This window comes from Vigna unguiculata, chromosome 6, assembly GCF_004118075.2.
Source record: "Vigna unguiculata cultivar IT97K-499-35 chromosome 6, ASM411807v1, whole genome shotgun sequence".
Classification (NCBI taxonomy): domain Eukaryota; kingdom Viridiplantae; phylum Streptophyta; class Magnoliopsida; order Fabales; family Fabaceae; genus Vigna; species Vigna unguiculata.
In genome coordinates, this window is record NC_040284.1 from 6,975,134 (window position 1) to 7,102,839 (window position 127,706).

Genomic DNA, 127,706 nt, shown 5'->3' on the forward strand with positions numbered 1-127,706 from the left:
TATCTTTTTAAAAAGGGAACATTGCAAAACTGTATATCTAGAAATATAATATATTTATAATTATTAATAATATATATATATATATATATATATAATATAATCCTGAAATATAATTATATTACGCACGTCTACAATGTGTAGAAAATATTGAAGAAATGGTGGAACGATGATACACATGTCACCAATTTTATAAAACTGATTCAAATTTTCGTTGAATCTTAAAATTACACTATTTAAAATTTTAATAATTTAATTTAAAAAAATTTCGTCATCTCACTTATTCTTTATAATCTTAATAATTTAATATTTTATTTTATTTACAAAAATTTCATCATCTCACTTATTCTGAGATGGATTATAATTACAACGTCATAGATCAATTTATAGATAAGTTGTTTTATAAAGGGCAAAACAAATTTTATTATATAAAAGCTAATTTTAGTTTATAAAAAAAATATTTATTTATTTACTTTGTTTTATTATTCTAAGCATATTCCGGAAGAAATTTATTCAAATAGTATAACTTTGGCCAAATATATATATTTTTTCTTATTTATTTTGTACTTAATATTTATTCAATAAATTGACGGCAGGCTTTATTAATTATTTTGTACTAAGAAAATCAAATTGAAATTCAGTCCTTTCTGTTGAAGAATTGGTGATTGAAGGAGTAGGACAAGGCAAAAGTCAGAATTGGTCGGTCATACATAATTTGAGACGAAGAGGATTGGAGAATAGCATGGCGTTGCAAGCAGGCGTGAACACCTCCAAGGTTCTCATTCTGGTCGGAGCCGGTAAGTAAGCGAACGATTGGGTTTATTATTACCAACTCCTTTATCGATTAACTTGTTTTGCTTTTGCTTCTTCGTTAGGTTTGAGTGGTTCTGTTTTGCTGAGGAGTGGCCAGTTATCTGGTCTCATCGCACAGCTTCAGGAGTTACTCAAGGGCGTCGACGATGCTGAGATTTCACCCGGCAGATACGACGCTGCGCTTATTGCTGCACAGGTGCGTATTTATCATGTCATCATGATACGCGCAATTCTTTTCTGTTTCTTTGCCACACACCGTATTGAATTGTTTATTTAACCGTGTATTTTAAGCTCAGATTCGAGAGCTAGCACATGAGATTAGGGAGTTGACGTTGTCTCGCCCTGTGACTATCTTCAATGCGAATTCTTCTTCATCTGGTACTTACGCTGAATTCTGTTGCAATTTTGGGTATTTTTGTTTCTTCAGTTGTGGAATTAAACATCAGAGGATAAACTAATTTACTTTTTAGACCTCGATTAATCTATGATAGAATGCTACTGAGTAATGTTATATGTGAACATGTTTCCTGATTATGATGCTAAGTTGACCAACCAATGCTCATTTTCTTTGTAGGCTTGCTTCTCACATTACATTGTATAGGAATTATTAATGATAATTGTCTTATGCTTAATGAAGTTACTAGTATACATAGGCCTTAATTGGATACAAGTCAAGTGTTTAGTAGAAAATGAAAATAAGATTGTAAACTGAATTCATCTTCTCCTATAAGTAAATAATAGTGTATGCTTAAGGTAAATAAGCTTTTGGACTTTAAATTAGCTTTTAAACTTATGGGAGAAGCTTAATTTTTTTTCCTTCTTATTTTTACAAGTGCTTATTGAAGAGTTTATCTACCTTAACCTTTTAAAATCTATTTCTTTTAACCATGCGTCAAGGAAACTCTAACTTTAAGTTATAAACTGTATGCTTTTGGGGTTCTCCAAGATGGCTTCAGTCAACCAAATTCAAATTTACCAGTTAAGTGTGTCTACTTATTTCTTAAAGAATTCTTAATCATCCCTTATGCAATCCTTATTAATTCAAATTTCCTTGTTTGATAATAGTTGATGTTAACATCTTTACACCATATTTATCATTCCTTGATAGTGGCACATGGTGGCTGACCGAAATAATGCTACAACAGTATAACACTTAGTGAGATGACTTCTATTTGTTTTTTTTCATACTATATACATATAAACACTCAACAAAAATGCTAAAAGATCTTTACATGTTCCTAATTATGAATAAAATGTTATACAAGTAAATAGTAACTTATTGAGAAGGATACCATGACTAACCATAGAGATAGAGAGAAATGGAGTGAATGAGTTTGGGTCTTTGGCGAGATAGATAACCAAAGAAGGACCTCAGTGACTTGGACATGAGATAGATATTCATTTCATTTGTTACATATTGATGTGGTTTTGGACATTCTCAATCTTCTGGCCTTGTGCAGGCAATTTGTGTAATCATGGAAAATTTGTTTCTGGTGTAAAGATATTTTATTATCAAGTGTAATATTTTTCTTTTTTCCTTTCTTTATAAATACAAGTTCTTCTTCACTATATATGTCGTTGTTAATGTTTGAACATAGGGGGTATTGGCTCTTACATACTACCTGCTGCTGCAATAGGAGCTATGGGATATTGTTATATGTGGTGGAGGGTAAGCAATAATCCAATCACATTACCATAACAGGTACATTTATTTAGGAATCAACATATAATGTGATGAGGTTGACTAAACCCATATATTTCTTGCCACTTGTAGGGATGGTCATTTTCTGATGTAATGTTTGTGACAAAGAGGAATATGGTTAATGCTGTAGCAATTGTGTCAAAGCAATTAGAAAATGTACACGAAACATTGGCAGTAAGTAATTTATGTTAGCATTCCTATTTTCCTAAATGAACATTTTTCATCTTTGGGTGTTGCTGATGAATTTTGGTTTTAATTTGTGCAGTCAACAAAAAGGCATCTAACAAAGAGGTTGGAAGGTCTTGACTTGAAGTTGGAAGAGCATAATGAGTTGGGTCAACTTATATCAAATGATGTAAGGGAAATGGATTTTCCTTTTTTCTAGATAATTAAAGGTGTTAAGGTAATTCATTAAAGCAATGTTTAATCAAAAGAAATTCCTAGCTCAATAAAATATGATCAAAAGACCACTCTTGATTTGTGATCTTGGGTGCATCAATCATTAAGATTGCTTCAGTTAAAGAAAATCATGAATAGTTATGACTGATTCAATATGTTTGTTTAGTGCACAATTTTGTTTTGATCAGCAATAAAAATATATAAAATAGAGAAGCACTTGGGATGCATATCAAAAAGCAAAGGTCAAAACCGCGGGAAACTAAAAGAGAATGCAACATCTCTAACCTACCATGAAGAGGATATAACAATTTATCATAACTGTTCTACGAGCAAATCAAATCAGATTTTTGATGACAATAGAGACATGTATGTTGAGGATACCATAAGCTCAAGGAAAACATAGGCCATACAACTTACATCTAAAGTCAAATTGTCCATCTTGATATGCTATTATGGGAGGTAACATTTTTAGTGAAGGTGAAGATAATGTCATGAGATTTAGTTAATTGAATGACAAACAAACATAAAGAACAAAGTCAATGGTTAGAGATGGAAGAGGTCCAACTCCATTGTTTTGGTGAAAGAGAAAGGTGAGAGTTGGCATTTTTTGTGTAGATTATAAAACCTTAAACAAGATAATAGTACCTAATAAGTTTACTATTCCGGTTATAGATGGGCTGCTTGATAAGGTGCAGAGATGTGTTGAGATATTTTCCAAATTATATTTAAAATTGGGTTACTACTAGATCAAAATGCAGGTGAGAAGACATTCAGAATACGACATTTAGGACTGATGAGTGGATTAACAAATGCCCCCCTTGACCTTACAGGCACTTGTGAACGAAGTTCTCAAACCATTTCTGTAGAAGTTCGTGATGGCTTTCTTCAATGATAAACTAATCTTCAATATTGACATTCACTCACATATGCAGTACTTAGAACATGTTTTGGAGGTGGTGGATCAAAATCAGTTGAAGTTAAACAAGAAGAAATGTATGTTTGGTCCACACGTTCTAGAATATCAGAAGAAGGGTTCACAAATGATCTTAAGAAGGTAGACACAATGTCTTCATGGTTAGCACCAAGGGATGTTAAGAGTTCATGTGGTTTCCTTGGACTAAAGGGTTATTGCCGCAAATTTGTAAAGCATATGGCAAGATTGCTAAGCTAGTGACTTAGCTATGAAACAAAGATGACATTATTTGGTCAAGGTTACCTATATTTGCCATATCAAAATTTTCCAAACCATTTATGATAGAGATGAATGCATCTAGCTGTTATGCATAAGAAAGGAAGACCTTTAACATTTTGGAGTCAAGGGTTGTTAGAAAGAGCTTGAATGGCGATTGATGCATAAATTCACCACTACCTGTTAGGGTGATACCTTGTGATACTCACAAATAAAAAAGCTTCAAGTTACCAAAGTCGTAAGGGAAGCATACTATTTTGGTTATTGTGGACAAATAGAAAATTTTGCTCATTTCATTGAATTAAGACATTCATTTACAACAAGTGATGTGGCCGTTGTGTTCCATATGGGCATGGTTTTCCTTCATCAATTGTGAATGACGAGACTTTAGTTTTTTGAGCAAGTTTGGGATAGAGTTGATGACTAAAGTGGGTACCAAATTAAAATTTAGTACACCATACCATCGACAAACAAAGGTCATTAATTATTGTTTAGAAACTTGTTTGCATTGTCTTATAGGAACTTAGCTGAGTACGTGGTCTTATTTTCTAAGCTGTGCTAAATTTTGGTTCAATAAGAACTATAGTGCTGCTTCTAAAATGACCCGTTTTAAAGCACTGTATGGCAGGGACCCTACATTATTGTTCAAAGGAACCACAATTCCTTCTATAGTGGAAAAGATTAATCGACTTACTCAACAATGAGATAAGTTGTTAGCAAATTCAAAAGCTAATTTACTGACGTCTCAAGATTATATGAGAATGCAGGTCAATAACACAAACAAGATCTAGAATTTCAAGTAGGTGATTGAGTTTTGTCAAAATCTAACCTTATAAATTGAAGACTGTGGTCAAAGTTGAATGAGAAATTGAGTCCATGTATATATAGGCCAAATTGGGTGTTACATTGATTGGATTAGTGGCACATAAATTGAACTTACTTAGAAATAGTAAGGTTCATCCAATATTCCACATATCATTGCTTAGGAGGGTGAGAACAACAAAATAGTGTAATGTGGTCTTAAGTTTAATAGAAATAGTTTCTTATTATATCTCTTTATATACATACATTTGTTGGATATTTTCGGAAATAAGAATAACCTATTCTAGTAAACAAATCTCTGAGATTGCAGGATTGTTATGCTAGTAATAAAAACAAGATACAACAAATATACAAAATTAAAATACAGTAGGAATAATATCTAAATCTTCCTCAAATATATTTTGACACCCCCTTATGCTGGTGAATAAGTCTTCTCCATTCCTAGCTTGGATATAATTCTTTCAAAGTTATTGCGGTTCAGTCCCTTGGTGAGTATGTTTGTAAGTTGATCTTGAGTGGACACATGGAGTTCAAGTCATGTCACTATCAAGTTTTTCTTTGATAAATGTCTGTCCACTTCCAATATGTTTAGTTCTATCATGCTGTATTGGGTTGTGAACTATACTAATTGCAAATTTATTGTCATAATATAACCTCATAGCATGGTAGTAAGTATCGTACGATACACGATTCGTATCACCTGGTATGATACGATTCACAACCCCCACGATACGAATAGTAGGAAAACTCATTTATGTTCTCTAATTGTAGTTGTATTATTTGGATTGTTCATATTGCAGTTGTATTGTTCATATTGCACTCCGAATCGTGATTCAAACTAGAAACACACTCATGATGTCCCTAACTCTATCTCAAACGTGAACAATCCCAATTTCTCTATCTTCATGCTCATTGGGACCAACTTACTAGGTTTCCACCAAAGAAGGTGCAATGTCTAGTAGTTCACGACTATTATCACTTCGCAAAATTTTAATAGGAACACCAAATTGAGTTTGAATTTCATTAAAAAAAGATTGAAAGATATGAAATAATTCAGAACAACTCTTCATTAAAAGTAACCAAGTACACCGTGAATAATCATCAATAAAAGTAACAAAGTATTGAAAACCTAGACTAGATGCAACACGACTAAGTCCCCAAATATCAGAGTGAACTAAGGCAAAAGGGAATGAAACGCTGTGTGCGACACAACGAGGAAAAGAACTACGACTATGCTTGCCTAACTAATACAACTCACACACCAACTTGGACAACTTGGAGAAGCCAGGAACAAGCTGCTACAACTTGGCAAGACTATGATGGCCTAATTGAGCATGAAGAAGAAGAGGTGGAGACTCCATAACTGCACCAACATGAGAAGAAGGGCGGAGATGATAAAGACCATGACACTCACATCCGGTGCCAATCACCTGTCTCGAATTCCGGTCCTGTAAACAAACAAAAGATTAGGTAAAGGAAATAACACAATCAAGAGATCGAGTTAGACGACTAATAGATAATAAGTTAAAAGGAGACCCAGGGACATAAAGAACATTATCAATGGATAAAAAAGGAAAAAGATCGATAGTCCCAACACCATAAGCTAAAACACGAGACCCATTAGCCATTGTAACAGAGGGTAAATTATCCAGAGAGGACAAAGAAGAAAACAAAGATTTGTTACCAGTAATGTGAGGTGACACCTGAGTCGAACATCCAAGGACCAACAGATGAAGATTGAGTCAGACTAACAAAAGATGTACCTGTGTGGGCAACATAAGCCGTGGAACTAGAAAGCTTACGATCCTCACTCCATTTGAGAAATTCATTGAAGAAAGCAAATTTGTCGGTGGCAGAAACAAATGAATGAGGATCCGCAGGAGATGGTTGTGACGGTGGATCAGTGTGAAGAACAACAGCAGATCGAGGAGGACGACCATGTAAGGCATAATAGCGATCAATTTTTGGCCGAACTTGCCAAATGATCACACTTGTGACGCCCTTTTTCCGGCTTGTGTGAGCGGTGTCGATCATCACGTTGAGATACCAAAGTAGAGGAATCATTGGCATGGACAGGTGGATCAATGGAAGGTTGACAAGGCATATGCAAAATGGTGAAACAAGTAGAGGTAAAACTGGGTATAATAGTATAACCCAAAATCTGATCACGAACATGAGAATATTTTTTAGCAAGTCCGTAACATCACAACCATGAAGAACCCTGATTGTTGCTTGATTTCTTTCGTTGGAGTAGAGGCAGGAGGTAATACTTCATTAAATTCATGAAAAAGATCTGTCACCTTAACACATAATCTGCTAGGATCCTGAGTACGAGAAGCAACAACATTAAGCAGGTCATGACAGACACCATATAGACGTTGAGTGTCATTGGTGTACAGTAATTTGGTTTGTTCCTAGACTTCACAAAATGTGCCGTAGGCACAAAACAGAGGTTTCAAAGAAGCGTGAATCATATTCTTGAGAACCGTGCATAAGTGAGCATCAATTCTCTTCCAACGAGGAAGCTCAATGGGATCAACATCAGTCACATTGAGGGTAAGATGATCAAGATAGCCCTGACTCTCAAGCCAAAGTTTAACTTCGGACGCCCATGCCGAATAATTCTTGCCATCTAACTTATCAATGGGCAACTGCACATTGACATTTGGATGAAAAACAGACGAATCAGACATGGAGGCAACAAAAGTGGATGAAGTAGCAACGGAAGACGCCATGGAGGAGAGAGAGAAATCCTAAAAATTGAAAGTGCGCCAATAGAAACACAAAGCCCATATCTGGAAAGTTGAGGACGAGGCGAGTGCAGCGGTGGTGATCGGCGTCGGAAACGACAGTGCACCCACCGCCACTCATGGCGGAAGCAGACGACAACTGAGATGGTTAGACGGTGCGTGGGACCTCCGATGACCACGAAACCAACAACGTTGGGGTCGCTTGGCCGAGACGAGCAAAACCGTGTGGTCGTCGGTTGAAACTAGATCTCCGACAACGGTGACGGCAGCGGACGGCGGCAAAAGGAGGCGAAAGGCAGCGGTGGCAGTGGATTAGTGACAAAGGCAAAAAAGAATTCCTTAAGCTCTAGATACCATATTAAATATAGTGAAGCTAGGTTTGAGATTAATCTCCCTGGTGTAGAAAATACACACAGGGGCTATATTTATAATAAAGAAAATATGGGTTAAGCCAAAAATACATATGTAAAATAATAACAATAGAAACAGAAAATAAGATATTAATGATATCTTAACAACTATTAATAAAAGCAAGATACAAAAATATACAGAATTAAAATATATTAGGAATAATATCTAAGTTCATAAAATATATTCCGACATGTGGAGAGTCCGGTTCTGTCAAAGTAACCAGTGGATGAGTACTATTTTCATTCTAATAAAGTCTATTCTTTCCTCTTGGCCTTTCCTCTCTGGTACCACTGTAACAGCGACACGCTGCAAGCATGTTTATGCCATAAAAGTTTACCCTAACAGTAAAGTTGATTGTCTTAAAGCTAGGCTAGTGGAAAAATGATACACCCATTATATAGCCTTGATTATAGTTATAGTTTTTTCTCTTGTTGCCAAAATTACTTTTTGCCTCTTTCTTACCATGGCTGTTATTCACTATTGGCCTTTCTTCAAAGTTAATCGGATGAGATTTATAGGTTTGTATTTTTAATAAGGAGTTACCTTAATGAAAAGAAAGATTTATTTGGTCCTTCAAATGTTGTATTTGCTGTTAGTTTTGCAGTTGGTTAAGCTCCTTTGGTAAAATTCTTTTTAATGTGTTAAGAAGTATTCCATTTTTATTTTTTATTTTTTTGGCACGCAGGTGAATGAAGTGAAGTCAAACCTTTCTCAGATTGGATTTGATATTGAAGTTATACACAACATGATTTCTGGGCTGGTAAATCGGACTCTCTTTTCTCCTTTTTTTAAGCATCCAATCGACTGAAATTGTGCTCTTGTTGATGTTCTAACTTGACTTAATCAATCAACTTGATAGGAAGGGAAACTCGAGCTTGTTGAAGGCAAGCAGGTTATAAATTTATTATTGCAGGCATAGGTTACGTTCTAGCAAGTTTTCTTATAAATATTTATATATTTCCCTTGTTATCGTGCAGGAAATGACCAATTCAGGTCTCTGGTATTTATGCCAATTTGCTGATGGATTTAGCGACAGACCAAATGGTTACAAGGTTATATTTTTTCATCTTCATTTGTATTTTATCCCATTTATTGCCTTATCCAGTGTATAAAATTGTGTGGAAAGCAGAAAGGTTTTTATGATATAAGACTTCTAGTTTCTGATTAAAACACAATTCTTCTGTCAGTGATTAAGATTTCTGTATGAAGGAATTTTTTTGTGGTTTCTTGTGCAAATTCTTCTGTCAGTGACTAAAACACAATTCTTCTGTCAGTGATTAAGATTTTTGTGGTTTCTGATTAAAACACAATTCTTCTGTCAGTGATTAAGATATCTGATCCTTGATTTGTGACTGATTTTATAGGATATTGCAGAACCGACAACTAGTACAGTGACGACACTTGAGAAAAAATCACTCCAGGTTAATCAGCTATGGCATTTTTAGGATCAAGTTTTTCAAGTTCTAGTCAAACATGCTTACTTATTTTTAGTATATGTTTCAGGGTTTACAATTCATTGCTACAACTAGTGACACAGCTGAGAATTCGTCCATAATAACAAAGAAAGTTGGTCTCATTTCTTCAAATGACAAGGAACCTGCTTCGAAACAAAGAATACACAGGTCTTTTCCTTTGGGCATTGCTGTGAGCAAGGGCCTTACTGGGTTGGCGAGCGATTAGTATTTATTCTGATGAACCTGCTCGATCCCAATAGATTCAGTACTTCTCACATGGAGAGCAGATGGTGATTGCAATATATCTTAAAATGTATGAAACATTAAAGGAAGAAAAGAAAGGAGAATTTCATTGATATATTATGATAAGGAAAAAAAATCTGAATACAATGACTAGATCATTCTTTATTTAAACAAAAGAAGGGTATAAAAAATAAAAAACCATATTCTAGGTGACGCTCCTGTGTCTTCTTTGCAGTCCATTGCCTGCTGTGGTTGTTAGGTCAAGGTGGCGCAGCGGAAAAGATTGTGCAGGGATGATATAATTGTTTTGCACTTGCTGAGTTGGCATATTTAGTGCTTCACGGGAAGACCCAATATCACCTTTGTGAAATGTACTTGTTGTTTCATTGATTTGATAATTTGACATTCCCCACAAACTGGAGCATGGGAAATATCAATCATGCCCAGCTTGGAAATGAATGGTGTGAAGATTGTAAGAGGTAATGCTTTTGTAAAGAAAATCAGCTAGTTGTTCTTTGGATAAAATTGATAGTAAACGCAAGACTCCTCTTCAAGTTTTGTTCAAACAAAGTGACAATCAATCTTCAATTTTCAAGTGCTTTGTTCTCTCATAAAAAATAGGGTTGACAACTGTGTAGGGCACTTTGATTATCACAATAGAGGATATGGATGCTCTAGAAAAAGTGATTTGTAGGTCATGTAAAAGAAATAGCAACCATTGTAACTCACAAGCAACAACAAAGAGTGTCCTATAGTATGCTTCAGAGGAACATCTTGACACAGTTTTTGCTTCTCTGCTTTCCAAGAAATTAATGATGAACCCAAAAAGAAGCAATATCCTGAAATGAGCTTTTTAGAATCAGGACAACCAGCCCTGTCTCCATCAGAGAATCTTAACAGTTAAATTTCAGATTTTCTTGTAAAGAATAATCCTCTACCTAGACTGATTTTAAGATATCTGACTATTCTGCAAACAGCTCTATAGTGTGTCAGTGTTGGGCTTATTTAGAAATTGGCTAAGTTACTGAGTGGCTAACGTGATGTTTGGTCTAGTGGTGTATAAGTAAAGTAGCTTTTCAATTAATCTTTTGTATGCTGTTACATCTTGAATGTTACATCTTCAAATGGCTTTCCTGCATCTTAATAACTTAATTGAATGATCAAAAAGAGTTTTGGCAGGCTTTGATCCAAGTAGACCAGATTCACATAGAAGATCCAAACAATATATCCTTTGACAAATTGATGTTTCCAATTTGGAATGTGCCACCTCTAATCCAAAGAAGTATTTCAATGGGCCAAAGTCCTTGATTTGAAGTTAGAGTCAATAATAGCCTTTATTTTGGTGAATTCATCAAGATAATTTCTTGCAAGATTCTTTATAACAAAAGAATGGTATACAAAACAAAAAACCCTATTCTAGGTGATGCTCCTCTGTCTTCTCTGCATCCCATAGCCTATTGTGGTTGTTCGATCAAGGTGGTGCAGCGGAAAAATTCTGCAAGATGATATAATTGTTTTACACTTGCTGAGTTGGCATATTTAGTGCTTCATGTGAAAAACTAATATTACCCTTGTAAAATGTATTTGCTGTTTCATTATTTTGATAATTTAGCAATGTATTTTTTACGTCGGTCAAAGTTTGCCTGGCACACCCCGTCTCAAGTGTCTTAAAAATGGTTCTGCAATATTCCTTCAGATATTTATTAAAATGGGTTATGCTAATGATGCCTGGTTAATGTCATGCTAATGCCAAAATTAATTCTGTTGAGACAGGAATAAATATCACATATTTAATGTAGATTGATTTGAAATGTTTGAATATCAAAGTTACAGAAATTAAATATTCTCTAATTGTAATTAATACAATATTTCGGTGTAAACCAGTAGTTGCACGTTGTCACTTAGGCATAATGTTTGGGCATCATTCGTCTCCATCTTTCCCTTTCAACAATTTCATTTATCGAGTCATATTTTGAAACATGTTTTGCTACCAAATGACAAGATATGGAAGAGTGGATTGACTATATTTTTAAAATAGTCTGGAATTTATTTTTCGCAAAATCTTGTAACATTTTGTTTGATAATTTTGTATAAGAATGTGATATGATTCTATCTAGAAAATAGTATGATTGTTTCTGAATTTGAATCCTCAAGAGGCACGACACGAATAAATTAGAGAAAAACGCAGAATAAGACAAAGATGGAGGACGGCACAATCTAGCAGATTGATAAGTCAAGTGAAGATTCGTCACAAAGATGTTAATATTTGATAAGAATCAGAGGCCTAAGCCAAGAACAAAAAGAACCCTTTCTTTAATGAAATCAAATTCAATATATGACTAAAAGTGTCTACATCAATTTTTAGTACCTTTATTTATAGGCACATAAGTTTAAGCAAACCTGCAAACCTTACAAGAAGGTCCAAGCCCAAAACATAAAAGCATAAACTAATTATAAAAGAAAGATCAAACCCCAAAAACATAAAACATAACTAATTTCTAAAAGAAAATCCAAAAGTTCATTTTCAAGTTCTTCTTGTGTGGAGACAATCCTTTATCATTCCCTCCTTCTTGAAGAGAATTTGTTCTCAAATTCGTACCGCTTGAAGTTTAGGAAATAGACTTCTATCGTATCCTCCTTCTTAAAGACAATTTGTCCTTAAATTTGTCTCACTTGAAGATTCTTTATCATTCTCCCCTGTTTGGAGAGAATTTGACCCGAATTCTGAAAGGTCCTCCCGGGTCAAATACGCACCTTATAATGATATATTTGATGGCCCTGTAGGTATTGCACATTGACCCCAGTCTATCTTTCATAGGTACCAGAATGACTAGAATAGCACAGGGACTCAAACTTTCCTGAACCGATCCTTTGTCCATAAGTTGCGCCACATGCTTCTGTATCTCTTTAGTTTCTTCTGTGTTACTCCTATAGGTTAACCTATTAGGAAGGGATGCACCCTGAATGAGATCTATATTATACTCAGTACCCCTTTTAGGAGGTAAACCATGAGGGATGTCTTTAGGAAAGACATCATCATACTTTTTGAGATGTTGCTCCATACCTAAAGACAAATAAGCTTGCATAGAAGAGAGACAAATATTGTTAGGCATAAGCAAATATAAGGGTTGTTTCTTAATCAACACTCTGTGTATTTCTTTTTCTCTCAATAAAAGGCTTTTATCACTCCTTATTTTTTACCTTCCTTTTTCTTGCCTTTTTCTGTAATTTTCTTTCTTCCTTCTTTTCTCTCTTGCTCTCTTCTCACTCTCATCTTAATTTGATCCTCACAAACTTCTCTAGGAGATAAAGGTGTTAGGGACACCTTTTGCCCCTTAAACAGGAAAGAATACTTATTTGTTAGACCATCATGGGTTACTTTTCTATCATATTGCCAAGGCCTCCCCAACAACAAGTGACTCGCCTCCATAGGTATCATATCACATACTACCTCATCGACATATTTACCGATAGAGAAAGCAATGTTCACTTGCTTATCTACCACCAATTCTCCATCCTCACTCAAGCATTGCAAAATATAAGGACTAGGGTGCATAGATGTCACCAAACCAAGCTTTTCTACTAGCCGTTTACTAGCTACATTTGTACAAATTCCTCCATCAATGATGAGTGAACACACCTTTCCTCTAACCATACATCTAGAATGGAAAATATTTCTTCTTTGGGTCTCATATTCCTCCTTATTCATACTACCCAACAACCGTCTAACCATCAAGAGGTCTCCCTCCACAGGGGGGACTTCACACTCCTTTTCCTCCTCATCACTACTAGATGATTCAGATGATTCACCCACATAATGCTCACTAATGTACTCACCATTCGCCAACAACATCATAGTTCTTCTATTGGGACATTCAGCTGCGTATGTCTTCTACCCAAACATTTAAAACATTTTATTGCACTAGAACGTGAAGAATCATCATTACTAGCTTGAGAAGTTACTTTACTATTTGAGGACTCCTTCTCCTTAGATTTAGGAATGGTAGAAGTAGCTTCCTCCTTCTTATATTTCTCCGTATCTCTCCATGAGGTGGATGACTTCCTATAGGCGCTTCTTCTCTTGAGTTGTTGTTCCACTCTGGTGGCTTGATGAATAAGATCCTCCAAGGTCTCATAATGGTGCGTTTCCACCACATCTTGAATCTCCCTATTTAATCCATTCAAGAATCTAACCATTGTAGCCATATGTGTTTCTTCCACTTCAACTTTCATCAAGGTGACCTCCATCTCTTGAACATACTCTTCAACACTTTATTTTCCTGTGTAAGTCTTTGTAATTTGTTGAAGATCTCTTTTTTATAATAAAGAGGCACAAATCTTTCCTTCATAGCTACCTTTAATTGCTCCCATGTAGAAATTGGCAACCGCCTTCTTCTAGCTATGTCCACGTGATTTGATTCCACCAATTCATAGCATAGCCTTCAAACTCCAAGAAAGCTATAAGCACCTTATCATCATCCTCATAATCGTAAGAGTTGAAGATTTGGTCAAGCTTCATTTCCCATGCCAGGTAAGCTTCCGGGTCATTAGCTCCATTAAATTTAGGAATTATAATCTTCTTCCACATTTTATCTCTTCGAGGTGCGTGGTTCCCGAAATCCTCTTGTCTCTGGCCTTGTCTAGGCCTAAAATCATGCTCCTCCTCATCATTATCCCTCCTAAGCATGTATTTCCCAAATGCCTCACGTCTTTGGCCTCGCCGTGGCCTAAAAACATGTGCTGCTTCATCATTATGAGAAGAATGGTCTGAATCATCATGTCTCCTTCTTCTTCTCTCACTCCCTCTAATCTCACGCTCACATCTTCATTAAACTTTTGGAGCCTTTCGAACTGTTGTTGATTGTGTTGTTGCATTTGATTCATTTGTAATGTGAGCTTATCAAGAACAACCATAAGTGTCGCAGTCTTAGGTGATAGAGGCTCACTATTTTGGGAAGAAGTCATGCCCTACAAGCAAATGTTAGCAATAATATATATATATATATATATATATATATATATATATATATATATTATTTTTTTTTGGACCTCACCACTCTGCTAAGTGTTTTACTCAATTTTTCACTTGTGTATCACACTTATAGGCTTTTCTGGAATGTACTCTCTTGCCTTTTACCACTCAAATTCCCTTTAGGGCTTGACAAAGAACACTAGTAACTTAAGCAAAGAGTGAACAAACAATGTGAAAAATGTTACAAGATATAAATCTTAACTTGAGAGGACAAAGAAAATTTAAAACTCTAGACAAAACTTCAAGGAATTTTAAAGACACAAAACAAGAAAATTAAAATTAGAAAATAATAGGACTACCAAAGAGATTCAAATGAGACAACACAGAGACTCTAAGAGAAAGACCAAAACAAGAAAATTAAAATTAGAAAATTAGAAAATAATAGGACTACCAAAGAGATTTAAATAAGACAACACGAAGACTCTAAGAGAAAGATTGATTACAAGTAGATATCAATAAATCACTAATAAATTGCAATAAAAGTTATGTTGAACTCCCCCTTTTTTTTTTTGGATCCTTCTTTTTCTACTTTTTTTTTCAATATATATTTGTTTCCTTTGGACTTGATCCACAATATTTTTGTTTTTTTGTTTCTTTTTTTGCAGTTCAACAAATAAAAACAAACTTAAACAATTGATCCTTTAAATCCTCATACTCATGTAAATCAAAAGTAAGTGTACTTGCAAATTCCAAATACAAAAACAAATAATTTCCACGAAATCAAATGTAGAAATATACAATTTAAATAAAGAACAGAAAAGAAAAAAAAACGCCAAATAAAAAAAAAATTCAACCAAATTGGAAACAACCTTAGGGGTTTTACTCCTTACAAACGAAACAAAGAAAATTTAAAACAAAAAAACATAGAACAAGCAGACATTGAAAAATTGTACTTTTTTTTTTATATGATAGAAAAATAACATAGAAGAGGAAATTCAAACCAGAACCTTGCTCTAGATACCAGATGATACGATCTTATCCAGGAAAGAGTATGATGGTTTCTGAATTTGAATCCTCAAGAGGCACGACACGAATAAATAAGAGAAGAACGCAGAATAAGACAGAGATGGAGGACGCCACAATCTATAGATTGATAAGTCAAGTGAAGATTCGCCACAAAGATGTTAATCTTTGATAAGACCCAGAGGCCTAAGCCAAGAACAAAGAGAACCATCTCTTTAATGAAATCAAATTTAATATATGACTAAAAGTGTCTACATCAGTTTTTAGTACCTTTATTTATAGGCACATAAGTTTAAGCAAACTTGCAAACCCTACAAGAAGGCCCAAGCCCAAAACATAAAAACATAAACTAATTATAAAAGAAAGCTCAAAACCCAAAAACATAAAACATAACTAATTTCTAAAAGAAAACCCAAAAGTTCATTTTCAAGTTCTTCTTGTATGAAATCTTGGGATAGTCCTTTATCATTCTCTCCTTCTTGAAGAGAATTTGTGCTAAAGTTCGTACCACTTGAAGTTTAGGAAATAGACTTCTATCATACCCTCCATCTTAAAGAGAATTTGTCCTCAAATTCGTCTCACTTGAAGATTCTTTATCATAATGTTACCAGTGTAAACTTAAATGTTACCTGTATGCACAATGATAACAGACAAAAGTCAAAACATTAAAAGAAAAAATGTATAAAGTCGAGTTGAGAGACAGAAAATCAGATATTATCCTAATTTGCTGACGACCATTGTATTTTATTTTCAACTCTTTTGCTAAATTTATCGAAATTCTTCACTAGTTTATTTAGAAACCCTTACAAAATCGGAACAAGTGAACAAGTGAATATTAGAGACTCAAAGACCTTTACAAAAGAAATTGCTTTTGACATCTCAATTTTAAGTGAAATTTCATTTAGTATCCTCAGAATCTTTTCTTTTACCTTTATAAGCGTGGAAAAGTTCAAATTGTCTATGTATAAAAAATATTCCAGATTACATAATCTACAAGTTTATTTTGAATTATGCATTGTAATATTGAAAAATGTATTTTGGATTGTATAATCCAAGAATGTATTATAGATTGTACAGTTTTGTTCGACATGTATTTCTAAATTATATATGTGGATACTTATTTCATTTTGGATTGTGCAATCCTAAATATTTTACAATTTATATAATATGAAAATGCGCTATAGATTAGCATGGATAAGTGCACCCTAGGAGCACTTGTTTTCTGTAATTGGTTTTTCTGGTAGTCTTTAGTCCTTCACTTGTAGTGCCTCTCAAAACAGTTTCTTACCTTGAACATAAAACTACATGTACAACCTATCAAAGTTCCAGGTAATGTCTTCCAAAGTAACCAACCACTTAATTCCTAACACCACATCACAATATCTAAAGGGTATACGAAGTATATTTGATGTAAATTCAGTGTTGTAGTGTTATGAAGCATCCAAGGAAATTGCTTAGCAGTTGAAGTAATAACTACCGGAGTGCTATCAGCTCATCCTCATATAGAAAATTACAGGTACTTCCTCTGTCAATAAGTATATGCAAGGGTTTTTGGTTATAGTAGCCTGCCACTCTCATGGTTTTGAAGCTAGCTATACCCATCAGGGCATTAACTGATATTCAGGGTCCAAGGAATTACTACCCTCTTCTTGAGTGTCCTCAAATTGATCCACCATTTTTACCTTTGTATCATTCATGTCTACCACATGAATCTCAGGTTTCTTCTATGTCAATGCATGTGTAGGGCTATATGTGAATTGGGAGGCTTGTCTATTAGGGTTATGTGCAAAAAAAATGGCTTTGTACTAGTTTGTGGTTTCTGGAATGTAGGAAAGGTTTTGGTAGTGATGTTTGAACCGTAGGCTGATTCATACAATTTAGCCAACTGAAATGCCTTTCTTATATCATAAGGTTTGAAACCTTCTAACAGTCATTTGAATGTCGTTTTTCAATCCTCCTAAAAATCAGCTTAACAAGTGAGCATCATTAGGATTAATCTAAAGGTTATTATTGCATAGAAGTTTTCATGGTACTCTATCAATGCCTTAATTGCATAAGCTCGAACATGGGATTATCACATATTTCACCAAAACGGTCTATTATTAGTATTTTTCTAAGTTCAAGCCAATTAGTTCAAAAATGAGGTATGCCATTATAGTGCCTTCAAAGTGGATTACAACCAATGTTACATGAAAATCCTCACGTTTCACAATGATAGATCCATTATTAAATTGCATCATGTTATGAATAGTCAAAGTGTGAGTCAAAGTCCCACATTGGATAGAAAAGACAAAGTTAAATACTATATAAAAACAAAACCCATGACAATATTGCCTTAAGGTTTTAGGGTTAACGTAGTGTCTAAAGTCTTATATGTGTAAGACTAATGTCATATAACCATATATGCCGACTACAATTTCTCAATGACCATGACTATGACAATATGACCATGACCGTAACCCATATATATCCATATATATGAAAAAATATATAACCTATCACATCACCACTTAAGTGTAAAATATCAATTTGTGCCAACCACATTCCACAAGAATAATTGGAACTCGAAGGAAGATCTCCTTTTTGTAATGTCTCTAATATTCACCGATCAACTGAAGAATGAATTGCATGTTGAACTGGAGGTGTAATTTCCATTAGGCATGCTTCAATTTTAGACTTCATTCTATTCTCCAAACGTTCCTTTTGTTCACGTATGGCTACTTGACTACGAGTTGCTTCTGCCATAACTGTGGATGGAAGGTTAGTATTTCTGGATCCAGTTAGTATAGTAACTTCCAGAATGACTGTTCCGATTAAATTCAAAGCAAATTAGATCTATCAATCCAGAATATGTCATCAAATTAGTTATTCTGAGAAGAATATAATAATTTTTGTTAATTATTTTAAAAACAAAATATTGAAGGATAAAATGGTACATTATGTAAAATTGAGGGGGCAGGAAGAAGAATATGGGATGCAAGTGAAGATGGTACAAATACCCGAATATATAGTCAATGAATACTTTAAACATATACTTAAAAGCGAAAAAAATTATTTAATACCCTTAAAGTAAGTTCATTACACAAATAATTGTGACAATAATGCAAAGTCTTAAACCCAGACATCTTACCAACTGATACCTGAATTTTGACTATTAGTAAAGTAAATATATCACATTTTAATGATGAATTCTTATATTTAAGAGTACAAACCTCAAACTGATTCAATATATCAAAGTTGTGGTAATGCCAAATTATGTTGTCTAGATTACATAATGAAATCAATCTTCAAACATCCAGAATTGCTATCAGTTAATCTCATTGATGCTTAACGCCAAAACAAAACCATCCCAAAGACATGGATCGGTATACCATAAGATTCACCGGTTCAAGCTTTCACATTTAAGGATCGTTCAATTTCTTCTAAAGAACGACCCTTAGTTTCTACTATGAAGTAATAGGCAAATGTTGCAGCTGATAGGGAAACTGCTCCAAAGCTGGCATATATAGGTGCCACTCCAAATTTCTCCACCAACTCAAGGAAAAATAATCCCACAATAAAATTGCACACCTAGATATAAAGGACAAATTAAAATAAGCCCAAAAAATTCCATCACATTTAGCAACTAAATTGACATGAAAAAGCTTTCAATAGAGGAAAGGTTTCAATACACACCCAATGGGTAGAAAAACTTAATCCCATTATCTTCCCTCGTGTCCTCGTACTGCTAAGTTCTGATATAATGATGCCAGTTACGGGTCCAGCTCCAATTGCAAAAGAGAATATATACCTGTGGAATAATATAAAGGAAAAGTGGGCCTTCCTAGTGTGAATCTTGTAGAGAATATAAAATACGAGGAAAATCTTCAAGTTATCATCTATGTTCACGTTAATAAATAATAAAGGAATTATGCTAATAGTGGCAATTGCTTAATGTTGCAATGCTATAATAATGTGTTGCATGAATATTGTATATATAGCAGTTGAAAAACTGACTCCTTGGTTATTAGTTTTGTTACTATTACATATCTTAAATCGATTAAGAATAACGTAAAATTATAATTTATAAGTAAAGTGCAATCCTCACCTTACAAGTCAATTTTGAGAGGTTTTATTAAGCATAAACCCACTTATTAAGATGGCAACAAAACTATTCAGAGCCTATCTATAATCAAGTTTTTTGGGGCTATTATGCTACCCTTATCGAACTCTTGTTAGACGACATGTAAATATATCATCCTATGCTCAAGATCGACTAGGAATAAGGCCAGATTATAGTATATATAAGTGAGGTGCAAAGTTTATTTTACAATATGATTTTGAGAGGTTATGTTAGGCACAAACCTACATATTAAGATCTCAAATTTAAAAAAAAAAATGTTTTTTCAATATTTCAATAATGAGGCCATTAGACCTATAAATACACGAGCTTAATTTAGAAAATATACAGAGCTAGTTTTAAGGAAACAAATCCCTGTAATTGTGAGATTGTCTTTTAATACATAATCCTAGTTTTAATAGTAAGTCTTTGATACATTTCTTCGTGCACTACAATTTCATCCTTTGCAGTTCCTAACTTTATGTTTAGATCAATTGGAGTACTAGTTAGTCTGCAGGTTGTCTTCCTCGTTTTAATAACATACTTTTGTTGAGATGTGGAGATTCCTTTTTTGGAATGAGCCACTTCAATTTCCAAATAATACTTAAATCTTCCTAATGTCTTTATCTCAAATTCCATTTCAAGCATTGACTTAACATTTGCTGTTCCCTTTTGTCATCCACAGTTACTATAATATCATCATCATACACCAACAATATTGTTACCTCCCCTAAACTTGCAATGCACTTTCTCTCTCCTAAGCAAACTACCCTACATCCCACTACCTGCCTATGATGAGTTCTTGGTTTCCATCAATACCACCCACTTTAATATCAACCTTGTCCTCAAGGAAGAGGAAATAAACTTTCCCTTGATAGAAGTCGTTGTCTCCCCCATCCAGCCTTTTCAACAAGCTAAGATACTTGAGAATAAATTTATGAGAAGAGGTACTTCAGAGATCTCTCATGAATCTCGGTTGATTAATATATATCGTTGAGTAACAAGGAGATTTATTAATTAACCTGTCAATTGAGATATTGTAGGAACATGAATAGCAGTTATTAGGTTTGGTTTCTTAATTTTGATCAGCCACAAGAATATTGGGTGCCAAGGAACCTTAGTGCTATAGAAACTAGTGTAGGTGTGCCTATTTCTAAGGATTGAAATTTTGTGAAAATGAGCAAATGAAGTTGTATTATGATAATCATGCAGCTCTTAATACTGTCTCGAGAGAACTAAACATATGAAGATTGATTGTCATTTTCTTAGAGAGAAGTTGCTGTCCCAGATCTTATTACAGGGTTTGTCAATGCTAATGAACAACTCAGACATTCTAACTACATCTCCAAGAGGACTAAAGATCCAATGTATATGTTCCAAGCTGAACAAGCTTCCAGCTTGAGAGGGAGTGTTGAAATATAATGTTCTTTAATAAATATTTCCTTTGTGGGTACCCAGCTTTAGGATTAGGGTTTTAGTTAAATGCGTAGGCTTTTTTTGTATCCTATATATATATATATATATATATATATATATATCAATAAAAAGCACAAAAGTGTAGGTTGAATACACTGTTTTCTATCCATCTTATTTGCTCAAGGAAAACCAAATCAACAAACAGGAAATGGATCAACGAAATGGAATAAAATTAATTCATATCTCCTCTGTTTATTGTAATGATTTGTTTTCTAAGTGGAGATAAAGCAACTGTGCTGTCTCAATCACACGATAGTTTAACATACCTATCTAGAGCCTCATTGTAACTCTATTAATCAATGAATATGAAAAATAAGTATTTCAAGATAGAAAAATAGAGAAAGAAGCAAATAAATTTGAATAGCATCTAGTAATTGTTGCCTAACTTTTATTGTGGATAGAAAAGCTAGGTTTATTTTGCAAAGACAAATGACAGTAGACTATTAGCAATGCCAAGTAAATGCTTACATAATAGTTCCTAGTATTGATAAGTTGTTGCTGAGTTGCTCGTCCAATGGACAGAAGACAGCAGAGGACACAAGAAACATTGAAATTGCCTACAAAGATGCACAGGTGAAAGTCAACTGCAATAGTCTTGGGCGAAAAGATAGACTCTTTAGAGATATATATGAAAGAGTTCAGTGTGTGCCTGTGATAGAAACTTATAACCATAACCCCGTTTTAATGATAATGTTCATCTTTTCATCTCCTACTGATGAGAAGGAGAGATCAGAATGTGAATAACAGAAACAAAAGTAGCAGCTGTCTCCTTTCCCCCATCACATTTTATGTTAGGAATATCATAACCAATAATGACATCAATAACAATATAACAACTCACTCAAACCTTTCATAACTCTGGTGTCTCACAACACCATTCACAAAGCCTATTGTATTAAACAACAATTTAAACATATCATCATAGGTTCAAAACATGTCATCACAACAATTAATACAATCACCACTTGAGCAACCACCCTTCCTGCTTCTCAAGCCTTACAGATAGGTTTCACTTGCCATCACTCTCCTTGAGAGCTTTCCCGACGAAGTATACAAGTGTCACTTTCCCTCACTCTCCTCGAGAGTTTCCTTGACGAAGTACATAGGTGCCACTTCCCATCAGTCTCCTTGAGAGCTTCCCCAACAAAATACATATGTGCCACTTCCCATCACTCTTCTCGAAAGCCCCCGGCAAAGCTCATCTCCGGTATAGTTACACAGAATTACCTTTTGCTCTACTCTCCCAGACACTTAGGGGTGGAGTCAACAGTCAAGGTCACACTCAAGCTCATCAGTAGAGACTGAGAGAGTGCCCACCTTTCGCTAAGTCACCACCACACAAGCATACATTTACATATCATTACAATCATACTAAATAACATCAACTCCACAATTTCTACTCATAAAATAATACATCACATAAAACATTGTTCACGTAACCCTTTACCCTCTCCACTTTCTTCCTCTCAATGTTCCTCCTTTCAATGATTATCATTACCTTAAAAATATACACTAATCGTCCCAAATTCCCAATATCGTAAGATTAAACTCTGAATTTATTCCATTCAATTCACATCAACTCACCAATTTTCTCAATTGATTCAACTTTTCTTAACATAAGCTTAACTCATTTTCCTTCATCTAACCTCAAAGAACCATTTCACTACATCAAAGAAAAACAAATCCATCACCCTTCAAACTTAATCACACTTTCAATACAATTACTGAGTCATTCTAATCCTACACCAATTATCATGATTTCATATATCACCATATATTCATACCACATAATATTAATTAGATCTTACTCAAAATAATGATCACATTTATGAAACAATATCTATCCATAAACCGAATAAAATAACTTAGCTTAATCATGTCATCTCTTACTATGAGAACTCAACAATCCATCATCAAAATAGTTAAATAACATTCAGAATATCCTCATGTTAAAGTGGAAATCCGTTCAATTTATTTACACACTAATCTCACTCAAAAACCATAAGTTTATACCTCATACATACTTTGACTCAAATCTTAAATTTTCCATCACAAAAATCTCTTAAAATCCTTGTAACTCTTAAACTCAATTTCCACCAATCACAACCCATTTGAATAACAACAATCACAAATTACCAATAAACACTTTTATTCCAAAGTCAAACCAAAAGCACAAATAAGTGCCTCACAACTAGCCAATAACTCAAATTAATAATGCTCTTCAAATTTAAAGAACCAAAAAAGAAAAACTTGTCAGAATATGTGAAAAATATTATATATTTATTGTACAATAAATATAGTATTATTTGAAATCCCTAAAATTAAGTGATTGGGATTAGGAGTAATTTGGCATATTTGCTCCTGATGTAGGATCTTTGTTTCAGGTAATATTTCTTTTATGAGTGCCTCATATAGTGGGAACTCTTGGATTGTGGATTCAGGAGCTACGGATCTTATGATGCATTTGTCTCAATTTTTTCATTCTTATATGCCATCTTCAAGCGATAGGAAAATTATTGTTGCTGTCAAGGAGCAAGCTGTTACAATAGCCAACATTAATTGTAGATTTTTTATTTATTGTGTCTTAATTAGTTGAGATTTTATTTTAATGTTAGGAAGATTGTAATAAGAATAAAATCCCGTAGTTATAGGGATTTATTCTTTCTAAGAATATGGTCCGTTACATATGTATATGTTTAAATAGGTCAGTTGACCTAATAATCATCAATAAGGAATAAACAGTTATTCCCTTCTGTTTACAAGATGGTATCAGAGCTCCTGATCCTAGGAGTCTCTGACCGTAGCCCAAAACACTAAATCGCAGTTGCCACTACTACGCAGCCTTTACCCATTCTGTTTCATCGTTGCCTCTTTTTTTTTCCACTGCAGCCTTCAATGCTGTTTTTATTTATTACTGCAGCCCATTGTTGCATCTTCAAGCAGTCTTCGTCACTGCATCTGCAATTGTCTTCCTGCAGCCTTCATTGCTGCACTTTATCTTTTCCATTCCATTATTCTTACTTCTATGGCCGAGGCGGTGAATTCTGTCCCTGATTCAGGTGACAAATTCGTCCCTAATAATGAAGAATTGCAGAATATTCACTCTCCATACATATTCAACGGAAAGAACTATCTTAAGTGGTCCCAACTTACACGAACCATATTAAAAGGCAAAGGCAATCATCTTACAGAAAATCCTCCTAGTGAAACAGAAACCAGATTTAGATCATGGGAAGAAGAAGATTCAATGATTATGGCGTGGGTTTGGAATTCTATGATACTTGAGATTAGTGACACATGTATGTTTCTAAACTCAACCAAAGAGATTTGGGAGGCAGTCGAACAAACCTACTCAAAGGCTAAGGATGCTGCCCAAATATATGAGGTAAAGGTAAAAACTATGGGAGCTAAATGTTAGAAGTGGGTTTTAAAGCCTAACTCAACCTCACAAAACCAGCTTGTAAGGTGAGATTTGCACCTCATTTATATACTATGAATTGGCCTTATCTCTAGTCGATGTGGGACTTCCAACACACCCCCTCACGCCGAGGTATATTCATCTCGTGCGTGGGACAAGAAATTAGTGGGTGGTTCGTTAGCGGCCCGATTTCGGGTGGAACAAAATGTCCAAGAAATCTCGCTAGGATAGGCTCTAACTTTGGCTCTGATACCATGTTAGAAGTGGGCTTTTAAGCCTAACTCAACCCCACAAAACCGGCTTGTAAGGTGAGATTTGCACCTCACTTATATACTATGAATTTGCCTTATCTCTAGTCGATGTGGGACTTCCAACACTAAACAAGGCAATAAATTTGTCATAGAATATGCTAATCAGCTCAAGTCCCTGTGGATGGAATTGGATCATTATTGTGTGATAAAAGCAAAGTGTTCAGAGGATTCAGTGCTACTCAATGAGTATATTGAGCAAGACCGTGTATATGATTTCCTAGTTGGCCTAAATCCTGAATATGATCAAGTTCGGATTCAAATTCTATGCAAAGAAAGAGTTCCAAGTCTGAATGAAGTCATAGCCATTATCCGAAGTGAGGAAAGTAGAAGAAATCTGATGTTGGAAATTCCTACTACTGAGAGTACCGCAATGAAGGTAAAAGAGGGAGCAACAATGGTGGTTAACCAACAGAAGAACAATTTTCCTGCGGGGTAAAAGAAACAAGAAGTGTGGTGTTCTTATTGCAAGAAACCACGTCACACAAAGGAGAAGTGTTGGAAACTACATGGGAAACCACCAAACCGAGAATGGGGCAGCCAAAAATTTCATAACCAAAAGAGGGGAGGCCAAGGACAAGTAAAATCTGTAACCGGGCATAATGAAGAGATGGGGAAACTGAATCATGAAGAGATAGAAAGAGTAAGATCCTTTCTAAGTAAGATGGACAAGTCTACAGGTATACCTTGATACATTCTGGTAAGATTACATATTCTCTTGGCTTTAATGTTTCGGATCCAAACTTTTCACACTTGTGGATATTAGATTCAGGAGCCACAGACCATATGACACCTCTACCTCTATATTTTTCCACCTGCCTATCCTAGCAATAAAAAAGTTTCTACAGCTCATGGAACGCTTATAACTACAGCTGGACAAGGAGAGATCCACATAAACCCATCCCTCACATTAAAAAATGTCCTTCATGTTCCTAAATTATCCACTAATCTCATTTCTATTCAAAAACTTACAAAGAATCTCTCCTGTAGTGCTATATTTGACAGCAATGTGTATTTTACAGAACAGGAACTCGAGGAGGACGATTGGACGTGCTATAGAATGGAATGGTCTTTACATAGAAAATCCCAATTTGTCTACCAAAAGTCACTCTCTTGTTACAAAATCTGCCATGACCGATAAAGAAAAAATTCATCTTCACCACTGTCGAATGGGGCATCCTTCATTTCAAATTGTAAAAACTATCTTTCCCTCTTTATTTGAAAACATAGATATAAGGAGTATGTGTTGTGAAGTTTGCGAGTTAGCCAAACATAGACTTCTCCCTTTTCCTATTAATAATAAACTATTGATCAACCTTTTTCTCTTGTTCATACTGATGTCTGGGGTCTTGCGAATATTCCAACTTTTTCAGGTGCTAAATGGTTTTTAACTTTTATTGATGATTGTACTAGAGTTACTTGGATTTTTTTATTAAAACACAAATCTGAAGTCAGTTCCATGTGTATAAATTTTGTCTCAATGATCACAACTCAATTTGGTGTCACCATTAAGAAAATCAGATCTGATAACACCAAGGACTATTTTAACATAACTCTAAATTCTTTTTGTAAAAAAGAAGGTAATATTCATGTCTCGTTCACACACCTCAACAAAATGGGGTGGCTGAGAGGAAAAATGGGCATCTTCTAAATCATACTAGAGCCCTTCTTTGTCAAAATCATGTCCCAACAAATTTTTGGGGGGAAGCTATTCTCACTGCCACATACCTAATCAATCGTTTACCCTCAAAACTTCTAAATTTACAAAGTCCTATGCAGGTCCTGTCCTCATTCTATCCCCACATAGAGTCCTCAAACAAACTTCAACCTAGAATATTTGGGTGTGTAGCATTTGTCCATGTTTACAATAATGAAAGGGGAAAACTTGATCCTAGAGCTGTCAAGTGTGTTTTTGTAGGTTACTCAAATACACAAAAAGGATATAGATGTTACCACCCTATATCTAGAAAATTTTATGTGTCTAGAGATGTTACCTTTCATGAACAGGAAAGTTATTTTAAGGAATCTCATCTTCAAGGGAAGAGTATAACAAAGGAAGATGAATCATTAAGGAAAGATGAGCTTCTAATATTCTCAAGACCTGAGATTAATCCTAGTGTGGTGAACGTGGACAAACATGAAAATAGTCCAACCCAACCTGAAATTGAAATACAACCAGAGACCGAAACTACTGTCACCAAAACTCAGCCTGAGATTGAACCTCAACAAATTGAAAGCCAATCTGAAACTGAGATTACTAATGGTAGAAAAATTGGAAAAAATCTGGTGTATTCAAGGACAAAAACGAGGGCCATTCCAGCTTCTAGTCATGTTCAAGAATCCAATCCGGTACCACTATATGAGGTCACATCTACTAGTCCTGTAAATTTGTTTAATGAATGTGATGCTGGAATTTTGGAAACCTCAGAAGTACAACAAGAAAACCTTAGCCTACCCAATGAGCTTGACCTACCTATTGCTCTTAGAAAGGAAACCAGAACATGCACTAAAAAACCTAATTATCCTTTATCAAACTTTCTATCCTTCACACAGTTCTCTCCTACCCATAAAACTTTCCTTACAAATCTGAATAACATATCCACACCATCTTCTGTATCTAAAGCATTATCTAATACAAAATGGAAACAAGTCATGGATGTTGAAATGGAAGCACTGAACAAAAATAAGACCTGGAAGCTTGTTATCTTACCTAGAGGGAAAAAGGCAATAGGGTGCAAATGGGTATTTACTGTGAAGTATAAAGTAGATGGAACAATTGAACGATACAAGGCAAGGTTAGTGGCTAAAAAAATTACATAGACATATGGAGTGGATTACTTGGAAACTTTTGCTCCGGTTGCAAAAATGAATACGGTCAGAGTCATATTATCATTAGCAGTGAATAATGGTTGGGACTTACAACAATTTGATGTAAAGAATGCATTCCTACACGGAGATCTTGAAGAGGAAATTTACATGGAGTTACCGAATATGAAATTAGGAAGTATGGAGGAGAATGTGGCTGTGGATTAAGGGATGTATCAGAGACTTGTAGGCAAGCTCATCTACTTATCCCTACCAGGCCAGACATTGCTTTTGTTGTCAGCCTAGTAAGTCAATTTATGCACCAACCAAAAAGAGGCACATTTACATGTTGTCTTCAGAATTATTCAGTATCTAAAAGGTACTCCAGGCAGAGGGATTTTGTTCAGAAAAAACCAAAGCCTAAGTATTGAATCATACACTGATGCAGATTATGCTGGGTCAATTGTGGACCGGAGATCAACCACTGGATATTGCACATTTCTTGGTGGCAATTTGGTGACTTGGAGAAGTAAGAAGCAGAATGTCGTGGCAAGATCAAGTGTTGAAGCAGAATTTAGAGCCATGGCTCAAGGAATATGTGAACTTCTATGGCTAAAGATTATACTAGATGATTTGAAGATAAGATGGGAGAAACCTATGAAATTATACTGTGACAATAAATCTGCCATTAGTATAGCTCATAATCCAGTACAACATGATAGGATTAAACATGTTGAAGTGGATAGGCACTTTATTAAGGAAAAACTGGAAAGTGGGTTGATTTGTACTCCTTTTGTATCTACACAAGATCAACTTGCAAATATCCTTACTAAAGGTTTACACAGTATCACGTTTGAAGGAATTGTATCCAAGTTGGGAATGGAAAATATTTATTCACCGGCTTGAGGGGGAGTCTCAAGGAGCAAGCTGTTACGATAGCCAACATTAATTGTAGATTTTTTATTTATTGTGTCTTAATTAGTTGAGATTTTGTTTTAATGTTAGGAAGATTGTAATAAGAATAAAATCCCGTAGTTATAGGGATTTATTCTTTCTAAGAATATGGTCCGTTACATATGTATACATTTAAATGGTCAGCTGACCTAATAATCATCAATAAGGAATAAACAATTATTCCCTTTTGTTTACAAGAGTTTCCAATGGATCTATGGCCACTATTGCAGGATATGGAACTATCCAATTATCCTCCAATCTTATTCTTAAAAATGTTCTACATGTACCGAAACTCTAAACCAGTCTTATCTCCATAAAAAAAACTAACCCATGACCTCAATTGCTTTGCAATTTGTTCTACATCATTTTAGGATTGGACTTGCTAAAGAAAAGGATGGTCTTTACTACTTGGAGGCATCTAAAGAATCCAGAGGAGACCAACCAATGTCGCTTCTCAGTACGTCAAATAAGGACACCCTATGGCTATGTCACTATTGGCATCCATCATTTAATGTTTTGAAAATCATGTTTCCACACTTATATGAAAACTCAGATACCTCAAAATTCCACTGAGTCTTGTGAATTAGCTAAACATACTCGTGCATATTTTCCAAGTAGCAACAATAGAAGCTCTCAACCTTTTCAATTGATCCATAGTGATATATGGGGACCATGAAGTGTACCTAATATTTCTGGGGCACTCTGGTTTGTAACTCTTATTGATGATTGTACTAGGGTTACTTGGCTCTATTTGCTCAAACAAAAGTCTGATGTAAGCACTATCATTCCCATATTTCACTCAATGATTAAAAATTAGTTTGGGGTTAATATTAAACGGTTTAGGTCTGACAATGCTAGGGACTATTTCAACCAAACTTTGTTCTCTTATTTCCAATCCTATGGGATCATTCATGATTCTCATGTGTCTATACCCCTCAAGAAATTGGAATGGCAGAGAGGAAAAATGGCCATCTTCTTAAGACAACACAAGCACTTCTTTTCATAGGGAAGGTTCCAAAAAATTATTGGGGAGAAGTTGTTCTCACTACCACATATATAATAATAAATAGACTTCCCTCACGTACCCTTGAAACCAAGATCCCAGTTGAAATACTAAATAGTTTTTTCCTTGATGGTCTCATTCCTAGGATATTCAGATGCATGACTTTTGCTCATGTCCCTAGTCAAAACCTAGACAAACTTGAACCTCGGGCTATTAGATGTGTCTTTCTTGGTTATTCAGCAACTAAAAAAGGTTACAACTGTTTTAATCCTACTACTAAAAAATGGTATATCTTTGCAAATGTCACCTTCCTTGAAACACCCTTTTTTCTCTAATCTGAGCCCTTTATTATATCCATAACTGAGCCGCCAACTGAACAAATTAACTTTGGGTCAGAATTAGAAGCTGAACTGATACAAATTTTTCCACTGAGACCACTTGAGTACAAAGAGAAGCCACCCAAACTGTCACAGGACCTGTCCCGAGAGATGGTTCAAGATTTAGCAATGTCTACACAAGGAGAAAAAGCATTCCAGACATGCTGCAATTCCATGAATCCAACCCTAGTTCTGAGCCAAAAAATGTAGAGAGAGATCTGAACCAGACAACGAGGAAACATTCGACTTTAAAAAAGACCTTGATCTTCCAATAACCATCTTAAAAAGTACCAGAAACTGCCCAAAAAAACATTTCTATCCTCTATCAAATTATGTTTCACTTGATAGATTATCAACTAACCATAAGAGCATTTTTGTTAGCTTGAGTTCTGTTATTATTCCTAATAATGTTGCTGAAGCTTTAGCAAAGAAAGAACGGAGAGATGCCATGAAGGTGGAGATGGAAGCATTGGAGAAAAACAATACATGGGAAATCGTGGACAAACCCAAAGAAAATATATTGTTGACTACAAATGGATATTCACAGTAAAATATAATGTTGATGGATCTTTGGAAAGGTACAAAGCCAGGTTGGTGGCCAAGGGATACACTCAAGCTTACGGAATAGACTGCGATGAGACCTTTGCACCGATTGCCAAGATGGATACTTTAAGGATCCTTCTGTCCTTAACTGCCCACTTTGACTGGAAACTTCTACAATATGATGTTAAAAATGTGTTTCTTCATGAAAAACTAGAGGAAGAAATCTACATGAATATCCCTTGGGTTTGAAGGAGACCGGCAAAATAAGCTGTGCTGACTCCAAAAGGCACTTTATGGATTGAAACAATCCCCTAAAGCCTAGTTTGGGAGGTTCTCCAAAGCTATGAAGAGATTTGGCTACAAACAAAGCCAAGGAGATCACACGTTGTTTACTAAACATTCATAAACATTTGAGGTAACAATTCTTTTAGTTTATGTTGATGATATTATAGTAACTAGCAATGATGAAAACGAGAAGGAGACACTGAAACAGAGACTGATCCAGGAATTTGATCTAAAAGTGCTTGGAAGATTGAAGTATTTCCTAGGGATTGAAGTAGTATATTCTAACTAGGGAATCTTTATATCCCAACAAAAATATATAACTAATTTGTTGGCAGAGACAAGAACTATTGGGTGCAGACCCACTTTAACTCCAATGGATTCTAATCACAAGCTATGTAAAATTGAGGAGGAACCAACAATAGACAAAAAAATGTGTCAGACACTAGTTGGAAAACTAATATATTATGCATGAACCAAAGGAATCTCATCTTCAAGCTGCTTACATGGTTCTGCATTACTTGAAGGGCAATCCCAGAAAGGGAATTTTGTTCAAAAGGAATGAACGACTTAATCTTGAAACCTACACCGATGCAGATCATGCTGGTTCTCTTGTTGATAGAAGATCAACAACCCGATATTGTATTTTCTGTGGTGGAAACTTAGTGACATGGAGGAGTAAAATACAGAATATGGCGGATAGATCATCAGCTGAATCAGAATTCAGGTAAATTGCTCAAGGAGTATGTGAGTTATTATTACGGATAAAACTTACAACCATAGCTAATCATGATCACATACATACAAAAATAAACAAGATAAGCTCTCCTTACAAAATCAACACAAGCACAAGCAATAGAAGGAACAAAAACAGTTAGCTCCCTTACCTGGAATATTACTTCAACTCTAACCCTTGATACTTCACGACTTCGTTATTGCTCTTAATGCTAAAAAGCTCACTAATAAAAACCCTAATTACTCTTGAGGTCTTATTTCATGTTTACTACTCTTGTCCAATCCCAAAGAAACAAGCTCAAATTTATTAATCTTCCAAATTTAATTTTAGTAAATCTCTAAAATAAAAATGTTGCTCTTGGGAGTTGAAACCAATACCTCCATATGTTAAACAATACTCTAACTAAATGAGCTATGTGAAGAAATGGACTTCAAACCTAACTCAACTAAACAAGACTAGCTTGTAAGGTGAGATATGCAATCACTTATTCTAAAAATTATAATTTAAATTCATAATTCTACTTAATTAAATTTCCAAAGGTCTTACACACTCCCTTTCTCAACGAAAAATTAATAAAACAAAAAATCACACCAATCCCCACTCACTAAAGATAAAGAAGTCCTACTTAACGAAAATAACTAATCTCTTGACCCACTCAACTGATATTTACAATTTTAACCTTTCCCCTTTCTTTCTTTCTATAACAAGCTTGCAGAGGATTTTTCAATTTTAGAAGTTCCCTAAATTCTTTCCTAACATTTTATTTGCCTAACTAACAAGAAAGTCCCTCAAATCCTTGCCATATTAACTTTCAGTAGTGCTCCTCAGTATGAATATTCCCTTAATTTCTTAGTTTCACCTTCCTCCAATCCCTCATTGCCACTTGTTGCCATTGTTATTTTTCTCCTCCTCAACCAAATGGTTTCCCTTCTTTCTCTTGTGCAGTATTAGACCTTTATGATTTATTGTTTGGCCTACAGGACTCCTCCTATAAGTGGGTAATGGTAAGGGGCTAATCATCATCTGTCCAACTTACAAGAAATGAAGGGGAAACACTTGGAGGAGAGTTTTCTCTCCAAACCATATTTATTGAATAAAATTCATCCTCTTCTTTCATATTCTTGATTCTTAGTTTGTAATTTATTGAATAAAGTACATGTCTTCTTTCATATTCTTTATTCTTAGTTTGTAACAGATTTCTTCTTTTGTTCCCAGATAATTACAATTCATGAAGTTATGAATATCCTGTAAACACTCACCATTCCTAGGTAGCTTCCTATTAGAAGTTTCTGTCTCCCTTCCCTATCAATTAAGTATAATGCACAAAGTGCACCTGAAGAGAAACAAAAGATAAGAGCAATCAGAACCAGATTTCTAGAAGAAATTTATATTCATTAGTAGAGAAAAGTCCAAACCTGCAAAGTTAGTAAGCCCAACAAACAAGCTTGCTACAGCACCACTTTCAACTCCAACTTCTTGAAAGGTCAACGATGAAAAATAAAGAACTCCATTAATGCCTGCAAACTGCTGCAGTACAAAAAGAGCACCTCCAATAAAGGCAACTGCAATCATACAAGAAAACCCACACAAATTTTATACATCCAAGTTTCAAGTAGCATGCACAAGTAATGATGATAAATATGTACTTGTGTATAAAAGAAGAAAGTTCTGTTTTATGGATCTTGACTTGTTAATTTTAAGTGCTTGACTTGTTAATTTTAAGTGCTTGACTTGTTAATCAATCAATTAGGCTACTAGGACAGGGTAAAGTATAATTTTCCAATCGGTGAATGCAGCCTACTATCTAATACTTATAGCCAACACCACCTCTACACAACCTCTAGAGTGTGGCTCCTCCAAGATCTCTGACCATCTGCTGTCTGAATCGCTACCATCACTCTTGCATACTGACTGAAATTCCTCAATTGCGCTATCAATTTCGGATTCCCCCCAAAGCTCACGTATTACTGTTTTAGCATCATTTATTCTCCCAGCCTGAGCAGAAATGTTAAAAGCTGTATAAAGTGTAACAGTATATATATAAATAAAAAGCTACTACCTTGCAAAGCCACCGTGGACTATCAACAGTAAACTGCATACCAATTGCAACCAGAATACCTGGGATGCTAGCAATATACAGCATTGTCCTCCACCTGAAATATGTTTTGTTGGAACAAAATATACATTATTTGGAAAACAATTTTGAAAACTAAAGCCATATAATTGATGGAAGAATCAACGTGAATTTGCATGAGCACACACAATTTCAAATTGTGTTTATAATTCTTCCACTTTATAAACACAATTTGGAAAGTAAACTAAATTTTGCATTTTGATAATGGAAGGGAATATGTACACCATGACATGTCTAAATTCCTTTCTGAAAATGGTATTGTTTCCGAGCTTGTGTGTGCATATACCATGACAATATAACATTATTAAGATGTCTGTTTCTAAATCTTATTGGGAAGAGGTTGTCCCAACTATTGCCTATCTTATCAACTGATTATCCTCTTGAGTTCTATATGGACTTAATCCTATTGAATCTCTATCTTTTATTTTTCCATCTATTCATTTTCTCTTTAGCCTTCATTGACGGGTATTGAGATGTATTGTGTTTGTCAATGTTCATAGTCATTAAAGCTTTTTACCTTTATGGATGTCACTTTTCATGAATCTAAATGTTTTAAAATGTGTCAGCTTAAAGGGAAAGTGATTCTTTCAGATCTCTTAGAGTTGTCTTTTGTCCCTTTGGCATCCCAAACTAATACTACCTTTGGTACTCCTAGCACATCTCCTTGTACATTTCTCAGTTTACTTTACACAACAACGAAAGTTGCAATTAAATCACACGGTCAAAGGCTCCAAGGATCAGAAACTCTGATACCATCTCAAGTCTCCTTACATACATCTGAATGTGTGTGTGTTTGTGTATAGAATTGTATATGTTCTGATTGTATTGTGTGTATAATGCAGAGCACACAATATGTATTTATACTATTGAATAGAATCAATTACAATAAAGGCTCATAATAATATAGAATCAATCACCCTAATTTACGAGATTATGTAACGGTTGATTTCCTAGAAATCTGTAACTGCGGTTATATTCTGACACTCTGATAGAAACTAGGAAAAACTGAAAAAGATAGTATGTATTATTCAGCAATTTATGCAGTAAAACAGTAATGGGCTATAATTCTGCAGCAACACAATAATTCCAGAGTCATAGACTCCTCCAGAGAATACCTCTCCTTCCACTCCAAAAGACTAACTAACCCCCCTCCACCACTCTCCTCTCTCTCATATACCCAAACCCACCAAAATAGAATCTTTTACACGTCAGCCCTGCTTCCTAACTAATTTCTCACTCCTTCCCCATTTGGCCCCACTTTCTTTCTTCTGGTATAAACATTCCATATCTTGGGCCTAGTGTCAATAATTGTGCCTTGTTGAGTAACAGGCCCATGCTCCTTTCTCACTGTATGACTCTTATTTGGAGTCCTATCATTACCCTCCTCTGCAACTACAGCCTTGTCCTCAAGGCTGAATAAAGGAAATTGACTTTGCAATAGCACTTCATCTTCCCATGTTGTCTCTTCCTCGGTTCTTCCCTTCCACTTCACCAACCATTGCTTGATAATAGTACCCTCCTTCGAAATTTCCCGAACTGCTAACACTGCCTCGGGCTCTTCCATCCCTTCTTCCTCTATGCCCAATTCTGGTGGCAAAACAGATTCCACCACATGGTTCCTAATGGCCTTTTTCAGTTGAGAAATGTGAAAAACTGGGTGTACTCTGACTGATTCTGGCAGCTTCACCTTATACGACACTGCTCCAATTTTCTGAATTATTGGGAAAGGTCCATAATACCTAGGTGCCAACTTTTGATTAATACGGCGAGCTACGGTCTGCTGCCTATGTGGCCGCAATTTGACAAACACCCACTCTCCCACCTCCAATTGCATGAACCTACGTTTTTTGTCTGCAAATTTCTTCATCTGCTGTTGAGCTCGCAACAAGTGATATTTCAATTGTCGAATGGCCTCATCTCTATCAACCAAGTCAGCTGCTACTGTTTCCACTCGCGTTTCCCCTTGTGTAAAACGCACTAATGGAGGTGGTGTTCTCCCATAAACCACTTCAAAAGGAGTTTTGCCAGTAGATCCATGAAACGTAGTATTATACCACAGCTCCGCCCACGGTACCCAATATGACCAGCTCTTAGGTTGTTCTGACACAAAACACCGCAAATAAGCTTCTAAACATCGGTTAACTACTTCCGTTTGACCATCAGTTTCCGGATGGTAAGCTGAACTCATTTTCAATGTTGTTCCCTGCAACCGAAATAATTCTTGCCAAAATAGGCTCATGAAAATTGGGTCTCGATCACTAACAATTGATAGTGGAATACCATGAAGTCTCACAATCTCTTTAGCGAACAGTTCAGCAATCTTTCTTGCGGTGTAAGGATGTTTCAGCAAAATGAAATGACCATATTTAGACAACCGGTCCACCACCACCAATATCGCCTGAAACCTTTTTGATTTGGGCAATCCTATAATGAAATCTAGGGAAACATCTTCCCAAATCCTGTCCGGAATAGGTAAGGGTTGAAGTAATCCTGCTGGAGAAGTTGCCTCATACTTCTGGCGTTGGCAGACCTCACATGCCTTAACAAATTCTTGAACCATCCCCTTCATACCAGTCCAATAGACATTGCCTGCAATACGTTTATAGGTTCTTAGAAAACCCGAGTGACCCCCGGCTGGTGACGAATGAAACTCAGTTAAAATGGTTGGAATTAACGATGACTTTGCTGATAACACCAATCTGTTTTTGTAAAATAACACCACTCGATGTATGCTGAAACACGCGATCGATGAGTCCCCTTGTTGCAACTTCTGCACCACTTGCTGCAAGAAAGGGTCCGATTTAACTTCCTTTTGGACATGTTGTTCCTGCAGCCATATTGGAAAAGATTGAATCTCCTTCAATTCACCATCTTCAAACATTCTTGACAGTGAGTCGGCAGCCTTGTTATCCGGACCAGGTTTGTAAATCACCTCAAACTGATATCCCAACAGCTTTGCCAACCAATTTTCTTGAGCTGCAGTGGTGATCCTTTGATGTAAAAGGTGTCCCAAGCTTTTCTGGTCAGAATACACCTTGAAACTTCTTCCAATCAGATACGGTCTCCAATGTTGGACAGCTAAGACTAACGCCATTAACTCTTTTTCATAGGCTGATTTATTTAAATTGGTGGGTGACAAAGCTTTACTGAAATAAGCTATTGGGTGACCGTCTTGCATCAACACTGCCCCTATCCCTGCTCCGGAGGCATCACACTCGATTGCAAATGGCTTGGAAAAATTAGGCAAGGACAATAGAGGAGCGTGAGTCATTACCTTTTTTAATTCTTCAAAAGTCAACTCTGCTGCAGGACCCCAATGAAATCCGTCCTTCTTTGTCAATTCCGTGAGAGGTCTAGCAATCTTACCATAATTCGCAATAAATTTTCGGTAGTACCCCGTCAAGCCCAAAAAACCTCTTACACCCTTTACATTATGAGGAATAGGCCAATTCAACACACTTTTAATTTTTTCTGGGTCCACTGCCACTCCCTTTTCAGAAATTAAATGACCCAAATATTCCACTTGCCTACTCCCAAAAACACACTTCTTTCCATTTACCTTAAGGTATTGTTCACGCAGCAACTTCAACACTATAGCTACGTGTTTCAAATGCTCCCCCCATCCTTTGCTGTACACTAGTATATCATCAAAGAATACTAGAACAAACTTTCGTAAATATGCCTTGAAAATATTATTCATGGTTGATTGAAAAGTGGCCAGGGCGTTAGTCAACCCAAAAGGCATCACCAAAAATTCGTAGTGACCCTCATGTGTCCTAAAAGCCGTTTTATGAACGTCTTCCTCCGTCATACGTATTTGATGATATCCCGATTTCAAGTCTAGTTTTGAGAAATAAATCGCTCCATGTAACTCATCTAATAACTCTTCTACAACTGGAATGGGATATTTATCAGGAATTGTGACCCTATTTAATTCCCTATAATCCACACACATGCGCCAAGATCCGTCCTTCTTCTTAACAAGAATGATAGGGCTGGAAAACGCACTTGAACTATGTCTAATAATTCCCTGCTTCAACATCTCCCCAACCTGTTTTTCAATCTCCTCCTTATGGTGATATGGGTATCGGTAAGGACGCACACTAACCGGCCCCGTTGTAGGCTGCAATTCAATGGAATGAGTAACAGCCCTGCATGGTGGTAGTCCTTGTGGCTCCTGGAAGACAACCGTAAAATTTGCTAAAATTTGTCGAATATCTCCAACTTGTTTATCAGACAACCCTTGTTTCAAATTGGACTTTTCATCAAGACTATTCCCTTTAACCAAACTCTGGAGGGAAGTCACTGTTTGCCCTTGTTGTCCAGATTTCTTTTGTTTCTGACCGTGTAACTCTATCTGTTTGCCATGCCAAACAAAACTCAAAGTCATCTCCTCCCAATCGAAAGTGACCTTCCCAAATCTCTGCAGCCAAGCAACTCCTAAAATCATGTCTACATCTCCCAACTCTAACACATATGGCGCTACTACAGTAGAGAATTCTCCTAATTGAATTTCCAGCTCTTTACATTTTCCCACAGTTGACACCTTGTGCCCATCTCCCAAACGCACCCCCATCGATTTCCCTTTGTCGACTTTCAACTCCATTGCAACCACCACATGAGGAGAAATAAAATTGTGGCTAGCCCCACTGTCAATCAACACCCCCAAAGCTACTCCATGGAGACGACCCTCTAAACACAAGGTTGAAGGACGATTCCGACCCCCACACGATATTTCGACTTCCGCAAACAGCCCCATAGACCCACATTCCAAGGTACGATCAGCTTCCTCCTCTCGCAGCTTAATCGCGATAACCTCCCCCTCTTCATTAATTGTTTCGTCATCTGCTAACACCACCAATCTCAACTGGCGCTCCGCACACTGGTGTAAAGGGTGGTATTTCTCACCACATCGGAAACAAAGCCCCTGAGCCTTCCTGTTCATCAGCTCAGAATACGGTAAGTGCTTCGTACCACGATTGCGATCGGTGGTCGGAGTGCGGTCCGCGGATACACGACTACCCTGCGGTGTCACAGATCTTGATTCGTGGGGACTCGAACTACTCACCGAAAATGATTTGGATTTTGTCCCTTGTGTTGGGTCTGGTCCAACTCCTAACCTCATTGGATATGGGCCTTGGCCTGACCCAGATCCAAACTTGTCCACTTGACCCGTACCCCAATCCCGATTACTTTTCCAAACACGTGTTCCTCCTCTTCTTTGAAATCCATCACCCTGTAATTCGATTTCCACATCTCTAGCCAGACGCATGGCTTGTAGACGGTTCACAGGGTTGAAAGTGCGAACCCTCCGTCGAATCTCTGATCGCAGTCCTCCAATAAAATAGCCCAGGTATTGCTCCTCTGGTAGCCGCGATACTTGAGACGATATGTATTCAAACTCTGCCAAATATTCTTCAACGCTACCCGTCTGCAACAAATCTTTTAATTCCTCAAAAGGATTATTGCTGGTACGACCCCCATAACGACCTATCAACTCTCGTTTCAGCTGGGCCCACGACAAGTCCTTCTCGGATTCTTGTAGAAGGTTGAACCAATGAATGGTTGCACCTTCCATGCTCAACTTGGCTAAACGAACCTTCACCTCCTCGGTCGAGCCTTGCACCTCAAAATATGTCTCTGCCCGTGTAATCCACCCCACAGGGTCAATGCCGTCAAAAGACGGCAACTCAACCTTCTTCGCCGACATCTTATACTCGGCTCCAGACTCCATTCCCAAAAATGGAGATGTTTGACGAACCTCACGTCGTTCTGTATGCAACTTAGCAAACTCCTCCAAAATGGATTGGCGAAATTCCGCCAATGACTGACGTACTGATACTTCCATTGCTGCCATTTTCTCCTCCAATGCTTCGACTCGGTCAGACATTTTTGGTGGCATGGACAACAATACTAGCTCCCCTCGTAATCCGGCAGGTCGGACCAATGATAGAAACTAGGAAAAACTGAAAAAGATAGTATGTATTATTCAGCAATTTATGCAGTAAAACAGTAATGGGCTATAATTCTGCAGCAACACAATAATTCCAGAGTCATAGACTCCTCCAGAGAATACCTCTCCTTCCACTCCAAAAGACTAACTAACCCCCCTCCACCACTCTCCTCTCTCTCATATACCCAAACCCACCAAAATAGAATCTTTTACACGTCAGCCCTGCTTCCTAACTAATTTCTCACTCCTTCCCCATTTGGCCCCACTTTCTTTCTTCTGGTATAAACATTCCATATCTTGGGCCTAGTGTCAATAATTGTGCCTTGTTGAGTAACAGGCCCATGCTCCTTTCTCACTGTATGACTCTTATTTGGAGTCCTATCACACTCCCCCTCAAGCTGGAGCATATATTGTTAAAAATGTACTCAATCCGAGATCCTCTAAGGGACTTGGTGAATACCTTAGCTAGCTGATTGCTAGAGTTGACAAAATCAATAGTGATTTCTCCATAGAGCACCTTTTCTCTAACAAAGTGACAATCAATTTCAATGTGTTTGGTTCTTTCATGGAAGACCAGGTGTGATGCAATGTGAAGTACAGCTTGATTGTCACAAATAAGCTTTGCTTCAGCCTAAGCCACGTAAGCTCACAAGTGGCTGCTTCCATAACATGGTATTCTGCTTCTACACTAGATTTGACAACTATATTTTGCTTCTTGCTCCTCCATGTGATAAGACTACCTCTGATAAGAACACAGTACCCAGAAGTGGATCTTCTATCTGGTGATCCTGCCCAATCCGCATCAGAGTAACAAGTGATCTTAGTACTGCCTTTGTCTTCATATAATAATCCTTATCCTAGAGCCTTTTTTATGTAACGAAGAATACGTGTCACAACATCCCAATGGCTATCACAAGGAGCATTTAGAAATTGGCTTACCACACTAATCGCTGAAAGTAATGTTGGGTCTGGTGATGGTAAGATAGTTAAGTCTACCTACCAAGCGACGATATCTTTTCATGTCTTTCAATGGCTCCTCCTGACCCAAAAGAAGCTTGATATTGGGATCCATAGGAGTATCACAAGGACGACAATCAAGCATAGCAATTTCAGTAAGAATGTCCAGGGCATACTTACGTTGATTAATGACAATTCCAGAAGCAGATTGAGCAACTTCAATGCCTAAGAAATATTTGAGAGGGCCCAAATCTTTAGTATGAAATTGCTATGAAAGGGTGATCTTTGAATTGTCGAATTCCAGGCTCATCATCACCCGTGATGACAATGCCATCAACAAAAACAAGGTAAATGCACTTGCCAAAAGAGGATTGGAAGTAGAAGACAGAGTCCAAGGAGGTTGCTTAAAAGCATAGAGAGACCATTGAGTCTTACAAACAAGACGAGAATCATTGGGAGCAAGGAAACCAGGAGGTTGTTGTTGGGAATCCAAGTGTGAGTCTAAGTCCCACATTGGCTAGAAATGAGGAAATATAGCACTACATAAGGATAAAGACCCATAAATTCATTGCCTTAAGGTTTTTGGTTGATAGTGGTGTCAATACCTTTTGTGGTTGAGCTCAAGTCTCATTGGTGTTGTATCTCCCTAGTGAAACCCCCTCTATAGACCTAACAACTGGTATTAGAGCCAATGGTTAAAACCGGCTCAAGCAAGTGTAGGTCCTTGTATCGAAAGTCTTCCTGACAAGGATTCCAGGTAAGCGTGTCCCGTTAAGATGAACGACGGTACGAGAAGGGGTACTTGTTGTTGGGAATGCTTCCATTGGAGGGGGAGTGTACCAATGTGGTTGAAGGGACTCACCCTTGAGGGAGAGATTGTTAGGAATCCAAGTATGAGTCTAAGTCCCACATTGGCTAGAAATGAGAAAGTAGAGCACTATATAAGGATAAAGGCCCATAAACTCATTGCCTTAAGATTTTGGGTTGAGAGTAGTGTCAATACGTTATGTGGTTGAACTCAAGTCTCATTGGTGTTGTATCTCCAGTGAAACCCCCTCTATAGACCTAACAATTGTTCCATATAAACTTCTTCCTACAATTCACCATGTAAATGCATTTTCAATATCTAGCTGATGAAGAGGCCAATGATGAATAGCAGCCATAGCTAGAAAGAGACGAACAAAAGTTATTTTGGCCATAGGAGAAAGGGTGTCCCCATAATCTACACCAAAAATTTGTGTATATTGGCGACCAAACGAGCTTTTAACCGATCAATATGACCATCAGGTCTAATTATCTGTATAAACCCAATGAAAGCCAATAGTTTGATTGCCAGGAGGTAAACGAACAAGTTCCCATGTGCCATTAGAATGGAGTAAAGATCTTGTGTTGAATATAAGAGTGTGAGGAACCTGATTATTAAGGACAGAGGAAGGCATGCGGTTGATCAAATAACATGCTGTCAAAATGAAATCAACCCAGAATCGAAGAGGAATATTGTGGTTAAGAAGAAGAGTATGGGCAGTTTTAACCAAGTGTCGACTCTTTCTTTCAGCGACACCATTCTGTTGTGGTGTGGGAGAGCAAGATGTTTGATGGAGGATACTGTGTGAACTCAGAAAAGACTGAAATTGGGAAGAAATATATTCATGAGCATTGCCAGTGCGTAAAATTTTAATAGATGTGCCAAATTGATTTTGAATTCTAGTCGAAAAACCTTGGAAAATAGAAAAAACATCAGAACGATTTTTCATCAAGAATACCCAAGTAAATCAAGAGAAATTGCCAATGAATGTAACAAAGTAATAAAAACCCAAAGTAGAACAGACAAGACTAGGATCCTAAATATCGGAGTGAACTAAGGCAAAATGTGGCAAAGCACTTTTATTAACCGACAAGACTCACATTGAAAAGATAAACTATGTGAAAGACCGGGAATCATGAGACGCATATTGGTAGGATTAGGATGACCTAAGTGTTGATGCTCAAGAGCATGAGACACAATGGAGATACAAGCAACCGATTGTGACAGATAGTATAATCCTCGAGACTCATGTCCGGCTTCAGATAGTATTAACAAAAAGAACAGAGTAATTTTGGGTGCGAGTGAGCTTGCTTATGGAGATTAAATTAAAGGACAACCAAGAATATAAAGCACAAAATCTAGGGTAACATTAAAAGAAGGATGTGTTTGACCAATGCCATGAACTTTTATTTGAGAGCCATTTGCCATGGTAACGGAGGGTAAAGAATCCAAATAAGTGAGTTGAGAGAAAAATGACTTGTTACTAGACATATGATCATAGGCACCAGAGTCAAGAATCCAAGGTCCAAGGGAGGAGGACTTGGAAATACAGGCTATAGGATTACCAGATTGAGTAATGACGACGACAAGTTGTGTAGGCTGCATGGCTGCCTTGTATTGGAGAAACTCATTACAGGCATCAACTGAAATTGAAACCTCATCTGATGGTTTTGGAGGATTCACTTAAGGAATATTAGTTGTCTTGTGTTATTGTCGTGCCTTTGTATGACATTCTGCCTCAGTATGGCCATATCATAGAAAAAAGTTGCAACAAGGGCATTTATCACGATATCTACAACTTGAGTGTGAGCTTTTGGAATCCATGGGACAAGTACCTGAAAAGGGCTAAAACGGGGGGCCTGGGTGTAAGGAAGGAGATAGAGGGAGAGCCAACAAGTGAGTTGCGCCGGAACAATGAACAAAACGCAAGCAGAGACAAGTGCTGAGACAGACGCGCCAGAAAGAAACTACGCGTGAGGGTGAGTGCAGCGGCGGATTGGAACGATGAACAAAGTGCAGCGTGGTCATTGGAGGCAAACGGTCCGGATCACAGTAGGCACATAATAAATATGGAATCAATCACCCTAATTTACGAGATTATGTAACGGTTGATTTCTTAGAAATTTGTAACCACTGATTATATTCTAACAATATGTATGTATGTATGTATATATATATATATATATATATATATATATGTGTGTGTGTGTGTGTGTGTGTGTATATATATATATATTTACGTTGATTGGATAATTTAGGAAACAAGCACAACCTATTCTAGGAAACAAATCGTTGAGATTGTGGGATTGATATGCTAGTAATACAACCAAAATACAACCAATATACAAAATTGAAACTAATAGAATTAAAATCTAAAACTTCCTATAGTATTGTGACAGAATAAAAACTAAAACTTAAAACATCTCAACACTCTCCAACCAATTTAACATGAAAATACAAGTCAAAATTGTGATTTACACACCAAACACATGAATCTACAAGGAAAAAATACAAAGAAACTCACCAGTGTGGATCATTCTCAGAGGGTATTCCAAGAATTAGTGAAGTAATAATGCCAAGGCAAGTGCCAATTTGGCATAAAGACCCAAGGGCACCCCTATATTTTGTTGGAGCTACCTATACCACATGATAGCAAAGAGTCATGAGTGAGAAAGGCTTGTTATTTTTGTTTTAAAATGTCTTTCCTCGACATATCAAAAACAAAAGCACAGAAAAAAAAAGAAGAAGCATAAACCATCTTCGTTAGAAAGGACCAAACACATTGAGATTGACTGTTATTTTATTCGAGAAAAGATCAAGAGACATCAAGACTGAGTCTGTTAATTCAAGTGATCAATTAATAGATATTTTCACAAAATCTTTACAGGGACTTAGAATTGATTATATTTGTAATAAGCTTGGTACATACGATTTATATGCACCAACTTGAGGGGGAGTGCTAAATATTGTTAAGATATTATTAGTTACAACATATTTTTAGTTACAAAATCTTATGTTAGTCACAATAATGTGTATTTGGGCTTAGTCCATATTTTCCTTTATTATTCTTCATTATAAATATATTACCCTATGTATATATTAATCCTATACCTATGTGTATATTTTCCTATTTTCTTAATTTTTACTAAAAATATGTTATTTCTCCTTATGCCAAATGTTAGATATATCGCATTAATTAAGGAAACATAACGTCTATTGTTTATTAGAGAAAATAGATATTGTTTGATATTTGTAGATATTGTTTATTACAATATCTTCTATTTACCATATTTATGTTTGGTTGTCATATTTACTTATATCACTCTTTATTATAAATACATTCATCCTATGTGTATTTTAGACACACGGGAGACTAACCCTATATAATTTTCCTCAATATTCAACACCAAATGATAAATGTCATTTGGGGTGTCAACAGAACTAAGATGCCAAAGTACACATTGATGCCTAACATGATTTTTATTTAAAAAAAATAAAGAGGGAGATTTGAGGAAGAAAAGTAATCTAATCTTATTTCTTAATAATTAGATCAAAGTTTACACTAAAGTATTTATAGTCTCAGTACAGCTATCATAGTGACAGTTGTATAACTGAAAATATTAACGGCATATAGTCATGTATGTAACAGACTTACTACTTTGTTAAGAACTAATTGCCCAAGAGACAGTTGAATAATGACTCTTCCATTATGAGTAACATAAAGGTATTAGGAGTAAAGGGTAAACTGTACAGATGAGATAAGTCGGACAAGAAAATGATTATGTACAAAGCTAAAGTTGATATCCACATGTACCTCAGATATATATATTGGAACAAGAACCGTATTCACACCTATACCAAGACCAACAAGAAATCTTCCCCCAATTACCTCATTCAAGGAGTGAGCTTGTGCACTGTAAAACAATTAGAACATGTATGTTAACAATATGAGTTATAGCAAAGGACCTACAATTTCACATCAAAAAGCTTGCAGTCTGTGGGCAAATATGCATTGATGATCAAATTGGAAAAGTCAATTATGTTATAATCATAAATGACATATCCGTAATAAATCATGTTTTCGAACAAACAGTTAAAAATAGTAGCTAACAATGCAATAGTAGAATAACTTTACACGCTAGTTGCTTTTCAAAACAAGGGAAATAAGTTTGGGCATTTAAGTTAGCTCAAGAAAGTTTAATTATGAGAAACATGTGATACTGAACAATCATTGACTCCATACGCCAATGGACAAATAGTCACAGATTTTTATCTTAGCTTGAGAAAATACGAGTTTTTTCTTTTTTTTCTCTATAATTCATGAAGTTAGGTGAAAAAATTAAATTATATTCAGATCAACTAGAGAAGACAACATGAGAAATTTATGAAAGAGAGAAGATTGAGCTGAAACCATGTATTTTTGAGATCATTAATGCTTTGTTTACATTGAGAAAATGGAAACAATAAAAATAATAGAGAAGATTTAATATCCTATAATAATAAAGATATAATACGAGAATAAATAAAATCTTCCTAACAATAGATGTATGATCTAGATATACTTCATTGCATAAGATATGCTACTCATTTCTATAATTATAATAACACTCCCCTCAAGTTGCAGCATATAAGTCATTTGTGCCCAACTTGCTATAGGTATGATCGATCCTTGGTTATCTTAGAAACTTGGTGAATATGTCAATCAATTGTTTCTTAAAGTTGACAAATGTAGGGTTGATGTCTCCAAACTCTAGTTTTTCTCGTATGAAATAACAATCCACGTCCATATGTTTGGTCATCTCATGAAAGACATGACTAAACATAATGTACAATGTTTCTGTTAGGACATGACCTCCTATTATGAAGGTCTATTAAAGAAAAAACGAAGGAAAAGGAAACTACAACTTACTGTTTAAATTAAAACAGTTGTAAAATATGCTAGTAGTTATGTTGTCAGGAAGATTGTATATATAGGTTTCTTTAGTGGTCTTGGAAAAAGAAAATGGAAGCACCGGAGAAGTCTTTAGCAAATGGGCTTCAGTTACCACAGGGTTTGAAGCAAGATTATATGCAAGGTTGACCCAAATGGAAGTGGATTTGGAATCCCATTTTGCACAACAAAATTCACACATGCCACGAATGGAAAAGATCATGGAAAGATTTGTGAAAGAAGGATGTCGGAAAGGTTCTAGTGTAACAAATTCTATGAATCAGAGTCTTCGATGAAATTACACAAGAAAAAGAATTAGTGAGTGCAACATTATTGGCAAACAAGAATTGTGACAAATGGAAGCAATTGGACATTCCTCTATTTGAGGGACAACATGTTATGGGATGTATAAGAAAATTTGAGCGTTATTTCAACTTGAGAGGGGTACAAAAAGAGGTAAAAATGGAAGCACTAATGGAAGGGATGGAAGGCATTGTGCTATCTTGCTTTCAATGGTGGGAAGCGTGCAACCCAAATCAGTCTTGGTTTGGTCTCAATAATGCTCTTATTCAAAGGGTCCAACTGGTTTTGATGGGAAACCCTTTCAAATTGTTGTTGGCCTTAAAGCAAAAAGAATTCAGTGACCGAATTCATCACCCAATTTGAAAGATTCACTGGAGTCATTAAGGGGTTGGATGAGAAGTATTTGGTGAGGATTTTTTCCAATGGGTTGAAAGAGAATGTTTTCGTTGTGATGAAAAATATAGCAAAATCTTGTTTGCAAGAATAAACAACTCAACAACATGATGTTAATAAAAGGGCATGAGGAAGAAGACAAGCACAAAAATGGAGAAACTTTTTGTAATCGCTGAACTTTTCCCATAATTTTACCTTGAGAACAAACAAGGTGAATCTTGATGGGTCGAGTAGTGTTAGGACACTACCTCCAAGGGTGTCAAAGGGGGTCTAGCCCGACGGGCGAGCATGCCAACCGGACACCAAAAGAGTGGGTCGGGATAGGGTTTCCAACCCACAAACTCGTTGACACCCAGCTCGTTTGTGCTGGCGACCTAACAGGTTGCAGGGTGGGTTACCGCTGGTCGACCCCCAACCCATTACCATGATTATGTGTTGTGTGGTAGGTTTAGCACGCTCATTCATTTTTTTTTCTCTGTGTTGTGTTGTGCAAGAGGCGTCAAGCAGAAACATTCTTCGTTGCCCTCTTCCTTTCTCAGGCATATGATATTCTCTTCCTCAACTACGAAGCCTAGAGTCCATGTCCATCTTCTTCTTCATTACTCTTCTTTCTCTCCGCGACTGGAGTTTCGCGAGTTGGGTTTCGAGTTAGATTGGGGGTTTTTGATTGACGGTTGATCTGATTTTGTTTTTCCTTGTTCACTCCGCAATTGGAGTTTGGTTTGAGTTTGATTGGGGCTTTTCAATTAGGGTTTCATCTAATTTTGTTTCTCAGGTTAGGGTTTGAATTTAATTGGGGGGTTTCAATTGGGGTTTGATCTTGATTTTGTTTCTCCTTGTTCTATCCGCGATTGGAGTTTCTCGTGTTAGGGTTTAGTTCGATTGGGGTTTTTGATCTGTGATTGGGGATTTTCGATTGGGATATTTTTATATGTGATTAGGGTCGATCTGTTATTGGGGATTTTCGATCTGTATCTTATTGGAATTTCTCGATCTGGTAGTGGTAATTTTGTGGGTTGGGATTTTTGCAAAATGGGTTTTTTGCATATTGTGTTTTTCTCTTTTTGCAGATTGGGGTTTTGTTGTAGATTTGGATGTGATGATTTTTTGGGATGGAGTTGTTTATGGAGAAGGGTTCTCATTGTAGAGATGGAGACGGTGGATCTCTTGCACCAGTGATGGAGGAAACGAAGGCAGATGATGATGAAGAACACAATGAAAAGGATGAAGAAATGGCAGGTCAGCCCGCCAACATGTCTGACCCACCCTATGACGGGATGAGTTCACTTTTGCTACCCGTTTTTTGATGTCGGGCTAACCCAACACGACCCGAATTTGACGGGCCAAAAGCGGGTCAGGCCAAAACTAATCAGGTTGGCCCAAATTTTACATCCCTAACGACTTCCTATTGTGAAGGTGTTGTTGGTAGGATATTAAATGTATTCTTACAAGTAGTTAGAAGGTTCTACAGATCTCATGTAAATATTACTTTAGGGTTTGAGTTCTCTATATACAGAAGTTGTTGTACTGTTTCAAATGAATTAATTGAATAAAATTTTCTTTCAACAAGGGGATTATTGTTTAAGAGATGAAAAATTAAAAATGGAAAAGTATACTGGTGCAGATTATGTAGGTTGAGTCATAGATAAGAAGTCCACCGCAGGATATTGCATGTTCTTAGGTGGAAATTTGGTTACTTGGAGAAGTAAGAAACAATATGTTGTTGTAAGGTCTAGTAGGCTGAATTCCGAGCTATGGCACAAGAGTGTGTGAATTGTTATGGATGAGAATTATTCTAAATGATCTTAAAATGACATGTCAAGAACCAATGATCATTTATTCTGACAACAAGTAAGCTATTAGCATTGCTCTCAATCCAATTCAGCATGATAGGACCAAACACATAGAGATAGATCGACACTTTATTAAAGAGAAATTGGATAGTGGCCTTATCACTACTTCCTACATCCCATTTGGACTTTAGTTAACATATCTATTTACAAAAGGTCTTCCCACTAAGCGATTTCATGATCTCACATGCAAACTAGGAATGATAGATATCCATTCACCGAAATGAGGGGAAGTGTTGTTAGTTGGATGTTAAATGCAATTCAGAAAGTTATTGGTAGGACATTAAATGTACTACTAGAAGTTGTTAGGAGTTGTTAGATTGTTCTAGAGATCTCATGTAATTATTACTCTAGGGTTTGAGTTCTCTAAATATAGAAGTTGTTGTACTGTTTCAAGTGAATCAATTGAATAAAATTTTCTTTCTTTCATATTAATTCTGTCAATTAAAGGTCTACTAAAGAAGAACAAAAGGAAATGGAAAATACAGCTGGTTGTTTCAATTACAACAATTATAACATTTGTTATTAGTCATGTTGTTGGGAAGCTTGTATATATAATATAGGTGTTGTTAGAATATAATCTATATATAGTGTGACAGATTTATGGAAAATCAACCATTACATAATCTCAGAAATTAGTATGATTGATTCCTAATTATTATATATCTTTATTGTAATTGATTCTATTCAATAGTATAAATACATATTGTGTGGTCTACATTAGACACACAATATATTTAGAACATAGTTATATATGGTATCAGTAGTTTAAGGTTTCGATTTTGAATTTCTTTTTTCTTCTTTTTTTTCGGGTGAACAATATTCGTGGCAATTGGGCACCCCTATGCTCTGTCACCGGGCTTCTTTTTCCACCGATGCCCACTACGTTCGTCATTCTAATTCGCCAATACACACGCCTTCACACGTGGTTTGTTCTTGGTGCGTCTGTCTCACGTGCCTGTCTCCGATTGCGTTTTGCTCACTATCCCGACATGACCCACTTGCCGACACACCCTCTTTCTCCTTCCTCACACCTAGGCACTCCTTTTTAGCCCATTTCATGTACTTTTCTGATGGCTTCCGAAAGCTCACACTCAATTCGTGGTGCATATCGTGGTAAACGCCCTCGTTGCAATTTTTTTCAGTAATATGACCATACTGAGGCAGAATGTCGTACAAAGGCACGACAACAACACAAGACAACTAATATTGCTCAGGTCAATTCTCCAAAACAATCAGATGATGTTTAAATTTCAGTTGATGCCTATAATGAGTTTCTCCAATACAACGCAGCCAGGCAGCCTACACAACTTATCGTCGTCGTTGCTCCGGTGCCTCTGATTTTATGTTTGGTAACAAGTGCCTTTTCTCTCAATTGACTTATTTGGATTCTTTACCCTCTGTGACCATGGCAAATGTCTATCAAATAAAAATTCATGGCATTGGTCAAACACGCCGTTCTTCTAATCTTACCCTAGATTTTGTGCTTTATATTCCCAGTTGTCCTTTTAATTTAATCTCCATAAGCAAGCTCACTCGCACCCAAAATTACTCTATTCTTTTTGTTAATAATTTTGTTCTTGTCCAGGATTGGCGTACTAGACAGACAATTGGAGCAGAACATGAGTCTCGAGGATTATACTATCTGTCACAATCGGTTGCTTGTATCTCCACTGCGTCTCAAGCACTTGAGCATCAATGCTTGGGTCATTCTAGTCCTAGCAAAATGCGTCACATGCTTCCCAGTCTTTCTCACAAATCGTCTTTTCAATGCGAGTCTTGTCAGTTAGGAAAACTCACTCGTCATACCTATGGTACTCGAGTTAATAAAAGTGCTTTTTCACCTTTTGCCTTAGTTTACTTCGATATTTGGAGTCCTAGTCGTGTCTATTCTACCTTGGGTTTTTATTACTTCGATACTTTCATTGACAATTTCTCCGATGTACTTGGTTATTCTTGATGAAAAATCGTTCTGATGTTTTTTCTATCTTCCAAGGTTTCTCGACTAAAATTCAAAATCAATTTGACACATCTATTAAAATTTTACTATTAAAATTTTACACACTGATAATACTCGTGAATATGTCTTCCCAATTTCAGTCATTTCTGAGTTAACAGGGTATCCTCCATACACATCTTGCTCTCACACACCACAACAAAATGGTGTCACCAAAAGAAAGAATTAACATTTGGTTGAATCTGCCTGTACCCTCTTTTTTCACCACAATATTCCTCTTCAATTCTGGGAGATGTCATTTCGATAACATGTTATTTCATCAACCGCATGCCTTCCTTCATCCTTAATAATCAGGTTCCTCACACTCTGTTATATCCAACACAAGATCTTTACTCTATTCCTCTTCATGTCTTTGGTTGCACATGCTTTGTACATGACCTTACTCCAGTTAAAGATAAACTTTCTGCCAAATCTCTCAAATGTATTTTCCTTTTTTACTTATGCCTTCAAAAGGGCTCTCGTTGTTTTTCTCCTCAACTCAACCGATATATAGTTTCTGTTGATGTCACCTTTGTCGAGACTACCCCCTTCTACACTTCGACTATATTGGATGATAATCTTATAGTAGACTCTTCAGAAGTCTCGCTTGTTCCGACTCAAGTAATTGCTTCTCCTCAACGTCCTTTGCTACAATACCACAGACAAGTTTAAACTCCAATTGTGACTCACTCTACTAATTCTCAAACATCATCTCCTACTCCGACCACCCCACTACCCACTCTTTCTACACCTGAACTTCCTATTGCGATACGAAAAGGTACTCGTTCCTCTCGTAATCCCAATCCTCTGTATTTTCTTACCATTAATTGTGATTGTTGTCTCAATCATATTTCTCCTTTGTTTCTTCTTTGAATTTTGTGTCTATTCCTAAGACTATAAGTGAAGCCATGACAATGGTAGAGGAGATAGCAACCTTCCATTCTAATGGCACTTGGGAACTTGTTCCTTTTCCACCTGCCAAGCAAATTGTTGGTTGTCGTTGGGTTTATACAGTGAAAATTGGACCTGACAGTCATATTGATCAGTTAAAAGCTCACTTGGTCGCCAAAGAATATACACAAATTTTGTGTCTACATTATGGAGACACCTTTTTCCTATGGCCAAAATAACTTATGTTCATCTCTTTCTGGCTGTGGCTGCTATTCATCATTGGCCTCTTCATCAGTTTGATATTAAAAATGCATTCTTACATGGTGAAATGCAGGAAAAAGTTTATATGGATCAACCCCCTAGTTTTCTTGCTCCTGGCGATTCTCGTCTTGTTTGTAAGCTTCAATGGTCTCTCTACGGTTTGAAGCAATCTCCTCGGGCTTGGTTTGGTCGTTTCAGTTTTGTCTTAATTCAGTTTGGCATGACCAAGTGTGAGGCTGATCATTCTGTCATCTACTTCCATTTCTCTTCTGGCAAGTGCATTTACCTTGTTTATGTTGATGACATTGTCATCACGGGTTAAGATGAGACTGAATTTCGATAAATCAAAGAGTACCTTCCACAGCAATTTCATGCTAAAGAATTGGGCCCTCTAAAATATTTCTTAGGCATTGATGATCAATCTGCTTCTGGAATTGTCATTAATCAACATAAGTATGCCCTGGTCATTCTTACTGAAATTGTATGCTTGACTGTCGTTCTTGTGGTACTCCTATGGATCCCAATATTAAGCTTCTTCTAAGTCAAACTATCTCACCATCACCAGACTTGACATCACTTTCGCGGTTAATGTGGTAAGCCAATTTCTAAATGCTCCTTGTGAAAGCCATTAGGATTTTGTGACACATATTCTTCGATACATAAAAAGGGCTCCAAGACGAGGATTATTGTATGAAGACAAAGGCAGTACTAAGATTACTTGTTACTCTGATGAGAATTGGACAGGATCACCATCAGATAGAAGATCCACTTTTTGGTACTGTGTTCTTATGGGAGGAAACCTTATCTAATGGAGACGCAAGAACCAAAATATAGTTGCTAGATCTAGTACAAATGTAGAATATTGTGCTATGGCAACAACCACTTGTGAGCTTACGTGGCTTAGGTAACTACTACTACTACAACTAAAAATAGGGGGTTTCCATGAAGCAAAGCTTATTTGTGACAATTAAGCTGCACTTCACATTGCATCAAACCAAGTCTTCCATGAAAGAATCAAACACATAGAAATTGATTGTAATTCTTTTAGAGAAAATGTGCTCTCTGGAGCAATCACTACTGATTTTGTCAACTCTACCAATCATCTGGCTGATGTATTCACCAAGTCCCTTAGAGGCCCTCGAATTGAGTACATTTGTAACAAGCTTGGTGCATATGATTGATTCCTAATTATTATGTATCTTTATTGTAATTGATTCTATTCAATAGTACAAGTACATATTGTGTGGTCTGCATTAACAGAAAATACATTCAGTACATATACAATTCTACAGGTTTGTTTTGGGGTTTTGGTAAAAAAAAAGGATTGGAAAATTAGTGAATAGTGGAAGAATCTTGGACCCTCGAAGTGCCAGTGGTATTTCTGTAAAGATTTCTAAATCTTTTATACGAAATTCTCAATTCTCAGTTTGAGTTCTCTTTCTTGTTTCTAGGTTTCAGGTCCAAGTTCAACAAGTTCCCTAATTGTCACATATAATGCGCTTTTGGGAACTTTCCTCAAATTTAAGTTCTTTAAGGAGTTACTTTAGTCATATGAGCTCACAAGTGACTAGTGTCACTGTCTTATGTTTGAAGTCCAACATCGACTAGAGATAAGACCAATTCATAATATATAAGTGGGTGCAAACCTCACTTTACAAGCCAATTTTGTAAGGTTGAGTTAGACTTAAAGTTCATTTTTTAACATGGTATTAAAGTCTGATTTAGAGCTTATCCTAGCGAAATTTGTTGTTTGTTGGGTCTATTGTTTCACCCACTATCTTGCCACTATCAGACCACCCATTAATGTTTGATCCCACGCACGAGATGTATATACCTCCTCGTGAGTGGGTGTGTTAGAAGTCCCACATTGACTAAAGATAAGGTTAATTCACAATATATAAGTGCATGCAAACCTCACCTTACAAGCCGGGTTTTTGTAAAGTTGATTTAGGCTTAAAGTTCACTTCTTAACATCCCATATTCTACTTCTGCACTTAATCTTGCCAAAACAATTTGTTTCTTACATTTCTACGATATTAAATTACTTTCAACAAGAACATTGTACTCTGAAGTGGAGTGTTTATGAATTAGTGATCTAGTCCAATAAATGTCAACATACCTAACAATTTGAGTATTTTCCTTATCTTCATAAATAATGTCTTTGCCAAGAGCATTCTTAATAGTATACTTTAGGATTCGTACAATAGTATACTTTTATGCTACATCCCGCTCTCCTACAAGAAACATATCAAAGTGTTCCACTAATAAAAACTTGAGTACGAACGAGTACATAGACCACTCCTAGTTATCTCTTCTTAATCTCCACTTGAGACTAAGAACTTCAGTATTCTTTAGCCATAACTCCTAGTTATAAGACTACTCTCAAAGAGCACAAAGGTTTCACACTTCCCACAAAAAACAAATCATAAGCAAGATTAGAATACTATATGTTGATTTAGGAGAAAATATTTGGATAAATTACAATAAGGCATTGTAATAATTACAATTATGTTATCGGAAGATTCTAAAGATCCCTTTGTAGTCGTTACTTTAGGGTTAGAGTTCTCTATATATAAGGAGGCTTATGTATTGTTTCAATGAATAATTCAATAAAACTTTTTTCTCTCATACAATTTAATCTTTTTCAAATCTTTATTTCTTTGTATATTTCAATGATGAGCTTTGGTACTTTGGTCCATGTATAGACTTCAAAAATATGATTGTTGCATAATGTAATCATTAGCAATAATATCTCTTTATGTGTGATTTCATGGTTGCTTGATATCTTGAGGGAAGTGACCTTACTTTGTTCAAGATATTAATATAATGTTGGAAGACAGTTTTTTTTAGATCCGGAAAAATAATATTAATAAAATGATCCAAGGAAAGAGAAAAGCATATCAGACTGCCAAACAAACTCTGATGGAGCCGCCGTGAAATGGGTAGAAACACATGGAGGAGGCAGCTTGAGTGTAGGTTGGTCAGTTGTCAAGTGTTGCAGACACCGCTACACACTGATCGGAGTTACAGTTGGAACGGGACAGAAGATGCATGTGAAGGCACGTGGATGGGTGTTTCACGTCGCATTTAATGGTTGGATAGATCAGTGCAGCGCAATCCAAACCCTGCCAAAAACTCTTGCCAGAGGCAGCACTATAACAATGTGAACCTGAGAAAACTTCACCAAAAAATACGAGAAAAAATGTCCTTCAAAAGACAGTGGATCGACCTGGCCAAGACACTTTTGAAAAAACTACCATGTTAAACTCTAGGGAAGAGAGAGAAAAGAGAGACATGAGCTGAAACCGTGTACTTCTAAGACAACATATGTTTTATTTATACGAGAATATTGAATCAATACAATAAATATAGGAGATTTGATTTCCTCCAATAATAAACAACAGTCGTTACTTTATGAAGCACGGGACATCTGCAGAACAAAAAACTATGCATCTTAAAACCATACAAATAATTAACTAGTTTTAAAAACCATATTATAAGAACCTTTTGTTGTCTAGAAACTTGACACTGTAGATTGTTAGCTAGTTAAAAGGATTCATTCTCAAAATCTTTATATAAAGGCAGGACAATGTGATCCACAAGAAGAAATGAAGATATCAAAAATATCATTAACCATGTACACTACCTTATTATTGCCCCAAGGATTAAGGGTATGCTATCAATCTGAAATGTGAGCCGACAACCAAGTCTATCCACCAACGAACCAGAGCTTATGCTCCCTATAAATGCACCAACAATAAATATACTGACTACGAGTCCCTCTATCAAAGAGTTTCCTTCAAAACCAAGCTCCCGAGCAATGGAAACAATAGGGCCATTCATGACTCTACAAAATATACAATCAAGTTTTTTAAATGATTCAAACTTTACAAGAAGCTAGAAACTCAAATCCAGTCACCATGTAGTTTTAAAAACTAATCACGCTATTCTGAACTTATCACATAAAAGATTAGCAAATACTTGGCTACAGCATAATCTGTCCACATTAATTATCTATTCTTGTTTTAAGAGAATGAATACCATCCTGGCTTTTACTTTCACAACCTCAATGAAACACATTCTACCAGCTTTATTGAACTTTTATTATAACTACTGAACTATTTAGTTCAAATCCAGTCTCAACTTAAAATTTTGCTCATCAAATCATGTCTTGTAACTTCACTGTAAGATTTTTTATCTCACATGACATGACTGTTTAAAACAATTGAACTATGTAAGGAAATACTGAATTATTTTATTGAAAGCAATCACACCAATTACATTCTCATCACCATTATTTGTAACAAACTCTTTAAAATAAGAAAATAAAAATATGTTGAAATGAACAGGAAAGTTCTAAAGAAATGTTCTCCTAATTACTGTGGAAACATTGAGAATATTTGTCTCTGAATAATTTGTTATTTACAACACTTTGATGAAGCACCTCTATCAATTTCAATATGTTTACACTAGAACGAGATAATCTACCCCACTCTTTGCTTCTTCATATTACCAAAATTTCTGCAAGAAACAGACACTACCTAGAGGTGGATTTTTTGTAAATAACAAAACCTGCATAGTCTGTACCAATCTATACCTTTAGGGTCAAAGTGTCATTTTTTCTAAATTGCAGCCCTCTTTGTCTAGGCTTGACTTCAAGTGTTGAAGAATTTTATCAATTTCCTGCATGAGTCTTTCTCTTGAATCATGTATAAACTCGCTTACCAGACTAACTATATAGGCAATGCCAAGTCTTGTGTCTGATAGATTGTCATTAGATTTGTCAACTCTGATGAATAATTGGTTCCAATATATACCAATCCTTTAACAGTATCAAGGGTCAATCATATTTGCAGCAAGTTGAGTACGTAGAACTTATATGCTTCCACTTGAGGGTGAGGGTCAATCTTCTATTTAATGTATTGATTCCATTTTCTCAAATAAATAAAGCATCCACATTTTCTCAAAAACACACAGTTCCAGCTCATTTTGCATCTCTTTCCTATAGTTTAAACAATTGCTACGGGTTTCAATTAGCAACCTGGGTTTGATTATACTTAAATTGTTTCACCAATTATTAAGCCTGAAATTTCAAGTCTTGTTCATCTATGGAACTCTTTAATGTCTTTGATAAAATGAATATACACTACATCTTTAGGCAAACTTCTCCATTGTGTTTTTGAAACCATATTAATAAGACTGAGTATCCAACAGTTTTGTCCATAAATAATCTTATCGGGAAACTTGTTGACCGACCACCTTTACTCTCCCCTCCGAACTACTATTTTGCATCACAAGCTTCTAACTAAATCCAGTTCCAAATTATTCATTAATCACATTAAACTGATTTTATTTGTAATAATTAAACAAGTAAAACACCTTTTTCTACTTAAGAAGCTCATCTCATCTCTATATGCACAGAAGTAAGTGCGCCACTCTAACAAGAGAACGGACTGCACAGTGTCTCTTAACAAAACTAATCACAAAGTTTGAAAAAATAAACCAAGTTTCTGCATGCAAGTATATAAGTATATAAGGTCGGTCGGTGGAAGAAATCATGGTTCAACTCTCCGCTAACAAACTAATTAACATACAAGCAAACATTGCTTATAAAAAATAAATAAAAAATAAAAAAATCCTCCCAGCATAGAAGGAAGGGTGAAGTTGCAGTAAAGCGGTAGTCAAACAAAAATGTGAGAGAAATAAAAGCAAAAACTGACCCAATGTGATACCCAAATATAAAATTGGACATGGAAGCAACAAGAACGTGGGGAAAAGCAGGCAACCATCCCGAATCAAAATTTGCATCGTTTTGACGCAATGGGAGTTTCTCAGCTCCTTCATCATCTGCAACACCAGTCTGATGCGACTCGGAGGGGTCGCTTTTGAGGGCTGAAACTCTGAGCTTATTATAAGGGTGGCGAAAGGAGCAACTCAGATTCTGAGGTTTGGTTTTGGTTTTGGTTTTGGCTTTGTAGAAGGAGAGGGGTTTGCGAATTGGGTCGCATTGAGTGTAGACAATCGCTGCTGAAAACGAATAAAGGGAATTCATCCTTCAAAACTGAACAAAAATTAATAATTAAATAAATTCAAAAACTACAATCATCTTACACTCCTTCTTAAAGGATATTATTGATTAAGACTGAAAGTCACAACAGAATCAAGTTTTATAAAGGACGCGAAGGAACTCTACTTCGATTATATATGTTCTAAGTTTAGTGGCCGCCAATTACTTGTACTTGTTCCGCAAAACGCACAGGCCGTTTAGATAATTTTGTTCTATGCTGTGTAAGTGCGGGTCTTTATAACCACGGACACTTCGTTTTTTTTTTAATTTTTATGATTAAGTTTTCGATATTTAACAAATTAAAAAATTTTAATAAGTTCACAAAATTAAGAAAAGATTTTAAAAAGTTAGATGATAAATTAATAATTCAACATTTTCATCATATTCATATTTGTACTTTGACATACATGATGTATTATTTAAATTCTAGCACGTTAAAAAATACATAATAATTGTTGTTTCCCGTCATACAAGAATTTGGAATGTTCATATAGAAGTCTAGAAGGTGAGTAACTGATATACACAAATGCAAGCTTTTTTATGCGAGCTAGCGGACCAGCCCGCACAGGTTGCAGGCTTTTGTGAATTGGGATTTTGTGGGCCAACGGGCTCAATGTCCTGACCTGCCCACATTTTTTTGGTGGGTTTGTGGGCCGACCCACCAGGCCAAGCCCATATTGTCACTCCTACTAAGGTTCATGCTTCATACACTTGTAGTAGTGAAAAGACCAGAATACTCCTCTTTACATAGTATATCCACAATTTGTAGATAGACAAACTTTTAAATTGTTTTTTTATTTTTAATTTGATAAGTTGAGAAGTAATAAAGTGAAAACTCACCATATGATAAATGATTGAGTACTCTGAAAACCTAAAGTATAGAAACAGAGAAAAGAGTATAATCATATACTCTTTTCTCTGTTTCTATACTTTCTTCTCTATAAACATTTGTATAGTTTGGATATACATCAGGGAACCTTTCTTTGTATGGGTTCCCTATTTTTGTGATTCTTCGAGTTCATATTCATGGAATTTCTTTTATCATATCATGATTAAAACTTTCTCACATTATTAAGATGCTCAATAGAAAAAAAAAGAATGTTGTCCACAAGACTAAATTTCATAATTTTCATATATGAAATTATCGCCTTCACTAGTGCACTTTCTTTCAACTTTGACCCTAGTGTAGTCTGAATCAGAATATCCTAATAAATTAAAACATTCTTATCTTTTGAGACATAGACAAGGTTAGTAGTGCACTTAAATATCTAAAAATGTGTTTAACAATAGTTAAGTAAACTTTTCTTGGATCAGGTTGTAAATTAGCACACAAGCAATCACTTTACATGATATTAGGCCTAGATGTTGTGAGATACAAAAGATATCAAATCATTTGTATTAACATCATGTTCTCCACTAGATTTGACTCTTTTTCTATACAAAAAGATGATATTGGATGCATAGGTGTATTCATCTCCTTTTTGTGTCATGTAGCTCGAACCTTTTCAACAACTCATTTACATACTTCATCTTTTGTATGAAAATATGTCTATATGTTTTGCTTGATTTGCAATCCTAAGTAGAATTTAAGTTCTTCCATCATGTTCATTTCAAATTCAGTGTACACAAGGCTTGAAAACTCCTTGCATATACGTTCATTAGTAGCACCAAAAGTTATATCGCCAATATAAACTTGTACTATAATGAAATCATTAGAATAATTTATGTGGAACAAAGTGGTGTTGGTGTCTATTTTTCCTCTTATAAAATCGTTTTCAATCAAAAACATGCTCAACCATTCATCCTGATCTCTTGGAACTTGTTTTAATCCATAAAGAGCCTTTTTTTTATTTTAAAAGCATGATTAGGAAAGGTAGCACCCTCAAAACCATAGAGTCATTCTACATAGACTTTTTATTTGATAAACTCATTAAGAAAAACACTTTTAACATCCATTTGAATATTAATTCACATTACTAAAAGTAGCAAATGTAATAAAATACAAAAAACTTTTAAATGTGCATCTGGTGCATAATTTTCATTATGATTTATACCTCTTTACTAGTCTAGCCTTATTTCTCACAATCTTACTTTGTTCATCTAACTTGTTTCTAAATACCCACTTTGTACCAATCATAGCTTTATCCTTCGGAGGACTCACAAGCGTCCAGACTTCATTTTTGGAAAATCTATCAAGTTCTTCTTTCATGGCTTTGACCCAACTTTCATCTTTTAAGGCTTTGTTTACATTATTTGGGTCAATATAAGATATCATAGCTATTTGGTCACTACAACAAAAATCACTTTAGGCAACAGTATAAAATTGTGATCTAAATTATAAAACTGTAGTCTAAAGATTACACCACAGTTTCATAGGTGTGGTATAGGTGAGTGTAGCTATAGGTAATAGACAACAATTTTTAGTACGACAACCGTTGCTTAAAATCCTCACAATAGACAACAATTTTTCAGGTTGATTTTAGACCTCACTTATATTTTTATACCACATTATTACTAGTTTTGGCCACATATTTTAAAGCAACATTTATATAATCATGGACTTTCATAATATTTATACAACATTTATAAAAATGTTGTTTATTATATGTTTAGGCCAGATTTATTTAGTTGTTGTCTAATTTAGTGTAGTCTAAACTACAAAATGTTGTAGTGGGTCCTTGATAAAGTTTTCTTTTTGGACTTAAGATTTAAACACTTACACATGACTTCATTAGATGATGCATTTCTACACTTAAGCATTCAAGATCTTTCTAAAAAAAATTTAAATTCCTTTTTAATGTTTTATATGCACCAATAATTCTAGCATTATTGGAAATTGATTTATGATATGCAAAACAAACATAATTTATGTATGAGAAATCTACCTCTTCGCCATTAAACTTGTTTGATATAGAACTAGCAACAACATTTGCCATAAGACCTATATGAACTTCCATTTGTTCATACTTATATTCTAATAAAGCCAAGTCTTTCAAAGTTTTCATGATGTTCTTCTTATAAAACTTCTTGTGTTGCTTTTCTTTTTCTTTGTGTTCTTGCTTTGAACATTCTATTTTGAACTGTCTAGTTTTCTTGTAACCATAACATACAACATTTTCCTTATACTCTTTGTCTTTGGGCTTGAACTTCTTGTTTTTGCCTTATTTTCTCATGGCTTTCTTAAATCTATAAGCTAGGAAGGATATAAAAATCTTATCCTCTTGAGGCTTTTCATTTGCATAACTAAAACATATTAGTCAAATAATAACCTTTACTTTCATTACTTAATAGTTTCATCATCAAAATCATTTAGAAATTTCATCCAATGGGGTATATTGTATTATCTTGTTCTAACATGTTAGGGCTTGTAAGGGTATTATTGATGAAATGATGAAAGAAATGTTGAAAATTGTCATTGGTTTGCAATAAAACCAATATTTTTTATGAAGGGACTTGCAAGGGTATATTGTATTGTCTTGTTCTAAAATGTTGGGACCAGCAAGGGTATTATTGATGAAATGATGAAGAAAATGTTGAAAATTCTCATTGGTTTGCAATAAAACTTGATCAAGCGATCAAGCCTTATTAAGGTGGAAGAAAATGCATACGCTGGTGATAAAATGAGTAATGAAACATTGACATTGCCAAAAGTCCTAGAAATAATTTTTAAAATAGGGTAGTTGGTATACAAGCTACCATCAATACCACATTTAAAAAAGGTGTGAGAGAGAAAGTGTAACACCCCATAACCAAGTGTTCCATTACCCATATCATGGATACAACCAAGTCGTCTAATAGGACATGATACAACAAAGTCATCTATTGCAACATATAACCATTAGATGCGTCTAGTGACCGAAGTAAAGTGCATTGTCTAATCAGTTATATTTTAGAGATAACATGCATATAATTTTCTATATACCCATGTAATTATTGATTCTTATTACTTTCCAAATATAAAAAGATTTACAATGGTCTCTTACAACTTAAAAACGTACTAGAGGGAACAAAAAAATAAAAGGTACATATGAATACAAAACTTTTATACTAAGGGTTTTCTTTCGCATCTACTATTGTTGGGCATCACCAGAACCTACTACCTCATCTACTCGTGTGAACCAACACGGTCATTGTAGGTAGAAACCACAAACCACAAACCACAAACACAAGGGTAAGCTAACTTTACAAGAACAAACATATAACAATATAAATTCACCTCTTCATACATCATTGATGCAAATCACCCTAAGAGGGCTTTTAGCATGGCCCAATGGTTAGGTCCATTTTCTTTACATGTCTTTAAATACTTAAATAAATGTATATGCTTATTTTTTTTTGGGGCTTGTATTCTGGCCGATGTTTTTAATTATTGCTCCCATATATTTCTTTTCTTGTATTTTGTTTTAGGCCACTTTGTAATCTACTTTGCATCGTGGGCCTGTTACACCATGGGTATGCTTTCAGCTTCCTTCACGCATGAGTAGATCAATGATGACTACAACCCAATGTTTTCTTTAGCGCTAGTTTTCTTGCCTCCTCAAAAGCTTAAGTGTTGGCATTAGGCCTAAGGCCCAATTGAATCTGCAACCAACACTTCTCAAATGATCCAGCATGCATTCCAAATCATTACTCAGCAATAAAGAGCAGCACATCTTGTGCTTTGGTCCATGGCCCAATATCACAAGCGCTAACCAGTGTAGCATGCATCCAAATCCATCTCACTTGAGTGGGACTACCTCCTTTGGTCAGCCAGCTTTGTTCATTTTTCCTTAGCTCGTTAGGGTTTCCTCTCATAATGGTTGATTCCTTTTGTTAAGGTTTAGACCACAATTGCCTTTCTTCGTCTATAAAAGGCATGCCAATTTATTGTATCGTTAGGTTTGATGAATAAAGTGTTTTCACTTGTTTATTCAAAGTTCACCTTCTATCTAAGGTTTTCACCTCCTAGGGTTTACGAATCAGTAAGAGTCCAAGAGGTTCCCCACTGGAACTTGTTCAAGAGAGACTCATGATTCCACCGAGAGTGTTTCTTCACATATTCCGCAACGTTTCTTCGATTCTCTTTGAAGGATCAAAGATTTAGAGGCTTTATGTCAATTTCGTGGAGTTGATCGTCCATCATGTGGTATCAAGAGCTCCGGTTCACCGATTGGGAATGCTGAGAGATAAGTTTCTTTCTTTTATCTCATTTCCTTTGTTTGCTTGTTCGAATTTCAGTCTCGTTCTACTTTCTCTTGAGTTTTGATTTGTTTCTTTCCATTGAATCTGTGCTAAAATTGTTTTGCTGAAATTGATTCACTGATTTTGTTCCAATTTATCATTAATCAATCCTTAATGCCAAAATGTCTAGGTTTTTGTTCTGCTACTTGATGTATGTCATAGTTAGGTTTAATTTCGTTTTTATTACCTAACTTTAATTTTTGAATCTTTGTTTTGTCCCTATAGTTTAGTAATGCATGGAATTCATTATCCAGAATAAGTAGTGTTAACTCTTAGGTGATGTAAAACCCTAGAAAACGGTATTTTAGAAGTGATAGTGGTTTAAAAATAGTGACACTCGACTATTTTAATATTAAAAGGTTTTAATATAAATAGAATCGCTTTAAAGGAGTTTTATTATTTTAAAACACATAATCTCTCTAGAAACCACTTTTTTAGAGTTCTTTGACTTCTCTCTAGGAGTTATGTCTCTCTAGTTATATCATTGAAGAATCGAAATTGTAGGAGTGATCCTCTCGGTGAGCTCTTCAATTTAGACCGATTAGTTACTTCATCCACGTAAGTTAAGTTTATGCCCTCTTTTTGGTTTAATTATGTGTTTTGTTGGATGTAAGCTCTCTTTTGCTTGCATGCATCGTTTTATTCGACTATATGAGTCTTTGTTGATCTATGATCATAACGCTTTATCCTTATCGTTCTTGTGGTGTTTCTATATATAGATAGAGCATCCTATGGAGTTAAAGGCGTTTGACGTTCATAGAGTTATTTGAGCAGGATATTAATTTAAGCAGGATATAAGGTAAGGGAAGCTAATTTTGTCTTTTGAAACCAATATGTGTTATAATTATGAATTTATTGATTAAGCTGTTGTGAAATTTGATGTATATGAATGTTAATTGAGATATGTAGTTTGTAAGCTATGAGGATTTTTTTTACCTACTAAACGAGAATAACTATTGTGCTATGTGTGTATCTGAGTTAAATTGATGTGGATATGTATGATAGAATGGATGTGTGATGGTTAAACTGTCTTTGGAAAGGTTTTGATGTTGTTTGTACGGGCTCGAGTAGGTATAATTATACATAAATCAGATTCTGTGTAATTTTGTAGACTCGCTGGGTGAGTAATCTCGATGGGCGAATTTCCAAGTCAGGGACTTCCAGACCTGGGCAGTCGTTGGGCGAGTAATTCTCGTTGGGAAAATTCCCAAGTCAAGAACTTCCAAACCTGGGGCAGTAGCTAGGCGAGTATTACTCGCTGGGCGAGCATGAGGCAATAATTGGGCGAGCAGATCAGAACCTAAATTATTCCTTATGTGGTTAATTGAGTATGTTTGAATTGTTGTGGATGTTATGTAAATTATTGACTGAGGAATGTGTATGTGAGCATACTTATTCGAGGAGAATTAATGGTGGTAATTATAGTGTAGAATTGATGTAGAAGTTCAGTTGGAAAGTTATCCTGATGCTCTAATGACCATCAATTTCTCAAGTAGAGAAGATGAAGCATGTGGTGAGAGGAGCAGGAGATCCCATCCTAGGGTTTTTACCTTGACCAAAGGTGTTAACAAACTTACCTTTTGTGTGGTAATGTTTGTACAACTTCGCAAAGCATTGGATGTCACCACAAGTGCACAACTTATTAGAAATTGACATCAATGCTTGTATCTGGATATTTGAGTCGTATATTTAAGTCTTAGTATGAAATAGAGTGATGAACGTAGTATGATTGATATAACTGTATATATATAGGGTTAAATATGTTTTTGGTCCCTTAACTTTTAGTGATTTTTGGAATTAGTCCATTTCGAAACTTTGGACCAATTTTGTCCTTCATCTATCGAAATATGTGGATTTAGTCCTTTTAATCAAATTTTGTTAGGTTTATTTGATGTTTCGTACATATTTTAGGATTGTATTTGAGTTGTTTATATTGTTTAACACATTTTTGCTTTAATGTTAAGTCAAATATTATTATGAAACACGCTTGAAATGTCAAATAAACTTAACAAAATTTGATTAAAAGGACTAAATCCACGTATTTTGAAAGATAAAGGACTAAATTGGTCTAAAGTTTTGAAATGGACTATTTCCAAAATTCACTAAAAGTTAAGGGACGAAAAACATATTTAACCCATATATATATATATATATATATATATATATATATATATATATATATATATATATATATATATATATACATACATACATATATATTATATATATTATATGAACTATTTGACTTTTTAATCTTTTGCACATTAGTTTATCCATCTTGTGTGTTTATATCTTGTGTTGTTTGACTTTCTTTTGCGATGATCACCTATTCGGTGGGAGCAGAGGTGGTTATAGGTTTAGAGGCATCCTTGGAGGATGAGGAGCGATGAGTTAGTTTACTTGAAAGTAACGTAGAGTTGTAGTAAGCGCTTAATCTGTCTAAAGAGTTAGATTAAGTTTTTAGTTGGTTTGTATAAATTTTATATTCTTATAGTCCTATCCTTTATAAGACTATATTAATATGCTTTATACACTGGATTATCTATTTTGAGTACTATAATGAAACAATCCAATTTTATTAATTTTTAAGCTGCTAAAATTTGAGATGTTACATTTTGGCATCAGAGTAGTTCATCCTTAGGATAACTTGAGGGTTGTGGGTTTGTCATGTCTTACATGTTTAAGTTCTCGGGTTTACTAGAGTTCGTTTGTGAAACCAAAATTATTAAGAACATGGAACCTCTTGATAAAGTAATGAGGGTGCACACTCATAACTAGATCAGAGGTAGTTAATGATTTGGGGATAGAAAAGTGATAAGCTAAAGGTTTTCGCTATCAATAGATGTAGAGTTTTGCTTGCTATGTTTTGGTTTGTCTTGTTTGCGACTCTGTGGTTTGTGTTTAGTGTTTATAGTGGTAATGGAATGCAAATTCAAGGTCAACTTGGCATGTTTACCTTTACGAGGGTTGGATGAGGTCTCTGAAACAACTTCTTGCCTCAAAGATATGAAGTTGTTGTATGATGCTTATCGGTGATTGAGAAAAGCCGTGTTTTGGGTTAGTAAACTAAGAAAAGATGTTGGAGTTTAGCAACGTGTGGAATGAGGGAGCTTCAAGACAGATTCTTGGGATAAAATACCACAAGTTTTATAAAAGGATTTTAGCTTAGAGGTTAGAACAAGGGAAGATATTTGTGTGTGCCAATGCAACAACGTTTGAGAAAATCAACTTGGTTCTACTTTCTACTAGTGTTGAGATTTAGAGATATGTAAATACAAGCGGTTCTAGGAGAAATGTCATTAGATATAGTCATATGACCATATTTAGTGTTTCTTGGATTGGTAAAAGAAAAGCAGATGACAGATCCTAGGTTGTAGGAAACAGTGAGGTTGTTTGGCACCGAGCAAGCTAAGAAAATTTGAGACCACTGTAACATCTACTGGCTCACCTACCCGTGACCAGAGCATGTCAGGTTACTACAGCCCGATGCACCCCAACCCATCACCCTTCTCCGTCCATTCATACTGGGTGGGTTGTTGCCAGTGGGAATCGAACCCCCAACCTGACCTTTAACACAACCGGTTTGAGGGTGGCAGGTGGGATGCCTGGTAAGCCCAAGAGGATCTGGGGGTGTTACAACCACGAATATGAGGAATCAATCAAGTAAGCTGATGTTTCCTTAGTAGATGGAGAAACAATATGGTGATGAGATTAAGGTGGCATAAAGGTTTCATATTAGGTTTAACAGTTAGAAAGAAGCTCTTTTCAGTTGGTAGCAACGTCAAAGTTGATTAGCAGGGATGTTTCAAGGAAAGTAGTTCACATGAGAAAAAGATCTGACCTTGGGATGAGGAAGAGGATATTAAGTATTGAAAGATGAAACACATCATTAAGTTTGATCTTTGAAGAATGAAAAAAACTAGTGAAGAAAGAGCATATTAAAGGAGAAAAAAAGTTTGAAGTAGCTGAGATGGTGTTCACTATAGTTGGTGCTAGAACAATTAGCGCAAATGATCAAATTCAAGGATACAAGCTATAAAGGGATGCTTGGGCTATGGGTTTTGGTTTCGATTTGGATCGTATACTCCTTGGTGTCGCCAATATGGTAAATGAGTCATGGTTAACTATAAGGACGAGTTGGAGTTTGAACTGGTGGGTTTACTACAGTTGCAGATAAGTGAAGATTTCTTGGGTATGTGGTATGTCTCATGATGATCAAAGAATTCACATTCAAAGTCAACGTGAATCGTTTCCTTTGCAAAATTTTGAGTATAATCAAAAGGGTGAGTTTGTTGTTTTTCGAGCTCATTCTTGTGGATTGTAGTATCATAGGAAGTGATATTCCTTGTTTTAATCATGTGAGTATGTGGTTGTTCATCAAGTGTGGAACAAATTGAAAAGTGAAGACAGTGTGTTTTATGTATGAGTGTTTATTTAATAAAGGCCATTGAATAACATATGTAAATGATCTCAATTGTGAAGAAGTTTTGGTTATGTTCCTAAGCAAAAACTAGGACTATTACCTAGAAGAGGTGAGGTTCATTGTTGGATGGTTTTTGCTGAAAGTGTGGAGTAAAGACAACAGGTGGAAGAGCTTTGTGGTTAGTTGCAGTATGTCACTATAAGGATTATAGTATAACAATTTTGAAAGAGAAGTGGTTGTATGTTAAGATATACATGTGTATGTGTGTTAAAGTAGGTAAATCTTTTATGATGGATGGTTAAGATGAGTGGAAACATGTAAAGGGAAAAGAAGTTCTAAGAGTGAATTTTAGTAAGGTTTTTCAAGCAAGTTGTTGTGGTTATTAAGGTTTCATGACAAGTTTCACAAGTCTGAAGAGTTTCGAAAAGATGTTGAAGAAGAGCATAATTGGTGCTTCAATACTGATCATTCAGTCTTCGAGGTATTTTGTGACTGAACACTCGGATGTGAGAATGTTTGCTGATCAGAGTGGCGTAGCAAAATGATGGTGGAACATGCTTATATATAGTGGAAGTACGTGAGGAGAAGTATCTTTACTCATGACCTAGTGGTTGATGTGTAACGTCCTAGCTGAAAATTACTTATTTAAAATAAATATCAACTAAAATATAATAATAACAACCTCATTTATTCGCAAAGTCTTTCCCAAAACATAGGAAAATTTAAAAAGATTTAATATAGCGCAATAAACCAATTACAACCGTGAGGTTCAAGTATTACAACCATAATTAGTTATGAAATCAATACAAATAGTTCATAAACTTCCAAATAAAATCCAGTGAAATCCCCATAGTGATTCCTCACTCCATCTCTACGCATCCACACACTCACCTGCACCAACCTCTGCTCCCATGTAACAATTTACATGATCATCGCTAAACACACAAAGATAGGGTGAGCTCATTTAAAAAGAACAAATGTAACATATCATAAAGAAAACATCTCAAAAACAATATAATTCATGTTAGCATTCCCCCTTTCCGTAGTCTCTCGACTTTTAACCCTTATGATAACCGTCTCTTGATTCTACCCCCTTTATTAAGTTCACTGGTCGATCTTTGCCGCACGAGTGTCTACTTGTCCCTCCGACTACAGGCTACCACCTAGTAGTCCACACGCAAGAATGAATTTGCCACGACCTCACTAAGTGGAGTTCCCCCAAAATGAACAAAAGTCTGTAGTTGTTCCCAGACTACTAAGACTCTATTAAATGCACTAAAGAGGGCAATCATTTGAAATTGTGTTACCCCAATACAAGATACCCCAATACAATACCCCAATACAACCTAGAGTGGCCACGTGTTACCCCAATACAAGATACACTCATAATTGGGCCCCCAGCCAAAGCATCGCATCATGAACATCACCTAAAGTTGTGTAAAAATTCTCCTCGTGCACCAACTCTGCACCAAAACCGCTTGGCGGCCTCTCGCGTTGCTAGGCGGAACCTGGTTCCAGACCGCCTGGCGGGCATCTCACACCGCCAAGCATTAAGCGCCTCCCAGAAGTCTTGCTGCTCCATCACTGCCTGGCAGACTCCACCCTGCCGCCAGGCACCTTGCATAGATAGTGGCCACTATCACTATTTTGGAATTTTATCGCCTCGCGGCTCGCCTCGCGCCGCCAGGCGCCATACCAGTAGCGCAATGATATTGGTTTTTTGCATTTTCCTCAGGTCTTAAGAGACCCCAAACATACAATGCATCATTTTGATATCAATCATAGTATTTCAGACATAATATTATAACCAAAAACTCAATATATACAAATAATTCATGCCCAAATCAAGTATTATCATGTGTTAGCATGCTTTACTTTATTCACTACTGGAACAAGCCACAAAATTGTCAATATCGTACCCACCATTTGCCATAACACAATTATACAGTTTACAGTACCATGCCCAAATCACATATACACACCTAAATCATACCAATTCGATTATTATCATGCACACATACTCTTCATCATTTACTACCTTAAACCTGCCACATACACTCAATATACTCCAAGTTTTATAATCTTACAGTCTAATATTCATATAACTCATGCCACCACGATTTGGACTGTATTGCACATGAACTTTATTCAATCATGCTCTTGATAGAATCACACTACCAAACATTCACAGTTTCACAATTTCAAACCCACATTTTTACAACTATAATATTTTCTACTACTCACTCATCATATTATCCATTAACATTTCTCAATCATATAACCCAACCATACATGGTGCACATAATTACAGATTTCTAATAACTTCAGTTCATATCAGCATGCAACTTTATTTAGCTTAACACATATATCTCAATTACCTTCTCCTACATTTTCATTTCGTATTCCATGCTTGAAGTTCCTTACACCCCACTACCCTACTAATCCCTATCATACACACAAGTTATCCAGCCTAATACTCAATGCACGTAATCACAAAATAACTCAATATAATCACAAAAACTGAGGTGTCGCCCGGCGGCAGCCCAGGCACCGGTGCCTGACAACATGGTTTTCTGCTTAGTTTTATTTCGATTCGTACTTGATTTCCAAGCACTCAAATCACAATACCCGTTTTCACACAAACCTAATTTCACATGCATTCATATAACAGAGTTCATACTTTATTCATATTAACATCGATTCCATAAAACAATGCATTGATCCTATATTTAATTCATGCTTGGTTATTTCAACCCCCAACAAGAATCCAAATCCCAAATTCATTCAAGTATTCATGCAATTTCTACCAATTGAATAATTATCGTTCAAAATACATCATGCGAATCATATGCATAATGTCTAACACCACAACACCACTGACAAGCCAATAAAACAGGAAAAACTAGGCAACGCGTCATGTGCCGCCTGACGGGTCACCCTCAGCCGCCAGGCGGTTCATAGGAAAAACCCATAATTGGGTTCTAGAACACATATCGCCTGGCGGGCTTCCCCGATGTCACCGGGCGATTTCTGGGATTTTCTAGAAACATGATGAAATTCGACAAAAATTGCAGTAACCACACCCCATTCATCAAGTTTCGCACGAATACATACATTTGGCATACAAAACACAAAGTAGAACTCCCCTAACCTGGATTCCTTGCTTAATTTGATAAATTCTCTAGTTACGCCTTGATCACCAATGGCCTTAGTTGCTCCTCTTCCAATCCCACTCTTCTTATCACTCCCAACTCGGTTTCTATTCTGAATTTTCCTCTCCTCACAGCACTTACCAATAGCAGATTACCCAACCCCTTTTCTTCCCTCTTTGGTCTCTTTAATCACTCCTTTTATTAGAGTTAATAGCCATAAAACGAAAATGAGTATTTAGTGGGCTTAATGATCATCATTCAATGAGTGTTTTGAGATACTTTTTCCAGCCATCCTAGCTGCCCTCTGACGGCTAGGGTTTGTGTGGCTCTTCACTTCATTCCCAAAATTCAATTTAGCAAAAAGAAGTTATTTCACTTAAGCTAAGTTTTAAACCCATGACCCCCCAATATCAAACCAAGTGCACAACCAATTCAACCAATGCATGTTTCACAATAACCTTTATAAATTTAGAAGTTTATACTCTCTTCTCACGCCCCAAATGTATCAAAAGAAAATACTAAATTAAATAACGCACAATTGGCATACATAGGACTTGAACCCAAGCCCTCTCACACAATTAAGTACTCTCAACCATTTGAGCTAGTACTTTTCCATGTCATACTAGTCAGAATTTAATGCTATAAAGGCTCCCACTACCCGCATTTATTAATTATTTATTTATTTAATTAATTAAATTTCACGGGTCTTACATGATGCGATATCAAATTCTCTAAAATAGCAAAGGTGTTGTTCGTAAGTGGACTATTTAAAAGTGTTCAGTGATCATCCAAAGCCAGAAGTGTGAAGTTGCACACATGAAGTTGGACAAGAGAAGTAGGAATTGAACAGAGCTATGGTTTCAAGATGGAATGCCAATATAGAAATGAGAAAGTGAGAAGGGATGCTTAACTAGAAAGGGGTTCAAGACTTTGGTTTGATGAGTTAAGGGTAAGAGTTGATGAAGTATAAGAAACTGAGCTAAGAAGTGTAGTGATGAATTGGTTTCTTTAGTGTAGTCCTCTAACTATAATCGACGAGTTTCTCAAAATGATTGGGGAAAAGATAGTTGGAGAAATCTTAGATTGAAATGTAATATGGAAATGCTTGGAAAACAATCAAACCAGTGATTTCAAGTTGAGAAAAGATGTGGTTCTAAAGTTTATTTGTAGATATGATTACAAGTTAGTGGACTAGAGATGGAGATGGAGTGCCAGAGTGAAGATGGTGATTGCATCAGTTAAAAGTCTTGGTCTGGAAGTGGAATAACTTGGTTGTGAATTCTGTTATCCTTGGTCAAAGTAAGTAAAGGAAGTAAGATGTTATAAGGATAACTATGAATAAGAGTGGCTAAGAGTATTAATGTGTGGTAGAGAAGTTGTGTGTGATCAAGTCAGTGGAGTGATGCTTTAAGAATGGAATAAAGTGATGTGAAGTAATAACTAACATGTTTTAGTTTGAGTCCTGAGGCTATCTTTAGATTTTGTTGGGAACCTGCAAAACGTAGGGGGAAGCTTATGGAAGGTAAGTTGGTATATCAGACACTAATTGGTTGTTCAGACATAAAAGATCTTTCAAGTTTGAAGTTTTGAGTTGAGAATTTACTTTGAGAGCAAGGATTAGATCAATTTGCACTATTGAACACTATATCACATAGCATAGAGACAAAGTTTTTAGTGAGTTTAGGTGTTGTAGTCATTACGTCAGTCTAGTCTAGGTTGTTGTTATAAGAGAAAATGAAGAGAGCATAATTTTCTTCTACCTGATTAGTGAATTTTCGAGGATAAAAATTTTTCTCGTTGGGAAGAATGTAAAACCCTAGAAAATTGTTTTTTAGAAGTGATAGTTGTTTAAAAATAGTGAGACTCGATTATTTTAATATTAAAAGGTTTTAATATAAATAAAACTGTTTTAAACGAGTTTCTTTATTTTAAAACACGTCATCTCTCTAAAACCACTTTTCTAGAGTTCTCTGACTTCTCTTTAGGAGTTATATCTCTCTAGTTATCTATTTGAAGAACCAAAACCGTAGGAGTGATCCTCGTGGCGAGTTCTTCAATTTAGACCGATTAGTTACTCTATCCGTGTAAGTTAAGTTTTTGCCCTCTTTTTGGTTTAATTATGTTTCTTGTTGCATGTGAGCTCTCTTTCGTTTGCATTCGTCATTTTATTTGTCTATATAAGTCTCTATTGATCAGTGGTCATAACAGTTTGTCATGATCATTCTTGTGATGTTTCTATATGTAGATACAACATCTTGTGGAGAGAGGTGTTTGACGTTCATAGAGCTGTTTAAGCAGGATATTGGGCAAGGGAAGCTAGTTTTCTCTTTTGAAACCAATACATGTTATTATTATGAATTTGTTGATTGAGTTGTGGTGAAATTTTATGTATATGAATGTTAATTGAGATATGTTGTTTGTAAGCTATGAGGATTATGTTTTTTACCTACTAAACATGAGAATAATCGTTGTGTTATGTGTGTATCTGAGTTCAATTGATGTGGATATGTATGATAGAATGGATGTCTGATGCTAAAACTATCTTTACAAAGGTTCTGATGTTGTTTGGACTGGCTCGAGTAGGTATAATTATCTAGATATCATATCTGTGTAATTTTGCAGACTCGCTAGGTGAGTATTACTTGCTGGGGGAATGAGTTGATCTGCAAAATTATGTAGATTAGCAATTGTAAGACCTAAGAAAAAAAATTAAATAAATAAATATTTATTTATTTAATAAATGCGAGGGAAGAAATTTCTAAATTAATTAATGAGGAGAGTCATGACAAAGAGTAATGGTAGGTTAAGTGGTTGAGCGTTTGGAGTGGTGTTGAGAGGACTTGGGTTTGAGTCCTTTGTATGCCATTAGTGAGACATTTAATTATTATGTTTTTTAGTATGCATGAGCATATGATGTCTACTTTGTATTTATTTTTGTGCATGCAATAGTAAGAAACATGTAATGAATTGTTGGTTGGTGCTTGTGCTTGGTAAACTAGTAGGTGTGAGTTTGAACCTTGGCTAGCTCAAAATAGTTCTTTTTATGTTACAACATTTTTGCTATGTTGGTAAGTGCTCATAACCTTAGTCGTCTGTATGGAAGCTAAAAAGGTAGAAGTTATGGGAATATTGGAGGAGAAACTGGTAGTTAATGGACAAAGAATGGCACTTAAATTATAAATTTGTTTTTCATCAATTTGGTAAAATTCTTAAGTTAAAAATTTAATTAAGGAAGGGAGAAAAGAGTATTGGTGAGGCTAATTTCGTGTGGCCAAGTTAGGAGAGTGTTTCAGACCGCAAAACTGAATAAAAGAGAGCTGGTGAGTGTTCTGGTGTTAAAGGAAAAGGTTGGAACCAGTCAGATCAAAAAGGAAATTCCATAAGGGATTTTTGAGCAAGGAAATCTAGGTAAGGGGAGTTGCACCTGTTTGTTTAATTCTTGTTTAATGTAATTGTGAAGTATTGGAGCATGAGTGTCCTATTTTCCCTCGCAATTTTTGTTGGTTTTTTTTTGTTTCTGGGTCTCTACCCAGAAATAGCTTGTCGGTGTTCCTGGACCACCAGGTGGCGCATGCCATTTGAACCTAGTTTCTGGGTTCTGCCTAGAAACTACTTCGCAGGCCTTTATTACCACTAAGCGACGCGAGCTCTAATGGGACTTTTTCTTCATGTTGATTGATGCTATGATTGTTTTTAATCCTCTGAACATGTTTTCTTGTATTGTGTTGAGTGATTAATGATATAACATAGGGAAATTGTTGTTGTTCGGGGTTTCCTTAATGTTCTTGTGATTGCATTAACATGAGGTTTCATGTTAGGGCTTGGGGAATGTAGTGGGAAACATGATGGGCAAATTCCTATTATGTTGATTTAATGAATGTATGAGTTAATTGTATGGGCATGCATACTGGAAACGTGAGAGGATAGGGTTTCTTTGCAAGCAAAGAATTGAGTCATACCTTTGGGGGATTTGGGAATTCCTCGTATGTGAAAAAAAACTAGGTTCTGCCCAGAACCTGATGCACCGCTTGGCATCAAGGATGTACCACTAGGCGACGCGGGACATCACAACATAATGAGTGGTATGTCTGTTGTGGTGCAAACACCACAAACACATGCATATAATTTCCTTAACTTAGGAAACACCAAGCAACCATCTCAAACAGTGCACAAAAGCATGAACTCTCGCCATTCTCGCTTAAGCCATGGGTCTTCGCCCAAGCTAGTCCAATTGTCTCGCTTAAGCTGAATCATGTCGCCTGAGCAAGCGTGAAACAGTGGCTTCACCACATCATCTCGCTTAGGCGGGCTCATCTCGCTTAGGCGGGCTCTTCTCGCCTGAGCGAGACCTTGGCTCGCTCAAACACACACAACTCCTCGCCTGAATGAGGATTCGTGCTCAACATGCACAGTTCTCATCGCGACCTCGCTTAGGCGAGCCATCCTCGCCTGAGCGAGAGAACCTGTCGCTGAACACTAACACTGGTCACCTAAGTGAGAAACACGAACCAAAACCAGGAACGAGATTCTATAACTCTCGCTTAGGCGAGAGGGACACGCCTGGGTGAAACTTGCAGAGTTTCGTCTCTGTTCACGCACACAATTCACCAAGACCATGCCAAAAATACAGTTTAACCATTCCCAGTCAATCTATTTCAAACAATCAAACCATATGAACATGTTTTACATCCATTTAAAATACCAAAAGTCGAGGTTTAATCAACAACAACCATCCAATACCCTAAACCCTCATTCCCAAATCATATAAGGCATAAAAGGGTTTTGCACCCCACATCAAACAACCAATTCTTACTCTCATCACACATACACGAAATTTCCAACATGCAGACTCCAAATGTGACTAGCAAACACAAAATCACATCACAAAATTTATACACATGCAAGGAAAGCTTCCCCTAACCTGGAATTCTTGATTAAAATTGGAAAAGATGAAGGTTCCTTGGTTCACTAATGCTTTGCTTCAGCCTTTCTCCCAATTCAGCCTCTTGCACACCCAAAACCCTTTCTTTTCTCCTAAAATAACGTTTTATATGTGTCTCAATTATGGGTTTAAGTGCTAAAACGAAAAAAATGGCTTAATGGTGTTTTTAATTTCCAATTAAGGGTAATTACTTAGTGGTTTACTACTATTTTTCCAGCCCTTTGGCTGCTCCTCATTCTAAGTTTACCTTTGCCCTTTCACATCCATTCCAAACTAAAATTAGAAAAATAAAGTCTACCTCATGCCATCAAGGTTTGAACCTATGCCCATCCTCTCATAAGGCCAAAGCACAACCATTATGCTAATTCATATTTTGTGATAATTATCAAAATCCTAAGATTATACTATCACTTAACAGGCTCAAATGTTTTATCAAAGCAAATAACACACAAATGACATACTTAAGACTCGAACCCAATTCCTCTCACACAATCAAAGTACTCTCAACCACTTGAGCTAGTATTTTTCCACATCATACCAATTACATTTAATGTCATTAAAGTCCCCCCCCCCCCCCCCCCGCATTTATTAATTAATTTTCATGGGTCTTACAATTATCAAAGTGTGTAGAAGCTGGATGAAAATGGTGCAAGGCCATGGTTTATAATGTGTGAGGATAAGGTTCTTAGAAGGGGTTTTGGGTTAACTTAAAATTATTTGGGTGAGGGTTTATGCTATGTCTTTTATACTTGTTAGTTCTTCGAGCTCACCCTTTTTTTTTTGGTTTGGCGATGATCGTGTGACTTGACACATGAGAGTAGTTGATATTGCAGGTGATGCGGTTGATGCATAGGGCCAGAGTGAGGGCTAATTATGGGGATCATTTTAAAGAAAAATATTTGTTTTATTATGTATTGCGTTTAATTCTGGTCTAACTTAGGAATTGGTAATAATTAAGAGAGTTATGGATTTTTGGATTTAAGTGCGTTTAATAAAGTATTGAAATTTGCCACACTTTGGGGAAGATGTTTTATAATTGACCAGTAATTATTATTTAAACTTTTATTTCTATTTAAATTAGTAATATCCGGCCAGGATGTTACAGCAAACTGGTTGGACGAGTAATTCCCATTGAGAAAATTTCCAAGTGTGAGGCCCAGTTAATTCTTTTTCCCTTTTCTGCCCTAACCTAAAAGGGCTACCCTAGTGTAATGGGCCTAAGGGCTGGTCCAGGGGATAAAGCCAAACCCTAATCTGCCCTAACAGAATTACCCTCACTCAATCGCAGAACGTAGACGTCTTCCTCCACTGACCTAGAGAGCTCTGCTAGGGTTTACGCAATCTCGATCAAACCAAGCCCAGTTTCGTTTCTACTTTCCAAGTAAGTTTCTGTTAGCTAATGACTAATCTTTCCCGGCTGCGGTTTGATTATTCCAGTTAGGGTTTTCGTAGTAACCTTACTCTGTTTCATGTTCCATCGTGTTCCAGTCTTGGGGCTGCTTGTAGAGCTGTGGTGTTCACGTCTACGTATCAAAGTTTCTATTAGCTTTTCCAGGTAAGGGAAGCTAGACCTTACCATATCTTTTTCGGTAGAATCTGTCTGTTTGATGAGTATGTGATGGTTGGATAGTCTGTGTGTGGATTTAATCGGTTGAAAATGCTTGTTGGACTGTGTGGATGCATAAGTGTGGTTGTCGCTCGAAGGAATAGTGGCGGGCACTGGTTTTCTCGCCCAGGCGAGCTGGCCTCGCCCAAGCGAGTTTAGCAGAGGCTCGCCCAGGACCTACTGCTCGATCTCTCGCTTAGACGAGAGGTTTTTATTTTTGAGCGAGAAGTGGTCTCGCCTAGGCGAGAAGGGACTCGCCTGAGCGAGACCTCGTAGAGTCCACTCTCCCCCTTTCGCGATCTCGCCTAGGCGAGAAGGGTTTCGCTTGAGCGAGAGGACCCCCTCGCCTGAGCGGGACCTGTTAGCCTGAGCGAGACTATGGGGTAGGTTTAGTGCTATTGTTGAATGGTGCACTAGTGTGTGATTGCTTATTTGATCTAAATGCTTTACTATGTGGGTTGGGGGATGATGCCATGATTTATATATATGAGGTTGTGGTGGGAATGGTATGTTGTTGTATGTTATATGAATTGGAAAGCATGAGTTGCATGATGGGGTTGTTATACATGAGGTTAGCATTATGGGAGCTTCTGATTGGTTGGTGTAACATGCTCAATGTGTGTGTAGGGCGTAATTCCATGACTCTTATAGTGAGAGCTCAAGGTGGTGCCTCATCTATTGGACATAATTCCGTGGACCCTTTTAAGGAGGAGTTCCCGGTGGTGCCTCACCTATTGGGCTTAATTCCATGAACCTCGAGCTGAGAGTTCACGGTGGTGCCTCGAGATAAGGACGTAATTCCACGCGAGTATCGTGGTGGTGCCTCAAGGCCAGGACGTAATTCCACGTAGGCCACGTGGTGGTGCCTCTTGTAAGGGTGTAATTCCGCGAAGGCCTCGCGGTGATGCCTCACTGCTAGGACTTAATTCCACTGTCTTGTGGTGGTGCCTCATTATGCATATCCGGATAGTCAAGTCTTGGAGTCTCATATATTTTGATAGCTTTGGTATAATGCTTGTTATTTATGCTTGGCTTGAAATTACCTGTGAACTGTTATAAAATGAGATTCCTTTACACTAGCTTACCCTTTGCTTGCTTGTATGTTGTGTGTGGTACTCTCTTTTGCGATGATCATCAACCTTGTTGATGTGAGCATATGTGAGAACCCCTAGCAGTGGTAATGTTGATAAGGATGTTGCAGCTTGATGGTTTGGACAGGGTCGGGCCCACTGTGGGGACCACTACTGGAAGATTTTATGTTGTTTATGTTGTTATTGTTGAAAAAGGTCTCGTGCTTTTATTTGTTTTCTTTCAGTACATTTCGGGTTGGGCCATGTGGGGCCCCTTTTGTTGTAATCTGGGCATGTTCAACGTATTGTATACTTTCACACCTATTGAGGTATCATTTATCGAGGTTATTCAGTTACTTGGGATGTTACACCAAGTCAAGGACTTCTAAACTTGTGCAGTCGTTGGACGAGTAATTCTCACTGGGTGAATTTCCAAGTCAGGAACTTCTAGACATGGGGCAGTAGGTGGGCGAGTATTACTCGCTGGATGAGTAGGTTAGAACCTGAATTATTCCTTATGTGGTGAATTGAGTATGATTTGAATTGTTGTGGATGTTATTTAAATTATTAATTTAGAAATCAGTATATGAGCATACTAATTCGAGGAGAATTAATGGTGATAATTATATTGTAGCATTGATGTGAGAGTTCAGTTAGAAAGTTATTATGACGCTCTAATGACCATCAATCTCTCAAGTAGAGAAGATGAGGCATGTGGTGAGAGGAGGAGGTCTCAACTTAGGGGTTTTACCTTGACCAAAGGTTTTAATGGACTTACCTTGTTTGTGGTAATGTCTACAGCCCTACAGAGCATTGGATGCCATCACAACTACACAACTTACCAAAAATCAACATCAATGCTTGTATTCGGATAATTGAGTCATAAATTTAAGTCTTCTTATAAAATAGGGACATTATTTCGCATATAAATATTTGAACTAAAAACATACTTAGCATAAATAATTATTTTAAATTGATTATTATATTTTATAAATGTTAAATAATAACATTTATATAAAGTAATATTAAAATAACTTATTTATTAATATGAAAATTTTAACATTTTTCTAAAATTAATATAAATTAATTAAATTAAATATTTATTGAAATGTTAAGTGTTTTTTAAATTTTAAAAATATATAATTTATTATAAATTGATATCTTATATACATAATTAATATATTAAAAAATTTTAATAAGTTCACTAAAATTCATTTAGTGAATATATATTCGCATAGTGAATATATAATGTACAAATAATTTTTAAAATAATTTAATCTACATATAGTGAATATATAAATAATTTTTAAATTCACTAAATTCACCTAGTGAATATATATTTATTTAATGAATATATAATCTAATATAAATAATTTTGAAAATAATTTAATATATACTTGGTGAGTATGTAAATAATTTTTATAATTCATTAAGTGAATATATAATATACACTTATTTAGAAAATTAGTGAATTTATCACATAATTTTTGTAATATATTAATTGTATATAATAATATTATCATTCATAATAAGTTTTAAACTTTTAAAATTTAGAAAATACATAATATTTCAATAAATAATTGATTCAACCAATTTATATTAATTTTAACAAAATGTTAAAAGTTCGACTTAAATTTTTTTCTTAAAAGTAAAATAAATTATTTTAATCTCAATATTAATTTATATAATTATTATTATTTACTATTTATATAACATAATAATCAAGTTCAAACTATTATGTATGCTAAGTATATTTTTAATTTATATATTTACATATGAAATTCAACTTCGTCTCTCTCCCTCAAAGTTTATATAAAATTTATTATTATACTTTAGTAATACATGGAATAAGACATCTATGTCAGAAGAAATATATATATATATATATATATATATATATATATATATATATTAAAAATATAAGAAAAAAACATTTGAAATTACACGTGTTAATTATTAATTATGTGGCCACCATGTATTTTGTAAGGCCCAGTTTTCCTGTCCTAAAGCTTTAAAGGCTGCCCTTGAGCTATTGGGCCGAAGGGCTGGCCCAAAAGATAAAGCCACCCAAGTCTGACCTAATTTCACACTTTCAGATTTTTGCTACCTTGGTGCTTAGAGTCGCAGTCGCCTTCTTTGTTAGGGTTTCACTGTACTTTCAGTTCGCATTCAGCTTGGCCCCGTCCTTAGCCCACGTAAGTGCTCTCCGACTCGTAGTTTCCCCCTTTGGTCTGTTTTCGTAGTTGTTGTCAGGGTTCCGTAATGACCCACTCTTACTCACTGTTTTCCAGCTCTGAGTCTGTTCCTAGAAGCTGTTTGTGCTCCACTGTTTGGGTGCTCAGGTTTCCAGCTAGCTTTGTCCAGGTAAGGGAAGCTAGACCTTACTCTGTTGTTACGTCTTTTCTGCTTGAGTAGTCGTATCTGTCATGGGATGTTTTATGTGTTGTGAATCCGTGGAGTATATGATTTTTGGGCTATTTGGATATGTTGTGAATCGGTGCACGAGAGAACAATGGCGAGCACTGGTTTTCTCGCCCAAGCGAGCACGTCTCACCTAGGCGAGACTATCGGGAGCTCGCCTGGGGTTTTCTGTGCGATGTGTCACTTGGGCGACACGTTCCTTTTTGGGTGAGCCACGTTCTCGCTCAGGCGAGGAGGACTTGCCTAAGCGAGAAGGCGCGGGAAGCAATTGTTCCCCTTTTCGAGCCCTTGCCTAGGCGAAGGGGGGCTCGCTTGAGCGAGAGTCTCTCGCCTGAGCGAGACCCTTCAGCCTGAGCGAGGTGCTGGGCGAGACAGGGCCTGTGTGATTGTTTTCTTGACTTGAATGGTACATGTTTGGCTTGAATTTAAGTATTGTGATGAGAGTATGAGATAAATGAGTATGCATGTGTGAAGTAAATCATGAGTTGTGAGTAATGGGTTGATACAAACATAGCATGATAATTGTATGAGATGATTCATGAAATTGAAATGATGAGTTTGGCATGAGTTCGACATGAGACATGAAAGGGTTGGTATCAATGTGGCATGGTAATGATATGAGATGGAGTTCCATATTCCGGGTTCGAGAATAATGAGTTGGCATGGTTTGGATGGGAATACGAAAGAGGTGAATTATGAGAAACTATATGAGATGTATATGTATATATTTGTGTGTATGCATGCTGAATATGTTTGATTGATTAAGAAAGCTTGGTCCGTGTCAGTGCGTAATTCCTTAGGGTCTCTAGGTGAGAGTCCCAGGGTCGTGTTTTAGTGGTCGGGACGTAATTCCATGACCCCTATTAGTGGGTGTCCATGGTGGTGCCCCATCTGTATAACTAGGTAAGGATTCAAGGTAAGGTTGCATCCTGACACTCTAAGGAGTCAGTTAGTCTCACCTAGAGTGGACTCACTCTTGTGGTGAGAGTAGCAGGAGGTCCGAAATTCATTAAGGGCTAACCTTGTGGTGAGGGAAAATTGTTCATTGTAACACTTGTAACACATAGCTCGGGGGTGAGCAGCTCGGGGGTGAACAGAGGTATCCACCACAAGTGCAAGCATCCGTTGAATCCGACCAGGTTATATGTATTCGGATGAGTCGAGTGGTAGTGTATTGCTTGGAAGGTCGTAACATGCTTGTGTGATGTATGTATAATGGACTGTAAATATGTATCTTACTTCATTGATGAAATGGTTTTGGCTCTAGCTTACCCTTTGCTTGTTTGATTGTCTTGTGTGTGGTTCTTCTCTTTTGCGATGATCATCAAATCATTGATGTGAGCAGAAGCGAGAGGTTCTCGCGGTCAACAGGGGAATGGTGACTCCGCTGCGTAGCCTGCCTGGGCTAGATCCTGATCCATGATCTTTCTTTTAGGGCCACGACCCATGTAGCATCTGTCCTTTACATTTCAGTTACATATTTTGAAGTTACATGTTAAAGTTAATGTTACATTTCAGTTAGACACGTCACTTAAAAGTTAATGGTGTCTGTTCTGGAGGACAAATTTCATGCATTAATAAAGTATAGGGATGAATTTTGTATGAACTTTGAGGGAGGGATGAATTCTATTTTCGCATGTAAGTACATGGACTAAAATCATACTTATTCCTATAATATATTTATATATAATATAATATTACTTATCATAAGATAATAATATATATTATAAGTAACGACGATGATAATATATACTTAAAATGCACGAATTGAGAACATCAATGAATTGAAACAATGCACCGATTCAAAACACCAGAAACTGAAGCAGAAGCAGTCTCAACGTTGAACAAGAATGAAATCAGTGACAAACTTGAAGAATCTGGATAGGTGAAGAAAAAGTTCTAGATATCTTAGAGAAAGTGAACAGAGAAACGAGAGAAAAAAATGAACAATGAACTGAACTGTTTTATTTCTGTAACACACTTTGAATCATAGATACAATGTCTATTTATAGATGTAGTCTTCTGTTAGATGTAATTGAAACTGGCAGCTATACATAACAGAAAGAAAAGAATGTTGTTGTACAATAATAAGAGACTTACATTTCTAAAATGCAAATGTAACCTATACAAGTCAACTATAGTATACTATCAGTTTTGTAACTAGAAAGGAGTTTGTGTTACGTAGCTAGAATGGAGTTGTTCGTTTGTAGCTAGAATGGAGTGTTTAATTAACGATCCATATTTCCCATGCTTTCATTTCCGATCTTGAGTAAGATTTTGATTACCTTAATAACAAAGACTAAAAGGTTGAGCAAGTAGAAAGGTGTACATGAAAACATGGAAAAAAAATTAAGGTTGGGGACACGAGGATAAATGTTTCAGAAAGAAAAATCAGTCTACAAAATCTGTCTCGCATCGTTTTACACATCCTTGTTTCAAATAGAAAACCAGGGTCAGTAAAACTTAAGGCTGCTGCTGGTACTGCCACAAAGAGGTCGATGATTGAATGTAGTTTTATAGTTTTACAAGAAGAAAATATGAAACTTGGCTTCAATCTGAGCCCAACTACATGGATAACCAACAATGTCGAAGATGGTAACAACATGATTGGGCAGAAGTCATGCTTTTCAATGCACTGTAATCTATGTTAACAGAAGAACTATTTGATTGGTAAAGATGCCGAGGCAGCTCCTGCTTCTGCTATTAAGGAAATAGGTTGACGTGCCTCGAGGCAGGCACCTATATCAAATGGAAGCAACTCAGAACCATCAAAAATAAGATTTACTCCAGGAAGGATTGCTTCTTTACTATCACTTTCATCCGTTTCAGCTTTTAATGGGTTGGCTTGAGTACCTTCTTCAAAGGGCCTTGTAGGAGCTTCGAAAATAGGAGCTAAGGAATAAGATCTGCAAGAACCATCAAAAACACTTGTTTCTGAGAATTTGAATCATAAGGGAACCCAAATTATGACAAAGATCAACAGATGGAAGGTGATTATACCAGGTTTTAGTATTTCAGTGTCTTGGGGGGTTTTTATAAAACTTCATTCTAATTTTAAACTATTCGGACCGTATACCCTCACATACTAAAAAAATATAGATAGAAAAATAGCGTATACCAATGCAACATAATGCCACTGAAAAGTTATAAATGCAAGAACGTATATTGGTTGCCGTGGTAGAGCTTCTAAGGGGCGGAAAAAGTGAGAACGGTCTAAGATTAGGGATAAAATTATATGTAGTCAGTCCCTACCACTGTCGCCATGCATGATATGATACACAAACATCTAGGATATTTTATTCACCTTCACTTCACACCACTGCAGCTAAAATTGTGTTTTTAATTTAGAATATATCAACAAATTTTTACAGTCATTGCACTAGATTACAAAGCCAGGTGATTATTTATGATGAAAAAACTGATTGTTTCAATCCAAAATAGAAAACTCCATTCATTAATAAGAAAGGCTGTCTTGGTTCATAAACATTCTAGGATTCCTACATTTATTCTCTAATATAAATTTTGACTGCTCAAAGTCCCGGAACTTTTTCTCCTATAACACTTTTAGTCCGTACTGTTAAGCAACAACAACATTGGCAGTCCAATGATTAGCCATGTCATCAAATTTGGTAGGATAGCCTATAGAGTGATGCTTTAGCATTCTTATTCTTGAAAAAGGTTTTTTGGTAAACCATGTTTTTTAATCTCATATATTTGTCATTTAGGATTTAGAAAGAATTCAATGTTTAGAAGTTAACAAACCTAAGAATGCTGCCATCAAAGCTTAAAACTTCAGTTCGGCAGCGGTGTCGATTAGCAAGTTTTAGCCTTTGATGCTGACTCGAGGCCCCTGAAATTGGAGAAGAAGGGTCCATGAGTGGATTCCACTTTCCACTAGCATAATTCATTAGTTGTCGTGGGGATCCCTTGGCTTTCTTCTTCTGGTAAAGAACCTTCGCCGCAGGACCTGTTGCTTGATACTCAGCACACATGTCATGCAAGTTTTTCCTTAACCTTTGCATTGCATCATGGTGTTCTTCAAATGAGCCAGATTGAAGTAATTCAGATGAAACAACCCTTTGACATATATTACTACACAACTTTGGACTGAATAACGGAATCCCAAATTCAACACTCAACGGGACCCATTCATATTTCTCTTCTTCAGGCGTGAACTGGCCTGATTCCTGTCCAATAAATAATTTCAGCAGGCGAATATACCCAATTGTCCATAGTTCCATCTTTTCAGCCAAATCAGCCAAGACAGAATCCAGTTTTGAACCTTCACATATTCCTAGCTCTTTTCCAACAGAGGTAATTGATCCATCAATGTTCGTTAAGGGCAGAGGGATATCCATTGTAGTCATCTTTCCAAATTCATCAAGGTCAAACCTACTTAGAGGCTGTACCAGCACAGCTGAATGTTTAAGAAGTGAATTTAAACAATGGAGGAGTATACTTCCCTTTACTAAATTTCCTTCATGCTTCCCTCCCAACCCTCCTATTGCGGAACCATCCCAAGACCATATGAGAGCTTTCTCACAACCAGCCAATGGAGCAGGAAGAAAGCGCAGACATTGTCCTTTCATCAGAACAACTGAAATAGGGCCACTACCTACAGTTGAATATAATACCAATTTCATCCAAGGAGTCATAAAAGAATACGAGAGCGGACCAAAATGAACTAAACTTGTGGATCCAGGAAGAACTGAGGAATGAGGAAGAGGTACTATGGACACAACTACATCATAGTCACGAACAAACAATCGATCAAGGGTTGCTGGAGCAAGTGAAGCCAAGCTTTCACAGCGGAGAATGTCTACACGATATTTCTTAATTTTTTTCGACCTTTCTTTACCAACATCGGCCTCTTCAACAACTAGTTCCTCATCATTCTGAAGATTTCCATCTTCACTGCCTTCATCCTGTACATGACTATCATCATCATCATCATCATCAAAAGGAACAGAACAGGTTTCGCTAACCTTATTGCTAGGTGTAGCTTCAGTGGAAGCAGTTTGCGCTGAATTCTCTGAAACTGAACTCAATCTATCACAATCATTCTTCCCAGCTTCCGTAATACCAGAGTCTCCATATTTGTTAGTCGGAGATATTTCTGATAATGGAGAACTAGACTCGTCATTTTCTAACGTAGTCTTCCCAGCTTCTGTAATACCAGAGTCTCCATTAGTTGGAGAGATTTCCGATAATGGAGAACTAGACTCATCATTTTCTAACGTGGCTTCTTCCTGTACATGACTATCATCATCATCATCATCATCATCATCAGGAATAGAACAGGTTTCACTAACCATATTACTAGGAGTAGCTTCAGTGGAAGCAGGCTGTACTGAATTCTCTAAAACTGAACTCAATATATCACAATCATTCTTCCCAGCTTCCGTAATACCAGAGTCTTCATATTTGTCAGTCGGAGATATTTCCGATAATGGAGAACTAGACTCGTCATTTTCTAACGTAGCCAGGTCCATCTTATCTTCACCAACTTTTGCATCACAAGCAACTCCACCAGATTGTAGACATTCTAATACACAACGCAAGCTAAATGCATGATTAGCAAATTCCTGTAGCTCTCCCTCAAATTTCGCACCTTCCAGAGTGCTAAGATCCTTGCAAAGATCAGCAATGACAGCATGATCCAATTTCCCCGCTTCATAGAGTGTAACAGCATGAGATTTCAGGCCTGACAAAGTTCAGGAAGAATGATTTTGGTTAATAGCAATATACAAAAAGAAAAAAAAATCTCAGACACAGAAGACAAGAGGCAAACATATTAAAAATGAATAGACTAAAAAATATTCGCATCTTAGACATAAACTAAACACATGGATTATTCAAAAATTCTTAAATTGGAGAACACAAACATTGCACTGAATACTGTGTTTGAATACAACGGATCTAAGTTTATATAGACTCATTATATTTATTATGCATGAATAGCGTATATTTTGTTACCTCAAAAATAAAGATCACGTGTCTATAATAATAAGAAAAATATATTATTCTTATTTTCTACAATAATGAATAGACCTAAGAAAATTTTACAGCTTAAAAATACAACTCAAACACAATCACATTTGTTTCTCAGAAATAGGACTAGAGGGAGCAATATTTATATACTTTCTTACTTATTATAGATATATTTCTTTTTATTTATATCATTTAGAACTTTTATTATTATTAGTTAGCTTATTATATTATATATTATGATCAACATATTTTGTATTACTATCCTTTAGAATATTTCTAATTACTTAGCTTATTAAATTGATAATTTATTCTTGTAACCAAGTTCAACATCTATGCACCAACTTTGGGGAGGGGGACTTTACAGTTGTATGTTTACTTTTGGAATTAATTTTCAAGATCAAAATATTCTGATTTTATCCTATTTGATTGCTATTTTGTGTGCGAACCAAATCTCTCTAATTTGACTTTATCACCCTCTATTTACTTTCCTTTCTGAATGAATTATGTAATTGAACAACGCTGACTATATATGTATCTTCTTTTGTTCCCCAGCAGTCCCAAAAACCACCAAAAGTAACAAGAGTTTGAGAAAAATATAAAAGTAATTTGTATAATTATTTCCTTAATCTGATTCAAATATACATGATATTTATATAAGTAGATATGGAAGGTTACAACAACTTGTAACTGAAAGCTAACTGAAACGAGCAGACAAATTAACCCGAGGAAAAAGTATATAATACAACAAAGCTAAGAATAACAGCTTGTGGATACACTAACAAACATCAGTAGTATAATAACAATAATAAAAAAACAATTCAAAAAGCTCCAATAAATGAATTTAAGCTTTAGAAAATAATGAAGGTATATACCTGGCGAAACAGAACCCATCATAAGATACGATGTTATAGTAGCATCAACTATGAAAGCAACACGTGTATAGGAAGAATGAGGACCATAAGCATCGCCTTGATTGTTATTACTATCAGTGAGCATATTATCAAAACCATGACTAGCAGTAGACGCATCTTCATCACTGCCTGCACTTTTAGGAGACCCAGGTATGTTTGCATCTTGGAGAATAGATGCTGGATCAATTACTTTTGTTGCCCATCCCAATCTACATACAAAAGACGCAGCAGCCTGCAGTTGTGACAAGTCAGCCTGTAGGGTTGCTGCCAATTCAGCAACAGATGCATTTTCATTTGAAACAACAAACACTGCATATAGTAGCCTAGATGAAAAAGATATGGTGTTACTTATTCCACTTTATGGAAACAGCATCTAAAAACAAAAGGATGGCAAGACCGGAAAGAAGGCATTACTCTTCTATAGGATCTTCATAAGACTGCTCCCTGTTGGAAACGAAACCTTCGAGCCTGGAAACTGAATCACCGCCAAAAGTATAAACATTGATGAAGGAGAGTGCAACAGATGTTGAAAACTATTTGTATGGACTACAGTATAGAGTCTGTTTTACATAAGTTTATTACAATAAATACAAAGAATTATTGGATATTTTATTTCTATATAGATGATGTAGGATTCTTCCAAGGGGAAACGCCACAGAGATTTGGCACCAATGAGCCGTGAGCATACCATACAAGAAAGACAAGATACTACCTCCAACTCAAGGAAGATTAATCCCAAGATTTCGCCCATATTTTCTTTATTATAAATACAGCCCCTATGTGTATTTTCTACACAAGGAAGATTAATCCCAAACCTAGTTTCACTATATTTAATAACACTTATTTGTGACAATTAGGTTGCTCTTCTTCATATTAGTTCTAATCCTATCTTTCATGAGAGGACCAAACACATTGAGATTGACTATTATTTCATCCGACAAAAAATTGTATCTGAAGACATCAGGACTGAGTTTGTTAACTTAAGTGATCAGTTATGAGATATTTTCAAGTCTTTACGGGGACAGAGAAATGACTATATTTGTAACAAGCTTAGTACATACAATTTGTATGCACTAGCTTGAAGGGGGTATTAGATTATTAGATATCTTAGATACATATCTTATGTTTATCTCTTATCTTCAGTTACTTTGTTATTATTCTTTATTGTATTTTGGGCTTATCCCATATTTCCTTTATTATAAATACAGTACTCTATGTGTATTTTCTACGCAAGGGAGATTAATCCCATACAATTTTTACTATATTCAATATATCTCAAAGGAAGTATGCATTGGATTGGAGAAAAATGGGTTGATGAACTCAAAATTTGTTGACACATCCATGGATTTCAATACCATACTCCTACCTAATAAGAGGGGCCTTTCTCAGGTACTGAGAAGTACAGAAGATTAGTTGGAAAATTGAACTATCTTATTGTTGCTCGTCTTGACATTTCCTTTGCAGTCAACGTGGTGAGTCAATTTCGCAATTCCCCGTGTGCAAATCATTGGAATCCATTCATGCGTATAAAAAAGTATATTAAAGGATCTCCTAGAAAAGGTTTGCTATATTGTCACAATAACCATACTAAAGTCTGTTATTTAGATGTTGATTGGGCATGATCTTCTTATATATGGTCACAACAACCATACTAAAGTTGTCTATAACTGATTGGGCATGATCTCTTTCTTATAGAAGGTCTACATCTGGAAATTGTGTCGTTGTTGGTGGTAACTTTATTTCTTGGAAGTGCAACAAACGTGTTGTGACAAGATCTAGTACAGAAGCAGATATAGAGCTATGCCCTTAGCCACTTGTGAACTTGTTTAACATAAACAATTACTTAAAGGGTTATAATTTGGAGATGTCTCTCAAATAACACTTATATGTGACAATCAGGTTGCTCTTCATATTAGTTCTAATTCTCTCTTTTATGAAAAGGACCAAACACACTGAAGTTGACTATCAGTTTATTCGAGAAAATATTGTATTTGTAGACATCAAGAGTGAGTTTGTTAACTCATGTGGTCAATTAGGAAATATTTTCATTAAATCTTTACGGAGAGACCTAAAATTGATTATATTTGTAACAAGTTTGGTACACATGACTTATATGCACTAGCTTGAGGGGGGTGTTAGATATTGTTAAGATATTATTAGATATTGTTAGTTACAATATCTTGCGTTAGTTACAATATTATATGTATCTAGGCTTAGTCCAAATTTTCCTGTACAATTCTTCAATATAAATACATTGCCTATGTGTATGTTCTACACAAGGGAATTAATCCTATAACTAGTTTTTCTCTATTTTCACAATATGCAATGATATTTTGGAAGAAAAGCCTAGAAAGCAAAAAAAATAGAATCAAACTTTAACTCAAGACAGACCTTTAAAGCGATCATCAGGATACACAGGAACATCAAAATAGATCAATCCTCGACCATAAAGACCCTTTACAACATCACCATCAAACAAGATAAATGAATTTGCTTCCTCCTTACAAAGTTTATCTATCATGGCCATTTCCTCTTCTGAAAGTTTCTATAAAGGCAAAAGAAAACAAATGAAAAAAATAAAGTAAATACCTAAACTACATCTTATTTCCAATAAGCACAATGGACATTATTGCAAATGAACCCTCCTGCATTAACAAGGGTGAAATGCAGACCGTACCTTAAATTCTTCCAAAGTAAAGTTCACCAAACAAACACCCCACCAAGGTTCAATAGGAAAATCCACAGGCTGTGTAGGTAAAAGTTCTTTTGCAATTGACTTGTTCAACTTCCACATGATTTTCTGAATACCCAAAAGAGGCATTGACAAGTAAGGAAAGAAGGTAATGAAATCATTATCCAGTTTAAGGCAAGGGGCAGCAAGATCTTGGATATGACATGAGGAAAAATTTTAAAGTCTCTAATCAAAGGCATATAATTCAGAAGTGTCAAATGAGGATAAGGTATATTATTCAGTTTGACATCTCTAGAATTAACACCTTGCCTGCTTACACCAAGTCTTTAAAGGTAATTTCAACACCACTATTGGAACAGATACCAAAATAATCACAGAAATGCATACAATATCATGACGTAAAATAAAAGAATCAAAAGTACATTTCTGTATACAATTTTGAAAAATCTATCAAGTACCTTAGATCTGCACTTGTTCATTATATCAATAAATTCATTCCTCCCAATTCCTGTAAGCCTTAAAGCATCAGCTGCACTAAAATTCGGGATGCTGTCATAAGGTTGCTCTGCACATAATTAAGACATGCAGGAAACTTTTATGCCGGCTCACTTGCAAGCAAATATTTATTATTTTGCACATTAATTAAGCTATAGCACACAATCAAAAAAGTGAACAACAGTAGATGGAGTTCTTTGATTATTAGAGTATGTACTTAGCTATACTATAAATGTAAAAATTGAAATGCGTAGTCAGAGCAGTTAGCTATTGGTAACAGTTACCTCTTGTAACCTTTCCAGTAAACGCTGTTAGTTATCTCATATGTTTTAAGAAGTTAGCTATAAATACTAATGTATGCTTCTCTATTCAATATCTTAATACAATGAATACCATTCAGTTTGTTAAACAGCTCCCTCTTGTTCAATTCATTTTACATGGTATCTAGAGTGAGATCCTAGACATTATAATAATTAGAAAAATATACAAATATGGTTAAATATATTAAGTAAAAGATAAAATGGTTTGTTAGTTATAATTTAAAAGATTTATTAGATTATGGTAAGAGATAATGGAATATTTTTAGATATGTATAGTTAAAATAATATTTAATGGAATATTTTAAAATATAATATATAATAGAGATCATATATATAATATGTTATGAGAATATACATATATATTTATATAGATATAATATAATTAAGTTTCTGAAGACTTATTTGAATGAGATATGGGGTGTGATTTGTTACTAAAATCATAATAAGTTTATCATAGTATGTTGTCTGGTAGGAGGTAAAACTGGTTTCCTAGGCTAAACGTTACCCGTAAGTAAAGCGAACAGGGTGAGAGTTGAAGCATTCGAATAATTTAGTATTCAAATTCAGAAGTTTCAAGCGATTTAGAGAGTGAAACGTGAGGAGTTCTTTGAATGAGGAAAGTGAGTTAGTTGAAGATTAAAAAGGGTTAGATTAAACTTTGTAGTATCCAAGTGAGGGGAGCTAACTGCTTTAGTTGTTTTAATTGTTTCAACATGTTTTAACTTGTTTAAATGTGTTTTTGTATCTTATTGTGAATTTGTGAATATATAACGAATTTTGGTGGTGTATTGATGTTGTGTGAGAAACCTTGTATGGGCAGGGGATGATTGTTCACATGTATGTGTGGTGACTCAGCGAAAGGTGGTGAACGGTAACTCTGTGTAGTTATACCAAAGGTGAACTTTGCCTAGGTCGCTCCCGAGTAGAGTGGTAGGAAGTGGCACCTGCGAGCTTTGCCCACAAGACTCTTGAGGAGTGGGTGAAGTGGAGTTGTTAGCAACCTGCATGCAAGAGTTATAACTCAGTTTCCTGACACTGAGATCACTAATGGTTGTACTGTTGATATGATAATGTGGTTGAGTGAGACAATAGGTTTTGTATGTATTTTTATGATAAGTTGTTTCAGTTTATTATTTTTATTGAAAAGTATTTTCAAACTTATAATATGGTGAAAACTATGGTTATAACAGATATTGTTTACGTTAGTTCACCCTTCTCTTTTGGTGGTTGTGGTTTCCACCTGCAATGATCGTATTTTTATAGCAAATGATAGTACAAGTGCTGAGGAAGATGCACAGTAGGGATGAGAAATGACGGTTTTATATTTTTGAAGCAACAAGATATGTATTTTTCTGTACATTCGTGAATAAAGTGTTTTCTGTTTATGTTATACAATGGTATCAAAAATTTTAGTTACTTATATTTTCGATATATGTGTGAGATAATATTACTTTTGTATCACCCTAGTCGGGGTGTTACATTTAGAGCTATTTCTTCAATGAAAATTGTCATGAATCATTGCAATGTTTATTTTGTTCTTTATGTCTCTAATTCTATCCATTCTCCTATAGAACTGATTTTCACTGATCTTTGAGGATCTTCTCAAATGATCTCTTATGTAGGATACAAATATTAGGTCTCTTTCTTTGATGCTTATTCACGGTTCACTTGGATATTTCCTATAAAGTCTAAAGTCAAAACATTTCATGTTTTCAAACGATTAAATCACTAGTTGAATTACAACTTCATTCAAAAATAGAAAATGTCCAATCAGATTGGGGTGAAGAATATCGACCTTTTACAAATTTTTTGGCCAGTCATGGTATTAATCATAGACTCAATTGTCCACATACACATCATCCATCTCTAATGCATAACCTTTTGGGTCTAATTTTGTATTTGTTCGAACACCAATTGTTAACCCATAATTCATCCTTCATTTTTTCTTACTCATTTGGGAAATAGGTTTGAGTGAGGTGTGAATAGTGGATTTGATAACACTACACAGTTAAGCATCAATCTTTATCCATTGTTCATGGTGTTTTGGAGGAAAAGATTTAGAAGTAGTAGTGAGACGAGATTTGTAGCTCAACCCACTTAACCATAACCAGATTTTGGAAGTCCAAGTGAAATAGTTAGACTCACCCATCTCAATACTAACAATATGGCTAGAAAATATGGGAGAATATGTTCTAGAGGTTGATGTGGTGTTGGAAAAGATTTGTTTTTTGGAAAGCTAGGAAAAAGTTGATGAAAAAAAATTTAAGATGGAAAAGTAGATCAAACCACCAAATGAACTCCTATAGATCTGCCACCACAAGGGTAGGAGCACACGGAGGATGAGAAAACTCTCCACCAAGGGTTTCCCTTTACAAAGGGCCAATGCTTAATTAACAATAACCACAAAGCTAACTCTTTCCTATCCTTCTTTCCCTATTTATATCTTATCAAAACCCTCAAATTAGATGATGAATATTCTAAATATCCTAACTAACTCACTAATATTCTAACTAATCTCGCCTTCTCCTTATATCCTAACAAAGATAAAAGTAAATGTTACAGATACTATTCATATGGTAGTCAAGAATTTGGTTAAGATGGCGTGACTTCCAAAACAAAACACTCAATTGCAAGCTACATGCAGTAATATTAATCAGGTCTCATATTAAGAGATGATGCATTAGAAAATTGAAATAAGTAAAAAGTTACCATTTTTCATAACTTCAAAAATCATATCACAATAATATCTGAAAGGTGATAGTCTCATTACACGGCAAATATAATCTGCCAGATGATACGGAAATAGCTGCAAGTGGAAAACCAAGAATATTATATGGAGATGAATATTGTAAGATAGATAATAGTTGAGAGAGAATTTCTTTTCAGAAAATATTTTTCTACCCAGCTGAAATCAGTAATACATGTGTGTTCATACACTGTACTCTAACCAAGTGGGAATTAGAGTCCACAGCTCTCAAGGTCGGACTAACTGAGAATTAGTTAGAGTCTACTGCTCAAAGTGTAAACTACAGATGATATGGAAACAGCTACTATACTATTATTGTACAAAGAGTAAGCAAAAAGAAACAAACTAAAAGTACTACAATACATTAAAAAAAAAGAAAGTAAAGCATGAGCTCAATGCTTAATATCCAGGTTATGAATTTCTTGTCTTATTGGTGTATGGTTATTACCCCTTTTACTCTATTTGAAAAAAAACTTGCTTATAAAACAAATGCCCGACATCCAAGAAGTGGTATGTAGTAGTTATATCTGGCATCCAACTATACAGATGAGATCTGTTCTTTACAAAATGACAAGTATGATTAAACTATTTATTATTATAAAAAAAAAAATTGATTCTAATACAAAAGAGAAACAAAATCCAATTTTAATTAAAATGTTGCAATTTTTATTTTAAAGCACTAAAATTTCAATTTTCTCCCATCAACATCTTTAACAACAAAGTTTTCTAATCATTGATCATGTACACACGGTAGAATTTGATAGACAGTATCAGAATAAGGTAGCATTTAGTGCAAGACATACAGCAAGATTCTTCCGCAAGTATCGCATCATATCTTCATAATATTCGCTTTCTTTACAAACTTTACGAGCAAAACAACTATTCCATTGGAGTCTCTTCTTTATGCAACTTTCAGTTATCCTGCACAAAATTTGGATGGCCAACAAAAAAAAGAAAAGGCAATATTATAATTGTCATATCGAAAACAAATAATTACTTATACAGTACTATCCATGTGGTTTGGACATGTGCAAAGAAGACCACCAATAAAACCAGTGAGGAGAGTCAATTGCATGGTTTTTAAAGCTGTGAAAGGGGTAGAAGGAGACCAAAAATGGCATACGAGAACATTGTTAAAAAGAATCTTGAAGTTAATAAAAGAAGTTAGGAACATGTCCCACCAGGCATAATCTTGGGATCTAGTGCCAAACATAACAAGTTTATCAGCACATTGATTACCCTCTCTAAAAAATATGCAAAAAATGAATAACATAGTATTACTGTTTACAAAAACAATTCAGCCATCTACTACAAAATTCCAATGAATAATAGAAGTATGGGATCAAGCTTGAATAACAAACTGCAAGTCTCACAACCGAAGGATTAGTCAAAATCTTTGGAGACAGCAACTTCTATAGCCTGAATCACACCCACCTCCTCAGTATATAAAGCATAATGAGAACCAAGATATGAAGAGAAATAACCCACAATGGAAGCATGATAAATACCCCATAACCATATACATCAGGTGAACCTTTAGTCGTCCCATTCATATTGCATTTAAACCAATCATTCTCACTAGTTTGATGAGTACAAGACTTTCTTTGTTGTTATATAGTATTATGTCATCAGGATAATTGTATATCCTTGTGTATAATTTTAGTACTATCAACATAGCCTTATTTTTTTTCCTCTCCACAAAGATTATGTACTTCAATGGAGACACGACCCTTGAAATAAATAGATTTTAGAATACTGTGTCTATCTACTAAAAATATATTTCTAAATGAGAATTTTAACCCTCAAAATTTATCAGAGCATAGATCATGGTTTTAACACTAAAGGCACAATACCCAAAAAAAATAAAATGCCCCTCGTTACAACAAAAAAATACTTATTTTATTCTACTCTACAGTTATTTAAGAAATACTGGGTTGATATAATGATGTCCTTCAACAGATTGATTATTCCGCTCAAACAACTAAGTCTTTATTATCTAAAAGGGCGTAAGACATACTTGAAAATTAAAGGGTCCTGAATAGCATACTAACTCAACAGAATGGTATACATACAAAAGTTTTATAGAGTGGTTAGCTCAATACATTCACTACAATGACGGAACTTGTAATGAGTAGCTCCACCTTAAAACACACATGGCGTATAAAGGATGAAACTGTTTGAATCATGTCTTTCTATTTAACAAGCTTGCAGAAAATACTGTATAATACAAGTTCATAGTTATTTCTAGTAAATTATAACAGAAAGTATGCAATTTAGCTTCACGATTACTATGCGTGTTTTTTTAAGCCTTTAAACTTATTTAAAATACAATGAAGAACTGAGGGAATCACAAGAAAAGTCACCCTAACCTTCTGTGCCATTCTTCTTTAGAAGAAAGAATAACTTGAATCCTCTTTGGAAGGTTCTCCCACGTACATTCTTCCTTAATCGCTTTTTGCAATAATTGTTCCTCAACTGTCACGGGAGCACGCTGCATTTTTTCACTTCCCAGACGCCACAAAAGTCAACAGAACACGAACAGCGGGTGAAACTGCAAAATTGAAACCAATTAAAGCAAATCATACAACGCAAAACAAAGATCAAACAAGATCCGAAACGAGTATTCAGGTTTACTGTGAAAGCCAGAGCGAATGATCAGAACCTGAATAATTGAATTCAAGTGCGTTTAGCTAATTGAAGTTCTCGGGAAGACACTGTTGAGTTTTTTTTTTTTTTTTTTTTTGCGCGAGATCGGGCACAAGAGAATTTATTTGTTAATTTGGTGGAAATTGAGAGTATTTAGACAGATATCATGGTTTTCCTTCTTAAACATCATAACAATCGCTGTCTGCACGTTACATTTCCATTGAGTTTCTGACCTACCCCTTTTGGACAAGTTTGGGATACTACATAATTGCATAAAAGAGTATACATTTTTTATATTTTTTAATTAGATTTAAAACTACTTTAGTACAAAAATAAATTTATTACATAATTTATAGTTTATAGTTTTTATTTTATAAAATTATTTAAATTTTATGATACAAAATGGTTTAATTGAGTTTTAAATTTATCGTAAATTTGTATATTTTTAATTAAGTATTATTGATTTTTTAATGAATATCTAAATTTTCTATATTTTTCAATTCAATTTTTTTATTTAATTTGTTTATTAGTTAAATTATCTTGCTATGTCATTTTCTTATTTTCATGTATTCACAAATGTAAAATTTTGTATATGCAATATTGTTTATGTACAAAATAAATAATAATCGTCGCAATTGGAATCGTAATGCGAAGGCGAACCGAAAAACAAAACGAGTTTAAAAAAAGATTTGGGAGTCGCCATCATAGTTATTCTGAAAAACTATAGAAAACCATAAGACAAGTTTGCGAAAAACTAGATTTTGGATCCGGGAGTCGGTTACGCGTAGGGAAGGTGTTAGCACCCTACAGCGCCCGCCCGAAGGCGGTACCTTTAACTAAAAATGCAAAGTTGATGTGATTTTCAAAATATTAATTTTCCCCAAAAATAACAAGACAAAACTGTTAAAAGAAAATTTTTTTTTTTTTTAATTTTTGGGACCGACAAGAATTGACCTTGGTCCTACGTATTCTCATTAAAGATGAGAAATCAGGGTTACGTAGTTCTTTAAAAGATATTTGCAAAACAATTGAGAAAAAGATTTGATTTCTTTTAGAGGTGAACCTGACAAGGACTGGCCTTGCTCCTACGTATCTCACAATGGAGAATCAAGGATCATGTAGTTCTAAAAAAAGACTCTTTGTTTGAAATGTTGATGTTTTTCTATTTTGAAAATTTTATATTCTTTGCGTATTTTTGAATTACTTGAAAATATGTGTCACACGACGCGAGCAGGTCAGAGAGACACTAAAAGAGAAAGAAAAATATTTTTTTTGTATTTTTGAAAATCAGTGTCACACTGTGCGGGCGACCGGACAAACACAATAAAGCAAAAAGAACATTTTTCATATTTTTATATATTTTATTTTTTTGTAATTTTTTTTATATTTTAAAAATATTTTTGTTTTATTTTTTTTAGAAAATTATAAAGGTAGAGTTCAATATAAAGAAAAGGATAAAAGTGGAAAAACAAAACGTGAGGGTGCATGGATAATGTGTGAGGTGCATGAAGTAAACATAAAACATAGGCCCAAAACAAGATAAACATAAACAAGGGTGCAAGGTTATCAATTATGGTGGTGCACGAAGTAAAACATGAAACAAGGGTGGCAGGGGTGCGAGGTTAGTAAATATCAAGGGTACTCGCAGATAAAATAAAAACAGGGTGTGAGATAAAGAAAAAAGGGGGTGCGCAGAGTAAAGTATGAAACAAGTGTGGCAGGGGTGCAAGTTTAGTAAATATCAGGGGTACTCGCAGCAAAAATTAAAACATGGGTGCAAGACAAAGGAAAAAAGGGGGTGCACAGAGTAAGACCTGAAACAATACACAAAAAGGTGAGAATATTAAAAATGGTGGTGCATGAAGTTAATGGGAGCAGATTTAAACCTAAACCCAAAAATAACTCTTAAATATAGAAAGCAAAACCCTAAAGAGCATTTCTTCTCCTTCACACCAACCCTCACTCACGCCAAACAACTTCATTCCCTCACAGCACCAACAAAACGACACCTACCTGCGCTGCACCCGTTCCGGCAGGCCAGGGACGCCGGCGACGACGCCGACCACCACTCACCGGCGACACATCTCTTTCTTCCTTTTTCTCCAACGCGCGAGATCCTTTCTCCTTCCTCTGTTGCAAGAAAAAAAAATGAAACCAACCCCATTGTGTGCTCCGTCACGCCTCCATAGCCGATCAAGACTGAGAGCTCGTCGCCCCGCCGTGACCAGGCGGAGACACCTCCGGCGACACCAACTTCCACTAGGGACGTCGATGGCTTTATCTCCTTCTCACTGTTTTCTGTTTTTGATTTGTGTTGGGTGGTTATGGGAAATGAATTTGGGTGTTTCGCTACATCCGTGGCTTGAGGGTGATGAATGATGGTGTAGGTGGAAGATGAAGATGATTGGGTTATGTTCGTGTGTTGGTATGGTGTTCGTGTTTAGTGCAGCGGGATTGGAATCGGATGGTGCGAGATTAGAATGGAGAAGGCAGGGATAAATGGAGGGAATGTGTGGCTATGGGGTTTGGTTGGGAAGTCAGTGAACAAAATGAGTGAAGGTGTTGTTTTTCATCTTGCACGAATGAGAAACTGAGTGAAGAGGGTGAAGGTCCCTAAATGAAAGGACTCTGATGATACTAGTTGTGCCTCTGCTATGTTCCTTTCCCACCTCGAGACGTGGGATAAGGCTGAAAGCAGATGTTGCTTCCTGCTCCTTCCTTCTCCAGTCATCATGACCATGGCCAGCTAGCCATCAGAGACCTTGCGTTAACCTCTTGGTCTTCTATTTTTTTTTCATTTTTTTTTCTTAAATAATAAAAAGTAAAAAAAGGAAAATAAAGAAAATTGTAAATAAAATAAAAATAAATAAAATAAGATTACAACGAAAAAAAATAATAAATAAAATAAAATAAAATAAAACAAAATATAAATATAAAACAAAAAATAAAAATAATAATAAAAATAGAATAGTAATAATAATAAAATAAAAATAAAAATAAAAAAATAAAATAAAAGTAAAATAAGATGAAAAGAAAAAACAAAATACATTATAACCCGAACAAAATTGGGTGTTGACAGCTGCCCATCTTTACTTAGATTTTATTAGATAATATGAAAATGTGACATTTTCAAATTATCGCAGTAAAAGATAAGTAAAGATAAAGACACTAATTTTGTCCGGATTCTCAACAGGAAAAAATGAGTAAAAACCGATTCAAACGGGTTTGACGACGAATGTCGTGAAAAGGGTCACGATTTGGAAAGTAAAAAAAGACTCAACCATTCCATAGGAGAGGGTCTTAACGTGACAAAAATCAATGACCATTCCATTGGAGAGGGCCTTGATGTGAAGAAAGAAATCAATACCATTCCATCGGAGAGGGCCTTGATGTAAACATAAGAAAATCAATGACCATTCCATCGGAGAGGGCCTTGATGTAAACATAAGAAAATCAACGACCATTCCATCGGAGAGGGCCTTGATGTAAACATAAGCAAATCAATGACCATTCCATCAGAGAAGGCCTTGATGTAAACATAAGAAAATCAATGACCATTCCATCGGAGAGGGCCTTGATGTAAAGAAAGAAATCAATTACCATTCCATCGGAGAGGGTCTTGATGTAAAGAAAGAAATCAATGACCATTCCATTGGGGAGGGTCTTGCTGTAACAAAGAAATCAATGACCATTCCATTGGAGAGGGCCTTGATGTAAACATAAGAAAATTAATGACCATTCCATCGGAGAGGGCCTTGATGTAAACATAAGAAAATCAATGACCATTCCATCGGAGAGGGCCTTGATGTAAACATAAGAAAATCAATGACCATTCCATCGGAGAGGGCTTTGATGTAAACATAAGAAAATCAATGACCATTCCATCGGAGAGGGCCTTGATGTAAAGAAAGAAATCAATGACCATTCCATCAGAGAGGGTCTTGATGAAAAGAAAGAAATCAATGACCATTCCATCGGAGAGGGTCTTGATGTAAAGAAAGAAAACAATGACCATTCCATCGGAGAGGGCCTTGATAAAAAAAAAGATCTGGACTTGACCAATCCCAAGGAGAGGGCCTTGATGAAGAAAAAAAAAAGGATCTGAACTTGACCAATCCCAAGGAGAGGGTTGTTGTCCGAAAGGAGAACACATGAGTTGACCATTCCTAAGGAGAGGGTCGCGAGATAGGCTTAGCGGGCCAAGTGAGATGGGCTTTGTGGGCCAGATTAAGCTAGGATTGGAGGCCAAAATGAAACTGGACTTGGTGGGCCAGTACGAATTTGGGCTTGGCAAACCAGTACGAAACTAGGTTTGTTGGGCCAATACGAAATTGGGCTTGGTGGGCTAGTACAAAACTGGGCTTGATGGGCCAGTACGGGACTGGGCTTGGTGGGCCAAACAAGACTGGGCTTGGTGGGCCAGTACGAAACTGGGCTTGGCGGGCCAGACAAAAATGGGCTTGGTGGGCCAGTACGAAACTGGGCTTGATGGGCCAGACAAAACTAGGCTTGATGGGCTAGTACGGAACTGGGCTTGGTGGGCCAGGCAAAACTGGGCTTGGTGGTTAGTACGAAATTGGGCTTGGTGGGCCAAACAAAACTGGGCTTGATGGGCCAAACAAAACTGGGTTTGATGGGCCAGTATGGAACTGGGCTTAGAGGATATATAGGTCTTTGAAGATGATCCTCAATTTGAGAAATCTCAAGACGATTTTTGTAGATTGATTCCTTCAAAAGAAACAATGGTTGAAGATGTATGATGCATGAAAATGTTCGCTTGTTCATGATGTCAAGGTTTTTGCTTTTCGAATCTGGTGTCAATACACGACATGATGATATGACATGCAAATGGTTATGCATGATAGAAAGCATGTTTTCTTATTTTTAAGCACAAGGGATCAAAACATTATTGTAGATATCAAGATCCTGAAATGTATGAATGCATGATGAAAAACTTGTTATGCTCTACCTTTTGAAAATTTTTGCTAGAGTCAATTGTTCTCTTTTCAATCATCAAACTCATTGTTGTGGAGATATGTAGGATGAAAATCAACCTATTTTGAAATGGAGTAATGATTGCAAGAGATAGTTGACAAGGCGTTTAAACATTGTTAGCCATGTTTTCAAAGAGAAGAAACAAGTTGTTGAAACTTTGACAGAATGTTGAAACCCCAACTTAATAAGGAGAAAAACAAGATGTAGAACCTTGGCAAAGCGTAGGAACCCTAACTTAGACAAGAGAGACAAGATGTCGAAACCTTAGTGCAGGGATCAGGGTGTCGTAACCCCGATATGCATCAGAAACAAGGTGTCAAAACCTTGGTACAGGGATCAAGGTGTCGTAACCTCGATATACAGGAGAAATAAGGCATCATAACCTTGGTGCAGGGATCAGGGTGTTGTAACCCCGATATGCATCACAAACAAGGTGTCAAAACCTTGGTGCAGGGATCAAGGTGTCGTAACCTCAATATGCAGGAGAAATTGAATGCCCGATGAAAACAATGTTGGTTGTGTTTTGTCATTTGATTATTCTATGCAAGTATGAGCCAACTGTTTCATTTGCAATCATCAAACTCATATTTATTTTCAATATTTCATGAATAGCGAGGAATGTCACATTTATCGAGGTCTAACATCTGAAATGAGTATATCTTTGACTTTCTCTTTTATGATATTAGTGCATGCATGTTTGAATTCACAAGTGAATGAAAGCTAGAAATGTTTGGGAAGAGTTTGAAAGAGACTGAGATAGTCGTGCGGGCACATTGTCTCCACACACCCTTCAAAGGAGAAGCAATATGTGAACACAAGAATCCCAAAAATTGCCCCAATTATGGTGTAGGAGAAAAAGGGTATAAGGATATTGATCAATGAATGTTAGGGTGAGATATTCACGCGAAACCCACGAAACTACCCCAGTTTTGGTATACACAAAACATTTTGATCAAACAATGGGTTTTATTTCAGAAGATGGGGATTTATAAGCATTGGAGGTGATAAATTCATGTGAGACTCACAAAACTGCCCCAATTTTGGTGTTTGGAGAAGAATTTGAATGAACGAGGGATGTTGTTTCAAAAGAGGTAGTGGAAATGGAAAGGATTGGGTGAAAAGGATTGCCCTAGTTGGTTTATTTTTCTTTCACTTGCCTTCGGTCATATTAGGGTGTTCCCTTCTTCATGAGACATTATTTTTCTTTCATTTTTTTTCACTTTTGAAATCAACTCTTTGGTCTGATCAATTTATTGAAAAACTTTTTTTTTATTTCTTTTGAAGCATTATCTAAACAACATGTATGAAATTTCTGATGGCTTGGAAGGGGTTGGGTGAGATGACAAGGACTGACTAGGGAGCTGACCCAATTTGATTTAGTCTCAGGGCACCAAGTATGTTTGGGCTTGCCCCAGCTATTGATGACATGAAGAAAATGATATGGACTTCAAAAGTTGGCCCAACTTGAGAGTATGGATTGGCTTCAGGGTACAAAATGTGTTTGACTTCCCCATTTATTGATGAAAGGGTTAGACAAATTAAGAGGAATTCAAAGATTTCTCTGATTTGAGGACCTAGATTGACACACAGATTGTGTTTGATCTGTCCCAGTTATAGTAAGGCATGAAGAGGTTGAAATGTGGTAGGGACCCTAGACGTTGCCTCTAGTGTAACCATGATGGTTAGGGTGAAATTGCCTTATCTTGGGATAAATGACAAGTCATTTGAATGGTGAAATGAAGCAACTGTCTAGTTTGGATTTTAGAGCAAAAGGTTGGACAATTGTATGAAATTGTTGGATAAGTTTAGGCTGAGAGTAGAGGATATGGTAGGAAATGAAGATGAAATCCATGAAAAGGGTGAGAATGAAACAACGAAGGAGGATGCCCCTTATCTAATTGATTAACCAGGCTTATCAAAAACTGTCTGAATCACTGAAAGCAAATCTCAAAACCTATTTTTCAATTTTTATTTTTCCTCCCGTTTTTTGGATTATGGACAAACCTTTTAGCACGTCAAAATGATTTCCATGAATTAAACTTTTTGAAAGGTACCAACAATCAGTTTTGGATCTGTGTGGGCTTTATTATGCTTGTATCATGGTCAAGGCTAAGGGTATGAAAGCAAATGTGGATAGTAAAAACTCAAAAAGATGTGATGGTATTTTGGAACAATGATCTTTGAATAATGTTGCATCATAAATTCATTTGCCTCTTATGTGTTCACCATTTCTTCTCTTTTTTTTTGTTTCTTCTTGATATAACCAAATCATCATCATCATATTTTTTTTGTCTTTTTCAAACTTTTTGATTCTGATGGATTTTTTTATTGGTGAACATTTTGTCAAACAAAAGTGCAAACCATCAATGTGAGGTGACCCTTGTTCAAGGTAATTTGAAAGAAATATATTTGCTCTTTTAAGTCTCAAAGGGGTAACAAAGGATCACATTTTGTGTTTTATGATAAAGAAACATGGCCACACATCATTTCCAAAATATGATTATTTTCTCTTTCAAGAAATTTTAACTCAAGAAAAAAATTGGTTCATGTTAAAGTTTGTCCCTTGCTTTTATTCTTTTTTTATTCTTTTTTTTTTGCCTAAACCACCCTTTCAGGTTTTTAGACTAGCAAACATTTTTTTTTATTTTTATTTTCATGCTAAGAGATTTGCTTCGCAGTCTATCCAGGCCAGTGTGCCCCTTTTATGTTGATCCTCCATGAAATTCAAAATGTATGCTTTATGGATGAAAAAAGGATGAGTTTGAAAATCTCATGTTATGCAGATTAGACAAATGCTTCAAAAGATATGATATCAAACATTATTTATTCATTCATTTGACCAAAGCATTTTTTTTTGCCAAAACTGCCTTTTTTGGTTTTCAGTCTAACAAACTTTATTTTCTTCTTTTTGCATTTTCCTTTTTTTTAATGAATTTTTTTTTTGTCTCGATGGATTCAAGGACCACCCAACAAGTGTAGACAAGGATAAACTTAGAAAATCTACCAACTCTAAGGGTTTATGTTTATCAACTTGGGTAATGCCAATGTTGATAGGGCAAATCCTTCATTGTAGGGAAGCCGAAGGATGGACTGTTTCAAACCATGTGCACACGAACGTCTCAAAAGAAAATGTCAAGTCGTTATTCTTGATTAAACATTTGACCCCAGAAAAGCGTGAGACCTCATTATTTTCTTTTTTTTTTCAAGAAGTGAATTTGATGATTTGCGAGAAAAACAAGTGACTCAAAATGTAACAACCTTTTTTATTTCCTTCCTCTCTTTTGCAGAGTCTGTTTATTCATATGAGGTGAGATGCATGATATGGATTAAAAAAAACTATGTACATGCCACTATGACTAAAAACAACAATTGCAACGCAAGTTTGTGCCCAAGAGGCACTTACTCACTTGTATGTCAATGCAATTAAAGAGTACCATGCATGATATGCAACTAATTGAAAAAACCTACATGAGATGTAATGCATGTGCCTCAAGAGGCATTTATTCCCATGATATGATGATGAAATGTGATACAAGTATTTGGAAACATCATGCATGATATGCAGAGTGACATAATGAAATGCATGTTTATGCCTCAAGAGGCGCTTATTTTCATGAGATGTGATGTATGATATAAAAATGCTATGCGTGATTGCGCCTAAATAGGCACTTATTCACATGTACATTAAGCACACAAACAGATGATGATTAAAGCAGGCAATCTCCCTTTGTGCTTAATAGAGGTTTGGCGCTTAAGGTCTAGGGTGAAGTACATGCGCTCACCGGGATGGTTCCCTAAACTTAAGGATCAAGGTCACTAGAGTTATGGCTCACTTCATGATATTTCCCACAACAGTTGGTATACAACAAGGAGTGAGAGTACCAAGGAAACAAGCAAACTCTATTGGAGTTCTCGCAATGACCACTTGGGAAGTTCATCCACTGTGGCATTGCTACACAATCCCCTCTAATTCTAAGTTACAAAGACCCGAGTATAGGGCCCACTCATGATATGCACAATGTGTGTGTGTGTGTAAAGAGAATGGTGCATACCATAACCCCTATATGCAAAACAGCCAAAAAACTTTCCAAGCAGATATCTAACAAAATAAGCAAAACAATTCATAAGCAATTATTCCAAGAGACAAATATATACACATGCAAATAAAGACAATAATAAACAAATAAAAAGAAAGAGGAAAGAAAACATAAGGAAAAACCACATCAATTTTGCATATCTAATTAAATGGCTTGAATCTCTAGCATCCCCAGTGGAGTCGCCAGCTGTCGCAACCGGAATCGCGACGGGAAGGCGAATCGAAAAAAAAAAACGGGTTTAAAAAAGATTTGGGAGTCGCCACCATAGTTATTCTGGAAAACTATGGAAAACCATAAAGATAAGACAAGTCTGCGAAAAACTAGATTTTGGATCTGGGAGTTGTAAGACCCGGGAAAAATTAAATAATTAATTAAGTAATTAAGTGGATAAATGTGGGTAAGGGGAACCTTTAAAGTAATAAATGCGGAGTGTATGACGTGGAAAAGTACTAGCTCATATGGTTGAAAGTACTTCTCTTGTGTGAAAGGACTTAGGTTCGAGTCCTGTGTATGTTATTTTTTTGTGTGTTATTAAATTTGTATTATTTTGTGTATACTAAAACGTGTTGTGGATTTTATAATTATTGAATTGTATTGGTTAGTATGAAATATGAATTGGTTGCATTGGTTAGGCATTAAGTTGGCATGTGCATGGGTGTGGGTTCAAACCTTGGAAGACCCAAATGAAACTCTATTTTTGCCATTTTTGATTTTGATTTGAAGTTGAAGGGTTAAGGAAAACCCTAGCAGAAAAATCAGTCAAGGGTAGCTGGAAAAACAAGCCAATTAAGGGAGTTTGAATGATCATTATCTCACATCTTAATGCCATTTTCGTTTACAGTATTAGGCCACCATTAAAACACCACTAAGTAAGTAATTGTAAGGGAGGAGAAAGGTTTCTGCAGGGCGAATTGTGAGGTAGATAGGGGAGTGCGACTTTCAGTGAGATATTGAGAGTGTGAGAGGAATCGTGAGGGGGCTGAATTGATATAAGCCAAGGGAGGCCATTTTGAGTCAAAGGAAAGAATCGCGAGACTACTTGGGAAAGCTTTAATCCAGGTTAGGGGAGCTTTTACTTGTGTTTTGACAATAATCGTATGTTTTCATGCTTTATTGGATGGTTGCAAGGTGTATTCTGATTTGTGTCGAATTCTGTTGAATTTCTGGAAATTTCCAGAAACCGCCTGGCGGGGTTGAAGGACTGCCAGGCTGCTCATGCCACGAGCTCTTGTTTTTCTGAGTTTTGATATGCACCGCCTGGCGGCTAAGGGTATCCCGCCAGGCGACACGAATTGGGTTGCCCAGTTTCCTCTGATTTTTTTGGTGTTTCCGTGGTGTGAGAGGCTTGGGAGAGGTTCTTGTAATGCGAATGTTATTGGTATGATAGATTGTTATCAGAAAATTTGTAATTGATGGATTTCGCATGAATTTTAATCGAAGTGGGGATTTAGGGTTCATGAATGATTAGAATAGGAAAATGGGGATGATCGCTGTGATTAGTCATATTGATGGAAAAATGGGAGTGAAAAGGAATTAGGGTATGAAATCTGAATACTGGGTGATGTGTAATCCTGTTAGACTTAATGCAAACTGAACTGGGGGTGATTGCGAATACTGTGAGTGCTGGAAAATGGGACAGATCACAAAACCTGGTATGAACCGCCTGGCGGCTCTTGGGTGCCGCCAGGCGACACATCAGAGGCAAAGGTGTTCTGGTGGCGTGCTAAAAGTAAAATGCATCGTGGACGGTTTCGGGGGAAAATTCTGGGGGATTCGGGGTAATAGTCAGTAAATTTTCTCTCTTTGGAATTGAGTGAATAAACCAACATGTGAGGGCTAAGGATTAAGTTGCAGAATGACTTGGGGGTAACTGAAATCTGAAGAGATCAATGTACGATATACCTATATTGGGATAAGTGGTGGACTTACAAATTTATACCAGAGGGCTTGTTCTTATATTGATTTATGCAATATATTGTAATGTGGTGATTAAGTCTTGGGTTTAGACAATTGTACACATTTCATTTCTGGTTGATGCATGTATGGTAATGCTCTGAATGTATGTGTCCTGAAGCATTGTGTAAATGGGAGTCTATTCAGACCTGTAAAAAGGACCAAAAACCAGTAACACTGCGCTACTGGTATAGCGCCGGGCGGTGCGGGATGTATCGCTTGGCGGTAGAGTGAAAACCAGTGACAGTGGTCACTGTTAGCGCTAGGCGCCTGGCGGCAGGGTGGTCTCCGCCAGGCGGTGACGGAGAATTACGGGTCCTGTCTGGGCCGTATCGCCTGGCGGTGGGGGTGTGATCACCGGGCGGTTTTCAGTCAGTATCCGCCTAGCGGTGTCTAGGCGATACCAGGCGATTTGCATGGCTGTATAATTGCCTTCTTTTGCTTGATTAGTGGACTTGAAGGACTAAGTTCGCTTCTTTGTGCTTGGGCTTGATGGCTAAGTCCAATAGGGGTCTGGGATGTGCTTGAACGATTGAACGCATGATGGGCATGGAACTAGTTGAGTTCCCGTCGGCTACTATTGGGCGAGGAGTCCTTAGTATGGTGATTGCATGCGTTGGGCGCACGATGGGCAAGGAACTGTGATGTTTCCGTCGGCTACTATTGGGCGAGGAGTCCATAGTATGGTGATTGCGTGCGTGTCAGGGTCCAAGTTGTGTAAGCTTGGATGTGTTACTACAGGCGAGGAGTCTGTAGGGTTGGACTATGAGCAGGATTGGCTCGTAGGGTTGGACCACGAAAGGGATAGTTTCGTGGAAGCACAGTGAAAATCCCATGACCTAGTTTCATGCATGTGACTCAGGAAGGAATCTGAGATCAGGGTGGATAACGTATAATTAACATGTAACTGTAAATTTTTATTTAGGACGGGTATCATATTTAATTTGTTTAATATGCATAGCTCACCCTATCTGTGTGTGCATGGCGATGATCGGATGATTCGTTATCCGGGAGCAGATGATTTGACAGGTGAGCCGGGAGATGCTTGAGGCCAGAGAGAGCGGGAAGATATGGGCTTTTTGAAGATTTAAAGTTTTTGATGTACTTATGTTTTGGAACATTAGCCGTTTTGGCTTTTATGAGTTGTAATGTTTTAATTGAGAACAGTTGCAATGTTTTGATATTACGATTTTAAATTTCCCGCGTTTTGGAAATCTGCATAAATAAATGAGGAAATTTTTTTTTATATTGTCGTATTTAGTCTCATTTATTTAATTGTTTGTGATTTTTTTTTAGGTAATATTCCTTCGGGATGTTACAGGAGTCGATTACGCGTAGGGAAGGTGTTAGCACCCTACAGCGCCCGCCCGAAGGCGGTACCTTTAACTAAAAATGCAAAGTTGATGTGATTTTCAAAATATTAATTTTCCCCAAAAATAACAAGACAAAAATGTTAAAAGAAACAAAAATATTTTTTTTTTTAATTTTTGGGCCCGACAAGGATTGACATTGGTCCTACGTATTCTCATTAAAGATGAGAAATCAGGGTTACGTATTTCTTTAAAAGATATTTGCAAAACAATTGAGAAAAAGATTTGATTTCTTTTAGAGGTGAACCTGACAAGGATTGGCCTTGCTGCTACGTATCTCACAATGGAGAATCAAGGATCACGTAGTTCTAAAAAAAGACTCGTTTGAAAATGTTGATGTTTTTCTATTTTGAAAATTTTATATTCTTTGGGTATTTTTGAATTACTTGAAAATATGTGTCACACGACGCGAGCGGGTCAGACAGACACTAAAAGAGAAAGAAAAATATTTTTTTTGTATTTTTGAAAATCAGTGTCACACGATGTGGGCGACCGGACAAACACAATAAAGCAAAAAGAACATTTTTCATATTTTTATATTTTTTATTTTTTTGTAATTTTTTTTTATATTTTAAAAATATTTTTGTTTTATTTTTTTTAGAAAATTATAAAGGTAGAATTCAATATAAAAAAAAGGATAAAAGTGGAAAAACAAAATGTGAGGGTGCATGGATAATGTGTGAGGTGCATGAAGTAAACATAAAACATAGGCCCAAAACAAGATAAACATAAACAAGGGTGTAAGGTTATCAATTATAGTGGTGCACGAAGTAAAACATGAAACAAGGGTGGCAGGGGTGCGAAGTTAGTAAATATCAGGGGTGCTCGCAGATAAAATTAAAATAGGGTGCGAGATAAAGAAAAAAGGGGGTGCACAGAGTAAAGTATGAAACAAGTGTGGCAGGGGTGCAAGTTTAGTAAAGATCAGGGGTACTCGCAACAAAAATTAAAACAGAGATGCAAGATAAAGGAAAAAAGGGGGTGCACAGAGTAAGACCTGAAACAATACACAAAAGGGTGAGAATATTAAAAATGGTGGTGCATGAAGTTAATGGGAGCAGATTTAAACCTAAACCCATAAATAACTCTTAAACATAGAAAGCAAAACCCTAAAGAGCGTTTCTTCTCCTTCACACCAACCCTCACTCACCGCCAAACAACTTCACTCCCTCATAGCACCAACAAAACGACACCTACCTGCGCTACACCCGTTCCGGCAGGCCAGGGACGCCGGCGACGACGCCGACCACCACTCACCGGCGACACATCTCTTTCTTCCTTTTTCTCCAACGCGCGAGATCCTTTCTCCTTCCTTTGTTGCAAGAAAAAAAAATGAAACCAACCCCACTGTGTGCTCCGTCACGCCTCCATAGCCGATCAAGACTGAGAGCTCGCCACCCCGCCGTGACCAGGCAGAGACACCTCCGGCGACACCAACTTCCACTAGGGACGTCGATGGCTTTATCTCCTTCTCACTGTTTTCTGTTTTTGATTTGTGTTGGGTGGTTATGGGAAATGAATTTGGGTGTTTCGCTACATCCGTGGCTCGAGGGTGATGAATGATGGTGTAGGTGGAAGATGAAGACGATTGGGTTATGTTCGTGTGTTGGTATGGTGTTCGTGTTGAGTGTAGTGGGATTGGAATGGGATGGTGCGAGATTAGAATGGAGAAGGCAGGGATAAATGGAGGGAATGTGTGGCCATGGGAGTTTGGTTAGGAAGTCAGTGAACAAAATGAGTGAAGGTGTTGTTTTTCATCTTGCAGGAATGAGAAACTGAGTGAAGAAGGTGAAGGTCCCTGAAAGAAAATTGTAAATAAAATAAAAATAAATAAAATAAGATTACAACGAAAAAAAAATAAAACAAAATAAAAATATAAAGCAAAAAATAAAAATAATAATAAAAATAGAATAATAATAATAAAAAAAATAAAATAAAAATAAAATAAAAGTAAAATAAGATGAATAGAAAAAACAAAATACATTATAATCCGGACAAAATTGGGTGTTGACAATAATAAAATAATTTATTTCTTTATTTAGGACAAGTTGGATAATTAACTTAGACCTCATAAAAGACCAGTATAAATATGTGAAGATTCCTGAGTATACATTACTCATTTATCATGCATTTGCTACTCCGGTGTTTTTTTATCATTCACTTTATCTTCAAAATGTCTGCGCATACACAGTTCCTAAATGCACACTTCCTAAATGAGAAGACTAGGTAGGAGGACACATTTTAACATAACCAAAAGATGAGAAGTGAACATCTAAAATAGAAGAATTAGTACGAACTGAAAATACTGATTTTCTAAGGTTACTTACATAAAAATCAATAATTATCATTCTATAAAGTGAATTACATGTGTTATCAAAGCAAAATACCAAATTTAATTAGAAACAATACTCAATTGTACACGTAGAGTATATAATGTAAGATTTTTTTTTTAATATATTAGTCTCTTTTATTGCGTAAACTTAAATTTATTAGGATTGCTTCTTCAAGCCGAATTAAGGAATCTTAAATAAGATTCAAAATGGATCTTATTTTATTATTGATAAAGATATTTTTGTATGAAAAATATGAATTGGAGTTTGAAAGAAGGGGTGGAGTCCTCAACTCGGATAGATGAAGATTCTTTTAATCACATCATTTGGGCTCTTAAAATATGGCGCCCTTGAGGCTTTTTATTTAATAGTATTGAAAGGTCCAATAATTTGTGATTTTCCTATTGGACCAGGTCATTTCGAGATAAGCGGATTATTTATAAGGAAGAGGATGAGCTTCAAGAGAATGATTTAGAGGTCTTGTGTATGGATTCATGCAGTACCAAACACGAGATAGATCTTCCAAGTAACAAGGCTTTTTTCGAATAAGTCAATTCATTTGGGACTCCCGTGAATCACTTTATTAACAGAGAAATAAAATATAAACACAAGGATACACAAAGACCACTCTCTCATGCCCTTTGACTCTAAGTACACCCACACTCTCCAACGCAATAATTTAACTCCCAAAACTTCAATTTTCTATTACAAGAGTATAAGAAATAAGAATAAGAAGAGTCAAATACAAACTTAAAGTAATTTGTACTAAGATAGGGAACAACAGGGACTTAGAGTCTATTATATAATCATTAACACTCACTCTCTAAGTTATCTTAGGCGATGTGGGGGTTTTCAAGACGTATTATTTTCATTTGCCCAACATTCTCCACCCTAATTAAAATAAACACATCTTCATTGTCTATATCAGCAATCATACTCCGCCACAAAGAGTATACTCACTTGGAATCAAACCGTCCCGAGAATTTTCAGTTGGAATCAAACTATAATGTCCACTTCGAATCAAACTATCCCAAGAATTTCCACTTGGAATCAAACCATCCTAAGAATTTCCACTTGGAATCAAACCATCCTAAGAATTTCCACTTCGAATCAAACCATCCCAAGAATTTTCACTCAAAATCAAATCATCCAAAAATTTCTACTTGGAATCAAACCATCCCAAGAATTTCCATGCACCTTGCATCAATGCTAACCAATGCCTATGTATAATCACCACACATCATGCATAAATATTAGCTAATGCTCGCGCATAAACATCATACACCTTGTATCAATGATAACCAATGCCCAAGCATAATTCACACGCACATTGCATCAATATTAGCCAATACCTGTGTATAAAATTACCCTTAGGAAATACCGGTAGAAAACAAAGAAATTTATGAAGAAGGGGATTGTGTATTATTGAGTGTGTATAAAATGTTACAAGAGGTGTGATATATATACACACAAAGCCAACCCTAGAACATGGGCCTTAAACATGGGCCTGAGCTAACATCCCCCTCAAACTCACAATGCTACGGCTAAATGCGTTGAGAGTTTGTCAAATAAAAAACAAAAGCGTAAATCAGAGTGTGGCTTGGCAAATATATTTGCAATTTGTAGAGTCAAAGAAGCAAATGGTCAAGATATAGTGTCAAGTTGAAGATGATGATGAGTAAAATGGTAATATGTTTCAATATGCTTGGTTCGCTCATGAAAAATAGAGTTATAAGCAATATGAATAGCACTTTTATTATCACAATGTAGAGGCAAAGGATATTTCAAATAGACACCCATATTTGCAAGTAACCAACGCAACCAAATAATCTCACAAGTAGTCAGGCACGTTACTCAACTTTTATGGACAATCGAGATGTAACATCTTATTTCTTACTCTTCCATGATTAGAATCACCAAGAAAAATACACCACCCAGTAATGAATTTCTGATCATTAGAATCATTATTCCAATATGCATCACAATAGGCACGCAAGTCTAAAGATGATGTAGAAGAAAGAAAAGAGACTGAAATTCAGTGCCACGAAGATACCTGAGAATACGAAGAACAACATCTCAATGAATTATTGTGGTAGCTGAAACAAACTGATTAACAACATGAATAACATGTGCAATGTCTTGACGAGTCACAGTAACATAAACCAGACTCCCAACAATAGTTTGATATAAAATAGAATCATTCAAAGGAATATCATATGATGGGGAATGCCATACATTTTTTTCAATAGGAGTATAAACAATCTTATTGTCAGTATGCCGAGAATGCTCAAATAGGTCAACAACATACTTGGATTGAGACAAGAGATAACCTTTGGAAGAAGAAGCAACCTCAATACCAAAAAAAAGTAACACAGAACACCCAAATCTTTCATAGCAAAATGATGGGGTAATGTAGTTTTTAAAGATACATTTCCATAAAAATCAACACTAGTAATAATCATATCATCAACATATAAGGAAAGAAAAATATGTCCTGCATTGGTTTTCCTAACAAATAATGTAGAATCATGTTGACTAGCAACAAAATCAAGAGAGAGAATTAATGTAGAAAACTTCTGAAACAAAGCATGTAGTGCTTATTTAAGACCATAGAGAACTTTTTGAAGTTTGAAAACTTCACCAGATTTGTGAGAGACACCTGGTGGTGGAATCATGTAGAATTCCTCATGTAGATCCCCATTCAAAAAGGCATTCTTTATATCCATTTGAAATCTCTTTCATTGAAAAACAGAAGCGACAACAATCAAGGTACGAACAATAGTCATCTTTGCCGCATGAGCAAATGTTTGCTCATAATACATGCCATACTTTTAGGTATATCTTTTAGCAACAAGTCTAGCTTTATACATTTCAATTAAGCCATCCGATTTTGTCTTGATTTTGTATACCTAACAAGATCCAATAAGACATTTTCCTGGTGGCAATGGAACTAGATACCATGTATGAGTCTGATGTAGAGTAGTAAGTTCCTCATCCATATCATTCTACCATAATGGATCACAAATTTCCTTTCTATAGGATGAGGCTCATGAAGACGATGAATAAAGGTAATAAAAGCAGCAAATGAAACAGAATAAGAGAATAAACAAAATATGGTAGTTAAGTCGACTTACAATTACGATTGGGTCGAACATGTGGCAGATGAACTACAACCTCAGGAAATGATTGAGCAAGCATAGTAAAGGAATCAACGGGTACAACCTTTGGTCCGGTGTCTATAATTGGTGCTAGAGTTGGTGGAAGTAGGTGTAATGTCATCAATATCAAAAGGATTAATTTTAATGGCATCAGATGTAGTCAAATAATGTGAGCTAGTTGGAATAGAAAAGAATGGAATATGTTCTAAGAACACAACATGACGTGAGAATACAATTTTTGAATAACTAGATCGAAGCAACGATATCCCTTTTGACCAAGACCATATCCTAAAAAGACACACAAAGTAGACTTAGCTAATAATTTATTACACTCAACATATGGTTTTAGAACAAAATAGGTACATCCAAAAACACACAAAGTAGAGTAATTAGGTGCATCACCATACAATTTTTCAAAAGGAGACAAACCAGAATTTTGTGAAGTTAGGATCTGATTCACAACATGAGTTGCTGTAAGAGGAGCTTCCCCCATAAGACACTTGGAATGATTTTGCAGTTTTAACAAGACGACGATGTTTTCTTTTAACAACACCATTTTGTTGAGGAGTGTCAATGCAAGAGGTTTGATGTATAGTTTCATTAGAGGCAAGTAAAGTGGTAAAATCATTAAAAGTGCATTCACCCCCCAAGACACAACGAAAGGTTTTTATCGTAGTAGAGTGTTAGATTTTTACAAGACCATTAATTTTTTTAAAATTGTGAGAAAATCATACCGACATTTCATAAGATAGATCAAGTGAAACGAGTAAAATCATCAATGAACAAAATAATATCTAGAACAACTTTTAGTGGATACAAGTGAAGGTCCCCGCACATCAAAATGCACAAGATCAAAAGGAGCAAGGGAAGAAGAAATACTTTTATTAAAAGGTAAAGCAAAAAAATTTTGCCAGTTTACAACCACTATAATAAGAAATATCATGACTGCCCAAAGTATCGAAGACTTTAGTAAATGATAATGTAGATTTTTACCATTATCTTAGTTATCTTTTGTTAACAAAATCAACTCCTTTTGGGCTTTTAACCCACTTAATCCTCAATTTTACTTTGCTTTTGTACATAAATATATTTTAGGTTACATTGATCTAAATATACCACTAATCCCCATTTTATGTCTATCTATAGATTGAAAGCTTTGTTCCAAAAACCCAAACAAATGAGTGACCCAAAATAGCAAACAGAAGATAAAAAATGTTATAAAAAGGAAGCAATAGGCATCGCCGGGTGGTTCAAGGCCAGCGTCAGGCATCAACCCACTTCTAGGGAGTCACCGCCATGCGGACAACATTCAACGTCAAGTGTTAGAAGGTTCCAGGGGCATACCGCCTAGCGGCACCTAGAGACCGTCAGGCAGTTCACACAGGATTCTCCTTTGTTCTTCTTTGGTTGCGCTTGGCGATGGGAGGCTTCTGCCAGGCGCCACTTTCACTAATGTGGCAAGTTAGCCCTATTTCTTCGTGTTTTCGTGAGAGAAACTCATCTTGGACATTTTGGAGCTCGAACAACACGATTTGAGGGTTTGGAGGGCTGGTAAGGCTTATGGGAACTATCCCTTCTTCCTCTTTGTATCTCATTCCTCTTCCACCTTCATTTTGTAAGCTTGGACTCTTTGTAACAATGGAGAGCTAAACCCATTTTATTAGGGGTAGATGTAGTCATTGAACTCTCATGTATTTGTGATTGTTTTGAACATATATATATATATATATATATATATATATATATATATATGCTTCTTCCATTAATTGTTAGTATCTTTATTTCTTTACTTAATGCTTGCTTTGTTTTAACCATTCATTGCATGATATTTGGGTCATTAGGTATTGGAAAATATCTCTTGAAACCTAGACTTGGAATAAGATGCTTAATGGAACTTGTATCTGGGAATGGAGTTTGACCCATTAGTTGTCTTAAACCCTAGCTTGTAAAGCGGGTTTTCTTATTTAGGGATTCACGAAATTGACTCTTAATAAGGAAACCTAAACTCATTCAACTAAGGGATTAGGGTTTGAGTAGACTTGTGGGTTGACTTCAGTAATTTAATAGAGAAGAATTTTAATATTTTATATGCATGAAAGTGAAGACGGTGAAATCTAACCCCAACAATATCAATCCATTGCATTTCTAGTCTTTTCCATATTTTAGATTTTCAAATATCCAAGTTCACATTTTACTTGTTTATGCAAAATTTACTTTTTTGCACAAAAAACCCAAATGATGGATTCATTCTTTAGTTTAAATTAGTTATTAATTACACGATTATTTAATATACACGAGTATCTTGGGAAATGATATTCCGGTCTTACCGGTTACTACTTGCATTACCTAGTGCACTTGCTAGAGTCTTAACAATAGAGGCTAAAAACTGTAAACGAGATGCAAACACATGACCCAAATAAGAATGCCAGAAATAATAAGCTGAAGAAGAAGAACACAAGCGAAACAAAGATAAATCCACTATAGAGGCCACAATTATTGATTCCTTGAACTAATTTAAGACATAGAGTCCACATTACCTACGACCTATCCGAATCACTTTCTGAGATATGGTCCTGTACAAAACATTCAGATGGAGAGAAACACACGTTATATCTAGAATCACAAATGTTCTCAATAGAAGCAAGATTCATAATATGACCATGTATGTAGTAAACATCAGACAAACACAAAGATGGTGTGATAATGGTACAAATACCAGATAATGGAATTGAATCATCGTTAGTAGTTGCAATTGACATGGATGAGTTAGGTGATAACGAACAAAAGAAGGCAAATGATGTGACATATGATTAGTGTAGAATATAAGGAAATATATGAAGAAAGGGATTGTGTATTATTAAGTGTTTATAAAGTGATACAAGAGGTATGATATATATATATATATATATATATATATACACACATAAAGATAACCCTAGAAACCATTAGTAAATGTGCCTAAAACATAGGCCTATGCTAACAATACCCATCCTATCATTCACAAAATCAGATAAATGACAAGTTGTCATATATGCATAATCCTTCACTTACATAATTACCCAACCAGGACTTTACACATGGTAGCATCCTCACCTAAACATCTAAACCAATGAGATGTTGCCACGTCACCGTCTTTAACATCTCCAAAGCAATGATTTAACTCAAACCTCTCAACGCTTTATTACAAGAGTATAAGAAATATGAAGAAGAATAATTAAATACAAGATTAAAATGTTTTTGACTGGGACAAGGAACATCGTGCGATGACGCACCATCAATGTTGATGAGACTTAAAGAACGACAGCTCCAACCACGACCTTGCCTAGGTGACAACACCAAAACAACCTGAATCCCTCAAAGTCAAAAACTTTATCCTTAAGAATGAAACCCATATGAGATTTTAGAGGGGAAGTGTGAGAGATTTTGTTAACTGTGCAAATGGGAAAGTGAGAGTGGCATGGCCTGGGATTAAGAAAGAGAGTTGATATGTAAGCAGAAGAACAAGTATACTGAGAATACCGAATGTGACTTCAATCCTATGTAAAACTTCACTTTTTGATAAAAAATAAAATGAGTTCAAACATTATGATTTTTAATAAGTTTTTCTTTTGTTATAATTTTTTATCAACGTTTTTTTTCTTATTTTTTAATTAAAAAGTATAATTTATAATATATATATATATATATATATGTGTGTGTGTGTGTGTGTGTGTGTCTGTCTGTCTGTCTTATAATTTTTCAATATAGTTCTGTCATTTATGTGTTAGTGGGCCTATACATTTTTTTCTAATATCCACGGATATCCGCGGGTATTTATAAAAAAGAATTAAAATATCTAATAACATATTTTAACTATAAATTCAAATAAAATACAATACATAAGATTCATAAATTTTGAACAAAGTCTAAATAACCTATAGAACGACAATTTAAAAAGAAAGGGAGATTATATTTTAAAACTAATAAATAAAAAACAACCTATCCAAAATCACTGTGTTAATATTTTAATTATTTTTCTTAATTTAAATTAGAGTATAGCAAATACAAGTATCTATGGGTACAAATACTATTATACTCGTACCCGTCCTGTTAACATGCGAATATAAAAATTATTTGTACCCCATTATCTGCGAATATCCATTTCTACTCATTACGAGTTTTATTTGCGTATCAACACCCAATTTCGTCCGGCTTAATAAAAATAAAGAATAAATAATAATAAAAATATATTTAAAAAATAAATAAATAAACAAATAAAAATAATAAAAATAAGTAATATTTTCTTTTGATTTTTTTTCTTTTTCTAAATAATAATAATAATATAATAATATGATAATAATAATAATAATAAATAAATAAATAAAAAGAAAAAGATTGTTTTAATCTTTTATGTGTTTTCTTTTAACGTCTTGTTTTTATTTTTTTAGCCCAAAATACTTTATCCACCCACACCACATCTTCTTGTAACTAACCGCGCCCAATATTTTGTATTCTCATCCTCACTTTATACTTTGCTTCAAATCAAGAAGTTAATGATGAGATTCTGATAATTAGAAGTATAATATGTTCTAATTTTTAGAATTGTTTTTTCCCATGGATAATTGATTTTGTGCTCTAATTTTATGACACCTTTTTTCTAGATAAATAAAGTAGTAATATGATTCTAAGAATATCTCTTCTACTAATTAGAATTATTTTTTCATGATCATGTCTTATATTGTGCTCTGATTTTCTATGTGATCTGATTCTCATAATGTGATAAATATTAAGACCAATTCTAGCCTTTTTAAATTTATTTGTAACCAAAACTGACCTTGTTATGAGATTACATTAGATTTATAATTTGGTGTATATAAACTCATCAAGTAAAAAATAAAGGGGATCTTTGGAGACCTCTCTCTTGCCCTAAGCACACAATTTCTTTTAACCATCACCTTCGATCACCACCCCCACGTACTTCTTGGTGTTCCAACGCAACTATTCATCTTCTCAAACAAGTGTGCAAATCTAATCTCCCATTCAAGTTCACAAAAAATTAATTCTTGTTGTGTTATGCGTTTTTTGTTTAGAATTGGTTATGATCTTGGTTGAATTTGATATTTTCATCATTTCTTCTTGATGTGGAAAAAGCATTATTGTCATGAATTTTGGGGTTCATTAGTTTTTATAATTAATGCTTGTTGATTGCACTGGATGATTACGAACGTTGTTGCATGAATATGTGAAAGATCTCATGTTTTAACATTCTATGTTTGCGTGAGTCCCGTTTTCTAATACATTTTGGTTGGTCCCACCTTTTTTTTTATTTATATGCCATGACTTCGTTTTTCTTTTATTCATTTATTTTTTTTCCCTTGATGTTTTTATAAATTATGGATATATAACAGTCACACGTTTTTTTCAGTATCCTATTTTATTTCCAAAGTTTCTTTTTAAAAAATAATAATAATAAATCATTTAAGTACACTTTTAATTTTTAAAAAGGTTTAAGTGCTCGTGTGACTGCTTGCATCATCTTAGTACTTAATATCTTCGCTTTTCTACAAAATTACTAAAATATACAAAATTTTCAAATATAAAAAATGTGCGATATCAATGTCTTCGAACAAAATTGTTTTCAAAAACTTTTTTCATAAAGAACTATGTGATTTTGATTCTCCATTATGAATGGAGATACATAGGAGTAAGGATTAATTCTTGTCGAGCCCAAAAAACATTTTTTTTTGTTTCTTTTGAATTTTCTCTTTTTATTATTTTGGAAAATAAATATTTAAAGGAGATCACATCCATTTGTATTTTAATTAAAGGTACTGTCTTAGGACGGGCGTTGTACGGTGTTAACACCTTCCTTGCGAGTAACCAACTCCCGTACCCAAAATATGTTTTCGTAGACTTGTTCTTTCTTTTATGGTTTTCCATAGTTTTCTATAATAATTATGGTGGCGACTCCAAATCTCTTTTCTTTAATATTTTATTTTTTGTTCGTCATCTTGTCGCAATTTTGGTTGTGACAGATGACGACTCCATTGGGACTTTAGAGAGTTAGGCTATTTAATTAAATATGTAAAATTGATATGGTTGTTTAATTTTTTTTTCATTCCTTTTTTCTTCTTATATTTATTTATTTATATTTATTTATTTATTATTATTATTATTATTGTTATTATTATTATTTTGTACATTTTTGTTTTCATTTTGGATTATTGAATTTTTTTTGTTTATTTTGCTTATTTGTATGCTTGAATATTGAATCCCAGGGTAGACGACATTGTTATATATATTTGCCTAGTTTTTCTGTTTATTTGTAGGTGAAGGTTTGGGTATGCATCATCCTCCCTTCACACTCACACTGTGTGCATGACATGAGTGTGACCCTATACCCGGGTCTAAGTTGCTTAGAATTAGAGGGGGTTGTGTAGCAGTGTCACGGTGGATGTACCTCTCAAGTGGTCATTCTGAGAACCCTAACTAGAGTTTGTTTGCTTCATTGGTACTCCTACTTCTTGTTGTTTATCAACTGTCGTGGGAAATGCCATGAAGTGGGTCATAACTCTAGTGACCTTGATATGTATTTTACCTTAGATCCATTAGGCACCAAACCTTTGTTAATGCACAAAGGGAGATATGCACATCTTTTTATTCCTCAATTTATTTTTTTATTTATTTTTCCCGTTTATTTTGAATTAGTAATAAAATCATGCATGACATATTATGCATCCATGTATTTATGTTTTGCCATGTCATCTCATCATGTTTATCTGATTTTAGGCCCAAAATTATAAAGTTGTGATTAAGTCTAAAAAGAAGACAAGTTAACATGGAATTTGGAGCCGATGTCAATTAGGATATGATACTTTGAAGAAAAAATTATCCATTAGGGTTATAGAAAGTAATCTGAATAATTTGAGAGAGATAGTTGGCAAAATGAAGACCATACCAAGGAATACCTTCAAGAAGAGATATGGGAGCTTATTAAGTTTGTTGAAAGTGGAAGCCCAAGCAGCAATAGTCACAACTTTGGCCCAATACTATGCCCCACCATTAAGATGTTTCACCTTCTAAGATTTTCAGTTGGTACCCACAATAGAGGAATTCAAGCATATTTTGGGCTTATCAGTGAAGGGCAAGATTCCCTACAAATACTCCGACCAATATTCCTCAATTGTTACGTTGGTAGGAATCTTGAAAGTGCACCCCATCGGGCTAGAAAGTAAACTGATTACTAAGGGCAATTCGAAAGGCATCTCTCAAGGCTATTTAGAGTGGTGTTTGTGACAATTGGTTGAAGAAGGGATCGAGGAAACATTCATGGACGTGTTAGCTCTCACACTCTACAAAGTCATGCTTTTTCCTAACATGGAGAATATCGTTGACCACACTGCCATTAATGTGTTTGTCGCTTATAAAAATTATTTAGAAAGCCTAGTCAATGCAATTATAGCTAATGTATATGGAAGTCTGAACCTTTGCTATGAGCTCAAGAAAAAGAAGATATTGTGTTGTCTACCTATATTATATGTATAGTTCATCTCATAGATCAAAAAGGGTATTTCGAATGCTGAAGGTCTAGTTGAAGAAGTGTTATTAAACAAGCCAGAAATTAAAGGGGCAAAAGATTGGGCTAATTCTTGTGCAAGTTTGAATGGGGGAAAGATCAGATGGCGCCTTCCCTGGCAATTGAAGTCACATATTATTTCATGTGGAAAATTTCCTAATGTGCCTCTCATAGGCACAAAGAGTTGCATGAATTATAATCATGTGCTAGCTCAACGACAATTTGGGTATCCCATGCGAGGCTCCCAAAACCTAGGAGCTCTGGTTCACATATGGACTTATTATGAGTAAGGAGTTTTCCTCAATTTAATTAGACAAATTAGAAGTGCTTGGGGTGAGGTTATGTGTGTGGAAGAAGATCCAAGGTCCTGGATAATTAAGGACAAAATGTCTTACGATTGATGGATTATGGAGATAGTTAAAGTGATAAATCTACCTTTCAAATTAGGCTCCTCTCCTTCAGAACAACCGCAACCCATAGAATATGAGGGAGGGACGATCTTGAAAGAAGAAATGGAGATAATAAAGTTGAAAAATGAGGGGTTAAGTAATAACCTCCAAAGTCTTAAACAAGAATGTGCGGGCCTTAGGCGTGATAACAAAGAGAAGACAAGAATGCACCAAGAGCTATTTAGGAAACTGAGGGAAGAAAGGAATCATTGCTTTAGACTTAAATAAGATCTTGTTGCTGCCAACGTCGAATTAACACTAAGGGCTCGAGAAAGAGATGCAACATCTTTATATGAGTACTACAGAAATCAAATTTTTAAAGAACTTAAGAGAGATAAGAAGGAAGCATTAAAAAGATTGCACGAGGCTCAAATTAAGATCAATGAGATGGAGCAATAAATGAAGGAGCTAATGATGACCTATGATGTGAAGATGAATGAGGAACACCGACACCAGGCAAAATCAGAGAAAAGATATCAAGAGGTGGTTGCTCAGATGAAAGACTACACATTGGAGCAATAATGGATCATAGGACATTGGAAGAAATACTTTTCGTAGTTGGCGACCTTGGCCAATGGAGCCATCGAGCACATCCCGCGATTACTATCTAAAGTTGAGTCTGCACTGCTAATTTTTAATCATTCAGAAAAGATTGAGACCATTTTGGACCACTGCAAGAAACTAATATGAGAGATGAAGAGCATGATATTTAGGGCTAGAAATTAGGTTTTCTTTCTAATGCATTGATTTATGAGTTTTTTAGAAGGTTGGGTTTGTGTAAACTCTTTTCCATGTTAAATTTTATTTACTCACAGCTTTATAATTTCTTAATAGAATAAATGACTTGCATTATGTTTTTCCTTCTTTCTTTTTCTTATTTTATTTTGTTTAATAAAATTAATAGAGAAAAAATATAAAAAACAAATACAGCAAGGCCAAGACACCCTTACAAGACACGAGCAAATAGTAAAAATATGGAGGACTAGGAAATCGCACAAGAGACAATGAAAACAAATAATAGCCAAATAAAGGACTAAGTGGGTCAAATCTTAGAGGCTTTGAAATCTCTAAAGACCTCAAGAGAAGCTTCTTCTACAAAAGGTGAAGAAAGCACCCATGGTGCTCCTTTGCTTTTTCGGTATACGGATTACCACCAAGTTATACTCCATATAATGGAGAATATTCAAAGGTTGAACAAGCTTCCTTCTCATTCATAATCAATACTCCAGGGAATGAAACAATTACATTTGCGGGGACACGAGTGATTGTAACACCCAAGCCTTTAAACATAATTGTCGATGAGGACTCTTGGACCAAGATCACACCACACCCTACTATGCAGGCCGTATCCGTTGACGTTGAGGGAACCAAAACTAAGTTGGAAATTCTGGAAGAACGACTATGAGCCATTGAGGGAGGTGAAAACTATGGGTTTGACGATGTTGTGGGTTTAAGCCTAGTTCGTGATGTAACAATACCTCACAAGTTTAAAGTTCTAGATTTCGAAAAGTACAAGGGTACCACATGCCCTAGAAGTCATCTAACCATGTATTGTCGAAAGATGGTTGCATATGCTTATGACAACAAATTACTAATCCACTTCTTCCTAGACAGTTTGGCTGGGGTAGCATTGAGTTGGTATACACACTTGGAATCGTCTCGCATTCGTTGTTGGATAGATTTGACAAATGCTTTCTTGAAACAATACAAGTATAACATGGATATTGTGCCAGATCGGTTGCAATTGTAGAACATGGCCAAAAATGATGTTGAATCATTTCAAGAGTATACACAACGATGGAAAGAGCTTGTTGCCTAGGTGGAACCTCCTCTTCATGATAAGGAAATGGTGGCAATGTTTGTGAACATATTGCAACCACCATTCTATGAGCACATGGTGGGGAATGTATCTTCGAATTTCGCTGATATCATCATCATAGGCGAAAAGTTAGAGATCTGGTTGAAAAATGGAAAAATTGCATTTAGCTCGCTTGTGGTTGCAACTCCTAAAAAGCCTGATTTTAATCTTGGAAAGAAGAAGGAAGTAGAGGTGCACACAACATCAACAATACCTAAGTGGGAAAATCATGCTCCCACTCAAAGTTATCAAAAACAAATGAATCGACATCCTTACGTGGCTCATATGGCACCCGCCCACCAAGCACAATCTCCATAGTAGGGATTTTATCAATCGCTATATGCCACGAATAATACTTGGAAAATTGAGGTTAGCACGAATCCCAACCAGAATTTAGGGCAAAACGCTAGTCCTAGAAGGAATCAAGAAAGAGATTTTGTTCATTTCACTCCTATTCTTATGACTTACACAAAGTTATTGTTGGATCTACTTCGTAATGCTTTGGTAGCTATCTGCCCGATGAAGCCATTGGAGCCTCCTTACCCTAAGAATTTTGATGTAAATGCCACATGTGATTATCACGGGAGAACCATTGGTCACTCTATTGAGAGATGTTTGTCTTTCAAACACAAAGTGCAAGCTTTAATCAACTTAGGGTGGTTAAAATTTCAAGAGTATAAACCCAACATTGAGAGCAATCCCCTCTCTAGATATGATAATGCTCCGACAAATGCTATTGATCTCAAGGGACACAAGTTGGTGAAGAATATAAGCGAAATTCAGAGTTCCCGAAGGTTTAGAGGCACTACTAACAATAGGATTGTTGGAAGGTGAATATAACTTAAGGGATTCATGCGGATTCCATCCAGGTGCTAAACATTCCATCGAGGCGTGCAACAAGTTCAGAAATTTTCTACAAAATTTGATCAACAAGAACTTCTTGCAAGTATGTTGTGGGGATAAAGAGGACAAAAGGAGGCTGGTAGAAGAAAAAGAAAGAGCGAAGCTTGGCTTGCATAGAAGGACGATAACAAAAGATAGGGAAGATTTGCATTAGTGACATCAAAGAGAGCTTCCCCAATGCTGGATGGATTAACACTTGTCAAAAATCTGCCATCGAGGATGGAAAGAGATCTGAAAGCTCAGACTTTGTGCGGTCCTGTCCTCCAGACGTGTAGATGAACATTTGAGAGATAATGAATTTACCTGTGATGTTTAATTTGGAGAAAATGTAATAATTTTAGTTTGTCCAATTCGCTTTACCCATAGCTTTAGGATTCATTACGTGACGGGCATACTTTTTCTTTTATGCTCATTGTGACAATAAAGTCATTTATAGTTTGCGTTTTTCATGGTTTTCTTTTATTTATATGATTTATAAACTTAAATAATCCAAATATGATGATGAATGTTTTGAACATATTAATGTCGATATTCCTAATTTTGAGCATTCTATTGATAATATGGAAGATGATAATGAGGATGACTGAGAACTTTCACCTTACTATCCGAAGATGAATGTGGCAGTTGGGGCTGCTAATAAAAACATAAAAAAGATTATACAAAATATGGTGGTCACATATAAGGATTTGCATGAGATGCTTCTTTTTGCTTTGCATGGATATCATACATCGGTATGTACTTCAACTAGGGCTACACCTTTCTCTCTGGTATATGGAATGGAAGTAGTACTCCCCCTTGAGGTAGAAATCCCTTACTCACGAGTATGAATGGAAACCCAATTAAAAGAAGCAGAGTGAGTTCAAGCTAGATTTGACCCGTTTAACCTCATTGTGGAAAAAAGGCTAACTGTGGTATGTCACAGACAATTATACCAAAAAAGAATGAAAAAACGTTTGACAAAAAGGTGCGTCTCAGAGAGTTCCATGAAGGTGATTTAGTTTTGAAAAATATCTTACCTATACAAAAGGACCATAGAGGCAAATGGACTCCAAATTATGAAGTTCCGTATGTGGGTATGTGGTGAAGAAAGAATTCTCTGGTGGGGCACTAATTCTCATAAGGATGGATGGGGAGGAGTTACCGTTGCCAGTCAACTTCGATGCGGTTAAAAATTCTATGCATGATGATTCCATGATAGAGGATGCAACTAAGGATATCGACATTGTTTTCAAGTTTTTACATTTCGCTTTATTTGATAAAAAATATATCATTTGGGTTTTCATAAATTTGTTGTAAAAAAGTTTTGTGTCACACTAAGTTGGTAATTAAAGATAATAAAAATAATGGTAAAAAGGTATATTTGTGTCGGGAAACGTCACATGTATATTCACTAAATGCATATTAGCTCCTAAGGGATGTTGTGGAGGCAAAAAATAATAATAATCAAAATAAATTAAATAAAAAAATGAGGAAAAGAAAAGGAAAGTAAGGAAAAGTAAGGGTTTTGTGCATCCATGCATTCATACACCTTTATCACATCATACCATTCATTTTTATTATCAAGACAATTTTTGGAAAGGTTCAAAAAGAAAAATAAGGGCCATAGGGGCATGGGATCACTCTACTTCTTTTTCAAATGACATTCATGTGGTGTTTGTTTATGCTTAAATCAAAATTTAGGTTCTCCATTAGGTATAGATCCTCTCCTCGTAATTTGTTTATTTTTTTAAATCATATTTGCAAAATGGGATATGTTTAGGATTGGGGCCCTCTATGTGGTAATGGTCGTTGAATCCCTTGGATGTAGATCCTCTCCTCAGGATTGGTCTGATCTTTCTAAAAAAGAAATCAGATCTGCAAAACGTTTTTGTTTTTCGGATCGGGGTCCTCTACGTGAGAATGGTCGCCGAATCCTTTGGATGTAAACCCTCCCCTCAAGCATTGGTCTAATTTTTCTCAAAAAGAAATCAGATTTGCAAAAAGTTTTTGTTTTCCAGATTTGGGCCCTTTACGTGGTAATGGTCGCCGAATCCTTTGAATGTAGATCCTCTCCTCGGGATTGGTCTAATCTTTCTCAAAAAGAAATC

General features: G+C 35.8%; 3 protein-coding genes across 12 annotated transcripts; 1 reads left to right on the forward strand and 2 right to left on the reverse strand.

Annotated features, from left to right (window-relative positions):
• The first annotated feature begins 610 nt into the window (after positions 1-610).
• LOC114188738 lies at positions 611-10,375 on the forward strand. Of its 2 annotated transcripts, XR_003605424.1 has the most exons (12): positions 611-794; positions 873-1,006; positions 1,107-1,188; positions 2,409-2,479; positions 2,585-2,686; positions 2,778-2,867; positions 8,769-8,843; positions 8,943-8,975; positions 9,061-9,135; positions 9,448-9,504; positions 9,587-9,850; positions 10,016-10,375. XR_003605424.1 is itself a non-coding variant. In XM_028077370.1 (11 exons), exons 1-11 carry the CDS (start codon positions 740-742, stop codon positions 9,761-9,763), a joined length of 951 nt encoding a protein of 316 aa, XP_027933171.1. In that variant the 5' UTR covers positions 611-739; the 3' UTR covers positions 9,764-10,375. The 2 variants fall into 2 exon arrangements, 1 of the variants encoding a protein (XP_027933171.1); XM_028077370.1 differs by having other exon boundaries at positions 9,587-10,375.
• An 8,432-nt stretch (positions 10,376-18,807) lies between these two features.
• Positions 18,808-58,481, reverse strand: LOC114188717 (probable plastidic glucose transporter 1). 6 transcript variants are annotated; one of them, XM_028077343.1, is made up of 12 exons: positions 58,361-58,481; positions 57,970-58,276; positions 55,896-56,096; positions 45,440-45,539; positions 44,150-44,262; positions 33,836-33,929; positions 33,615-33,771; positions 33,192-33,338; positions 33,036-33,109; positions 21,819-21,907; positions 19,451-19,565; positions 18,808-19,345 (listed from the first exon to the last, which is right to left on the reverse strand). In XM_028077343.1, the coding sequence occupies exons 2-12, from the start codon at positions 57,999-58,001 to the stop codon at positions 19,163-19,165; spliced, it is 1,305 nt and encodes a 434-aa protein (XP_027933144.1). In that variant the 5' UTR covers positions 58,002-58,276; positions 58,361-58,481; the 3' UTR covers positions 18,808-19,162. The 6 variants fall into 6 exon arrangements, with proteins under 6 accessions (XP_027933144.1, XP_027933145.1, XP_027933141.1 ...); XM_028077344.1 differs by having other exon boundaries at positions 57,970-58,273; positions 58,361-58,418; XM_028077340.1 differs by lacking the exon at positions 58,361-58,481 and having other exon boundaries at positions 33,615-33,791; positions 33,895-33,929; positions 57,970-58,351.
• A 25,018-nt stretch (positions 58,482-83,499) lies between these two features.
• On the reverse strand, positions 83,500-97,183 carry LOC114186871. Of its 4 annotated transcripts, none has more exons than XM_028074918.1 (11): positions 96,968-97,183; positions 96,675-96,856; positions 95,109-95,226; positions 94,269-94,365; positions 91,203-91,309; positions 90,730-90,852; positions 90,444-90,597; positions 88,467-88,527; positions 88,014-88,375; positions 84,913-86,854; positions 83,500-84,056 (listed from the first exon to the last, which is right to left on the reverse strand). In XM_028074918.1, the coding sequence occupies exons 2-11, from the start codon at positions 96,800-96,802 to the stop codon at positions 83,810-83,812; spliced, it is 3,339 nt and encodes a 1,112-aa protein (XP_027930719.1). In that variant the 5' UTR covers positions 96,803-96,856; positions 96,968-97,183; the 3' UTR covers positions 83,500-83,809. The 4 variants fall into 4 exon arrangements, with proteins under 4 accessions (XP_027930719.1, XP_027930720.1, XP_027930721.1 ...); XM_028074919.1 differs by having other exon boundaries at positions 96,940-97,183; XM_028074920.1 differs by lacking the exons at positions 95,109-95,226; positions 96,675-96,856; positions 96,968-97,183 and adding an exon at positions 92,367-92,560.
• Positions 97,184-127,706: the final 30,523 nt, after the last annotated feature.

Bases quoted from the DNA above. Each gene is read 5' to 3' on its own strand.
- LOC114188717 (XM_028077338.1), bottom strand. From the start codon at position 58,301: ATGAATTCCCTTTATTCGTTTTCAGCAGCGATTGTCTACACTCAATGC. The intron at 45,540-55,895 runs GTAGTGTACATG...ATTGTTTTACAG, and splicing joins ATCCTTGGGGCAATAATAAG to TGCACAAGCTCACTCCTTGA. The intron at 44,263-45,439 runs GTACATGTGGAT...CATGTGGTATAG, and splicing joins TTCCAATATATATATCTGAG to GTAGCTCCAACAAAATATAG.
- LOC114188738 (XM_028077370.1), top strand. From the start codon at position 740: ATGGCGTTGCAAGCAGGCGTGAACACCTCCAAGGTTCTCATTCTGGTC. The intron at 2,868-8,768 runs GTAAGGGAAATG...TTTGGCACGCAG, and splicing joins GTCAACTTATATCAAATGAT to GTGAATGAAGTGAAGTCAAA. The intron at 9,505-9,586 runs GTTAATCAGCTA...TATATGTTTCAG, and splicing joins TTGAGAAAAAATCACTCCAG to GGTTTACAATTCATTGCTAC.
- LOC114186871 (XM_028074918.1), bottom strand. From the start codon at position 96,802: ATGCAGCGTGCTCCCGTGACAGTTGAGGAACAATTATTGCAAAAAGCG. The intron at 94,366-95,108 runs GTATGTCTTGCA...TTCCACTTGCAG, and splicing joins ACTTGCGGAAGAATCTTGCT to CTATTTCCGTATCATCTGGC. The intron at 86,855-88,013 runs GTATATACCTTC...GAACTTTGTCAG, and splicing joins GATGGGTTCTGTTTCGCCAG to GCCTGAAATCTCATGCTGTT.